Here is a 144179-nt window from a genome sequence, read left to right as displayed (position 1 = left end):
TTATGGAGCCAAAAAAGAGTCTGAATAGCCAAAGAAATCCTAAGCAAAAGGAATAAAGCTGGAGGCATCACATTACCTGACCTCAAATTATACTATATGGCCACAGTAACCAAAACAGTATGGTACTGGTTCAAAACAGACACATAGACCAATGGAACATAAGTAGACAACCCCAAAATAAAGCCATACACCTGCAACTATCTGATCATCAACAAGGGAAACAAAAATAAACAATGGGGAAAGGACTCTTCATTCAATAAATTGTGCTAAGATAACTGGCTAGCCACATGCAGAAGAATAAAACAGTGTCCCCACCTTTCACCATATACAAAAATTAACTCAAGATAGGTTAAAACTTTAAATGTAAGACCTCAAACTTTAAAACCCTAGAAGAAAACCTAGAAAATACTCTTCTTGATTTCACTCTTGGCAAAGTACTTATTCTAAGACCTCAAAAGCAATTGCAACAAAAACAAAAATTAACAAGCGGGACTTAACTAAAGAGCTTCTGTGCAGCAAGAGAAACTATTAACAGAGTAAACAGACAACACACAGAATGGAAGAAAATATTCATAAACTATGCAACTGACAAAGGTTTAATATCCAGAAACTTTAAGAAGTTTAAACAACACAACAAGCAAAAACCAATAGCCTCATTAAAAAATGGCCAAAGGACATGAACAGACACTTCTGAAAAGAAGACATACAAGCGGCCCACAAACATATGAAAAAATGCTCATCATCGCTAATCATTACAGAAATGCAAATCAAAATGACAATGGGATACTATCTCACACCAATCAGAATGACTATTATTAAAAAGTCAAAAAAAGAAAAGATGCCGGCAATGCTGTGGAAAGAAGGGAACACTTATACACCACTTACTTATACACCACTGGTGGGGATGTAAATGGTTTCATCCACTGTGGAATGTGGCTTGGAGTTTGCTCAAATAATTTAGAACAAAACTATCATTTGACCCAGAAAGCTGATTACTGGGTATATTCCTAAAGTAAAAGAAATTGTTCTATAAAAAAGACACGTGTGCTCATTTGTTCATTGCAGCACTATTCACTAGACAATGTGTCACATATATGCCATGGAATACTATGCAGCCATAAAAAGAATAAAATCATGTCCTTTGCAGCAAAATGAATGCAGCTGGAGGCCATTATCCTAAGTGAATTAACACTGGAACACAAAACCAAATACTGCATTTTCTTACTTATAAGTGGGAGCTAAACATTGGATACACACGGATATAAAGATGAAATAATAGACACTAGGGACCACTGATGAAGGAGAGAGGGTGTGGGGCAGGGGCTGAAAAATACCTGTTGGCTACTATGATCACTATCTGAGTAGAAGGATCATTTATACTCCAAATCTCAGCATTACACAATAAGCCCATGTAACAAACCTGCACATGTATTCCCTAAATCTAAAAAAAAAAAAAGTTGAAATTATTTTAAAAAAAGATTTAATAAAGATGTGTCAGCTTGTTAGTCATAGGTTACTAAATTGGAAAATAGGTCAATAGAAAATATTCAAATTGAAGCATGAATAGAAAACAATAAAAATTCATTAAAAAGAGCCTAAGTAATTTATGAGATTTCATGAAAATGTCTAAGATACATGTCAAAAATTTCAGAAAGAGAAAGGATAGGACAGATAAATAACTAAGTGATAATGACATAACATTTTCCAAAGCTGGCAGTATTTTTTAAAAGAACCTGTATTTGAGAGCATTAGGGTAAAACTGCTTAAAAGAAAAGACAAAAAAAAAGATCCTCAATGTACCCTGAGAATTATTGAATTATTTTCAAGAGAAACAGCAAGAATGGCAGATGACCTATCAATGAACAATAGAGTCCAGAAAGTAGTGAAATATCTTTAGACTGTGGAAAAAAAATAACTACAAATCTAAAACTCTTCCAATACACACAAACACATAAATAAAAGTGAATGAAGTTGATATTTGTTTGGAGGTGGAAACTGATGAAGAGTTGTGAACATCTAACATGTTTTCAACTTCAATTTTGGAGTGGATGGTGAGAACAGTTCTGGAATTCAAAAGGATAGGAAGAGGAAAAAACTGAAAAGCAAATTATTTGACACCAGCATATAGAAACATGCTCGCAGAAAGAGACCTAAGATGGATGTTGGAACTATCCATATGCATGTGGCAATGAAACCCATAAGATTTAATGAAAAACATATAAATAAAAAGAATCTAATACTAGAAATATTTAAAGAGTAGGAGAAGTTTAAAATTGACTGAAAGGAGTGGGTAGAGAGGAAGTCACTGGTAGTTATATATATACATATATATGTCATATATATGCACATATATATGACATATATATATATGAGAGAGAGAGAGAGAGATTTGCTTTATGGAATTGGCTTATACAATCTTGAAGGATGGCAAGTCCGCAATCTGCATGGTCAGCCAACAGGCTGGAGACCTAGGGATGAGCCAACATTGCAGTTTCAGTCCAAAGGCAGTCTGCTGGCAGAATTCCCTTTCTTTCTTGAGAGGTCAGTCTTGTTTTTATTATAGCCTTCACCTGATTGGACTAGGTATGCTCATATTATGGAGGATAATCTGCTTTACTCAGTCTACTGATTTAATGTTTATCTCATCTAAAAAAACATACCTTCACAGAAACATCTGTAATAATATTTGACCAAATACCTGGGTATACATGGTCTAGATAAGTTGACACATAGAGTCAACCATCATGAGGATCAAAGCCAGAATGCCTTGGTTTGAAGAATATTGGGGAAGTGGAAAGGATGTTCTAACTATTCTTTCAGAAGGTTTGGGAGGAGCAAGCAGGAACTAGAGGATTTTAAGGCAATTGTGTGTAGGGGTGGTGTGTTGTTTAGAATAGGAAAGACTTGGTATATTTATATTCTGGGGAGAATATTCAGTAAAGAGAAAAATGGATGATGCAGAAGGGTGTGTATACCTAGATCAGATCTTTTAGGCAGGAGAGAGACCCTAGCCTGGTGTGAGAATTTGCACAGAAAGTCAGCACAATTCTTCATAGCCAAGATACATAGTTACAATTTTTTAACACAAAGACAATATATTTCATCAGTGGTGTGCTAATTTTTTCATATGTTTACTTTGTTAGCTATATAAGACATTCAATTATGTTTGGAGATAGAGAAAAATAATAAAACAGCATTTTATTAATATTTTAAAGCAGTTAGATAGAGTCTTCTATCAGAATTATATTGAGAAGTTCAGGTAAGGCTTCTTGATAAAAACATTTTAAGCTATTCTTAGAAATTCATAGAAGTTATCCCAGCAGGGAGAAGAGAATGAATGACATGGGAAAGATTCAATACATCCAGTTCATAGGATAATGATGACTTCTGAGTCCCAAAATGGGTTTTGTTTAGCTGTGTTAAAAGGAAAACTAATACCATCAAAATATTATTGTAAATTAAAATGTTCATAAATAAAAACAGCAAGGTCTTGTATTTTGTATGTCTTTATTCACAAATAAAATTTAGAATTCAGTTTATCATAGATATAAACACATATATTTTTAACACACTTATTTTCATTACAAATGTTAAAAGTTTTCAGGCATTTTGTTCAATAATTGCTTATTGAGCTTTTACTATGGATCTAGGAATTATGGTATTCAAAAGATAGTTTATACAATGCAAAAAGATCTGGCACAATTTTAGACTTTAAGGAACTTAAATACTATTGAAAATGTGAAGCTTACACACATTATATGTTATTATATTAAATCCAAATATATTTTGATAAGTTTTAAGAAAGTTATAAAAATTTAAAAAAAGAAAAAACTTTCCTCAAGAATGTGCCATCTAAGAGAAAAGACAAATCTGTAAGTTTCAATGCCTGGTTGAAGGAAGACTAGAACATAAAGAAAGTACTAATTGAGTTCTGTGGCATTTAAAGGAAGGAAAGTCACTTCTCAGGGAATATAGGGGAGGTCTTATAAGGAAAAATGTCATCTTAAATGAACCTCAAGGATTCTGTAGAATACCAAAGGGTGGGGTGTTCAGATAGTAATAAGAGAATTCCATCATTTTATCTAGAGAGACCAGGTTAAGTAAAGACATGGAATTCAAAAAATATAAAAGGTAACCTAGAATTGCTCATTGGCAAATCTGTCTGAAGGAACAGTGAAAACTAAAATTGGAAATTTATTTGGACTTACATCATCAAGAATATCAATGCCAAAAAGAGACTCTTTATCTTAATTTGACAAGCAATGGGTTAGTTTTCAAATGCTTTTTAATGCAGAAAATGGTGAATTTAAGTTAGTTAATGACTTGTCAGGAGGATGTTGTAGTAGTTTATACAGGAAAGAATTTGGTTCTAATTTAGAGTTGTGGAAAGAGAAATGGAGATGGAAAGACTTTATAAAAATCTATACCAGGATCCCCAGAACTTGAATTTTATAAGATATGAATACTTATTTTTTAAATGGGGGGCTACCATAGGGCTACAAACATTCTATTTGGCTAAGAAGGGATATTTTTAAAGCACATTCTGATACAACTTCATGGCTTTTTCTGCAGTTAGTATTGTCCATTCGAAAGTGTTTGGAAGATCCTTACTAACTGGGTTATCAAGCATGACTCAGTGATCTGGTTTGGTTCCGTGTCCCCACCCCAATCTCATCTGAAATTGTAATCTCATCATGTTAGGGAGGGAGCTGATGGGAGGTCATTGGATCATGGGGGCGGTTTCCCCAGCTGTTCTCGTGACAGTGAGTGAGTCTCATGAGATCCAATGGATTTGTAAGCACCTGGCATTTCCCCTGCTTGTACTTACTCCATCCTGCTGCCCTGTGAAGAAGGTGCTTGCTTCTCCTTTGCTTTCCACCATGATTGTAAGTTTTCTGAGGCCTCCCCAGCAATGTGGAACTGTGAGTCAATTAAACCTATTTTCTTTATAAATTACCCAGTCTCAGGCACTTCTTTATATCAGCATGAAAACAGACTAATACACTTACCTTGTGGATATTTATTCAATCCACAAATATGTATTATGTACCTACTATGTATACTATACTCTTTTAGGCTCTGGAATACTGCAAAAAACAAAACAGTCACTGTTATTTTAAGTTTATACTGTTGGTAGGATGAGACAAATAATTAAAAAAAAAAACAAATGTAAATAGGCTATGAAGAAAAGTAAAAGCTTTGAATTTCATTCTGAGGTGGACAAGAAGTCTCTGGAGGTTCCTAAGTGTTCTAAAAGGATTGCTCTGGCTAATGTGTAGAACTTTCACCTGCACTAGTAGAAAAGGGGAGACTAGTTGGGATGAGAGGTGAATTAATCCAGGTGAGAGTTGATGGTGGCATAGAATGGAGAAGTAGCACTGGAATTGATGAGGAATTCCAGATATATTTTCAAAGTAGATTTGACAAGGTTTGCCAATGGGTTGAACATGAGGGTGAGAGGAAGAGGAGAATGAAGTTTTCCACTTTGGCTGGATATTGAATATAGATGTCAGTAGCATACACCCCTTGTTGTGACACTTGGAAGTATCTTCAGACATTGCCAAATGTCCTGTGGGAGATAAAATTATTCCCCAGAACCACTATTTTAGACTAAAGAAGGAAGATATTTGAAAGACAATTGTCAAGAATTTATTTTAACTTAAGCTAATTTGGGATAAGTATTGCATATCTTAAAGGAAAATCAAGTATAAATTTGGAGATAAAAATATATAGCTTAGGAGGCAAGTCAGGGTTGAAGACATGAATGTGAGAGTCACCCATATATAAATGATATTAAAATCCTGAGAATGAAGGAGCATAAATTCAGTTAGAGAACAGAAGATAGCTGAGAACTAAGCCTGGAGCATGACATGTTTAGTTGTGAAGAAGATGGATTCGATCCACGTGGAACAATTGAAAGTAAACAAGAATGCTCTTCCAGAAGGCAAGACAAGACAATGTTTAATACAAGAAGGAAAGAGTATTTCAAATGTTGCTGAAAAATCAACAAAAATGAAGGCTGGAATTTGAATTTATTGATCTATTGCTATGGAGGTTATTGATGACCTTGACACTAGCAATTTTTGTTGAGAGGTGGAGATAAAAATCTGGAACAAATTCAAGAAACAACTGCGATGAATAAGTGGAGACTTCAAAAACCAACAGTACTTTAAAAGAGATCTGCTCTAGAAGACAGCAGAGAATTCAGGAGTAGCTAGAAAGGAATGTGAGGTCAAAGGAGGTTTTCTGTTTTTGAAGGTGGGGAAAACAACAGTATATATTTTTGTTGATGTGAATGATCCAATGAGAAGAAAAGAAAGTGATACAAGAAGAAGGGAAAACTGGAGTGAAGTCCTTGACTAAGGCAATACATGCCAAGATTCAAGCACACAAAGAAAGATGTTAAGGGCATAAATGGTCTGATCTGGGTAGACAGGATTGAGGAGTGCCATATTTTCAAGCTCCTGGAGCAAAAGTCAGGGTCATAGAGGCCACCCCAGCTTAACACCTGAGTTTCCTTCCAAAATTGTCAGCTCTTAGCTTAGAGCAGCAGCAGATATTTTCTACAACGCCGTGTGAGTCAAATGGGCCACTGTGAGCATGCCTTCTTACACTGACTAAGGAATAAATGTGGGCATCTCAGTTGGCACTAGGATGGATATTAATATTCCCTGGGCAATATCATTTACTTATATAAGTTCAGCTATCATTTACATGCATAAATAACTCCTTGCTTGCTTCACATTAATGTATAATTTTGGAAATACTTTTACTATGTAAAACAAAGTCCACATGTGTTAAACTCCCTATTTCTTAATCCCAAATCTGTCCTGTTTTATGTAGTCAAAAATATTTTTTCTGGTTAGTTCCAGTGTAGTACTTGCAAAAGGTAAAAACTGAATTATTATGACCTTGAAAAAAATAAAAAGCAGAAATGTATTTGGGTCTATTTTGCAGCTAGATTATTTTTTTGCTTGCATCTACATTTAAAAATACACCAAATAGCAGTGTAAAATTTTTAATGATTATAAAAGATAATGTCTTAGAAAGAAATTTATAAAATAATTTTACAAGTTTGTTAATAACAAATTGAACAATTGTGGGAGTTATTTACTCTTGTAGGTTCTCACTGCTTCTGCAGATGGTAGGAGAGATTGTCTTTGATGATATTAACACATTTAGTAAGAAGGAGTTTACCAAGTGCATACTGTTAATTGTTATATGGTTCAGCTTCATTTGATTGTACTTCTTCCCCAAGAATCGTTTGTTAAAATGATTCCTTACAGCTATGAACAATTCAGATTCTAAAATCTTATAATGCATTTGCTTTGTAATTACAAAGTTAAATTTTTGGTACTCTTGAACCTTTAGAATATTTGCTACGTGCAACCAATATATTTCAGTTCTACTCTTGAATTCATTTGGTATGTTCCTTACTAAAGGTCAGCAATGTAATACTAATTGGATCAAATTCCCTTAAGCACATTCTCATCTTCTGATGTACAACAAAATAAAATAGCTTCCATTGTAGACACAGTAGAAGCCTAAAAAATGAAATAAGGACAATATCACTGAATACTCCTAACATGATGGACTGATCTTTCTGCAGAAGTGCTTCCCATGACTTTTTTTTTCTTTGCTCATGTGGATTTATCTGATCATTTTAACTAAATCATTCATTATTTTAAAAGAAGACTTTTTTCTTTTTTGTTCCCTTATTTTATAACCCTACAATAATAAATTATAAGCTGTCTATAATTGTCTACTTATGAAAACGCTTGTAACTATACCTGGAAAAAGCACAATACTAACGTCCAGAATTTAATGCATCCACTAAGTACAATAGGAATTTCCCTTCCTGATAGTGTTTGTGAAATAAAGCAGTTAGGAACAAATTGTGGTTTCATTTCCTTTGAAAATATTTCAAAGGAATATTGTTACTAGAGAGTAGCTCTTTTTTCATGCTTTCTGTGTGGGAGGCAGAAAAGAGGCTCTGCATACGATATCATACTGCCTCATTCTCCTCAGCACCACATCTTTCCCTGCTCCTTGCTCTCCTTGCCAAAGATCCAACTCTATTACCTTAACCAAAACTATCAACCTTTGAGATATGTAAATTGTATACATACAATGTAATTTATGTATCTTCTATGTATATATAGTAACATACATACATAATTTTCCTATATAACACTTGAATTTGATAAGACCATCCACCACTGTAACTCTAAAACATAGAAATTGTACAAAAGTATATGGTTGAAGTATTTAATGCTAAAACATACTGTACACTCATTCACTCATATCTGTGAGTCATCTCTAAAAAAGAAAAATCATCCTACAATGAGAAACTGCTATCCTATGTAATTTATATTCATTATTCCAGTTAGTCCTCTCAATAAAACTAGTAGTTATATATAATCACATTGTGTATATAATGAAAGTAAGGCTCAGAATGTTAACAATTCATCAAAGATCAAACTGCCTAGTTGGCGAGTTAAAATTTTAACCCAGGCCTATCTTCCTGAGAATTCACAAGGTTTCCATTTATTAGTCCATTCAATAAATATGTATTGATCATCCATTAGGTGTCCTCAGTGTGTTAAGTGCTGAAATATATAAATGAATAAGAGATACAATCCAGGTTCTCATGGAGTTATAGTCTACAAGGGTAAAAATGTATTGAAAAAGATACATATAACTTATAATCTTGATGGAATCACTTAAAATTTTCAAAGTAATAGCACAAGGAAGAATCCTGACTGCAAATATATTTATTTATTCTGCATACTATTGGCCTGGGGAGAGTTTTTATTATTAGAATTAATTAGAACATTTGTAAATCAGAATATTTTATACTCAGACACTGTGTCAGTTAGTTAGAACTACTAAAACAGAATATTTAAGCAGCAGAAATTTATTTTTTGCAGTCTGGAGACTGGAAGATCCAAGATCAAGGTGCTAGCAGATAAGGTATATAATAAGGGCACTCTTCCCGGTTTGCAAATGGTTGTTTTCTCCTTGTATCCTCATGTAGCAGAAAGAGAGCAAGCTCTCTGAGATCCCTTTTATAAAGGCACAAATATTAATGAGGGCTGCACCCTCATTACCTAATTAACTCCGCAAATCCACATCTTCAAATACTATCACATCAGGGAATCAGGCTTCAAGATATGCATAATAGACACACACACGTACATACACACACGTAATAGACACACACTGCATAACAGACACACACTGCATAATAGACACACACACGTACTTACACATGCGTGAGCACGCAAACACACACACACACACACACACAAACATCTGGATTCCTGGCTGATCTGAAAAAATTAGATAAGGCTGCTGGGCCATAATTCTGCAAGGCAATGATTGATTAGAGTTGAGGAGATTTGGGTTACTTTAGTGGCCAGAAGCCTTTGAAATCACCACATTTACTACCACTCTTTGCTGTTACATTAACAAAACCTGCCAGTCACTATAGGCATCTGAGCTCGTGATACCTGATTTGATTACAGTTTCAGTAAGGGTTAGAATGAGGAAAGATGAACTAAAATGAAATTATATATCCGAGGGAGTTAAGCAAAATTCTAAGACCTCCTCCAAAGAGTTATACTCCTATAAGCCCCCTCTCTTGAGTTTGAGTAGGACCTGTGAATATGATCGAATGTTATTCCCATGATCAGGTTAGATTACAAGGCAAAAGTAAGGGGATTTTGCAGATGTAATGAAAATCCTAATCGGTTGACTTTAAATGACGCAAAAGGGAGTTTTTCCTGAGTGAGCCTGTACTAGTCAGGTCAGCATTTTCAAGGAGGATCTAGAATTCAGACTTGAAGGAGCAGAAATAGTCTCCTGCTGGCCTTGAAGAAGCAAACCACCATGCTGTGGAGAGACCCACGTGGCAGGGAATGGTGGTGATTTCTAGGAGCTGAAGTTCTCAATCCTGTGGTCACAAGGAACTGAATTCTGCACACAACCATTGAGCTTGGAAGTGCACCCAAAGCTTCAGTGAGATCATATTCCAGGCTTTTATCTTAATTGCAACCTCGTGAGCCCCTAAGCAGAACACTCAACTAAATTATGCCTAGACTCCTCCTGACTCTTGAAAACTGTGGTTTTAAGCTGCTAAATTTGTGGTGATGTATTACATGGCATTAGAAAACCCATAGATATTTTCTAAGCACACAGATGAAGAAAATGTTAAGAATGAGAAGTAGTTTGTGACAGTCACCATGGCAGAGATTGGGTGGGTAGCAGTAAAAGTGTGCAAGAAGGAGAGCACAGACAGGAGCTGCTGGGGCCCAGAATGGAGGATCTACACTCCACATTTTATATCTAATCCCAAAACATTAGGAAGACTTCTTTGGAAGGATTTTAATTTTAGGGTTGGTACACTCAAGTCTTGTACTTGAAAAGAATGTGTCAAATAAAAGATTATTGAGATAGTCCATAACTAGGATTAAGGAAGAGGACATAGAAAAGTAAATGGATTTGAGAACTATTTAGGAGGCAGAATCAACATGACTTGATAACTGGATGCTGTGTAGATAGAGAGGTGTAAGAGCTAAAATTGAGGCACCGTGCTTCTATCCCTAACTTAAATCCAAGTCAATGAGTTTCTGTTTCTGGAAGGGTAACTAAACTTTTTCTTCTTCAGTAGGTGTCACCCGAAAGCCTGTTAAACATTAAAATTTCAGTATTTTCTGTCTGGAGTAACCATTGCTTATTAAGGTTTTAAGGGACAAACAAGGATATAGAGATAATGATGTTTATCTTAGGTTCCCACAGGCACCATTTACACATAAACTTGAAAGATTCTTCGTCATTGGAAATGAAAATGGGCCATTGAGAGGCTAATGACCTTCTCCCTAAACCCGACTTGTTTTTCAAGCACATATACATTTTGTCACGTACTGCTAATTTATTGTCCTTTACTCCATTATATGCTGGCCCCGCTCTTCAACTATTTAACTTTTCTGCCATGTTAAAGAAAGAAAAGGCTTTCTTTATGATCTACCTATATTTACTTGCTAAAACCATCCAGGCCTTGGCTATAGAAAAGTTCCTTATCTGACTTTAAATAATTAAATTTATTTCTTTTTCTCATTCTGTTGCATTAGATTTAACAAATATTTGGAGGATCTTCTAAGTATATGACATTAAGAATACTGTGGTAGGATAAAGTGCCTGCCTACTAAAAGCTTGCAATTTGATGTAGAAAAAGTTAAGCAATTTAATACAATGAGAAAATTGGTATAATGAAAATATATGTAGATAACATTGATACACATAAGGGAAGAACTAACCCAGGTTCAGAATGTTCAAGGAAGGCTTCCTGGAGCAGATTATATATGAGCTGAAAGAATAAATAGGAATCATTCAGTAAAAAAGGGTATTAAATGAAAGACTATTTTAAATATGTATCAGAATACGAAAAAGCACAGAAAGAAGAAATCATGGTGAATTCAGTCTCCTGAAACCCATGCTGAAAGACAGAAGCCGGGGGTTCCCACATGGCAGTGCTGAAGAATGAGGCTTGTCTGGTAGGTAGGATCCTTATTATGAGTGTCATTTTGTGCTTTGAAAGAATCTTGATGTTACTATCATTAAGGCCAGAAAGAGTACCAACTCTGACTCCTGGTGTCCAGATTTGCCAGCCTCAAGAGGCAAAGGACAGAACAATGACCTTTCAATGCTCATTTTCATTCCTGAAGATAAAATTACCCTCCTGATTTTCCATTCTCCCATGTTCTGTCTTCTACTTTGATGGCGCTGCCTGATAAATGCACTTCTGATTAAAATATGGCCTTATGAAAAGCAGGTTTTACATACAAGAAAAATGCAGAATAATTTAATAAAAGATAAATAAATGGATAGAGGTGGTTTATCTATATCTGAACGCAGATCCTGTCAGATTCTTGTTTAAAGGCCTCTGCTGGTATTCCACCTTCTACAGCAAAAAAGGCAACAATGTTACTCCCCACCTCCCCACTCCCACTCACAACCTGCCCCACTTACCCCACAACCTACTTACAATGTGCCTTTCTAGTTTTGCCTCCACACTGTCCTCACAAAATCTCACTCTACAGCCATGTCTGATGTGTCACCATTCCTAAAATATACCACAAACAGGCCCTCTGCTATGATTTTGCCCATATTCTTCCCCAGGCTTAGAATACATTACTTCACTAGTCTACCTGAAAAATGATTTTCTCAGGCTTTAAAACCTATCACAATATCATCTCTGTTTTAGTCCATTTTGTGTTGCTATAAAGGAATACCTGAGACTGAGTAATTTATAAAGAAAAGAGGTTTATTCAGCTCACAGTTCTGCAGGCCTCACAGGCTGTACACTGCAATCCGCTCAGCTTCTGGTGAAGCTTCAGGAAGCTTTTGGTCAAATCAGAAGGGAAGGGAAGAAATTGTGTCAGATGGTCAGAGAGGGAGCAAGAGAGAGCAGGGAGGTACTGGGTCTTTAAACAATCAGCTTTCAAGTGAACTCATTGCCACGGAGAGGGCACCAAGACATTTAAGAGCCATCTGCCCCAATAATCCAAATACCTCCCAGCAGGCCCCTCCACCAACATTTAGGATCACACATCAACTTGAGATTTGGAGGGGACACACATTTACACCTTATCGAGATCCTAGCTCCAGCTTTCTGTATTCTGTTTTCATTCCTAACACTACTTTCAGTCAGGAAAAAATTATTCTTTCATTATTCTTCTCAACATACTTTCTAATTCTACAATTTCTCATGCCACATTACACTGACTTGTGTTTGTGCTTCTGTCTCCCTTATTGGGTTGTAAGGCCCTCAAAAGTAAAAGCTGTTTCTTATTCATACTCCTATCCCAGCAACCAGATGGAGTCCACCAAATATTACATGCCCAATATATGTTTGTTCAGTGCTGGGTTGACTTGAAATGAATCTTGTCACAAGGGAAGCAGTGAATTGGGCTCCCCATGCCCATTGGTTTTATTTGTTTACATATCCTACAGAGCAATCAATCATCATTGATTTATAATTCTCCCCTGGGAATTATAAAGTGGTTTTTGAAAGTCTGGGGTGGTGTGGGGTGATGATGGTGAACTTGGGTTGTACTTGTAAACAAGAGCCTGTAGGTAAACTTGATGCCTTAATAACTGAGGTGTGGTATTTTCCTTGCATCTATCTGGTGGCTATGTGCCTAATTTCTTTCTAAACATAGATCCTGAGTCTAACAGTGTCATCTATATTTCAAATCCTGAATCTGTGGTGTTTTTTTTCCCCCTGAGGTTTGGAAATACATTGGTGACTATGTCAATGAAGTCAGTGAACATTGCTTATATTCTTAACTTGAGCCCTGAATATGACACCGGACCTGTGTCACTATGAGAACTAAAAGGAAAGTAAGACTAAAGACTCACTACAATAAACTGCCAGAATTTCCCCTTATCTGCATTTCACTGAAAGGAAAAACTGTGCCCCTAGCAAAAATCAATTTCCAGCATGGCAAAGGCATAGGCTGAGCAGCTTCTCTCTATAATCCTTTAGTAATGAAGCCCTTCTAGCTGGGAATCACATCCTGTCTGTCTCACTTTCACTTAGGAAAACATGTTTATCAACTCAAAGATGAATCATTGCGGCATTTATGCGAAATGGACAAGCCAGGGCTACATAGTTATTTTCCACTGCTATGGCAGCCTTTCTCTTCTATTTACAGCTGAATCTCAGCCCACTCCTGCTGAACAGAAAGTTTGGGCTCCCTCCAGACCTCCCAAATCTGATTATGGAGTCCTCCAAGGATATATCTGATTGGTATACACTACCTTGAGGGCCAGCTCCAGCTCAGGGAGAGCCTTGCTTCTCTGGTCTAATTTGTGTGTCATGGAGATGTCAGCCACACTGAGTCATCAGCAAACATGATTTGAAGTACAAGGTGTCCTGAAACTATGCAGGGCAAAACAGAGTCAGTCTTCAGCTTTGCTGTCTTCTGACTGCTGATAATGTACAAGAGATTTCAATTATAATGCTTTACGTTGACTTCTGTAATTTCTTAAAAGAAGTATCTGTCTTTTGTGTAGCAGTATGTTGCAGTGGTTAAAGATGCTGCTATGATCTGAATGTTTATGTGTCCTCAAAATTTGTATGTTCAAATCTTCACCCCTAAAATGATGGTATTAGAAACTGGGGTCTTTGGGAGGTTATTAAGTCATATGGGCAGAGAACTCATGAATGGGATTAGGGCCTTCATAGAAGAGGCCTTAGAGAGACTCCTCTATGGACTGCCATGTAAAGTTAGAGTGAGAAGAGCTGTCTATGAGAAAGCTTGCCATCATCAGTCACTGAATATGCTGGTGCCTTGATTTTGTAATTCTCAACCTCCAGAACTGTGAGAAATAAATTGCTGTTGTTTATAAGACACCCCATCTGTTCTATTTTGTTATGGCATTCCAAATGGACTAAGACAAAGTCCTAGATTTATGAATCAGAAAGAATTGGATTCAGATCCTGACACTGTCCTTGAGCAGATTAATTGATGTCACTGAATGGCAGTTTTCTCATCTGAGAATTTTGGCTAATCTTAGTATCCACTCTATAGGGTGGTTTTAAAGATTAAATTGAATAAAATATATAAAAGGCAGAGCATAGACCCAGGTGTAATATAAGGGCTCAAAAACTGGTAGATATCATTATGAGTGTTATATTAATTGTTTTATTTCCATAGTAATCCAATGTTCTTTTAGCTGTCACTATCTTCATTCATTCTTCTTATTTAGTCATTCCCTTAGGCTTAACTCTCTTCAGCATGCCCCTTTATCTCAAATCTTCTCTTTCTGTTAGAAACAATCCATTTATCCAAAAGGAATAAAGACAAAATTTTCTCATGTCTGAGAAGAAGCAGTAATGGGTAACACTAATGTTATTTTTTAAAACTCAAAAACTAGGCCAGGCGCGGTGGCTCACGCCTGTAATCCCAGCACTTTGGGAGGCCAAGGTGGACAGATCACAAGGTCAGGAGATCAAGACCATCCTGGCTAACATGGTGAAACCCTGTTTCTACTAAAAACACAAAAAAATAAGCTGGGCATGGTGGTGGGCACCTGTAGTCCCAGCTACTCGGGAGGCTGAGGTAGGAGAATGGCGTGAACCCGGAAGGCAGAGCTTGCAGTGAGCCGAGATCGCGCCACTGCACTCCAGCCTGGGTGACAGGGTGAGAGTCTATCTCAAAAAAAAAAACAAAAAACAAACAAACAAAAAAAAACACTCAAAGACTAACATATCATTAAAATGTAACCCAAAGCCCATGTAAGACCTGGTTGTGCTTTTGTTTCTGTTAATTTGTTTGGTTTTTTTTCCTATAGTTTCTAATTTTTAACAACAGAAATGGACTTAAATTAGGCAGTTGGGCACTAAACCTTGGAGTAATTACTAATATGCCAGAATTTATAGGGTATTGTGTGAGAAATAATATAAACAAAGTATAAAACTCAAAACAAAGCTATTTGTAACAATAGCTAAAAAAAATCTATTTCTACTTGCAGACATGACTTATACTTGGGTGTTCAGCCATGCTGACAATCACCTGATGTTAGAATAAGGCCATGGCCCACCTGATGCTGCTAGGAAATGTTTATATTAGGAAATCTGATACTGCCAGCAACTTTGCTGAAAAGGCCATTTGGTATTCCTTTAATGTCTTCAGTTTCATAGCCTAATTAACCTGTCTACTTCTGGTCTTTCATCTATTTCTGGGCTTTCAATCTTATATCTTTTCATGCTATAATAGCTGTATTTATTTGCTAGGGCTTCCAAATCATAAAATTTCATGCCACAAAATTCCATCCCACAAAATACCACAACCTCATTGACTTAAACAACAAAAATGCATTTTTTTCACAGCTCTAAGGCCTGGAAGTCTAAGATCAAAGTGTTGGGAGGTTTGGTTGCTCCTGAGCTCTCTCTCCTATGACAGTCTCTTTCTTGCTGTGACTTTTTCCTCTGCATTTGCACATCTCTCATGTCCCTTATAAGAAGATCTTATAAGGACAGCAGTCATATTAGATCAGGGCCCCACCCTTATTGAGAGGTGACAGCGTGCTGGCAGTCCTCACAGCCCTAGCTCGCTCTCGGTGCCTCCTCTGCCGGGGCTCCCACTTTGGTGGCACTTGAGGAGCCCTTCAGCCCACCGCTGCACTGTGGGGCCCCTTTCTGGGCTGGCCAAGGCGAGAGCCGGCTCCCTCAGCTTGCAGGGAGGTGTGGAGGGAGAGGCGCAAGCAGGAACCGGGCTGTGCCCAGTGCTTGCCGGCCAGCTGGAGTTCCGGGTGGGCGTGGGCTTGGTGGGCCCCCCATTTGGAGCAGCCTGCTGGCCCTGCCGGCCCTGGGCAGTGAGGGGCTTAGCACCCAGGCCAGCGGCTGCAGAGGGTGTACTGGGTCCTCCAGCAGTGCCGACCCATCGGCACTGCGCTCAATTTCTCACCGGACCTTAGCTGCCTTCCCGCAGGGCAGGGCTCAGGACCTGCAGCCTGCCATGCCTGAGCCTCCCACCCCCTCCATGGGCTCCTGTGCGGCCGGAGCCTCCCAGACGAGCGCCACCCCCTGCTCCACGGTGCCCAGTCCCATCAACCACCCAAGGGCTGAGGAGCGCGAGCCCACGGCACGGACTGGCGGGCAGCTCCACCTGCAGCCCCAGTGGGGGATGCACTGGGTGAAGCCAGCTGGGCTCCTGAGTCTGGTGGAGATGTGGAGAACCTTTATGTCTAGCTCAGGGATTGTAAATACACCAATCAGCACCTTGTGTCTAGCTCGAGGTTTGTGGATGCACCAATCATCGACACTCTGTGTCTGGCTGCTCTGGTGGGGCCTTGCAGAACCTTTGCATCCATACTCTGTATCTAACTGATGTGATGGGGACGTGGAGGACTTTTATGTCTAGCTCAGGGATGGTAAACGCACCAATCAGCCCCCTGTCAAAACAGACCATTGGGCTCTACCAATCAGCAGGACGTGGGTGGGGCCAGATAAGAGAATAAAAGCAGGCTGCCCCAGCCAGCAGTGGGAACCCGCTCGGGTCCCCTTCCACACTGTGGAAGCTTTGTTCTTTCACTGTTTGCGCAATAAATCTTGCTACTGCTCACTCTTTGGGTCCATGCTGCTTTTATGAGCTGTAACACTCACCACGAAGGTCTGCAGCTTCACTCCTGAAGCCAGCGAGACCATGAGCCCACCGGGAGGAAGGAACAACTCCAGACGCACCGCCTTATGAGTTGTAACACTCACCGCGAAGGTCTGCAGCTTCACTCCTGAGCCAGCGAGACCACGAACCCACCAGAGGCAAGAAACTCCGAACACATCCGAACATCAGAAGGAACAAACTCCGGACACGCTGCCTTTAGAACTGTAACACTCACGGCGAGGGTCCACGGCTTCATTCTTGAAGTCAGTGAGACCAAGAACCTACCAATTCCGGACACATTATGACCTCATTTAACTTTAATTATCTTTTTAGAGGCCGTATTTCCAACCACAGTCATATTGGGGGTTATGGAACACAATTCAGTCCATAAAAACAGTCTTGCAGACTATTCATTTAATTTGGATCAATCTCTCTGACTCTCTTTAGTGGAACTGAGATAGCTAAACACCACCCTATAAGCAGCTTGCACAGAGAACAGTGTTCACCTTAAATGGCACCTGGACCTAATTTAACCACATTTTTCAGGGCCTGGAAAACATGGACACATGTGGGCCTTCCGGGCAGGTTAACAGAATGGCACTTCATCAAAATTATTTAATTGTCAGGACAATATTTATATAGTGGTGGAGTAAGCCAAAATTATCACATTCCTTTTTATAGTGAAATATTTCAAACATCCAAGAAATTTTAAAGAATAATAAATCTCACATACCCCACCATGCTTCTTGATCAAAACTTAAAAGAAATTAAGATAATTCTTTTTAAAAATACGTATTTTTAAAATATGCATTTCTTTTTTAAAAATACATCTATTTAAAGCTACTTTAAATTCCTGCTTGATCATACTTCCTTTTTTACTTTCCCACAGGTAATCAATTTTTTGACTTTGTTATGTTGTTATGGCTTTGCTTTATATGAATAGAATACTCTTTTTCTTATTATTAAATTTTACATAAGTTGCATAATAATATAGGTATCATTTCAAAATTTTTTATAATTGTAGTACTCCAGGATGAAATATATCACAATGTAACTATTTGTTCTTCCCTTGATGAATGTTGAGATTGTTTTTAATTTGTTAGCTACTACAAATCATACAAGGAGAATTGTTGTACATAATCTCATTGTGTGCATGTTGAAATTCTTAGAATATACCCCTGAGAGTGAAAGGATTCCACATTTCCAATTTTAACAGATATCGTCAAATTGCTCTCCAAAAAGGTGACACTAATTATACTCTCTCCAGAAACCTCAGCAAAACTTGGTATTATAAAATATTTTGAAATTTCCTAATATTCAGGTGTGCTATAGTATCATGACGTTACTTTAACTCATATTTCTCTAATATCTAGTGAGCATCTTCTATGTATTTTTTTGGCAATTCAGATTTCTTTTTTTTCTCTCAATCACTTTTTTTTTTTTTTTTTTTTTTTGAGACGGAGTCTCGCTCTGTCGCCCAGGCTGGAGTGCAGTGGCGCCATCTCGGCTCACTGCAAGCTCCGCCTCCCGGGTTTACGTCATTCTCCTGCCTCAGCCTCCCGATTAGCTGGGACTACAGGCACCTGCCACCACGCCCGGCTAGTTTTTTGTATTTTTAGTAGAGACAGGGTTTCACTGTGTTAGCCAGGATGGTCTCAATCTCCTGACCTCGTGATCCACCCACCTCAGCCTCCCAAAGTGCTGGGATTACAGGCGTGAGCCACTGCGCCTGGCCAATCTTCGCTCACTTTTCTACTGCATTATCTACCTCTTCGTTTTTATTTTCAGAAGTTATTTATATATTCCAGATTCAAATCTTTGTTGGATATGTTCTTCACAAAAAGCCTTCGCTAGTCTCTAGCTTATCATTTATTTGTGGCATCTTTTTCTGTATAGGGCATTTTAATTTTAGTATAATCAAACTTATCTCTCACTTTACAATTATTTGGAAGGAGGATTTAATAAATTCTTTCCTATTCTAGCATTAGATATTCTGTACTTTCTTCTAAAATTTTTGTTTTATTCTCATATTCAAGTCCTCAATGTATTGAATGCAAAAACAAGTGCGTGAATCTATTAAGAATGTTGAATAAATAAGTCGGTAGGCACACTTACCTATTTTATAATCTTTGATAGTTTAATATCTAAAACTTTCAGGGAGATGATGTGCTTTTTACAGTTTCTTATATCTGATGATTCTTGTTCATGGTAAATTTATTCCTCCTAGATTTTAAAACTGGATGGTGAACTTCTCTTCAGGAAGCTTTTCTCTGGGGAAATCCTGAGAACATGGGTTGGCCATGTCTCCAGAATGGAGCTTTTGTTTTTGACAGGCCTTCCAGGGGTGCTGCCAGTTGGGACTACTTTTTAAATAGGATTTCTGATTATGGTTTTCTGGACCACTCATGTAGTATAAATTGGAACCTGTAGTCCACACGAGCGAGAAGGAGGTGGATGGTTATGAATTCTCAAAGGAGACTTATATTTGACACAAGAAGCCAGACTGAGGCTTACCAGGCTCCGTATGAGGGTGGGTTTACCTTTGTGGGTGAGTGGGCTCTTTCTATTCTGACCTTTTACTGAGAGTACACCTCTTTGTGGGACCTACCTTAGTGTAGGATCTCAGTTCTGATTTGTCACCCTTTTCTTTCACCCAAAAAAAGCAAAGTTCTCTATCAACTTCCCACCTCTCCATTCCATACACCCACCACCCAGTTTAATGCAAGTGCTTCAGTACTTTCATTTTATGTTGAATATTTCGTTTATTTTCTTGTTTGCTCAGGTATTCATTTTAAAAAATTTAAGTATCGTACCCATTCTAGTTGTGTTGCTTGTACGTGTTGCTATAAATGAATATCCTGTTTTTCTATTTATAAATATTATATATCAAGTGACTCACTGATTTACTATAATTGGGAAAAGCAGGATTTATGTTATAAAAACAATTAGCAAAAACTCTGTATCCTATGGTTTCTGTTTTCTTTTCAGTGTTTTTGTGCATTTTCTTTCTAATTGAGAATCACATGGGAGGCAAATTAAAGAGTTTAAAATTAGGAATAATGTCCCATAAACAGCACTGCACTATGAATTATTAGTTTTCAGAATTTCCATCGACTGTGACTGGCAGCCAAATCACTTTTGTCATGTAAATTGCAAAAATACCCAACTGAGATATTGTGCTATCAAGCAATGTTCTCCACCCCCACCACTTGGGAGTGAGAGCTGGGCCAATTTAATTTTTTTCAAAATATGTCAATGTTTCCCTGTTCCATAAAGAACATTCTGTGTCCTATAAAGATCCTTTATATCACCTATCTAGCTATAGAAAGAATCAAATGATTCACTTTATGCAATTTTTTGTTTCTCATTCCAGAAGGCTTCATCCAGAAATTTTTTTAACCGACTAAAATTTTATTTTATATATTTCTCATCTCTCTCTTTATACTTCTTTAATTTTTTCAAAACGTCTGTTGCTATTTATTATGGGAAACTGGTAGGAGGCATATGGTTAATCTAATCAACCAAGTAACGGTAGGCTTTAGTTGTTAGAGTTCCCAGAAATCTATTCAACGTCTCTTTCACTATGTCGTCTCGAAGAATAAGTAATACGATAAGATCAGACAAACAGAGCCAGCATAAGAGATTTTTTTTAATTAACAGAGATAAGGATGAAGATGAGCATTTTAATGCTCCTTATGCCATGTGTTTTGTCCGTTTCACTTGCCAAGCCTGTCCGGAGAAAGGAGAGCCACGCCCCATGCAATGGAGATCATGTATACCTTCATAAAACTCACTTGTTTGCGAATAACAAAACATTAGAGATAGTTTTCTCACACTTTTCTTCTTTTTACAGTGACTTTTAAAACTTTTTTTAGATGGAGTCTTGCTCTGTCACCCAGGCTGGAGTGCAGTGGCACGATTTCGGCTAACTGCAACCTCCGCCTCCAGGGTTCATGGGATTCTCCTGCTTCAGCCTCCTGAGTAGCTGGAATTACAGGTGTGCACCACCACGCCAAGCTAATTCTTGTATTTTTAGTAGAGATAGGGTTTCACCATATTGACCAGGCTGTTCTCACACTCCTGACATCAAGTGATCCGCCTACCTCAGCCTCCCAAAGTTCTGGGATTACAGGTATGAGCCACCATGCCCAGCCTATAAAGTGATTTTGCTTAAAAAGTAAACTTTAAAAAATTCTAACACATGTAATGCACATGCCACATTTGTACTATTTTCACAGAACACTAGAAGCCACTTCCTGGTGATTATTTCCAAGAGGCTTATATTTAATATACACTTCCAATAATGAATCTCCTTTTTGAGAATGTCCATTCTTATTTTCAATTCATATATTTCATTCAGCTTTGCCTTTGATATAGAAATAATGGCATTCACACACCATAATTTTCACATTACTAGTCATTACATTGCACTAAAAATCTGTCAAAATATGTAGATAGAACTGTTTTTATGGGATAGATCTTCTGTGTATTTTAGATCTTGCTTTTATTGACATTTTACAAATATATCAATAGTGAAAGCCAAATTGCTGTAAATAAACACAAGAGAGAAATTTTTTATTACTATAAAATGACTTAAGATCATTTCCATTAGCAGTTAAACAACTAATCTGTGTAGATTACACAAAACATGTTATATATAACATGCTTGATATGCTGCACAGTATAACACATATTGCAAAATCTCTATGAATTAGAATTCTTTAAAAAGCAGAATATCCTGATTAAATTAACTTTCTGGTAATATCAAGGTACATGTAGGTAGCAGAAAGCTGTAGTGGAAATATCTTAGGTATTAGATGACTAAGTACTTTTTTTTTTTCTTTTCTTTTTTTTATTTATTTATTTTTTTATTATACTTTAGGGTTTTAGGGTACATGTGCACAATGTGCAGGTTTGTTACATATGTATCCATGTGCCATGTTGATTTCCTGCACCCATTAACTCGTCATTTAGCATTAGGTGTATCTCCTAATGCTGTCCCTCCCCCCTCCCCCCACCCCACAACAGTCCCCGGAGTGTGATGTTCCCCTTCCTGTGTCCATGAGTTCCCATGGTTCAATTCCCACCTATGAGTGAGAACATGTGGTGTTTGGTTTTTTGTCCTTGCGATAGTTTACTGAGAATGATGTTTTCCAGTTTCATCCATGTCCCTACAAAGGACACGAACTCATCATTTTTTCTGGCTGCATAGTATTCCATGGTGTATATGTGCCATATTTTCTTAATCCAGTCTATCGTTGTTGGACATTTGGGTTGGTTCCAACTCTTTGCTATTGTGAATAGTGCCGCAATAAACATACGTGTGCATGTGTCTTTATAGCAGCATGATTTATAGTCCTTTAGGTATATACCCAGTAATGGGATGGCTGGGTCAAATGGTATTTCTAGTTCTAGATCCCGGAGGAATCGCCACACTGACTTCCACAATGGTTGAACTAGTTTACAGTCCCACCAACAGTGTAAAAGTGTTCCTATTTCTCCACATCCTCTCCAGCACCTGTTGTTTCCTGATTTTTTAATGATGGCCATTCTAACTGGTGTGAGATGGTATCTCACTGTGGTTTTGATTTGCATTTCTCTGATGGCCAGTGATGATGAGCATTTCTTCATGTGTTTTTTGGCTGCATAAATGTCTTCTTTTGAGAAGTGTCTGCTCATGTCCTTCGCCCACTTTTTGATGGGGTTGTTTGTTTTTTTCTTGTAAATTTGTTTGAGTTCATTGTAGATTCTGGATATTAGCCCTTTGTCAGATGAGTAGGTTGCAAAAATTTTCTCCCATTCTGTAGGTTGCCTGTTCACTCTGATGGTAGTTTCTTTTGCTGTGCAGAAGCTCTTTAGTTTAATGAGATCCCATTTGTCAATTTTGCCTTTTGTTGCCATTGCTTTTGGTGTTTTAGACATGAAGTCCTTGCCCACGCCTATGTCCTGAATGGTATTGCCTAGGCTTTCTTGTAGGATTTTAATGGTTTTAGGTCTAACATATAAGTCTTTAATCCATCTTGAATTAATTTTTGTATAAGGTGTAAGGAAGGGATCCAGTTGCAGCTTTCTACATATGGCTAGCCAGTTTTCCCAGCACCATTTATTAAATAGGGAATCCTTTCCCCATTTCTTGTTTTTGTCAGGTTTGTCAAAGATCAGATAGTTGTAGCTATGCGGCATCATTTCTGAGGGCTCTGTTCTGTTCCATTGATCTATGTCTCTGTTGTGGTACCAGTACCATGCTGTTTTGGTTACTGTAGCCTTGTAGTATAGTTTAAAGTCAGGTAGCGTGATGCCTCCAGCTTTGTTCTTTTGGCTTAGGATTGACTTGGCGATGCGGGCTCTTTTTTGGTCCCATATGAACTTTAAAGTAGTTTTCTCCAATTCTGTGAAGAAAGTCATTGGTAGCTTGATGGGGATGGCATTGAATCTATAAATTACCTTGGGCAGTATGGCCATTTTCACGATATTGATTCTTCCAACCCATGAGCATGGAATGTTCTTCCATTTATTTGTATCCTCTTTTATTTCATTGAGCAGTGGTTTGTAGTTCTCCTTGAAGAGGTCCTTCACATCCCTTGTAAGTTGGATTCCTAGGTATTTTATTCTCTTTGAAGCAATTGTGAATGGGAGTTCACTCATGATTTGGCTCTCTGTTTGTCTGTGATTGGTGTACAAGAATGCTTGTGATTTTTGTACATTGATTTTGTATCCTGAGACTTTGCTGAAGTTGCTAATCAGCTTAAGGAGGTTTTGGGCTGAGACAATGGGGTTTTCTAGATATACAATCATGTCATCTGCAAACAGGGACAATTTGACTTCCTCTTTTCCTAATTGAATACCTTTTATTTCCTTCTCCTGCCTGATTGCTCTGGCCAGAACTTCCAGCACTATGTTGAATAGGAGCGGTGAGAGAGGGCATCCCTGTCTTGTGCCAGTTTTCAGAGGGAATGCTTCCAGTTTTTGCCCATTCAGTATGATATTGGCTGTGGGTTTATCGTAGATAGCTCTTATTATTTTGAGATACGTCCCATCAATACCTAATTTATTGAGAGTTTTTAGCATGAAGGGTTGTTGAATTTTGTCAAAGGCCTTTTCTGCATCTATTGAGATAATCATGTGGTTTTTGTCTTTGGTTCTGTTTATATGCTGGATTACATTTATGGATTTGCGTATGTTGAACCAGCCTTGCATCCCAGGGATGAAGCCCACTTGATTATGGTGGATAATCTTTTTGATGTGCTGCTGGATTCGGTTTGCCAGTATTTTATTGAGGATTTTTGCATCAATGTTCATCAAGGATATTGGTCTGAAATTCTCTTTTTTGGTTATGTCTCTGCCAGGCTTTGGTATCAGGACGATGCTGGCTTCGTAAAATGTGTTAGGGAGGATTCCCTCTTTTTCTATCGATTGGAATAGTTTCAGAAGGAATGGTACCAGTTCCTCCTTGTACCTCTGGTAGAATTCAGCTGTGAATCCATCAGGTCCTGGACTCTTTTTGGTTGGTAAACTATTGATTGTTGCCACAATTTCAGAACCTGTTATTGGTGTATTCAGAGATTCAACTTCTTCCTGGTTTAGTCTTGGGAGGGTGTATTTGTCAAGGAATTTATCCATTTCTTCTAGATTTTCCAATTTATTTGCATAGAGGTGTTTGTAGTATTCTCTGATGGTAGATTGTATTTCTGTGGGATCAGTGGTGATATCCCCTTTTTCGTTTTTTATTGCATCTATTTGATTCTTCTCTCTTTTCTTCTTTATTAGTCTTGCTAGCGGTCCATCAGTTTTGTTGATCTTTTCAAAAAACCAGCTCCTGGATTCATTAATTTTTTGAAGGGTTTTTTGTGTCTCTATTTCCTTCAGTTCTGCTCTGATTTTAGTTATTTCTAGCCTTCTGCTAGCTTTTGAATGTGTTTGCTCTTGCTTTTCTAGTTCTTTTAATTGTGATGTTAGGGTGTCAATTTTGGATCTTTCCTGCTTTCTCTTGTGGGCATTTAGTGCTATAAATTTCCCTCTACACACTGCTTTGAACGGGTCCCAGAGATTCTGGTATGTTGTGTCTTTGTTCTCGTTGGTTTCAAAAAACATCTTTATTTCTGCCTTCATTTCATTATGTACCCAATAGTCATTCAGGAGCAGGTTGTTCAGTTTCCATGTAGTTGAGCAGTTCTGAGTGAGTTTCTTAATCCTGAGTTCTAGTTTGATTGCACTGTGGTCTGAAAGACAGTTTGTTATAATTTCTGTTCTTTTACATTTGCTGAGGAGAGCTTTACTTCCAACTATGTGGTCAATTTTGGAATAGGTGTGGTGTGGTGCTGAAAAAAATGTATATTCTGTTGACCTGGGGTGGAGAGTTCTGTAGATGTCTGTTAGGTCCACTTTATGTAGAGCTGAGTTGAATTCCTGGATATCCTTGTTAACTTTCTGTCTCATTGATCTGTCTAATGTTGACAGTGGGGTGTTAAAATCTCCCATTATTATTGTGTGGGAGTTTAAGTCCCTTTGTAGGTCACTCAGGACTTACTTTATGAATCTGGGTGCTCCTGTGTTGGGTGCATATATATTTAGGATAGTTAGCTCTTCTTGTTGAATTGATCCCTTTACCATTATGTAATGGCCTTCTTTGTCTCTTTTGATCTTTGTTGGTTTAAAGTCTATTTTATCAGAGACTAGGATTGCAACCCCTGCCTTTTTTTGTTTTCCATTTGCTTGATAGATCTTCCTCCATCCCTTTATTTTGAGTCTATGTGTGTCTCTGCACGTGAGATGGGTTTCCTGAATACAGCACACTGATGGGTCCTGACTCCTTATCCAGTTTGCCAGTCTGTGTCTTTTGATTGGAGCATTTAGCCCATTTACATTAAACGTTAATATTGTTATGTGTGAATCTGATCCTGTCATTATGATGTTAGTTGGTTATTTTGCTCGTTAGTTGCTATAGTTTCTTCCTAGCCTCGATGGTCTTTACAATTTGGCGTGTTTTTGCAGTGGCTGGTACCGGTTGTTCCTTTCCATGTTTAGTGCTTCCTTCAGGAGCTCTTTTAGGGCAGGCCTGGTGGTGACAAAATCACTCAGCATTTGCTTGTCCGTAAAGTATTTTATTTCTCCTTCACTTATGAAGCTTAGTTTGGCTGGATAGGAAATTCTGGGTTGAAAATTCTTTTCTTTAAGAATGTTGAATATCGGCCCCCCACTCTCTTCTGGCTTGTAGAGTTTCTGCTGAGAGATCAGCTGTTAGTCTGATGGGCTTCCCTTTGTGGGTAACCCGACCTTTCTCTCTGGCTGCCCTTAACATTTTTTCCTTCATTTCAACTTTGGTGTATCTGACATTATGTGTCTTGGAGTTGCTCTTCTCGAGGAGTATCTTTGTGGCTTCTCTGTATTTCCTGAATCTGAATGCTGGCCTGCTTTGCCAGATTGGGGAAGTTCTCCTGGATAATATCTTGCAGAGTGTTTTCCAACTTGGTTCCATTCTCCCCATCATTTTCAGGTACACCAATCAGACGTAGGTTTGGTCTTTTCACATAGTCCCAAATTTCTTGGAGGCTTTGTTCATTTCTTTTTATTCTTTTTTCCCTAAATTTCCCTTCTCTCTTCATTTCATTCATTTCATCTTCCATCGGCGATACCCTTTCTTCCAGTTGATCGCATCTGCTACTGAGGCTTCTGCAATCTTCGCGTAGTTCTCGAAACTTGGCTTTCAGCTCCATCACTCCTTTAAGCCCTTCTCTCCATTGGTTATTCTAGTTATCCATTCTTCTAATTTTTTTTCAAAGTTTTTAACTTCTTTGCTATTGTTTTGAATTTCCTCTCGTAGCTCAGAGTAGTTTGATCGTCTGAAGCCTTCTTCTCTCAACTCGTCAAAGTCATCCTCCATCCAGCTTTGTTCCGTTGCTGGTGAGGAACTGCGTTCCTTTGGAGGAGGAGAGGTGCTCTGTTTTTTAGAGTTTCCAGTTTTTGTGTTCTGTTTTTTTCCCATCTTTGTGGTTTTATCTACTTTTTGTCTTTGATGATGGTGATGTACAGATGGGTTTTTGGTGTGGATGTCCTTTCTGTTTGTTAGTTTTCCTTCTACCAGACAGGACCCTCAGCTGCAGGTCTGTTGGAGTTTACTAGAGGTCCACTCCAGACCCTGTTTGGCTGGGTGTCAGCAGCGGTGGCTGCAGAACAGCGGATTTTCGTGAGACCACAAATTCAGCTGTCTGATGGTTCCTCTGAAGTTTTGTCTCAGAGGAGTACCCGGCTGAATGAGGTGTCAGTCTGTCCCTACTGGGGGGTGCCTCCCAGTTAGGCTGCTCAGGGGTGAGGGACCCACTTTAGGAGGCAGTCTGTCCGTTCTCAGATCTCCAGCTGCGTGCTGGGAGAACCACTACTCTCTTCAAAGCTGTCAAGTCAGACAGGGACATTTAAGTCTGTGGAGTTTCTTGCTGAGTTTTTGTTCGTCTGTGCCCTGCCCCCAGAGGTGGAGCCTACAGAGGCAGGCAGGCCTCCTTGAGCTGTGGTGGGCTCCACCCAGTTCGAGCTTCCTGGCTGCTTTGTTTACCTAAGCAAGCCTGGGCAATGGCGGCGCCCCTCCCCCAGCCTCGCTGCCACCTTGCAGCTTGATCTCAGACTGCTGTGCTAGCAATCAGCGAGACTCCGTGGGCATAGGACCCTCCGAGCCAGGTGCGGGACACAATCTCCTAGTGTGCCGTTTTCCAGGCCCGTTGGAAAAGTGCAGTATTAGGATGGGACTGACCCGATATTCCAGGTGCCGTCTGTTTCCCCTTTCTTTGACTAGGAAAGGGAACTCCCTGACCCCTTGCGCTTCCCAGTGAGGCAATGCCTCGCCTGCTTCGGCTCGCGCACAGTGCGCTTCACCGACTGTCCTGTACCCACTGTTAGGCACTCCCTAGTGAGATGAAACCGGTACCTCAAGCAGAAATGCAGAAATCATCCGTCTTCTGTGTCCTGGGGCTGGGAGCTGGATACCGGAGCTGTTCCTATTCGGCCATCTTGGCTCCACCCTCCACTCGACTAAGTACTTTTTAAAAAATCCTGCTTCTGTCATTTATTACTCTGAACTCATATTCAGAAAATCTTTACTTTCATCAAAATAAAGTATAAAAATAACGACCTTTCATTTAAAAAGTACATGGCACATAATATGGCCTCCATTATTTCATGTTTATTAAAAATTTTTAAAAAGTAGAATGTTGTATATTCAATAATAAAGTAAAATAATTCAGTGTTTAGTGACTTAATTCAATAATCATTAGTTACATTGTCTGTACTGTTAACAACACTTAGTGAACATAATGACCAATATTATCTCAACATTATTATTTGAGACTTTTCTTTGACATAGTTAATATTGCTTAAAAATACTCATGTCAAACTGAATAGTCTTGTCTCCCCATCTTCTAGTTCAACTTCATGACTCTGCTGACATTTTTCCATTTCCCATTTGCCCTTTGTAAGCTGCAACCTCCCATTGATGGGGGGTAGGGGCAAGAATTACTCAGTGGTAAGAGAAGATAGAAACGGATGGTCTACAAGGCAAGAGACACAGGCCAGAAACACTTTTTGTTTCTTCTGTCTTCAAATGGGGTTTGAGGACCTGGGAAAAACCTACTACACTTATAAATATAAAAGACTAATTTGGAGCAAAAGAGGCACTAGGCTTATGACCTCCAGTTTTAGATGCCCTCCTTTACATTAACAAGACACTTCACACTATTATCTTATTTCTTTGTATATTATAATTTTTCACCTAAATGTGAAAATGTGAAGTTTCTATTACATCATAATTAAAACCAGTCACCAACATTTGCTTTTACCTGGCATTAAGCTAAGTGCTCAGCATGTGCCTTTTCCTTTAATAGTCACAACAATCCTAAGAAATGCGAAGGAGGGAAAAAAATGGCCTGATGTCTCTCCAGCTGCTAAATGACAAGGACGGATGTTATGGGCTGAACTGTGTTCCCTTAAAATTCATATGTTGAAGCCCTAACCCGCAGGACTTCAGACTGTGAATATATTTGGAGTGATATGATCTGGCTGTGTCCCCACCCAAATTTCAACTTCAATTGTATCTCCCAGAATTGCCACATGTTGTGAGAGGGACCCGGGGGAAGTAATTGAATGATGGGGGCCAGTCTTTCCTGTGCTATTCTCATGACAATAAGTCTCACGAAATCTGATGGGTTCATCAGGGGTTTTCGCTTTTGCTTCTTCCTCATTTTTCTCTTGCTGCTGCCATGTAAGAAGTGCCATTCGCCTACTGCCATGATTTTGAGGTCCGCCAAGTCATATGGAACTGTAACTCCAATTAAACCTCTTTTTATTGCCAGTTTTGGGTATGTCTTTATCAGCAGCATGAAAATGAACTAATACAGTAAATTGGTACCAGCAGAGTGGGGCGCTGCTGAAAAGATACTGGAAAATGTGGAAGCAACTTTGGAACTGGGTAACAGGCAGAGGTTGGAACAGTTTGGAGGGCTCAGAAGAAGACAGGAAAATATGAGAAAGTTTGGAACCTCCTAGAGACTTGTTGAATGGCCTTGACGAAAATGCTGTTAGTGATATGAACAATAAGGTCCATACTGAGGTGGTCCCAGACAGAGATGAGGAACTTGTTGGGAACTAGAGCAAAGGTGATGCTTGTTATGTTTTAGCAAAGAGACTGGCAGCATTTTGCCCCTGCCTGGAGATTTGTGGAACTTTAAACTTGACAGAGATGATTTAGGGGATCTGGCGGAAGGAATTTCTAAGCAGTGAAGCATTCAAAAGGTTACCTGGGTGCTGTTAAAAGCATTCGGTTTTAAAAAGGAAACAGAACATAAAAGTTCAGAAAATTTGCAGCCTTGTGATGCAGTAGAAAAGAAAAACCCATTTTTTGAGAAGAAATTCAAGCTGGCTGCAGAAATTTCATAAGTAGCAAGGAGCCTAATGTTAATCTCCAAGACCATGGGAAAATGTCTCCAGGCCATGTCAGAGACCTTCACAGCAGCCCCTCCCATCACAGGCCCGGAGGCCAGGAGGAAAAAGTGGTTTCGTGGGATGCACCCAGGGTCCCCATGCTGCGTGCAAACTAGGGACTTGGTGTCCTGTGTCCCAGATGCTCCAGCCATGGCTGAAAGGGGCCAATGTATAGCTTGGGTGTAAAAGGGTGGAAGCCCTAAGCTTTGGCAGTTTCCACTTGGTGTTGAACCTGTGGGTGCACAGAAGGCAATAATTGAGATTTGAGAACCTCCACCTAGATTTCAGAAGATGCATGGACATGCCTGGATGCCTAGGCAAAAGTTTGCTGCAGGGGCGGAGCCCTCATGGAGAACCTCTGCTAGGGCAGTGCAGAAAGGAAATGTGGGGTCAGAGCCCCCAAAGAGAATCCCTACTGGGGCACTGCCTACTGGAGCTGTGAGAAGACAGCCACAGTCTTCCAGATCCTGTAATGATAGATCCACTGGCAGCTTACACTGGAAAAGCCACAGACACTCAACAGCAGCCCATGAAAGCAGCCAGGATTGAGACTATACCTTGCAAAGCCACAGGGACAGAGCTTCCCAAGACAATGGGAACCCATCTTTTGCATCAGTGTGACCTAGATGTGAGACCTGGAGTCAAAGGCGATCGTTTTGGAGTTTGAAAATTTGACTTCCCCACTGGATTTTGCACTTGCATGGGCCCTGAAACCCCTTTGTTGTGGCCATTTTTTCCCATTTGGAACTTCTGTATTTACCCAATACCTGTACCCCCATTGTATCTAGGAAGTAACTAGTTTTCTTTTGATTTTACAGACTCATAGGCAGAAGGAACTTGCCTTGTCCCAAATGAGACTTTGGACTGTGGACTTTTGCATTAATGCTGAAATGAGTTCAGACTTTGGGGGACTGTTGTGAAGGCGTGATTGGTTTTGAAATGTGAAAACATGAGATTTGGAGGAGCCAGGGGCAGAATAATATGGTTTGGCTGTGTCCCCACCCAAATCTCAACTTGAATTGTGTTTCCCAGAATTCCCATATGTCTGTGGGAGGGACCCAGGGGGAGGTAATTGAATCATGGGGGCTGGCCTTTCCCATGCTATTCTCATGATAGTGAATAAGTCTCATGAGACCTGATGAGTTAATCAGGAGTTTCCACTTTCGCTTCTTCCTCATTTTTCTCTTGCTGCCACCATGTAGGAAGTGCCTTTCATTTCCCATCATGATTCTGAGGCCTTCCCAGCCATGTGGAACTGTAAGTCCAATTAAACATTTTTTTGTTCCCAATTTTGGGTATGTCTTTATCAGCAGCCTGTGAAAATGAACTAAGACATGGAGATAGGGCCTTTAAGTGGTATTTAAGCTAAAATGAAGCAATTAGGATGGGCCCTAATGCAAACTGACCAGTATTCCTTATAAGAGGAGATTTGAACACACAGAAAACACTAGGGAGAACCATGTGAAGGAATTGAGAAGGCATCATCTGCAACCAAGGAGACAACCCTCAGAATAAACCACCTCGATCTTAGGTTCCAGACTCCAGAACTGTAAGGACATTCATTTCTGTTGTCTAAGTCACCTGGTCCTTAGCATTTTGTTATGGCTGCCCTTGTAAGCTAATACAAAGGACTTAAACTCAAGAGTCTGATCTGAGCGACCACCTAACCACCATTCTAGGGTATCAGGGCTTACTCTCATGGTTATCTTAGTTTGTCCCTGATTTTTTCATAAGTATCAGTTGTTTTAGTCTATTCATATTATTAATACCCACTGTGAACCTTTATATCCAGACAATTGTAGAAAACTAGGAATCTAAGAGTCACCCTAGGTTCTGAGCAATGTTTGATAGGTTTCATGTTGGTCCACAAATAACAAATCTTGTAAGAGACCATCATTAATCTTATAAGGCAAAAATTTTGTAAGAGAATTGTGTAATTCTGGACCACTCATTCTAGAAGGTATAAAATAATTTTGTTAATAAACTGCTTTAGAGACAACCTGGTTCTGAAAAATTAGAAGTAGAAAGAAGCCTACCCAATTATTTTGGTTATCTTAACATTGCCTCCTATAACCCCAAAATGAATTCGTTTCTCATACGTGATTGTTTAAAAAGAAGAAATCCAGAAGAAATGACAGACTCTTTGTTGAATATTTTTTGTGTGTCCATGCCCTCAGAAAGTGCTGCCTAATATTATGGAAGAGTACACAGGCACCAGGTGACAAAGCTTTTTGCCTATGCCAATACATAAATTGTCTGTAAGAGAAAAATAAATGATGAAGCAATTGTGATTCCAAGAAAACTTACTGTCAATTACAACCAATATGGAATACCTTACTTAATGTGCACCTACAATGTCTAGAATATATGTTTTTAAATCAGTGGCTATTTCGCGTCCTACTCCCATAATTTTCTTTTCTTGAATGAACAATATTGGAACACATTGTTTTAAGACATATGTCAAAAGTGTTGATGATTAAAAAAACACATAAAGGGATTAGCAACATTAATGTAAATTTCTTTAAAACTAAGTTAGGTTCATTATCCCAAAGGCTTTATTCTGTGGGAGTTCCAAGTTCTTATAATGACAATCAATTTAATAGATTTCTTGTACTACTCATATATAATACACTATCAACTTCTCCTTCAACAACACAAGTAGAAATGCTATCATACAAACAACAGCAACAAAAACCCCACACTATTTAAATAAAGCTAAACTGGCAAGAAAATAAGGGAAATCTTCACTTTATAAATACAAGAGAGGTTTAAGAATCCAAGGAAGGATATCAGTGAACCAATGACAGCCACAGAGCTGGATCTTCTGCTGACTTTGTTTCATCTAAAGTTTTGGTTTGAATAGTTACTGAAGGTACAGAATAAAGCAGGGCTGGGTCATTTGAAACACAGAACAATAAATAATTACCTCAGGCTACACTATCTTCTGGTCAGTAGGAGGAAAAGCAGTATTTGATCTGTACCATTCACTACATACAAATATCAATTCCACATAGGTCTGGAATTAAATATGAAAGGCAAAAATGTAAAATACTTTGAAAAAAAATCATTTCCCAAGGGAAAATCCATTGCTTTCAAAAAATTTTTATTAGAAAATAGGAAAGACTTAAATTTAATAGTTTAGAACCAAATTAGGAAATTATAAAAAAAAAAAACAAGTTTCACAAAATTTTACACAAGAAAGAAGCAAATAATAAAGATTATAGTGGAATTAGTGAATAGGAAGCAAAGGTACAAGAATTTCAACTAAGTTATATAGAGAAGGCTTCAATTAATTAAAATGTTAATTTAAAAATTTAATAATATGAAGAATAGAAAGGAGCAATAAAGACAAATGCAGCATTTATATTTTCAAAGGTAGAGAATATTATAAAATGCAAGCAATAACTTTTTAAAATTCAGTGAATATAGTCAAATTCTTAGAAAATTAAATACAATAACAAAATGGACTCAACAAGAAACTGAAAATAATACTAGTCCTAAAATCATGGAGGGTATGAGATTAATAATTCAAATATTTCCATAAGGAAGACACCAATCCCAGGTAATTTAACTGAGTTCTGTCGAACATTCAAAGAAGTGATCATTCCAATCTTACATGAACTCTTTTGGATAATCAAATTTACGGGAGTGAAAATGTATAATCTTCAGTGCAGCATCATGAATGAAACTCAAAAACATACTATTGAGCGAATATAGGAAGTTGTGGAAAAATGCATATAGTAAGACATTTATGTAAAGTTCAAGCATGCATAGGTATTTTTTAGAGATATACATGTAAGTGGTAAGCTATACAAAAAATAAAAATAATAATCAACGTAATTTGGGATAGTTAGCTTTAAGTGGAAATCAGAGGTCCTCAAGGGGAAATCAGAGACATGCAAGAGGATTTAAAACTATATATAGTAGTCTGTATCTTAGGCTGAGCAGTTTATATATATATATATATATATATATATATATATATACTGTATATACTGTATATATATACTGCATATATATAGTATATATATATACACACACAGATGGAATACCATATATATATATCAGAATATATACGCACATCTGTATTACAATCTTTATTTGCAATGTCAAAATAATGTAAGAAAAGATTAAGTCATTTAAAAATTTTTCAATAGGTAATACATTCACAAAGTTCAACAATGAAAACAAATTGTAGAAAAGTGAAAATCTTCTTCTCACCTTGTCCCAATCCACCCAATTTCTAACTCTTCCAAACAAACAACCAATGTTGTTAGCTTGTTATAGTCTTCTACATTTCCTTAAGAATATACAAGCAAATATGACCATTTATTTTTATCCTCCTTGCCACATATTTACATGAAACATCACATATATTATACATAGTACAGTAGCCGTACCTTACTTTTTTTCTGAGTAGGATATCTTAGGGATCTATATCAGTGCATAAAGTGTTTCCTCACTATTTTTAGATATGCATAGTATTCTTTTGATTGACTGTATCAATTTAAGTAGATTACATTAGATTTGTATAGTATCCTCTCTTTGGCTACATTATATATTTTTAAACTTTTTTTAGTTTCCTCAATTTTTTTTTGTTCTTGTACTTTACCTATGAGTATCCTTGTACATATATTTCTCAAATGTGCAAGTATGTTTGAAGGATACATTTCCGGAAGAGAAATGGTGAGTCAAAGGATACTTCCATTTGTAGTTTTAACAGATATTGCCAAATTGTCATCCACAGAAATTGTATCAATGTAGTCTGCTGATAGTAAGGTAGAGAAAGATGCTTCCCACAGCCTCTCTGAGGGTGTGTTATGAAACTACTGCGTAGTTTGAGTATGGTGTAGCATCTTTTCTTATTTTTAGAGCCACTATATTTTCTTTTTTCTGAACCATGTGTTCGTATTAGCTGTCTATTTTTCTTTTTTCTTTCTTTCTTTCTTTCTTTCTTTCTTTCTTTCTTTCTTTCTTTTTTTCTTTTCAAGAAATGGAGTCTCGCTCTGTCGCCCAGGCTGAAGTGCAGTGGCATGATCTCGGCGCACTGTAACCTTCGCCTCCCGGGTTCAAGCGATTCTCTTGCTTCAGCTCCCCAAGTAGCTGGGACAACAGTCTTGCGCCACCACATCCAGCTAATTTTTGTACTTTTTAGTAGAGACAGGGTTTCACTATATATCGGCCAGGCTGGTCTCTAACTCCTGACCTCAGGTGATCTGCCTGCCTCCGCCTCCCAAACTGCTGGGATTACAGGCGCGAGTCACCGCGCCAAGCAGTTTTAGCTATTTTTCTATTAGTTTTTTTCTTTTCTTATTAGTTTCTAGAAGCTTTTTAATTTAGAGATGTTAGCTCTATGTCAGCTATATGAGTTGAAAAATTTTCCCAGTCTGTCAGTTGTCTTTGGGTTTTGCTTATAATTTTTTTCATAAAGAAATTTTAAATTTCACTTGATGAAATGTATTTTTTTTAACTTTTGGAATTTGAATAATTGGCATAAAGTTAGCCACACCAAGGTTATAAAGACATTCTTTCATGCTTTCTACTGATAGTTTTATGGTTTTCTTTTTTAATATTTGAAATTTTTAATACATTTGGAGTTTATAATGTATGGTATAATGCATGGAGTTGTGCTGTTTTTAAACATAATTTCTTTTCACAGAAAGAAATCCTATTTAAAATAGATTACTGTCAGCTTAGAAGAGAATAGTATGATAAATACTGTTTTTTAAAATGCATTATTTTAAGAGACTATGACTCTGTGATGTTTATATCCTTGGTGTGAGTCTAATACAATGTTTTCACACATTATTTTTAAAACCATATAAAAGCAGTTAAAATTTAGATAAAATGAGAGACCAAGTAACTCCAAGGCTGTCTTTTTCCAAACTCAACAATAGCAATGCTAAAATAATCTCAAGCAATATATGATGCAGAACCTTTTAATTACCTTGTAGTGAATCAAATTAAATATTTTTGCATGCTTAGATTAAACCAATCTATTAAGATCTACAACTTCTCTCCATTCTTTTTTTTATTTAGGTTTTAGGGTACATGTGCACAATGTGCAGGTTTGTTACATATGTATCCATGTGCCATGTTGATTTCCTGCACCCATTAACTCGTCATTTAGCATTAGGTATATCTCCTAATGCTGTCCCTCCCCCCTCTCCCAACCCCACCACAGTCCCCGGAGTGTGATGTTCCCCTTCCTGTGTCCATGAGTTCTCATTGTTCAATTCCCACCTATGAGTGGCAACATGTGGTGTTTGGTTTTTTGTCCTTGCGATAGTTTACTGAGAATGATGTTTTCCAGATTCATCCATGTCCCTACAAAGGACATGAACTCATCATTTTTTCTGGCTGCATAGTATTCCATGGTGTATATGTGCCACATTTTCTTAATCCAGTCTATTGTTGTTGGACATTTGGGTTGGTTCCAACTCTTTGCTATTGTGAATAGTGCCGCAATAAACATACGTGTGCATGTGTCTTTATAGCAGCATGATTTATAGTCCTTTGGGTATATACCAAGTAATGGGATGGCTGGGTCAAATGGTATTTCTAGTTCTAGATCCCTGAGGAATCGCCACACTGACTTCCACAATGGTTGAACTAGTTTACAGTCCCACCAACAGTGTAAAAGTGTTCCTATTTCTCCACATCCTCTCCAGCACCTGTTGTTTCCTGTTTTTTTAATGATGGCCATTCTAACTGGTGTGAGATGGTATCTCACTGTGGTTTTGATTTGCATTTCTCTGATGGCCAGTGATGATGAGCATTTCTTCATGTGTTTTTTGGCTGCATAAATGTCTTCTTTTGAGAAGTGTCTGCTCATGTCCTTCGCCCACTTTTTGATGGGGTTGTTTGTTTTTTTCTTGTAAATTTGTTTGAGTTCATTGTAGATTCTGGATATTAGCCCTTTGTCAGATGAGTAGGTTGCAAAAATTTTCTCCCATTCTGTAGGTTGCCTGTTCACTCTGGTGGTAGTTTCTTTTGCTGTGCAGAAGCTCTTTAGTTTAATTAGATCCCATTTGTCGATTTTGGCTTTTGTTGCCATTGCTTTTGGTGTTTTAGACATGAAGTCCTTGCCCACGCCTATGTCCTGAATGGTATTGCCTAGGTTTTCTTGTAGGATTTTAATGGTTTTAGGTCTAACATTTAAATCTTTAATCCATTTTGAATTAATTTTTGTATAAGGTGTAAGGAAGGGATCCAGGTTCAGCTTTCTCCATATGGCTAGCCAGTTTTCCCAGCACCATTTATTAAATAGGGAATCCTTTCCCCATTTCTTGTTTTTGTCAGGTTTGTCAAAGATCAGATAGTTGTAGATATGCGGCATCATTTCTGAGGGCTCTGTTCTGTTCCATTGATCTATATCTCTGTTGTGGTTCCAGTACCACGCTGTTTTGGTTACTGTAGCCTTGTAGTATAGTTTGAAGTCAGGTAGCGTGATGCCTCCAGCGTTGTTCTTTTGGCTTAGGATTGACTTGGCGATGCGGGCTCTTTTTTGGTCCCATATGAACTTTAAAGTAGTTTTTTCCAATTCTGTGAAGAAAGTCATTGGTAGCTTGATGGGGATGGCATTGAATCTATAAATTACTTTGGGCAGTATGGCCATTTTCACAATATTGATTCTTCCAACCCATGAGCATGGAATGTTCTTCCATTTATTTGTATCCTCTTTTATTTCATTGAGCAGTGGTTTGTAGTTCTCCTTGAAGAGGTCCTTCACATCCCTTGTAAGTTGGATTCCTAGGTATTTTATTCTCTTTGAAGCAATTGTGAATGGGAGTTCACTCATGATTTGGCTCTCTGTTTGTCTGTGATTGGTGTACAAGAATGCTTGTGATTTTTGTACATTGATTTTGTATCCTGAGACTTTGCTGAAGTTGCTAATCAGCTTAAGGAGATTTTGGGCTGAGACAATGGGATTTTCTAGATATACAATCATGTCATCTGCAAACAGGGACAGTTTGACTTCCTCTTTTCCTAATTGAATACCCTTTATTTTCTTCTCCTGCCTGATTGCTCTGGCCAGAACTTCCAGCACTATGTTGAATAGGAGCGGTGAGAGAGGGCATCCCTGTCTTGTGCCAGTTTTCAGAGGGAATGCTTCCAGTTTTTGCCCATTCAGTATGATATTGGCTGTGGGTTTGTCGTATATAGCTCTTATTATTTTGAGATACGTCCCATCGATACCTAATTTATTGAGAGTTTTTAGCATGAAGGGTTGTTGAATTTTATCAAAGGCCTTTTCTGCATCTATTGAGATAATCATGTGGTTTTTGTCTTTGGTTCTGTTTATATGCTGGATTACATTTATTGATTTGCGTATGTTGAACCAGCCTTGCATCCCAGGGATGAAGCCCACTTGATCATGGTGTATAAGCTTTTTGATGTGCTGCTGGATTCGGTTTGCCAGTATTTTATTGAGGATTTTTGCATCAATGTTCATCAAGGATATTGGTCTAAAATTCTCTTTTTTGGTTGTGTCTCTGCCTGGCTTTGGTATCAGGACGACGCTGGCTTCATAAAATGTGTTAGGGAGGATTCCCTCTTTTTCTATCGATTGGAATAGTTTCAGAAGGAATGGTACCAGTTCCTCCTTGTACCTCTGGTAGAATTCAGCTGTGAATCCATCAGGTCCTGGACTCTTTTTGGTTGGTAAGCTATTGATTATTGCCACAATTTCAGAACCTGTTATTGGTCTATTCAGAGATTCGACTTCTTCCTGATTTAGTCTTGGGAGGGTGTATTTGTCAAGGAATTTATCCATCTCTTCTAGATTTTCTAGTTTATTTGCATAGAGGTGTTTGTAGTATTCTCTGATGGTGGATTGTATTTCTGTGGGATCGGTGGTGATATCCCCTTTATCATTTTTTATTACATCTATTTGATTCTTCTCTCTTTTCTTCTTTATTAGTCTTGCTAGCGGTCTATCAATTTTGTTGATCTTCTCAAAAAGCCAGCTCCTGGATTCATTAATTTTTTGAAGGGTTTTTTGTGTCTCTATTTCCTTCAGTTCTGCTCTGATTTTAGTTATTTCTAGCCTTCTGCTAGCTTTTGAATGTGTTTGCTCTTGCTTTTCTAGTTCTTTTAATTGTGATGTTAGGGTGTCAATTTTGGATCTTTCCTGCTTTCTCTTGTGGGCATTTAGTGCTATAAATTTCCCTCTACACACTGCTTTGAATGTGTCCCAGAGATTCTGGTATGTTGTGTCTTTGTTCTCGTTGGTTTCAAAGAACATCTTTATTTCTGCCTACATTTCATTATGTACCCAATAGTCATTCAGGAGCAGGTTGTTCAGTTTCCATGTAGTTGAGCGGTTTTGAGTGAGTTTTTTAATCCTGAGTTCTAGTTTGATTGCACTGTGGTCTGAGAGACAGTTTGTTATAATTTCTGTTCTTTTACATTTGCTGAGGAGAGCTTTACTTCCAACTATGTGGTCAATTTTGGAATAGGTGTGGTGTGGTGCTGAAAAAAATGTATGTTCTGTTGATTTGGGGTGGAGAGTTCTGTAGATGTCTATTAGGTCCACTTTGTTTAGAGCTGAGTTCAATTCCTGGATATCCTTGTTAACTTTCTGTCTCGATGATCTGTCTAATGTTGACAGTGGGGTGTTAAAATCTCCCATTATTATTGTGTGGGAGTTTAAGTCCCTTTGTAGGTCACTCAGGGCTTGCTTTATGAATCTGGGTGCTCCTGTGTTGGGTGCATATATATTTAGGATAGTTAGCTCTTCTTGTTGAATTGATCCCTTTACCATTATGTAATGGCCTTCTTTGTCTCTTTTGATCTTTGTTGGTTTAAAGTCTATTTTATCAGAGACTAGGATTGCAACCCCTGCCTTTTTTTGTTTTCCATTTGCTTGATAGATCTTCCTCCATCCTTTTATTTTGAGTCTATGTGTGTCTCTGCACGTGAGATGGGTTTCCTGAATACAGCACACTGATGGGTCCTGACTCCTTATCCAGTTTGCCAGTCTGTGTCTTTTAATTGGAGCATTTAGCCCATTTACATTTAACGTTAATATTGTTATGTGTGAATCTGATCCTGTCATTATGATGTTAGTTGGTTATTTTTCTCATTAGTTGATGCAGTTTCCTCCCAGCCTCGATGGTCTTTACAATTTGGCATGTTTTTGCAGTGGCTGGTACCGGTTGTTCCTTTCCATGTTTAGTGCTTCCTTCAGGAGCTCTTTTAGGGCAGGCCTGGTGGTGACAAAATCACTCAGCGTTTGCTTGTCTGTAAAGTATTTTATTTCTCCTTCACTTATGAAGCTTAGTTTGGCTGGATAGGAAATTCTGGGTTGAAAATTCTTTTCTTTAAGAATGTTGAATATCAGCCCCCGCTCTCTTCTGGCTTGTAGAGTTTCTTCCGAGAGATCAGCTGATGGCCTTCCCTTTGTGGGTAACCCGACCTTTCTCTCTGGCTGCCCTTAACATTTTTTCCTTCATTTCAACTTTGGTGAATCTGACAATTATGTGTCTTGGAGTTGCTCTTCTCGAGGAGTATCTTTGTGGCGTTCTCTGTATTTCCTGAATCTGAATGTTGGCCTGCCTTGCTAGATTGGGGAAGTTCTCCTGGATAATATCTTGCAGAGTGTTTTCCAACTTGGTTCCATTCTCCCCGTCATTTTCAGGTACACCAATCAGACGTAGCTTTGGTCGTTTCACGTAGTCCCAAATTTCTTGGAGGCTTTGTTCATTTCTTTTTATTCTTTTTTCTCTAGACTTCCCTTCTCGCTTCATTTCATTCATTTCATCTTCCATCAGCGATACCCTTTCTTCCAGTTGATCGCATCTGCTACTGAGGCTTCTGCAATCTTCGCGTAGTTCTCGAAACTTGGCTTTCAGCTCCATCATCTCCTTTAAGCCCTTCTCTCCATTGGTGATTCTAGTTATCCATTCTTCTAATATTTTTTCAAAGTTTTTAACTTCTTTGCTATTGTTTTGAATTTCCTCCCATAGCTCAAAGTAGTTTGATCGTATGACGCCTTCTTCTCTCAACTCGTCAAAGTCATCCTCCATCCAGCTTTGTTCCGTTGCTGGTGAGGAACTGCATTCCTTTGGAGGAGGAGAGGTGCTCTGCTTTTTAGAGTTTCCAGTTTTTGTGTTCTGTTTTTTCCCCATCTTTGCGGTTTTATCTACTTTTTGTCTTTGATGATGGTGATGTACAGATGGGTTTTTGGTGTGGATGTCCTTTCTGTTTGTTAGTTTTCCTTCTACCAGACAGGACCCTCAGCTGCAGGTCTGTTGGAGTTTACTAGAGGTCCACTCCAGACCCTGTTTGGCTGGGTGTCAGCAGCGGTGGCTGCAGAACAGCGGATTTTCGTGAGACCACAAATTCAGCTGTCTGATAGTTCCTCTGAAAGTTTTGTCTCAGAGGAGTACCCGGCCGAGTGAGGTGTCAGTCTGTCCCTACTGGGGGGGTGCCTCCCAGTTAGGCTGTTCAGGGGTGAGGGACTCACTTTAGGAGGCAGTCTGTCCGTTCTCAGATCTCCAGCTGCGTGCTGGGAGAACCACTACTCTCTTCAAAGCTGTCAGTCCGACAGGGACATTTAAGTCTCCGGAATTTCCTGCTGTCTTTTTGTTTGTCTGTGCCCTGCCCCCAGAGGTGGAGCCTACAGAGGCAGACAGGCCTCCTTGAACTGTGGTGGGCTCCACCCAGTTCGAGCTTCCTGGCTGCTTTGTTTACCTAAGCAAGCCTGGGCAATGGCGGGCGCCCCTCCCCCAGCCTCGCTGCCACCTTGCAGCTTGATCTCAGACTGCTGTGCTAGCAATCAGCGAGACTCCGTGGGCATAGGACCCTCCGAGCCAGGTGCAGGACACAATCTCCTAGTGTGCCGTTTTCCAGGCCCGTTGGGAAAGCGCAGTATGAGGGTGGGACTGACCCGATTATCCAGGTGCCATCTGTTACCCCTTTCTTTGACTAGGAAAGGGAACTCCCTGACCCCTTGCGCTTCCCGAGTGAGGCAATGCCTCGCCCTGCTTCGGCTCGCGCACGGTGCGCTTCACCGACTGTCCTGCACCCACTGTTTGGCACTCCCTAGTGAGATGAAACCGGTACCTCAAGCAGAAATGCAGAAATCACCAGTCTTCTGTGTCGCTCGGGCTGGGAGCTGGAGACCGGAGCTGTTCCTATTCGGCCATCTTCTTCTCTCCATTTTTTTAAGACTTAAGATAATCCAATGTGTTAACATTCTAATCCATAAAATTGCTACAGTAAGTCTTATTAGAAAAACATTTCATAAGTTAATTTAATAGGGGAAAATTCCTGAATCAACCTTTGGGAAGGACTCTCTCCCATGCAGTATCAGAGCTTTCTGATAAACTACATAGTTGCTTGGCAGCTGTAATGATAGAAAAAGTCAACATCCTGAGCTTCTACTTGCCCTAAATCATTGACAAATGTAGAGAAGAAAGTCAGGAGCTAAATTGACTACCTGTGTTGAGCTGCTCCCCGTTTGATCAGCCTAATGAAGGCTATTCGCAAGGGAAAGTGAAAAGGGCACAGAGAACACAGTTTTCTTCTTGAAGTTAGGGAGCACATGCTTCTAAAATCAGGAAAGTTGGCTTCCTTGCGTGACTATCATTTGATTTAGACATAGACCTGTTGAAATCTCATCTTCCTACTGGACTGAGCTCATCCTAAATCCATTGGTTGCTAAAATCTTGAAAGGCTGGAGAGAGTGGATATGTACAATCTGTTTCCAATGTAAAGATTCCTGAGTGTTGTCCCTCTTTGCATTAGTAGATGTTTACCCAATATAATCCTGATGAATAATTCTGACCACAATTAATGATATAGAGAAAATGAAATGAGGTCATGTCCAAGTAAAAGAGAATTTAATAGAAAAAGTTTTAGGAGAACCAGGGGAAAATTATTAAAAGGAACAGCAGCATAACTGGACCAGATGAAATCTTGGTTCTGGTACTAGTATTTCTCTTAACTAGTGATATTACTTTTATCAAGACAGACCTGGTATGTCTCTATTTATATACTAATAAAATTAAAGATTTTGATATTGATCATTTTTTAGATTTAGGGTCTTGCTCTGTCACCCAGGCTGGAGTGCAGTGGCATGATCATAGCTTACTGCAGTCTCAAACTCCTGGGCTCAAGTGATCCTCCAGTCTCAGCCTCCCAAAGTGCTAGGATTATAGCTGTCAGTTACTGCACCCAGCCAGGTTTTGATTATCTCTAAAGCTCTAAAGGATCTTCTAGCAGTAGCATCTATTATTTGAAAGAGAAAGAAAAAAAGAAGAAAGAAAGGAAGGGGAAGGAAGGGAAGGAAAGGGAAGGGGAAAGAAGAAAAGAGAGAGAGAGAAAGAAAGAAAGAAGAAAGAAAGAGAAAGAAAGAAAGAGGCAGGAAGGGAGGGAGGAAAGAGGGAAGAAAGGAAGGAGGGAAGGAAGGAAGGAAGGGAGGGAGGAGGAAGAAGAAAGAAAGAGAAAGAAGAAAGAAAGAGAAAGAAGGAAAAAGAGAGAAGAGAAAGAAGGAAAGAAAGAGAAGGAAAGAAAGGAAGAAAGAGAAAGAAAGAGAAGGAAAGAAAGGAAGAAAGAAGAAAGAAAGAAAGAAAAAGAAAGAAAGAAAAGAGGTAGCTTTCAATGGGGTGAGAAGAAATAGGAAAGTTTTTACTTTGCATATTTTCTTAGATGGTGATAATTATCTACTTGGCAGTATCTACTATTTGAATATTTTATATAATTGCTAAATGTCCTCATCATTATTCTAAATTTAAAAATATTTTTGCGTAGATATTTCTAGTTATTTTTAAAGCATTTAATTGTTTCTACAGTTTATTTTACTTTTTTTTTTTTTTGAGACGGAGTCTTACTCTGTTGCTCAGGCTGGAGTGCAGTGGTGGGATCTCGGCTCACTGCAACCTCAACCTTGTGGGTTCAAGCTATTCTCCTGCCTCAGCCTCCCAAGTAGCTGGATATTACAGGCATGTGCCACCACACCCAGCTAACTTTTTGTATTTTTAGTAGAGATGTGGTTTCATTATGTTGACCAGGCTGGTCTTGAACTCTTGACCTCAGGTGATTCACCCATCTCGGCCTCTCAAAGTGCAGGGATTACAGGCATGAGCCACCGTGCCTGGCCTATTTTACTATTTTTGAGAAACTTGTTAAAACATATTATAATGTTCACTAAATGATAAAAGATCAACTGTGGCAAAATAAGGTTTAAAATTCTTTCATCTCAAAAAATGTTTTCAAATGTCTTTTAGTAAATAAGTTGTATAAAATCACAATTTGTTTTTTCAGAGACTGGCTTAAATCTTCAGTACACGATCAATGATGGAAATAAATTTATAAAGACTTCATAAAGAAAACGGTTTATTTATTTTTTTGAAAGGCAATCCGAAAGGTATGTTTACCTTCCTGCCTCCAAAAATAGGATTCTTTACTATGATCATAATAGATGCTCTGATTTTTCTCCATCGTAAATCTAGTGACTCAATCATTGATGGCCTGAAATATTACTTTATGAAAATCAGTATATAAAAGAAGAATCAATTTTATGTTCATTAATTAACATGGCATCCAGCCTGCACTAACATAGAAACTCTCCCATAGTAATATTTTTATATGAAGAGAAACAGACGTTTCCTTAAGATAGATATCATTTACTGGTTGTTACTTTTTTTTTTATATAGGAGAAACTTTTATTTACTCATGGCTCCTCCTAGATGAGTACAATCAGTACTCATGGGATTTCTGTACTCTGCCCATACTTTGAAACTTTCTTATGAGTTTTTCAAGAGGTTTTATAGTATGATCATCATACAAAAAGCAAATGTTTTCATTACATTTCACATACCAGCCAAAATGATCCCTTTAATACTACCTAAATTAGCACTTCTGGAACCACAATGGTTGGGCTTTCCATCAGTTGTGTTACATAAAGTATACTCAAGCACATCAATGGAAACCAGGAATTGTGGTTCTGACTATGGGTATGGGGGAATAACAAATTAAATGGAAAGAGTAAATTGTGCAATTTCCAGAATTTTAAAATCTTTTGTTCTTTTTTGTCTTCTGATGGCAAATCAAAGTTTATTTTTCCGTTACAATGAAGTAAATGAGTATGGAATTTACCTCAAGAGAGATAAACTCTGCAGGAGCCAGCACCTCTGAATGACCCTGAAAAGCACTGATTAGGAGATGCATTTGCCCTGAGCATCTACAGCACTGGCAATCACTGCCACCTCTGAGCAGAAAGACAGAAACCACATGACCCTAATGCCATCCTCAAAAGAGCATGGATAAGGGGAGATTATATTGGGGTTTTCCATGAAAAGGAAGGAACCAAGTTTTCAAGAGGATACATAGGAAACTTAGCTCATATTGTTGGTATAATTATTGCCCTATTTTACTGATGAGAAAACAGTGTGCTGGAGGTCACACAATTAAACTAGTAGGTCTTCATTGCACTTGCAACTCTTACTGGCTTTTTATATGTTGTCTTCACTAGAGTGTGACTTTCAGAAGGGCAAAGACTTTGTTTTGTTTATTCCCATACCCCCAGTACACAGAACATAGGTAATGTTAGGGTAAAAAATGAAATAAAATGAAATCATTATTCAACCCAGTCCACTGCTTTAAGGGGAAGACTTTACATATAACTGACACTTTCTTGTATCTCCATTCTATCATTCTAGAAGTCAGGAAGTTCTTTCTAATGACTTGGAGATAATACCAATGCATCAAATATATTTGATCAAATCAACAATAAATTCAAAATATAACAACATAGCCATATATGTTTAAAGTCAGTTTTTAAAGCATTTTATATGTTCAAATGCTAGCACCAAATTCATATGTCTCTATACGATAAATTTCTTCGTAGCTATTTGATATGATGTTTTCTAAATTTACAGAAATTTAGTTAATGATGAAAAAACTGAAAGGGCATATACACACACCCGCATTTCTGAATCTGAAGTTTCATTTAGTGGCATTTTATTTAACAGTACTTCATTCATCCTCAGAAATCAAAAAAGACAATAGTTTCTCTGCAAAAAAGGAAATAAAATATTAATATAGTGGTTTTCAGAATATAATAAACAATGATCTGCTTTGTAAAATTGTTAAATCCATTATAAAGTGGACATAATTAAAACAATTTACCAAGGAACGTACCCTTAGGATTCAATCATAAAAAATTATGAAAAGAAAATTCAACCTAAGAGAACATGAACTATAGGAATTTTCATGTGCTGTGTATACTTGAGCTTGAACTCTGTATCTGAAGTGACGCTAAACACATTCATATAGGTTGGCAAAAAAGGATGTCACAGAGGGAAATGGTTTCCACTGTACAGACTATCAAGGATCAAATATTAAGAAACAGAAGGAAATTCTGCCTTGTTTGTGAGCAAGAATCATTAGTCTCTTCTCTAGAGAATGTTTTCCGAACTGTTAACCCTGATTACCATATCTTTGTGTAACTGACACGAAACATAATCTGTATTGGTTAACAATGTCCTACATAGTACACAAAGAGGAATAAAACCCCTACCCATCACAAAGCCACTAAAAGACTGGCTAACTTCTGAAACATTTTCAAACATCGATTCTTATTCTTCAGGTTATATTGCTTCTTCAACATCACCTGCTGATTCTTTAAATTCAGTGTCTTCCTAATATAGGTTCTGATAGAAGATTATAAAACAGGAGGTTTAAATTACAGTGTTGGGAAAGGCACAACAATGTAGCTGAAGAAAAGGAATAACATATGTTTGGTAAGGATTAAAAGTTAAACTGCAAAGGATACAAATCAGAAACCTATCACACCAAGAACCAATATCTAGGTCATTTAGTTACTAAAATTATGGAGAAGTCAGTCCAAATAGGAAATAAAAATTTGGGATAGTTAAGAACAATTGTGACTGTAAGGCTCTAAAAATGATAGCTGAAATTAAAAGAGAAGGGAGCAAGTTGAAAAGCCAGTTCGAATATATGTGACCATGAGCAATTTCTATCATCTTGTGTCACAGCTATAAATTTTCAACATAAAAATTTAAAGATATGTAACATGAAACCCAATTGTTAAAATGGTTCACGGACTAAATGACTGTAATATATAGATTTCAAGATCATGGAAAGACCTTAGAAACACCAAAATACTTCCTCATTCATTTTATAATTGTTGCAGAGAAGGTACGAACACAATGCCTTTCCTTTTTCTTCCTCTTCTTCGCCTTTCCATTAAAAGTAACTACATAGTCATATTCTCTTAAACTGGCTTCCAATACTGGAATTATAGTCTTTTAACTTCCTGCATTTTTTTAAAAATTGAAATTAACTATGATAATCCATAAAGAACAACTCCATATAGTTTTAATCTCAAAATGACTTTTCCCCTGAGCTATCTTGTAGTCTCTCCAAGAGTAAGCCATGTGGATAGATATAGGTTCCAGTGATCGTTGAGTAACTTCTAAAGACAAAACTGAAACACTGATGTAAAACTTAGGCTCAGGCATAGAGACCACAATTGGGGAGAAGAGGATATCATTTTTGATTCATGATTCCATCATCATGAGAGGGTAAAATTTCCCCTTTGAAGATAAATAACAAAATTTTTTAAATTAAGACAACAAGAAACTCTTTCAATTCATACTATTGGCTATTATATAACTTGCTGAAACAAATTAGGATCTTCATGAAATCATTTTGGATTTGTTAAGTTCCAGGAACTGTTCAAGGCACCAGTAATGCAGTAGTAAACAGACAAAAATTCCTGCCCTTGTGGAGTTCACATTGCTATTGGGGGAAAATGCAAAGTAAATAAATAGTCTGTATGGTGTATCAGGTGATAAATGCTATGGAGGGGAAATACAGCAGGAAAGGAGAATATGAAGAACCACAGGGCTGTTTCATCTAAAATTGGGAAAGAGTGTCCTCACAAAGAATATGACATTTAAGTAAATACCTGAGGAAGATGAGGGAATAAACCACGTGGATATCTGAAATTAGAGGCAAAGGGAACAGAAATGCAAAAGTCCTGAGGTAGAGGCATGCTTACCAAGTTCCTGGAACAGCAAAGATGACAATTTGGCAGCAGTAAATAAAGGAGAGATTCTTAAGAGATGATCTAAGAAAAGGCAAGAACGGGGTAAAGAACTTCAAAAGCAAGAAATTAAAGTATTTAACAACTATTTTTGCATAGTACCAGCAAAAATGCCAGCCCAATCAGAAACCATGGTATGTTGCTGTACTGGTGCTTACCGCCTTCATATCAACACTTCTCATACACCGATATAAAGACATTGGCTTTTACTCTTTCAGAGGGTTTTGAGAACAAAATGATCTGAGTTACATTTTAAGAGACTCGCTCTTGCTAATGTGTTGAAAATTGACTCTGGAAGCAAGGAGACTGGTTTTTAGATTATTAAAATATTCCAGATGGAAAATGTTGAAGACTTGGTCCAATACATTGATGAAGAAGATCGGAGAAGTGGTTAGAGTGTGGATATATTTTGAAGACCCAATAGCATGAGCTAGCTGATGGGATGTAGTTTTGAGAGGAAAAGAGGAGGGAAAGACAGGATGACTCCAAAATTTTTATTCTTAGAAACTGGAAGATTGGGTCGACACATAGTGAGATGAGAAGGCTAAAGGGGAAGCAGGGTCAGAGTGAAAGTAGTTTGGTTTTGTAAATATTAAATCCGCCATATCCATTAGCCATCCAATTAAAATTGTTAGCTATATGAATGAGGTAGTAAGGGATATTACCAGTCTTCCCTATGAATACAAGACACAAAAAACACAACAATTTTTCTAGCACTAAAACTTTATAATTATATTTCGTAAAACTTTTAGGTAATAATTTATAAACCAGCATGCAAATATTTCAATCATATGCAACTAAGTGAATTATGTTCATATATGTATAATATAGGATTTTTTTTCTTAAGTGGCAACAATGCATTTGTGGCTTCTTATACTTTTATGATACCAGTTTGAAAAAAGGGAGGAAAACAGCATATTTATTTTTACTTTTGGAGAAAGAAGTGATGCTCAGAGGTACGTGTTTTTTATGATGTTTCTGTGTGGAAACTTGCTTCACAACAGAGATTTGACCATCACTTCCCCTTGGCCTCTTTTCACTTGTCAAGTATTTAACTGTTGATATTAGGAACCCCTGACATTTTGAAATAGCTTTCTGCTTATAATTAAAAATATTTTCCACTCGATCCTCCTGAAGAAGGAACACACTTTTTGGTAACGGGAGTGGAGACAATATCTCTGGCTTTTTCTTTGTTTTCTGATTCATTCCCACTGAGGATACTACTGCTGGAAATGTGGCTTCTCCTGGCCTGCCTTTAGGAGGGAGCAGCAATAATGATTCTTGATAACCTCAAGAAATCCTCTGAGTCTGAGTCTAAGAAATTCATGAAGTCTACTTGTAGATGGTTCTAGGCAAATGTAATTGAGTCTCTTATACCTTATTAGATGACTTTTTATCCACAGATAGGATAAATGAGGGAAACTCACAGAAGACACAAATATATATTTATTGAGTAAGCATTCTTTCTCAAATCAGGCTGAATTTTTTTTTAATTTCACGTCATATTTTGACCTGGGATTACTTTTTTCAGGATTTATTTAAACCAATGCTTTTCTGTAATTCAAATTTCTAAATTTAATCTCTTGCCTAATCCAGTTATTCTATTGCAAATGTGAAAACCCTAGTTATTTTATTTACTGATCATTCCTTTGCTATATGTAATTAAAACATTCGTTTACTTCTTTCAAACTTTCATTTGAAAGTTTGACTAGAAGTTATAGAATATTGAATGTCATTTTGATGAAACAAATTACTATATATTTTCCTCTTTGATCCCCACACATACAAATATCACAAATCTGAGGAATCAACTTAAATAGCTAAGCACAATTTCTTTCAAAATAAAAATATTGTTAATTTTTAGATGATTTTTTAAAGAAATCTCCATTTTATAGATGCAGCAGATCCAGGACTACCAAATTTAACTTAACAATGTGCAAAATAAATGTGTACATTTAAAATACAAAATATACAAAATAAAAGTATACATTTCTTTTAAACAGAAACATACACTTATTCAAAAATTATATTATAGTGTATTGGAATTTATAACTCCTTCAAAAGGCCAAATAGTAAATAGTGTGTAGTACTAAATAAGTAGTATGTAGTAGTAAAAAGTAATAACATTGGAGTAAAATAGCAAATAATATACTCAGTATTCTTCAAGGACTTGTATGATTTCCTGTTAGACATCTTTTATTTTTCCCGGATAGCTTTGAAAACAAAAACTATTTGGTTTTCTGAGTTTTATTTATTGTTTATGCAAATATAAAATCTGAAAAATTGAAAAACTGGATTAGAAACAAGACAATGCTTTGTATTTCTGTTAAAAGTAAATGAATTAAAATTCATTGCAATTTTTTAAAGTAGTTGAGGATTGGGTGACCCTTAAAACTGTGGTTAAAATTTATTTTGATTTTCACCCAAGTCCATCTCGTTCACCAGGTAAAGTAAGTCTTACAGAATAAATGCACCTATATCAAGGACAGACATATTTGCATTGAGACTTAAATCTAAGTCAAATAATGACAAAACATCTTCTAAATTTTAACAATTTCCACTATTTACCATGAGTGCATTGATTATATTTAACTCCTATAATTGATTTCTACATTTTTTTATTGCAATAGCATCATTTGTACACCTGCTTCCTTGAAACAAAGGCTAATTTGAGTGTTTCAATCCACAAAGTTGTTATTTTATATTTTTTCCTATAGTACCAGGGAATTCATTCCCATATTTAGTACATAGTAGAATCCACAGCACTATCTTCATGTCTGATGTTAACCTCCAAATATTTATAAAATAAAATCTTTAATTTTTAAAAAAGATTATATTCTCTAAGCCATTGAGATCACAATATAATAATGTTACAAAGCCAAGCTTCTTTTGTATTTTTACTTATTTGCCCCTTTTCATGTAGTAAAGAATGTCAAATAGTTCCAGTAGCATATGGGAAGCTATTTTTTCAAATGAAACCAAAGACCAAAAACAAAACAAATCCTTTTCATTACTGAAGATAATTACACACCTTGCATATTTAACCAATCTTCTTTTGTTCCAATACATTGGTTTATAATCTGCCTCTTCTTGTATGATCAGTGACCTCACAAATTTCAAATGCATTACTATGTTTCAGGCTATGTATTTATATAGCAGATCTAAAATGGAATATATGCCTATGAGCTTATTGTTGTAAAAAAATGTACATATACCACATCTGAAAGTTCAAATATCATGCTAGAGCTCTGCTCATTTTATTTTGGGTGTTGAAAATTTTTTGAAGTGTCCTCATGGCTGATGGCAACTTTTCATGTAATCATTAATAAATATACACAAAAAATAAGCTGAGATATTATTCACCAACCACACAAGGCAGACCTTTAAATAAAACAACAGAAGAGTGTACAGCCTCTTAGCAAGCTTTCTTAATGTAACTTCTTTAAAGGACCACAGACTGTCCATAAACCTTTACATTGTAGAAGCAAATGATCCCTGTCCCTGAAAACATACTCCATGGCTCTGAATGTTTCTTTTTGTGAAGAGTCATAAACATATTCCCCAATGTCTAAAACAACTCTCCAATTTCTTGATGCAATAGAGGGACTTCTGTTCCCTCAGGAATATTACAGACGCTTCACATGTTTAACAATATGACCTAGTTAACAGTATTAAAAAAGCTAAGTATGAATGTATGAATTTTTGGCTTTCCTGCTTATGAATGTATGAATTTTTGGTACTATAAAGTAAATAAGTATTCTATATGAAAAAACTTAGGAAATATCTCTGTCTACATTTATGCAAACCATTACTGAAATGAAAGAATTCATGCATGCCCACTTCAAAAACTTGCTTGCAAAATTCTGTTTAATACTTATATATCGTTTTAGCATAGTGCCACGTTTATCATTAACATGTATTAAAGTTACTGTATTTAACTTACACAACAGAGACTTAATACTGTGTGAGTATGCTCAAATAAAGGCCTTAAATATCCTTCTTCAAATGATATCTATATTTCACCTATATAATATAGATTTACGTATTTACTTTTTGGAAGAGAGTACAAATAAAATCCATATGCCAGTATCACTGCTTTATTCCATTTTCAAAGAGGCACTTCTTCATATTTCTTAGAGTATATTTTCATGATAATCTCTTCCTTCTTAAATAGTAGTCAAAAATGCGGGCAGACATCACTGACAACATAAGAGAAGTTATTTATTTTTAAACCAGCTTTGGAATCACCTGCCCCTGAAATAACTGGAAGAAAAAATATCAGAAATAAAAGATGGAACAGGCAGGGTGAAAGAAGTAAATGGACTACTGGACCACTCTAAGTCAAATGTGGTTAATTCTTTGAAGCCCACAAATTTCAAGTGACAAGACAACTAAAATAGCTCTCGAAGTACAGAGGAAAATTCATTAGGGCAAACAGTCTAGTGTGTTAGTGTGTGTGTAACAGTGTGTGTGTGTGTACGAGAGAGAGAGTGGAGGTACACTATTGCAATTAAAATACAAGAGTATAGGAGTGCTTATAGGCATACAAATATAGTGTATAGGTTATACATAGACATAGGATGTGACACAGAATATCATGAAGGGAAAAATTCCTAAACAGTGCTAGCTAGCTGGTGCTGACGGGTAAATTTATAAAGTTGCATGAATATCCCTTGACTAAGGTTCACAAACATTACTAGAAAATGAGTTTATTCACAGAGTGAACTAGATATGGTAATTTCAAAAGGCATCATCATTGTAATTTGTTCATTCATTTTAAAATATTTTACACAATCTAGCCAACTCTCAATTGCTCATCTAAAGATGAGCAGTAATGCAATGCAAACTTTCCAAATGTGGGTCTGGGAGACAGTGTGAATGATACTTATAATTAGATAGGCATACACATAAAATATGCCTTTCTAGTTATTTTTATATATGACACTAACTTTACGATAGGGGAAAGAAGCTGCCAATGCTGGTTGACATCTGAAACTGGCAGAATTCTGAAAACTGGCAATAAATGGTACACATCAAGAGAAACTCATGAGAATGAAAAGTTGACTGCCCTCTGCACTTACAATGTTTCTATTTTATTCCAATGGATTATACTGCCTAAGGTTTATATAGCCTATAAAGCCCATGGCTACAAAATATATGTCAGGTAGGCAAGAATGTAAGAATATCAATGGTGAGAATTCTTATAAAGGTAACAACTGCTGAGACATGTTGTCCCCAGTGCATTCCAATCTCTGTAAAAGTCACAAGGAGAGCAGAGTGCCTGACAGTCATTATTCTTCTTCACTTGACTGGAGGTTGGCATTATTAAGGTATCTTTCATTTGTGTTAATTAATGTATTTTTACACATAGGCAGTCCATTGATACACTGTACATTGGTGTATTCAGCTTGCTTTTACAATTTTTGGCTGCAGAATTATAACAAATTTTGGGAGCTTTTGGCTAAAAAATGTGAAGGCTGACACATGCCTTTATTTTTGTTGGTTTCCAAGAGTTTCTGAGATATTTTTCTTCCAAAAGAATATTTTAATGGTAAACTCTCAATCTCAAAATTTGTTATGAGTGATAAAAATCATTTTTTCACATTGAAATTTAAAATTAAAAAATTAAAATTTGCTGTAATTGTATAAATTTTATGAAATAAAATGTTAAATATGCAAATTTCTAAATCCACATATGAATGATTACATGTTGTCTTAGATGCCTTCCAATAATTTCATTATATCTCCTGAATACAATGTGTTTTTACAGCCTTTTCTGAAAGAAATCGTGGATAAATAGGATCACGAAGATAATTAACTTAAATTTGAAAATAAAATTGGCTTTGTGTCACCTGATGCTACCTACACTATGTTGAGACCTATTGCTTCTTCGAAGGAAAAATATAGTTCAAATAAGATGGCACATATTTAAGATTGCATTATAAATTAACTTGGAATTCCTTTAAATAGGTATACTGAAAGTCAGTTTCACTATTTCTCATTTTCATTAACTTCAGTGGAAGTAGTTTTCCAGAGTTATCTCATGTAATTATCTATAAGATCATTGAATATCTATGATTTATTTTATAAGCCTGTCACATCAAGGATTTATTAGAGCTCAGTAAAAATATATATGTGTGAATATATATATATATATACTTTTTAACCAGTGCACAACAATTAGAAATTAGCCCCTCATCTGTAAGTGGAAAATTTTATGTTCAAAATTAGCTGTCAAAACACTATTCACATATGAGTTCTCATTCTCTTAGTCAAAGAGTTTTGGAGGGGAAATGTACTTAGAGTACATTAGGAAGAAATATAATGGGGTCTTGAATAAAGGGCACATTGTGAAGACAGCAATTTAAAAAGAATCCACTCTTTTTTACATTTCTACATCTTAATTGAGGAAACACATCTTTTCACAAGATTCCAAGAATTAAACAACATAGAAGAGTTCAAGTGTTCAGTTTACCAGCTCATCTGCCATTCCTTGCCTCCAAAATGCAAGGCCAATGATAGTTACTAAGACACATTTCTCTGAAATGAAAATCACTAGACAGGAAATACACTAATCATAAAATTTCCTGGAATCATTTAGTTGTGTGTGCCCATTAAGAGAATGTTTGAATACTGACAGAGTTTCAGAGAAAAACAATGAAACAATCACTATGATAGCTGAAATATGGCTTCATAGGAAAGAGGGCTACATTTAATTAGCTTTGATTGTGTCTTTTCTGCTTTTTGTTATAGTTTGTATCACTGGCATAGACTTTTGAGCCAACCTTTTTCCAAACTGAGTTACTACTGAAATTTACAAACTTGACATGAAGATTATATCATATTTACAAAGAACTTGGCACTTACATAATAAATTATTGACATTTTAAAAATCCAGCCCAGGGCCCCCATGGTTCAGGCCAAGGAAAGCCTGATACCTTATTATATATTATGCTACATTAACATGAATAAGTCGGTTTCCAGCTGGTAATTCCTCCACAGTGTTGTCCCTGTGCTGAAAACCGATACTTTCCATTTCTAATCCATGAAGGGGATGTAGAGAAGTTATTAGTCCAGAGAAAGCAATGGTTGCATGTTTTCTTCCTCATTTTTATCCATGCGTTTTAGTACTGTAGGATCCACTACTGATTGAGATCTGGAAAGGATAAAGCCAGCGTCAGTGAGTTATTACCAAGTAATTGTGCAGATGACATTCTCTCCTCTGTCTTTTTGTCATTACTTCCCCCAAGAATGTGAATTCCCTTCCTCTATATCAAGAAATTTATGAATTGTGGATATTGCACATTTAGAGAAAAACCACTGCTGGTGATGTTTTGCACTGGAGTGAGGAAAAAATCTCCTCTGGCCTCTAAATAGAATAGTGAGCCGCCAATGATTCTAAATAGACAATACGAGGCTTAAGAGCTCTTCACAGTTAGGCAAGATTCTTTTCTTTGAGATATCACAAATTTCTAGTGTAGGATAGATGTTTTCCAAGAAAACATCTCCAAATGGAAAAAAAATTACGGTGAAATGATTATTATGATAAACTAAATAGAAATAACAGGAGGCTTAATTCCAGTCTTTAAAAAAATATGAAAAAAATGCAACAAGAATGCCCCTTTTTTTGACCGTCATTTTTTAACTTTAACGATTGTATCAACAAAAAGATCAAAATTTGTATGTTTCTGTTAAATGTCCTAGTAGAATATCCAAATAAAATCAACCTTCATCTTGAAAATTTCAAGGAACAGTTATAGATTTTTAAAAAGTAAAACCCCCTCTTGTTTAGGCAGCAACACTTTATGATTAGGAAAGCACATAATTTGAAAACCCACTTATACATGCCTTTGATAGCAGGTGGGGCTTCTGTCTCAATTTATCATTAGGAAACAATATGAGAGTGGGAAAGAGGAAAATCAATGAAACATGCTCTGTCATGGCAGGAAGCTGCCATCTTAATAGCTATAGCATTTAGTAAGCAGCTGCCCTTTTAGAATTCTCCTTGGTAATGAATTCTTCCCCTGCTGCTGCATTCCAGCCAATTGGCTTTTGCTGTGGCAATATGCCTCTTAGCAGACCTCATTAACTTCTGAAAAGACTATAAGCTAAAACACAACTGCACATGCAAATGAAAAAGAACAGCAACGGAACTAATTATCAAAGAAAAAAATAATTACAGGATTAACTGATAAACTGATTAAATTTAAATAAACTTAAATTATTTCCTAAAGAGGGAATGAAAATGAAGGTGAAAGCATTAAAAAATTGAGAGATTTTGTTTCCTAAGTGTCATTTACACTATTTTATCTCAATATTAAATAGGCATTAGATGCCTATCACGGAAAAAAGGACTTAACTAAAGTTGTGTGTGTGAGCATAAGAGAGAATAGATGAGGATATAAGATAATAATAGGATAAGATACAAGTATAAGAATAGGATGAGGAAAAGGACAATAAGGAGAAAGAATAGAGAGAATAGAGATTTTGTGTCACTTTTAAATGCAATAATACATAATCATCTTTATTTAAAGTACATGAATAAAATACTTTTTAACAAAGGAGACAATTGCACAAAAGACTAAGTAACTAGACTTTTAACTTTGTTTTTAGGTAAGACCCAGCCAAGCAAATTGGCTCTCAGATGAATTCATGTTCAAAGAGAAAGAGGCTCATTTAATGTCCTGTGCTAAAATATTAACTTGACAACTGATATGCACTAGACTGCAAGTTCCATAAGCAGGGACTTTATCAGTTTCTTTCCTTATTGTGAATACAACGTGCATCATAGGGCTTGGAAAAGAGTGAGGTCTTCACGTCTTGACTTCTAGCCAGTAAATAATTTCCATATTGAAAAACTTCAGTATTAAGCCCTCAAAATGAAGAGTAATGAGGATAACAGAGAAAGCAATTCTATTTTCTTTATAGAAAATAAATTTTAAATTTTTCATAAAATTAAATATATTATATAAATATTGAGGTATATCCTAATAATGTTCCATAAGTACCTACCAAAGCTCTTCAGACTGCACAAGGCACAATAGTTAAGCATTTGCCATAATATTCTATTACACATTATACAGACATGCACACATATACACATTCTAAGTCTGTGTGTTTCATGACTGTTTTTGAAAACAATATTGGAGAATATGACATTTTTAACAAAATATTTTAAATTACAGTGTATTATTCAACCTGGGATTAAGTTTCTAGTTTGCTTTTAGCATGCACTACAGATATGAGGATTGTTGGATGATGAATGCTGATTCCATATGTGGAACAATGCCTCAATCACAGAACAAAAGTGAGTCAGAAACAATTTGCGATTAATTCTTTTTCTTTTTGGTATTTAGTTGTCCCAAGTGTATAGTTATTTTAGTCCAATTTTTTTTTACTCTCTTTTATGACAGAACAGGATTATTTGTGCAGGATCAGAAGTATTAATGAATTGATTTATTCCAGCCACAGCAGAGGGAGCTATCGTTAACTCATACATCTCAGAGGTTTCTGGGGTTTTTTTTTCTTTGTTTTGGTTTTGTTTTGTTTGAGGCGAAGACTCACTGTGTCACCCAGGCTGGAGTGCAGTGGTGCCATCTCTGCTCACTGCAACCTCCACCTCCGGGGTTCAAGTGATGCTCCCACCTCCCCCAAGTAGCCAGGATTACAAGCGTGCACCACCATGCCTGGCTAATTTTTGTATGTTTAGTAGAAATGAGGTTTCACCATGTTGACCAGGCTGGTCTCAAACTCCTGACCTCAAGTGATCCACCCACTTTGGCCTCCCAAAGTGCTGGGATTACAGGCATGGGCCACTGTGCCCAGCCCATCTCAGGGGTTTCTATGCAGCTTCTATTGTTTTCACAATGAATAACTTTTCTTTCTTTCTTGAAAACTAGTAATTTAGATTTAGATACCCAATACTCATTTCTCATGCATCTACAGTACATAGTTTAAGAAACTAGATTTTGGACAGAAGTAGATCATAACTCCAGTTGCTAATAACAGCAGTTTACTAGCTGTATGATCATGGGAAGACTAAACTTCCTAAGATTTTGTTCTCTATTTTTTAAGATGGGAAAAATAATACCCACATCACACATTTATAATGAGGATCAGATGCAACGACGCATCCATAAACCCCGGCACAAATTCTGGCATATGGTTAAGGAAATGGCTCATGGAATACTATTGCCTATGTACAGATATTAGCATTGCTACTTTGTAGTTATGCAACATGTGGAAGTCACTTACCTTTCCTGTTTCTCAGTCTCTCTATCAATAAAATGGGGATACTACTACTTTATTAGTTGCAAATGAATCAACATACACAGAGCATTGGAACAGGGTTTGGCACAGAGCAATAATAAATGCTTAACCTTATTCAATAATAATATATTCACTATTCAATAATCAGAAGTACGTATCATGAAAATAAGTACTGTTACTCACTACTGTTATGTGCCAGGCACTATCATAGGCATTGGCGACATAAGGTAAAAGACACTCTCCAGTTCTAAAATACTTAGTCTAGTGAACTTTGTATCTTTACACATGACTATGCTGTTCTTCCATAAATTTATACCAAAAGACAAAGTCGTCTTTTTGCATGTCTAGCTACATTTACCCAAAAGAAGAATTATCCACAACTCTTTAGTGATGGAATTATTTTCTCCCTCTTAATCTAAAGATATCATAAAGCTACAAAAAGAAAAGGGCCAAGGGGAATCAGTGTGGAACATAGGAGCAATCTTCTCTTGTCATTGATGGCGAACTGCCATTCCCTGACATAGAGAACACAAGAATCAAGTGCAACACCTTTCTTAATCTCATTTTTCAGGAGTTTTCCATAGAATCATAAATGTTTCATATGATACCAAACATACACCAAACGATGCCTAAAACTAATCAGCCCATGACACTGGCAGAAAACTCAGGATTGGGGACATTAATAGGCTATAAGCAAAGTGTGCAGGGGAGAAAACAGTCTAATTAATTGGAGAAAAGAATCAGGATACAAAAGGTGGATAGACTAGGCTATATCTAACAAGATGGGCCTTAATCAATTAAAATAATCTGATTGGAGGACAAACATAAACAATAGGAGGCTATGGATTGGTAAGTAAAGAGACTTTCCAGTTTTAGGAACACCCATACGAGTCAGTTTTGGCTGCTTGAACAATAGCAACAGTGACAACAACAGTAACCCAAAGAAGCCAGTGAGGTCTATCCTGCAGAGCGAGAACCTGCAACTTAAATGCAAGTGCCAATACCAGGTCAGATGTTCCCTATTCAGTTACGAATACTGCACTTAAAGGGGGCCACTGATGAGCAGCAGAGCACTCCTCCATGCATTCAACTGGTATTTCCTGAGCACCCTCTGTTTTTCCAGGACCTTCTCCAGGCACTGGGGATTCAGAGAATAGGGTAAACATAGGCAATATGGTCTCCTTGAAGCTTACTTTGGGGTGGGGAGCGGGTATAAAATTAAACAAAATCAGCAATTTCACAGGCTAAAAGTGTTATGAAGAGAATCAAATAAAGAAGGGTGATGGACAGGGAGTGACCAGAATGAGGAGGGAACAGGAGGTCTTAGGTGGGTGACAAAGATCAAAAGACTCTTTTGAGGAGCTGACCTTTGATTGGGACCACCATTTGAAGATGAAGGAAAAGAACATTCCAGGTGGCAGTGACAAGAGCAAAAAGAGAAGACTAGTGTGTCTGAAAAGCAGGGGAAGAGGAAGAAGACGGGATACACCTGGAGGAGAGAGGGAGGCAGGGTCGGATCAGGTAGCATCTTGTAAGCCATGATAAGGAGGTGATTCTATTCATTGTATAAATAGCAGTCATTAAAAATAAAAAGCCAAGGCCTGCATGGTGGCTCACACCTGTAATCCCAGTGCTTTGAGAGGCCAAGGCAGGTGGATCGCTTGAGGCCAGGAGTTTGAGACCAGTCTGGGCAACATAGTGAGACCCGGTCTCTACAAAATAAACAAATAAATAAAAATTAACTAGGCATGGTGACAGGCACTTGTAGTCCCAGCTACTTGTGGAGCTGAGGTGGTAGCATTGCTTGAGCCCAGGGAGGTCGAGGCTGCAGTGAGCCATGATCACGCCACTGCGCTCCAGCCTGGGCAACACAAAGAGAACCTGCCTCAAAAAAATAAAAATAAAGCCAAGATGTGACAAGGTCTGATTTATATTTTAAAAAGATTTTTGGATTTCCATGTGGATAATAAATTGTGAGTAGGGGAGCAGGTAAGGCTGGAATCAACAAGAACAGTTAAATAATTTTTAGAGGGTGGGTGCAGCTGAGCAGAGTGCAGGTGATGTGTAGAAGATATAGTGAAAAATGTGCTCACATGATGGGCCACATGAGGAATCATGCCTCAGGCAGAATGGCTGAAGAAAAAGGGCCTCATTAGCTGACAAAGAAGAAGACTAGTGGACACCGATGACAGCTGCCTCCAAATCCTTATGTAGTTCAGTTCCTGAGAAAGGGCCTCTGTGCCACGAAGGGTAGGCAGGCTTTATGTCAGTGGCGTGAAGCACTCCACATCTCATGCAATGGAGCCCTGCTCCACTATATATAGACTACCTAACGCTGAGGATGCAGTATCTGTTTAACAGGGTTGTTGTGAGGATTTAATAAGTTAATGTAAAAAAAAGACAGCTAATTCATGATAAGTACCTAGTAAATGATAGATTATAACAACTGTTATCATTAGGATTACTTTATTAGAAGAAAACTATTTTAGGGGAAGTTGCTTTTAACCACTTTTGTTTTTAAAAACTTTTAAATAATTTGATGAAATATATGACTTCTCCCCAGAAAATAAATGCATGACATATACATATAGTACATTCATACCTACACACACAAAATTTTGCATACAACTTTTAGCACTTAACAGAATCCTTTGAGAGCCCATCCATGAACCCCTTAGGAGAGCAGAGATCTCGAGAAGTTCTATTCTAAAAGAATGGAGTTAAGAAGCCTAAAGTTGGTTTAAATATAAGCTTGCTAACTAGTGGAAAATTAGAGCAGGGAAAGTTTCTGGCCTTTCTGTTCTTTCCAAGGAGTCGTACAGCAGCCTGGAGAGAGGAAATCAACGCACACACATACTAACAACAATCACAACAGAGGCAGCAGCAAAAAAGAGGCCATCCTGGCCAGGCACAGTGGCTCACGCCTGTAATCCCAGCATTTTGGGAGGCCGAGGCAGGTGGATCACGAGGTCAGGAGTTCGAGACTAGCCTGGACAAGATGGTGAAACCCTGTCTCCACTAAAAGTACAAAAATTAGCTGGGTGCAGTGTTGGGAGCCTTTAATCCCAGCTACTCGGGAGGCTGAGGCAGGAGAATCCCTTGAACTAGGGAGGTGGAGGTTGCAGTGAATCATGATCGCGCCATTGCACTCTAGCCTGGGTGACAGAGCTAGACTCATCTCAAAAAAAAAAAAAAAAAAAAAAAAAAAAAAAAAAAAGATTATCCTTAAAGAACAGGCACATTACTCCATGAGTCAGAGCTATGGGCTTTCATCAGAGAAGGATGCCAGACATTGGCATGACCCGTTCATTGTCCTTGTATCCTCCTTGAGCTAGGTGAGGGGAGACTTGCAGGGGCTACGGTGCCCACATTTCTGTGAATGTGAAATGAACCGCAGAAGTAATATTTGTTACTGTTATCCAGATGGACCCTGAGCTGTTGTTGCCTGGGAAGTCTGAGAAGTACACATCTACTTGTTTGTGACAGAATGCAAACTCAGAGCCAGGTAAGCATTTGTGCATGTCTGACAACTCCCCAGACTATTGATTGAAAGAAGAAAGGCATAAAAGTGCTGTGAGAGTCAAAGCAGGTATTTGGACTCTGACTCAACAATGAACTCTATAAAGATTAAAACTGAAGTGAAATACAATGTTTTGTACCAGTAATGTTTAGACCTTTAGACAAAGACTTGGCAGAGATATTGAAAAAGGACCACAGACTTCGAACACGGTGTTTGAACTGGTGTGTGTGGTTGCTTTCTTCAAAAGAAATCTTACACAGAAATCCAATAAATTGCTTATAGGAGAGTTGCTCCCACTGCAGTAGAAACGGGCACTCTCCCTACTCCACCTACTTGGCCTGAGGCACCCCCTCAAAATCCTTGGTTTCTCAGGATACAATTTGAAAACCACCAGATTTGGTGACTTCCAAGGGCCCTGTTAGACTGTCTATGAATTTAGAACAACACTAAGTTGAGGTTACCTCAAATTACTTTATCTTTTCCTTAATTGACAAATAATTGCATATATTTATGGAATACAATATGATGGAAAAATACTGCATGATTTCACTTATATGTGGAATCTAAAAAAGTCAAACTCATAGAAATAGACAGTAGAATGGTGGTTACCAAGCACTAGGACGAGGCAGGACGGTTTGGGGGGTGGATGGGGAGATATTCGTCAAAAAGTACAAAGTTTCAATTAGACAAGAAGAATAAGTTTGGGAGATCTATCATACATTAGGGTTACTATAGTTTTCAAATATATGATAATAATGTATTGTATATTTGAAAACTGCTAAGAGAATAAATTTTAAATGTTCTCACTATAAGAAAATGACTATCTTTGTCTCAAAACTCTTAGACATACAATCATAGGGCATAACGAGTTTTAAAATCTCACCAGAAAAATAGAAAGCTTTGAGTTTGACTCAGGATGCCTCTCCTGGCCCTGGCCCAGCCCACTCCCCAGTCTACCTCCAGCATACCTCTTCATGGACTTTGGGGAGAGTTCCTTCTCTACTTCCTTCACAGGCATGCTGTAGGAGTCTACATTGTACTCGCTGTCATCGTCATATTCATGGTCTAGCAGTGTTCTTGCCCATGTCCCCATGTCATAAGGAGGCAGCATTCCTCCAAACTCGGAGGGCAGGATCTCAGGATGAATTAGTTGGTGTAGACTGTTCAGGTTGTTACCATGCAAAAATATCTATAAATGCAAGAAGACGGGAGGAAGGGAAAGACACAGAGGAAACTAAATACCATCTAAATCCTACAGGGGGGATGTGAGGATAGCAATAGCAAATATGAGTTTTCCATGTCTGTTAAAGTACTTTAGCCAGTCATCTACTCTGTAAAACAGGCAGAGCTGGTACTGTTATCCTAATATTTCATACCAAAATCCTGAGGCTCAGACACTTTGAGTAATTTCTGGAAGGTCAGAGAGTTATTGGCTAAAAGAGCTGCAACCACAAATTTGGTTTCCTGCTTCATAGGCAGGGACATGGGCAGAATAATGTGTACATGCTGATCTGTACATCATCCTGGTGTTAGTTGTGCAAACTTGATGATGTGTATAATGAATGCTGTGAAAACAGACCCTTCTCATAAAGGACTCATCAATTACAGAGCCTATGCAAGTTATTACGCCCAAAACCTGTCACTTGCAGGGCTTTCTCTTTATCATCAATAAAAATAAGAATACTGTAACCACGAAATTACTGTTTTATAATGCAAAGTGGGTGATGTAAATAACCAAAGTAGATTAGCATCATCATAATGAAAGGCTGAGTGAAGTTCATGTCCCAAAGGACATTATGTTCTGTAATGTTGCCAGTATCTTCTCTACTAAAGATTCCCATACTGACTGTCCAAATAGAAAAAGAAACAATGAATTAAAAATGTAAAGCTATATGCATACCTTAATTATTTTGTCTAGATAGTGCTTTAAAAAAAAAACTGGAGACATATTCAAGCCACATACTCAAGATTTGTTTTTCCATAAACTGCTACCTTTGCTCTTCTTTCATTTCAGTTTCAAAACTACAGATTGGCCTTCTCTGTTACAACACTGTTGTCTCATCTAAATTTATATAATATTTATTTCAAAATTATAGTTTATAAGCAACAAACATAATTTCATTCTTGAGTTCAAGAAGAATAAGCTAACACATTCATATTTGCTTTCTGTACCTTTAGAATCCACTGAAGTAAATACATTGGAAAACAAAGAAATATTACTCTACAATATCAAATAAAATTAGAAAATGGTAGTTGCCACTTAATAAGCATTTTCAACAAATTATAGAAGAGTAAAAGCAGATAACAGCAGGTCACTGGTCAAAATAGGCAGAGCAAACAGCTGCCTGGAGTACATGACATGAGGACCACAGGAGGTGGAAGATGCCATCTGCCCCAAAGTACACGTGGTTAACTGCAAACTTTATACCTTCCCTCTCCTGTATGAGGGCACAACAGCCAGTATTTATATCCAGGAAAACACATGTGTACCCCTGTGTTCCTCTTATAAGGAGAAATGAAAATAATTTTCCTGTGAAAGTTAAGTTATGGCACGTGCAACCCTTATTTTATTAGATATATAACTCTTATTTTATCAGATGGGATCATTCACATAAGAAATCTTCTTCAACTCATGCAAGAGTCATGGTAATAAATCCTTGGAGCAGTCAATGTAATCCTAGCACACTACTTCCTCTCTCTTCTCTAACACTCTGTTGCCTCCTTCCGCAGCATCATTTTCCGCCTTGGCCTTGCTTCCACTTTCACTAAGAAAATAGGACAACCAGATGACATCAACCCACCCACCAGCATCTGTGTCTATGTATTTTGCCTTCACTGCTAGTACAATGAACAGATAAACCCTACAAAGGGCAACCTCTCCACCTGCGCACTAGAATTCATCCTCTCTCCCCTACTCGGTTGTATTTCTTAACAGTTCTCTCCTCTCTCTCACACATCCTCAGATTTCCTCTCTCTGCTGGATCTTTCCCATCAGAGAAAGAACATCCTGACTCCACTCCCCCCACACAGACACATAAAACCTCTCTCGGCCCTACTTCCATCTCCAGTTGCTTTCCTATTTCTCTCCTTCTCTTTATAGCAACATTCATCCAAGGACTTGTCTATATTCATAGTCCAAATACTCTCCTCATTTTTCCTAAATGGAATCCAGTCTGGCTTTGTCTCTTACCACTGAATGAAAACAACTTTTGTCAAGGTCCTTCTCATTGCTAAATTCAGTATCCAATTCCCAGTCCTTATATATCTTTAACCCTCAGTAGCAATGGATATAATAGATGACTCTGTTTATTGAAACATTTTCTTCATGCAGCTCTGATTTTCTCCTACCATCCTAAATACTTCTTGGCAGTCTCTTTTGCTGATTGCCCTAATATCTTGTTTGTTTGTTTGTTTGTTTGTTTTTAGATGGAGTCTTACTCTGTCACCCAGGCTGGAGTGTAGTGCTGCAATCTCAGCTCACTGCAACCTCCGCCTCCTGGGTTCAAGTGATTCCCCTGCCTCAGCCTCTCGAGTAGCTGGGACTACAGGCATGCCATCATGCCCAGTTAATTTTTTTGTATTTTAGTAGAGATGGGTTTTCCCCATGTTAGCCAGGATGGTCTTGATCTCCTGACCTCATAATCCACTTGCCTTGGCCTCCCAAAGTGCTGGGATTACAGGCGTGAGCCACTGCGCCCAGCCTGATTTTCCTAATATTTTAACTGGAGAACTACTGGTCTCAGTCTTTGGATTTTTTCTCTTCTTTAACTATACTTTCTCATTGGTGATTTCATTAAGTTCATTTTATTCAGTCAGTGGCTTTAAAATAATATCCCTGCACTAGAAATGTATGTCTTGAATCCAGGCCCCTTTTTCAACCTCCATAACTGTATTTCCACTCTCCACTTAAAATATCCACTTAAATATTCAATGGCTGCTGCAAATTTAACATGTTCAAAATTGTACTCACAATCTTCCCCCACCTCAAATATGCTCCTCCCTATCTCCAACATCAGTTAATGGTGTCACTATTCTTCCACTTTCTCAGACAAAAACTTTCAACTCAGCCTTTTACTCCCCTCATCATCTCAGTTGTCAGTAAATCTTTTTGGTGCTATCCTCAAAATGTATCCCGAATCCAACCATTCTGATTAGCTCTACCCCTACACCCATAACACAGCTACTATCCTTTCAGCTATGCTCTTGCATGAGCCTCCTAACTGTCCTCTCTATATCCACTCTTCCACCTACACTCTATTCTCAACAGGGCAGCCAGAATGACCATGTCAAAATATAAGTCAGGTCATATCTTTCTGCTCACAATTCCCCATTGACTTCTTTCTCTTAGCATGAAACTATAAGGTCCTATAAGAATTACTTCTTTGAACACATCTCCTTCTATGCACTTGCCTCAGAACATTTATAACGGATATTTCTTCCGTCTGGAGATTTCTACTCCCAAATGTCCTCATGACTTGTTGACCTACATCTTGCACATCTCTTCTTAAAATTCCCCTTGTCAGGAAGGCCTTCCTTGGTAAACCTATTTAATACTGTAACCCTGCCCAACCTGGGAAGCCTATCCACTTTCTATGTATCGTGTTTCTTGACAGCACCTCCCATCTTCTAATATATCATATAATTTCCTTACTTAAATCATGCATATATTGTCTTGGCAATTCAGTAAGTGTAATGCTCTTATTTCTCCAAAGCCAAGATTTGTTGAAAAAATATATATTATATGATGATGCACTTTTAGAACTCTTACATGTGAACTGCATCTCCGGACCAGGCAGTAAAAATGCACTGCAATTGCCCAATTGTTAAGTTTCTACTTTTGGATTTTTCTTTGTTTTCACTAGTTCTGTGTAATAACATCATTTATTAACATTTTACTATTTTTCTCTCCTTATATTTTTTTCTCTTCCTCCATTTCATGCAAGAAGTCTGGTCCTTGTTGGTTCCTATGCCTCTGAATACCTTACAATTCTGAGAATTAACCTGAATAATACTTCCATTTTTTATTTTACGTTTCTGTACTGTGCCATTAAAGAGATTATGCTAGGTGATCTGGAGTGGAAAAGAATAGATGAAAGACTTTTGAGAATCACCAAGGAGTAGAAGACAACATTGGCCATATTGACTAAGAGGAAGAAATTTGTGCCAATTAGTAGGAAAACCTGTTTCCCATCAACTTTTAAGTAGCAGGAGCACAACTATTGACTTGCTGAAGAATGCACTAAGGTAGTGGGTTTCCTTGGATTTTAGCTTCTGCAAAGATACCCCTTTTTCACAGATAACTTGGGAGCAGTAGGAGACCTTAGTTTAAGGAACTAATATTAGTTTGAACAGTGAGGACATCAGAAGTGGCCATGATGGATGGGAAGTTTGGCTCTGCGTGAAAGACTCCAGATACTGGTGAGTTTTTGAGGGAAAAGGACACTTGTACTAAGAGTGATATTCCCAGCAGCCCAGTAAGTTGGAGACTCAAAGCCAAATTTAATTTAAGGAAATGAAGACACAGGTGATTCTTGTACACCTAAATTTGTAGAAAAAGATTCACAACTGCTTCTTCAGTTCTCTTTTACTAGTTTTTCAGCACATAGACTTATAGCATCCGAAGCATAAGGTGCGTGAGTAATATTGTGATACTGACTCACTTGGAATACCAGTGAAGAAATTTAATAGCTTTGCACTGTGTATTGATTATATAAGTAGAAATTTAAAGTATTTAAACATAGAATTATTTTCTCATATGAAAATTTCCAAGTCATATAATTTTAACTAAAATGGTAAAGTTTAGATACCTTCCTTCCATCTGGAATAATGCTAGCAGTGCATACTTCTAGGTTGTCAAAGCTGTCCAATTCAATTACAAAACCCCAAAACACAGTGCACTCGTTTCCCAGAATTGATCCTCTTCAGTCTTTTTCAACAGAGCAGAATCATGTTAAAAATAATATCAGAACAAGTAACCCCTGTATTCAGTGACCTTCAAGGGCTTCAAATTTCACTCTGACTGAAAGCCCAGATTCCAGCAATGGTATATGAGTCCCTATGCGATCTGGTATAACACAGTCCCTCCTATCCCATCCTCTACCACCTACTCCATCCCCTATCATCTTCCCCCATAGCTCATTCTGCTCCAGCTTTTCTACCTTCTTGCTGTTTGTCAAATACACTAGGCATGTTTCTACCTAAAGACATTTGTCTTTGCTATTCCTTCTGCTTGAAACTCTCCTTCCCATAAATTCACGTGTCCGGCTCTACTGTCTGCTAGCTGTGATTCAGAGCAAATTGGTTAACCTTCCAAGCCTCATTTTTCCATCCATAAAATGAGAAAAATAACAATATATATTCCAAAGTGGTGTTGTAAGTAGTAAATGAGTTAACGTATGCAAAGCACTGAGAACAGCATGTGGCATTGAGTGAATACTGTATAAGCATTCACTAGTATAATTTGTACTAAAAGCCCCTGCCGGTTTTTTGGATCACTTGATCATCCTTTCATTAAAGCAAATCTTGAAAAACACTTGTGAGGCACTTCAATACACTTTCTGAATTCCAAAATGTGAATTAATTTAATACTTGGTGGTAGAAACAATTTTTACTATAAATTATAATTGTTTATAGAATTCTTCCTCCTAAACTACTAAAACATTGTCAACAAATTCATTTACAGTAAACCCTCTGTTCACTAATGCTTTATATGAACATGTAATTATTGCACTTTCAGGAGTGCAAATTCATTTACAGTAAACCCTTTGTTCATTAATGCTTGATATGGATATGTAATTATTGCACTTTCACACTCACAATAAAGCTTCTACCTGAAGTGCCTTCTAGGTCATTGAGAAACATGGAAAATTATCTTCCATATAGATTTAGAGGAAAGTGTATTTTGCTGTTCCCAGTTTTCATTTGAAAACTGGGAACAGCACCAGGAAGTAAAAATAGCTCTCTATCCATGGGGCTGAAATATTTGGGTTTGTATACTAGCTCTACAACTTTTCTTCTGTGTATGTGAGTAAGCAGGTTATTTATCCATTCCAAGACTTAGTTTCTTCAGCTCTAAAACAGGAAATAATGGTTACTAAATTTACTTTTCAGAGCTGTTGCAAGAATTAGTGAAATGTACATCGAGATGTATTTTAATAAAAATAATGTGTTCAGTATTTACCTTGTGCCCTACATTGTATTAAATGTTTTACATAAATTATCTCAATCTCAGAAAAATTATTTTGTTTTATGCACTTTGACTATCCTCATTGTTAGATGAAAGTGAATTTAAAGAGACTTCAAGGAACATGTAATTTAAAGAAATATTAAAATTTCCACACATTAGCATTCTTTTCAAAATGTGTGATTGATCATGATAATCATTGTAAAAAATTATATTCGATACCACAGATTTCACTACATTCATTGCGGTACATACTGTGAAAAAAAATCCACTTACCAGCATATAAAATTATAACTTTTGTTTAGACTTTACTTCAAATTAAATGCATTAATAACACTATAGTAACATAGCATAAGAGATTTTTTTTTGGCCTTTAAATTGAGTCTTTAACATACAATGAATGTGCTAAAATGTCCTCCTTTTTGTGAGCGAGTAGGAGAGCTAGCTTTTAAATGCTTCTTTCACAGATACACTGTTCACAACCACAAGATCTGGAAGAATCTTAAAATGTCTTCTATGTTGATTTATATACAATATAGAAGTACATTTTACTATAGCTAACATTATATACACATTATGCATCATAATTCATTGGATGGGGGAGGAGAAAGGATTAAAAAACAAAGCAACAAATACCCTTTTCCGAGTTTTCTCCTTCAGGAAAGGCCGGATCACGGTGTACAGGGCATGGATATACCATGGTTGATTAACAAAATGAATTCCTCCAAATCGCGCTGGGAAACTATCCTAGAGTAAATGGAGAAAAAAACAATCAAAATATGCTTTAATAGACTGAGACGGTTTAGGAAAGGTTATATGGTATACAAATCTATTCTTTCACATACTTAGATGAAATTATCTGTAGAGTTAAGGAGAGAAAAGAAGAACCTTATCACCTTAAACATTGTACTTTTCATACAGTAACTGAAGCAATGTATAAAATCAAATCCTTCCTAAGAATAGGTTATTGATAAGAATTTCAGCATTTTTAGGAGGGTCGTATTTTAAGCCTGTAAACTGCTAATAGTACAGGCCAAGAAACAAAAACAAAAGTCATTAGAGACTTGTCAAATAATGAATCTACATTGTATAAAGGTTTCGTTTAAATTATTTATATTTATATTAAAATCTATTTTTTAAATAAAATATTTTATTAAATCCCTATGTAGTCATCTGTAGTGTGAGCAACGTCAGACACAAAACTCACTTTATTCTCTTTATCTTATTTTATCAATTTTGTTACAAACATTATCTTTTCCTTATTTTAACTACAAAAAAGTAACATGCTTAAGCAAAACAAAAATGCAGAGTTGTACTGTAAGAAACTTAAGGATGCGTTTTGCTAGGTTAAATGAAAATCGAAGCTCTCTGATCTCACTCCACAGGAGGAAAATGTAAGCCAACCTCCTCCTCTTCCTACCCATGATTAAACAGGTACAGCCCTCGCCCATTCCAAAATATGAAGGGGACCCTTAAGCCAAATGAATGGCAACATTTGACACTGCACTTGAGTATATTAACGATTCTACATAAATGGATCCGATTCTTGCTACTCTTTCAAAATTACACATTGAACTGACTACAAAGGTCTTCTTTAAAAAGAAAAAAAAAACTAGCCTACTAGAAGTGCCTCTGAAGTGGCATCATAATACTTGGCATTCTTCTGAATTCTATTTAAAGCATGAGCAGGAAGAAAGGAAAAGTAAAGGAACTACAATAATTGTATTTTTTTCAATTTAAATGTTCTCTTGAATAAGAGTCTCTGGTCAAAAACTTGCAGGGCATAACCCCATAAAAATATTTTGTTTTTATTTTGGACACTTAGGAGCAGTAGTGAATTAATCTAGTATTTGCATATTGATTTGCAGAGCTGCCAAATTTCATTTTGCAAAGCAACTTCTATCTCCAAGAATAATATGCTATAAAGCAATAGTAGTTCAATAAATAATAAAATAGCTTAAGATAAAACGTTTACTTTTTATGCCAGTGTCTTCCTTCTTTTGTAAATATGTGATTTTCATTCACTGAGAGGTTATTATAATAATAAAATGAATCAGAAATACAGGCCTAGTATATTTTAAAGTTATGAAATATGTATAAATAAAAAGAAGATAGTATATACCTAAATAATGAAGAGAATACTAAGACAAATACTCATGTACCTTATTATTATTATTAATAATTATTATTTCACCTGGATATGGGAGTGATAGAGAGGTTTCCTTACAGGTTTCCCGGCCAGCAGGTATTTTCCTAGTTTAGCGTTTCCCTAAGAATGTAGCACCTATAGGAATGAGGTCTCGCATCCAGTCCCCCACTTGCCCTCAATGTGTGCAAGCCTAGTCTTTCCTCCTGAGCACCCTACAATTCAGGCAACCACTATTCTCCAGAGTTCTAGGTTCCTGTAGTTAAGAATTTCCTCCCAGCCTTCACCTACTCTCCTGTTTTTCTCCTGTAGATTTCTGTGTGTGCTTGGCTTAGAAGGATTTGTCTCACGTTCCTGAGAGTTCAGCAATGCACCTGGAAATATTTTTGTTGTGATGAAACCAACATCTTGGTACTTTATGGCAAAAAGATCTTTAAAAATTGTTAACCTGCTGCACTGCCTGAAGCAATCTCTAGAATAAAACTAAAGGAATACCAGCTATTAAACCAAAAGTCTTGGCTCAAGTGATTATTATTATTTTTATTTTTTTTGAGACTGAGTTTCACTCCTATTACCCAGGCTAGAGTGCAATGGTGCAATCTCGGCTTACTGCAATTTCCTCCTCCCGAGTTCAAGTGATTCTCCTGCCTCAGTCTCCTGAGTGGCTGGGATTACAGGCATGCACCACCACACCCGGCTAATTTTGTATTTTTAGTGGAGACAGAGTTTCACCATGTTGGTCAGACTGGTCTCAAACTCCTGACCTCAGGTGACCCGCCCACCTTGGCCTCCCAAAGTGCTCGGATTACAGGTGTGAGCTACTGCACCTGGCCAGCTCAAATGATTCTTAAACTTTGAGAATCACAAGAAGGTCATGCTGCTTCTTCTCTCCTGAAAAACATGAATATGCAAACATATACACATAACTTGCACACAATGTCATGGGCTTTCTTGGACACATCTTTAGATATACTTGATCAATACCCAATCACAGTTGAGGCAGAGTGAAAGAGCAGAGAAATCTCTGACTTTGCAATTAAGTAGATTTAGCTTAAAATTCTGGCTTAGTGTCACCTGTCAGGCATCAAAGTCCAAAACAAGAACGTAGTCCTTGATTTCTTTCTTTCCCTCACTGTGATCTTCCTCGCCTCCAATCATGCCCAACTGCATGTCATTTTCCTGCCTCCCCTTCACTTCTGTGGTCAACATGCTGTTTTACAGCTTGTTAACTGTTCTCTCCCACACACCTACTGTGGCCTTCCCTCCCTTTGAGTATAATCTGGTTTTACTAATCCCTTAAGACTTAGCTCCAAAAACATCATTTCCAGGAAGTTTTTTTGATCTCTTCTCTCACTTCTCACTCATAAAAGCCCACTCTCTGCCATCACTAGCAAAAGCCTGGGTCCGTCACTGCACTTGCCATATGACCCTGAAACTGTCTCTTTGTCTGCCTCCACTATTAAACCATGAGCTCCTTAAATGCAGAGGTTACATGTTCTGTACGGTCTATTGGTCCCTGGCCTGTAATCCATTTCCACTCACATCATCCCCTACCCTATAAGGTGGAAATGGAAGGTTAAACATAGCATTCTAAATGGGAGAGTTCTGCCAATGAGATGTACCTGAGCAAGATTTAAGGGACCAAAGGGAGGCAGTAGTCACCTTTTTGTTGCAGTGGCAGCTGCTAAGCACCTTATTAGCTGAGAGATTGTTTGCGGCAATGTCTGAATCCCACCTTCCTCTTTCTAGGTGTCACTTAGAGGTGAGAGGCCTCCGGGACAGCAATAGCCAAGGTGGGCACTAGTTTCTTGACTCTGAATCACTTCCACAGGGATGTGGCCTCAAAACCAAGGATTCAGCTGCAGTCCTCCTTTAACTTCCACTGCCCTATGTCTTCCAATGAGGCCTTAAACACTAACTCCCTGTATTTAAATCCGTTTGTTCTTGAACTATCCAAAGAGATTTCTGTTTTGTTGTACTGAACTCTGAGCCAGACTGTGCCTCATTCATCTTTATATTCCCAGAATTTCAAAAATGTGATGTGTGTGTGTGTGTGTGTGTGTGTGTGTGTGTCCCAGAAGAGGTAGATAAATGTTCACTGAATAGGCCTAGATACAAACTATTTAAGTAAACTATTTATCTTCTCTGATTCACAATTTCCTTAGCTGTAAAATGGGAACAACACTTAATAGGATTACTGATCACTCACAATATCTGTTAATTATTCAGCACACCCTCTAGATACAGGGTTACCATATTAACCACCAGCCCCATCTTACAAACGTGGAAATGACCATGGAGGAGTGAAAGGAAAATAAAATGTCAGGACATCAAACTCAGTAAGCCAAAGGGAAAAGTTAAGCTTGGAAACTGAGTCACACAAAAAACTACCTTTGTTCCTAAATAGATAGCTGCAAGATAGAAGGCCACATAGCTTCCCAAGTGGTCTCCCTCATCCTGACAATCTAAATTAACAGCTTATCTTCACAGGTCCAGGACAAAGACAAGACTAGAAATCATCTCTCTACCAGCCGAGACAAATGCAGATTTACCAAGTAGTAGGAGATGAATGCATAATTGACTGTTCTTCTAGACCCTCCCTTCACACCTAATATGTAGATTCAGTGGGCAGCTAATCAAAGCTTCACAAGAATGTGACCCCTTATCTCACTACTTATCCTCCCTTGTTTTTTTTTGTTTTCTTTCCCCTTTCCCTCCTGCCCACTCATCTCTCCTTAAGTACTAAAGTCCTCAAAATGCTCTCTGGAAAAAAACACAGGCCATAGATCCTACTGTGGCTTGGGTCTCCTTTTCCCAGGCACGTCCTCAACCTTGGTGAAATAAGCCTCTAAATTGATTGAGATCTATCTAAAGCACTTTTGGTTTTACAGAGGTAGTTTCACACTGTGGTTTAAGTGGCAGTTGTTTGACCTACAAAGTACAAAGTAATAATAAAACTCACAATATACAATATGCCAATCATTGACTCTGCTGGCTACACAGTTCTTCACTGGAGACAATGAAATAGAATGGCCTAGCAATCAGGAAGAGTGCAGCCAAGATGGGTTGAAAAAAGGTAATAAAATTTCTAACTTCCAAATGGTTTTGCCAATTCACCTGCTTCCACTCCCTTTTTTTTCTTTGAGCAAAGCACTTTGTACCTAATGCAAAGATTGACTTGCCTCAATGCTTCAATTAATGGAAAGTTGGATGTCATTTATGGGGTAAATTAATTGATATGTATCATTATATGTGTGTGTGTATGTGTATCAGTGAATTATTCATATATTTCTAGCAAAAACATGTTTGCTTCACATATCTAACTATTCAACTATATCTAACTATTTACTTTTACTAACGAAAAAGTAAAGAATCTGAACCATAGCATATTATTCTAACTTTTAAATAAATTTTGATGAAACACAAAAATGATGTGTTAGGATAAATACTATTACAAGTAATATTGTCTGATGTATGAAGAAAATTAATCAGTATAATTTCTGGTACAGTCAGTCAGGATACAGTTTATGGCTCCAAATGAGAGCAAAATGAACTTTTCTATGAGAATTAAATCCACAACTTTGGTCACAAGTAACACTGTCTAGGGTCCTAAACCAATCAGTTGCGTTAATATGTGTTTTCAGTGTGAACATAAGCAGAAATTGTATGTGTAATTTACTTATTTAAAATTAAATCTATCAGCCTTTAAAATATTTTTTTAATCACTTTCTTGTACTTTTTTGAAACATTTAGCTTCAACTACTATAGGCCCCATAGCAAAGGGCCTATAGTGATAAGGTGTATCACCCAGCACCTAGAAATTACATGTTTAATTCCATAACTCTACCCATAAAATTATACTAGGACCTAAAATATTGCATTATTCCTACTTGACACTAAGAATACACTATGTGTATACATATAAAAGATACTTACTCTAGACATTTTCAATACAAAAAAGTATAATTTTTAAAAATCGCTCATAATTTTACCAACCAGAGGAAGACACAATACTCTAAGAATCTTGATGTATGCTCTCAAGTTTTTTTCCAAGTTTTATATAGATGATATGAAACTTGATGTACCTCTCTGGAATTATGATAATAGTTATTGGTAATGGCTGAGAGGTGTACAACATATATAATATCACTCTTTCTGAAAGTGATTTGGTTTAGAGAGTAGAAGTGATTTTGTGGCAGTTGGTATTGCTAATTCCCTCAGGAACATCACTATTAGCTTCCTTCAGATGTGTTTGAATTTAAGTTTGGTCTGCCTTGACATGCTAACCACACCGTGATTCCCTAAATATTACTTTTGGGGGTAACTTTTCTAGATAGTATAAGAGCATTTGTGTACCTTGTATCCATTTTTTAGAATGTTGTATTAGCTATTGGTATACCAGTCTTATTCATCTTCTGGAAGGTTCTGATTCCTGAAGAAAGTCATGCTTTTCCCAGTTCCAAATCGCTGCTCATTATCACTAGTGGATAGACAGATCCAGGCAAGCCATTCACTTGCTTTCCTGATGAAAGCAAAGGTTTTTACCAAAACATTCCAACCAGTGTCTTCTGCCAAATTGAGAAGAGACGGTCAGGAAACTATTTAATTACCAGCTAATTGGAAAGTTTTTTCTGTGCCTCACTTATAACTGGTAATGAGCCATATTTGAATGAATGGATTGAAAACAAAATATTTCATCCTTTATACAGAGATAAGAGTTTAAATTGGGATTGTACACAGGACAGAGAACGCTCCACCTCTGTCCACTTAACTTTCATTCCTCATTAAAATCTCATGCTGTCCTGGCAGACACACAATAAAGGAACTTGATTAGATGCAAGGAATTGTGTAGAAGCCAAATTTCACCCGAAAAAAAGTAATTAATCTGATATATAGGAAAGTAATAATAAATAATATTTTTTCTTACCAAGTTATTTAACACTTAGGAGTTTGCCGTCAGAGAAAATAGAAAAAAAGATAATTGAATGGCTTAAAAAATGAATAGTCAATTCCTGTTACAGGAGATGTCAGTCTCTAGAGATATACAACACTGTATTTTAAAATAAATGGTTAGAAAGGGTTTTTACTTGATAAGCATTCTCTAAACGAAATGCACATGAATCACATATTTACATTTTCATGATTCTTTAAAAATACTGTCTCAATTTTAATAAGTGTCTTAAGAAATAATATGGATTTACCATGATGAATCACTTAAAATAGTGATTAAAATGATACAATCATTTCCCATTAATATGTGGCTTTGTAGGTAACTTTTTTTAGAATATTCAATTTTTGAAATACGAATATATTTTGAAATAATTGTGCCCTCTCAAATGCTAAAATCTTAATTCAAAATATGCACTAGAATGTAGATAACTTTTTAGCATTAATTTTTAAATTGAAAATTGATGTTCTAGGTTCACATCTAGATACTTTATAGTATCTCTTTAAGACCCTCAGCCAAATGCCAGCTATTGTTTAAATTTTCCATCATGAATATAATTGTGTCAACATGTATTTCTCTTAAGTGTAGTCAACAGAATATGCTCTATCCAAAGGCATACATATCCTTTCTGCCATTACTATTAAAAAAATTATCATTTCCCGGAGGTGGAGCCAAGATGGCCGAATAGGAACAGCTCCGGTCTCCAGCTCCCAGCCCCAGCGACACAGAAGACGGATGATTTCTGCATTTCTGCTTGAGGTACAGGTTTCATCTCACTAGGGAGTGCCTAACAGTGGGTGCAGGACAGTCGGTGAAGCGCACTGTGCGCGAGCCGAAGCAGGGCGAGGCATTGCCTCCCTCGGGAAGCGCAAGGGGTCAGGGAGTTCCCTTTCCTAGTCAAAGAAAGGGGAAGCAGACGGCACCTGGAATATCGGGTCAGTCCCATCCTAATACTGCGCTTTTCCAACGGGCCTGGAAAACGGCACACTAGGAGATTGTGTCCCGCACCTGGCTCGGAGGGTCCTATGCCCACGGAGTCTCACTAATTGCTAGCACAGCAGTCTGAGATCAAGCTGCGAGGCGGCAGCGAGGCTGGGGGAGGGGCGCCCGCCATTGCCCAGGCTTGCTTAGGTAAACAAAGCAGCCAGGAAGCTCGAACTGGGTGGAGCCCACCACAGCTCAAGGAGGCCTGCCTGACTCTGTAGGCTCCACCTCTGGGGGCAGGGCACAGACAAACAAAAACTCTGCAAGAACTTCCACAGACTTAAATGTCCCTGTCTGACTGACAGCTTTGAAGAGAGTAGTGGTTCTCCCAGCATGCAGCTGGAGATCTGAGAACAGTCAGACTGCCTCCTAAAGTGGGTCCCTCACCCCTGAGCAGCCTAACTGGGAGGCACCCCCCCAGTAGGGACAGACTGACACCTCATTCAACCCGGTACTTCTCTGAGACAAAACTTTCAGAGGAACTATCAGACAGCTGAATTTGTGGTCTCACGAAAATCCGCTGTTCTGCAGCCACCGCTGCTGACACCCAGCCAAACAGGGTCTGGAGTGCACCTCTAGTAAACTCCAACAGACCTGCAGCTGAGGGTCCTGTCTGGTAGAAGGAAAACTAACAAACAGAAAGGACATCCACACCAAAAACCCATCTGTACATCACCATCATCAAAGACAAAAAGTAGATAAAACCACAAAGATGGGGAAAAAACAGACCAAAAAAACTGGAAACTCTAAAAAACAGAGCACCTCTCCTCCTCCAAAGGAACACAGTTCCTCACCAGCAACGGAACAAAGCTGGATGGAGGATGACTTTGATGAGCTGAGAGAAGAAGGCTTCAGACGATCAAACTACTCTGAGCTACGAGAGGAAATTCAAAACAACAGGAAAGAAGTTAAAAACTTTGAAAAAAAATTAGAAGAATGGATAACTAGAATAACCAATGGAGAGAAGGGCTTCAAGGAGCTGATGGAGCTGAAAGCTAAGTTTCGAGAACTACGCGAAGATTGCAGAAGCCTCAGTAGCAGATGCGATCAACTGGAAGAAAGGGTATCGCTGATGGAAGATGAAATGAATGAAATGAAGAGAGAAGGGAAGTTTAGAGAAAAAAGGATAAAAAGAAATGAACAAAGCCTCCAAGAAATTTGGGACTATGTGAAAAGACCAAACCTACGTCTGATTGGTGTACCTGAAAATGATGGGGAGAATGGAACCAAGTTGGAAAACACTCTGCAAGATATTATCCAGGAGAACTTCCCCAATCTAGCAAGGCAGGCCAGCATTCAGATTCAGGAAATACAGAGAACGCCACAAAGATACTCCTCGAGAAGGGCAACTCCAAGACACATTATTGTCAGATTCACCAAAGTTGAAATGAAGGAAAAAATGTTAAGGGCAGCCAGAGAGAAAGGTCGGGTTACCCACAAAGGGAAGCCCATCAGACTAACAGCTGATCTCTCAGCAGAAACTCTACAAGCCAGAAGAGAGTGGGGGCCGATATTCAACATTCTTAAAGAAAAGAATTTTCAACCCAGAATCTCCTATCCCGCCAAACTAAGCTTCATAAGTGAAGGAGAAATAAAACACTTTACAGACAAGCAAACGCTGAGTGATTTTGTCACCACCAGGCCTGCCCTAAAAGAGCTCCTGAAGGAAGCACTAAACATGGAAAGGAACAACCGGTACCAGCCACTGCAAAAACATGCCAAATTGTAAAGACCATCGAGACTAGGAAGAAACTATAGCAACTAACGAGCAAAATAACCAACTAACATCATAATGACAGGATCAGATTCACACATAACAATATTAACGTTAAATGTAAATGGGCTAAATGCTCCAATCAAAAGACACAGACTGGCAAACTGGATAAGGAGTCAGGACCCATCAGTGTGCTGTATTCAGGAAACCCATCTCACGTGCAGAGACACACATAGACTCAAAATAAAGGGATGGAGGAAGATCTATCAAGCAACTGGAAAACAAAAAAAGGCAGGGGTTGCAATCCTAGTCTCTGATAAAATAGACTTTAAACCAACAAAGATCAAAAGAGACAAAGAAGGCCATTACATAATGGTAAAGGGATCAATTCAACAAGAAGAGCTAACTATCCTAAATATATATGCACCCAACACAGGAGCACCCAGATTCATAAAGCAAGTCTTGAGTGACCTACAAAGGGACTTAAACTCCCACATAATAATAATGGGAGATTTTAACACCCCACTGTCAGCATTAGACAGATCAACGAGACAGAAAGTTAACAAGGATATCCAGGAATTGAACTCAGCTCTACATAAAGTGGACCTAATAGACATCTACAGAACTCTCCACCCCAAGTCAACAGAATATACATTTTTTTCAGCACCACACCACACCTATTCCAAAATTGACCACATAGTTGGAAGTAAAGCTCTCCTCAGCAAATGTAAAAGAACAGAAATTATAACAAACTGTCTCTCAGACCACAGTGCAATCAAACTAGAACTCAGGATTAAGAAACTCACTCAAAACTGCTCTACTACATGGAAACTGAACAACCTGCTCCTGAATGACTATTGGGTACATAATGAAATGAAGGCAGAAATAAAGATGTTCTTTGAAACCAACGAGAACAAAGACACAACATACCAGAATCTCTGGGACACATTCAAAGCAGTGTGTAGAGGGAAATTTATAGCACTAAATGCCCACAAGAGAAAGCAGGAAAGATCCAAAATTGACTCCCTAACATCACAATTAAAAGAACTAGAAAAGCAAGAGCAAACACATTCAAAAGCTAGCAGAAGGCTAGAAATAACTAAAATCAGAGCAGAACTGAAGGAAATAGAGACACAAAAAACCCTTCAAAAAATTAATGAATCCAGGAGCTGGTTTTTTGAAAAGATCAACAAAATTGATGGACCGCTAGCAAGACTAATAAAGAAGAAAAGAGAGAAGAATCAAATAGATGCAATAAAAAACGAAAAAGGGGATATCACTACCGATCCCACAGAAATACAATCTACCATCAGAGAATACTACAAACACCTCTATGCAAATAAACTAGAAAATCTAGAAGAAATGGATAAATTCCTCGACAAATACACCCTCCCAAGACTAAACCAGGAAGAAGTTGAATCTCTGAATAGACCAATAACAGGTTCTGAAATTGAGGCAATAATCAATAGCTTACCAACCAAAAAGAGTCCAGGACCTGATGGATTCACAGCTGAATTCTACCAGAGGTACAAGGAGGAACTGGTACCATTCCTTCTGAAACTATTCCAATCGATAGAAAAAGAGGGAATCCTCCCTAACACATTTTATGAAGCCAGCATCGTCCTGATACCAAAACCTGGCAGAGACATAACCAAAAAAGAGAATTTCAGACCAATATCCTTGATGAACATTGATGCAAAAATCCTCAATAAAATACTGGCAAACCGAATCCAGCAACACATCAAAAAGCTTATCCACCATGATCAAGTGGGCTTCATCCCTGGGATGCAAGGCTGGTTCAACATACGCAAATCAATAAATGTAATCCAGCATATAAACAGAACCAAAGACAAAAACCACATGATTATCTCAATAGATGCAGAAAAGGCCTTTGACAAAATTCAACAACCCTTCATGCTAAAAACTCTCAATAAATTAGGTATTGATGGGACGTATCTCAAAATAATAAGAGCTATCTACGACAAACCCACAGCCAATATCATACTGAATGGGCAAAAACTGGAAGCATTCCCTCTGAAAACTGGCACAAGACAGGGATGCCCTCTCTCACCGCTCCTATTCAACATAGTGCTGGAAGTTCTGGCCAGAGCAATCAGGCAGGAGAAGGAAATAAAAGGTATTCAATTAGGAAAAGAGGAAGTCAAATTGTCCCTGTTTGCAGATGACATGATTGTATATCTAGAAAACCCCATTGTCTCAGCCCAAAATCTCCTTAAGCTGATTAGCAACTTCAGCAAAGTCTCAGGATACAAAATTAATGTACAAAAATCACAAGCATTCTTGTACACCAATAACAGACAAACAGAGAGCCAAATCATGAGTGAACTCCCATTCACAATTGCTTCAAAGAGAATAAAATACCTAGGAATCCAACTTACAAGGGATGTGAAGGACCTCTTCAAGGAGAACTACAAACCACTGCTCAATGAAATAAAAGAGGATACAAACAAATGGAAGAACATTCCATGCTCATGGGTTGGAAGAATCAATATCGTGAAAATGGCCATATTGCCCAAGGTAATTTATAGATTCAATGCCATCCCCATCAAGCTACCAATGACTTTCTTCACAGAATTGGAAAAAACTACTTTAAAGTTCATATGGAACCAAAAAAGAGCCCGCATCGCCAAGTCAATCCTAAGCCAAAAGAACAAAGCTGGAGGCATCACGCTACCTGACTTTAAACTATACTACAAGGCTACAGTAACCAAAACAGCATGGTACTGGTACCACAACAGAGACATAGATCAATGGAACAGAACAGAGCCCTCAGAAATGATGCCGCATAGCTACAACTATCTGATCTTTGACAAACCTGACAAAAACAAGAAATGGGGAAAGGATTCCCTATTTAATAAATGGTGCTGGGAAAACTGGCTAGCCATATGTAGAAAGCTGCAACTGGATCCCTTCCTTACACCTTATACAAAAATTAATTCAAGATGGATTAAAGACTTATATGTTAGACCTAAAACCATTAAAATCCTACAAGAAAACCTAGGCGATACCATTCAGGACATAGGCGTGGGCAAGGACTTCATGTCTAAAACACCAAAAGCAATGGCAACAAAAGCCAAAATAGACAAATGGGATCTCATTAAACTAAAGAGCTTCTGCACAGCAAAAGAAACTATCATCAGAATGAACAGGCAACCTACAGAATGGGAGAAAATTTTTGCAACCTACACATCTGACAAAGGGCTAATATCCAGAATCTACAATGAACTCAAACAAATTTACAAGAAAAAAACAAACAACCCCATCAAAAAGTGGGCAGAGGACATGAACAGACACTTCTCAAAAGAAGACATTTATGCAGCCAGAAAACACATGAAGAAATGCTCATCATCACTGGCCATCAGAGAAATGCAAATCAAAACCACAGTGAGATACCATCTCACACCAGTTAGAATGGCCATCATTAAAAAATCAGGAAACAACAGGTGCTGGAGAGGATGTGGAGAAATAGGAACACTTTTACACTGTTGGTGGGACTGTAAACTAGTTCAACCATTGTGGAAGTCAGTGTGGCGATTCCTCAGGGATCTCGAACTAGAAATACCATTTGACCCAGCCATCCCATTACTGGGTATATACCCAAAGGACTATAAATCATGCTGCTATAAAGACACATGCACACGTATGTTTATTGCGGCACTATTCACAATAGCAAAGAGTTGGAACCAACCCAAATGTCCAACAACGATAGACTGGATTAAGAAAATGTGGCATATATACACCATGGAATACTATGCAGCCATAAAAAATGATGAGTTCGTGTCCTTTGTAGGGACGTGGATGAAACTGGAGAACATCATTCTCAGTAAACTATCGCAAGGACAAAAAACCAAACACCGCATGTTCTCTCTCATAGGTGGGAATTGAACAATGAGAACTCATGGACACAGGAAGGGGAACATCACAATCCGGGGACTGTTGTGGGGTGGGGGAGGGGGAGGGACAGCATTGGGAGATACACCTATTGCTAAATGACGAGTTAATGGGTGCAGGAAATCAACATGGCACATGGATACATATGTAACAAACCTGCACATTGTGCACATGTACCCTAAAACCCTAAAGTATAATAATAAAAAAATAAAAAAATAAAAAAAAAATTATCATTTCCCCATTCTATACATATTAATATTGGCTAAAGAAGACTTCACAACACTGTGACTCCTAGAAAATCTCTCTTTTGCCCTGTCACTCCCCTTTTAGGGAATTCAGTTCCCATTATAGAGATCTGCAGCTTTACTCTGTTTCATTTCTGTCTGAGGGTGTTTGTTTGTTGTTATTGCTGTTTTAAAGTTAATTAGAGATAATGCCCAAGTGACATGTCTTCTCAGTGCACACTACTAGAAAATCTGCCATGGATTCTTAAAAATCGTGTTCTTTAAAATGTGGGTGGGCATTTACTGTAGGGAGAACAGGTCTCACGCTAACATTTTGAAGGCAGAAGGATTTGGCTGCATTGCTTTGGTGATTCTACAATCACTATTTATAGTTTGGACAGGGAGAGTTTTCAACTTCTACTCAAGATGACTGGAAGGAATTTTCCCTGCAACTCAGAACTATCCTTTTATTAAGTCCTTTAAGTTTTTCTTTATGCAACCTGTAGAGGAGCCTATCAGACAACATCATTTCACTTGGGCATTATTTCTAATTAACTTTAAAAAACAACGTGGTGCTCAGGGCTGCTCCAGTTTATGAAAATGCAGGCCCATACAATGGCATGAGTTCCACTTGTTTCATACAAGATAGCACATAATTGTCATCTGCCTATGGAAAAATGAGAGTTTTGTGATGGTCTTATCATTATTGTAATCATAATGTAGACTATCATTTCCAAATTTTTAATTTTTTAAAATCTGAAAACTGTATGCATAGTCCAAATATACAATGAATAACTTCATTTCCTCTTTTACCACTTAATTATCACTTGTAATTAACAATTCTTTTCTTTTCTTTTCTTTTTGGAGACAGAGTCTCACTCTGCTACCCAGGCTGGTGTGCAATGGCGCGATCTCGGCTCACTGCAACCTCAGCCTCCCGACTCCCGAGTAGCTGGGATTACAGGTACCCGCCACTACGCCCGGCTAATTTTTGTATTTTTAGTAGAGATAGGGTTTCACCATCTTGGCCAGGCTGGTCTTGAACTCCTGACCTCATGATCCACCTGTCTCGGCCTCACAAAGTGCTGGGATTACAGGAATGAGCCACTGTGCCCGGTGCGTAATTAACAATTATATATTGATTCCATGGCGGGGAGGACACAATGTTACTCTTTTTTTTTTCTTTTTCTCCTCTGTTTTGACCACATGTACTGAAATAATCTATAACATTCTTGACTCCCAGATTCCAGTAATAAATCCACTAACCTATTAGACAATGTGTCTGTATCAGCAAAGGTATCCCTGCCTTTCAGTCTCAGCCACATACCCAGAATTACCAAATAGAGCAGAGGAATTATTATGGGGAAAAAACCTACAGGAGTATATTATGACTATATGCACAGGGCCTCTGACATGTGTGGGCCAGACATGATTAGGCTATCTCAAAATCTGAGGCATATTCTAATTATTGACAAATCATTCTTTTGTTACAGTTTTTCTATGCCTACAGCTGATCACTTGGTGCTGCCTAACAGCACTTCAAATACAACCCACCCCCTGCCCAAGCCTGGACCCTTGATATGATGTTAATGTACTTGTATGGATAGATCTCTATACCAGGATAAAACTCTCAGCTTTGGTGACTGCTGTTTTATTACTGATTCCATGACATCAGCTTTGCATATGGAGTGAAATGTCTGAATCCTGAGTACAGTAAAATATAGACAACTTAAAGTAGAATACTATATAAAATATTCTCCCTTGAAAGAGGGAGTTCTACATAGCTAAAGAGCTAATTTTACCTAGCTAACTATTTCTCAAAGTAAAACCAACACTAAAAACTAATCTGTGACATGTTTAGTCATCATAACTGAATGGGCAAGAAGATCTCTTTTGTGAGCAAAACATACATGGCCTTCTCACCAGTTACCTTTTCTGCCAGAGAAGGCTGATAACAGATGGAAGCAAGTCACAGCCACACACCTCAACAGGAAGACACAGGGCTTGTTTAAGTCAGCTGCTGCTGGTGTGTGCCTGATACAATCGGGAGTAAAATAGCCTAGAGAATGTGACACAAAGTCATTCTCACACCACCTCGCAGTCTAGGAAGCACCAGTATCAATCAAGTACAACAGCAGGAGAGAACGCAGAGCAAAAACTTCCGCCTTATAAAAATGTGTTCCTAAGTCAGGCTCCTTTATTAAAACTAAATGCACAGTAAGGGTCACAAATAACTGTGCCACTTTTAATCAAAGGAGTGAGTGTATTAGTTTTCTATGAACCATATTGAGGCTTGTAGCTCCAATTTGTCATCTGACAGCAAAAAGGTCTTACTATTACTCCAGCTAGTATATCAATAATGGGTGGGATCTCCTACTTGACTTTCAAGCTACTTTAGATAACACACATTTAGAAGTGCTGATGTCCTCATATCTAAAATTGCAAAAGGTGAGGTAAGTGGCAGAATGTAGGCTAGAGAAACTGAGAGGAAAAAATTACAGTAAGAATCAAGCTAAATTCTTTAGTGGATATTCCAAGACACTTCTGCCTACATCAGGCATGTGAAACTAGCCAAGATTGAATTTAATGATGAAACAGTGCTATGAGGGTTTGGCAAGACAGCAACTATCATATTCTGAGAAGGGACCATACATTGGTAAAATATTATTGAAATAAACTTCAAAACATACTTGTTATGTCCCTAATGTTGCTTCCAGACATCAGTTATAAGAAAATTATCATTAATTTGGGCAAAATGTTTTGTGCAAGAATGTTTGTTTCATTTTTACATTTTGTAATTAGGAAAAATGTTAGAATCAATTTAAATTTACTTCAGCAAAAGAATATGTGGATAATGTATTTATAATATGTAATACCAAAGAGCCAGTAAGCGGCATTCTCAAAGAATTTCTAATGACCAAAAAAAAAAATCAATATACAATATTAGGTTAATAAATTAGGAAAAAATAATTTATTTAAAAAATAATATAAAAGGCTGGGAAAAAATACATCAAAATATTAACCTGATTAAATTTGTGTAATAATAGATGACTTACTTTGTTCTTTGTACATTTTATATTTTGCAAATGTTCTGAAATGGCCAATGTACTGTACACATGCATGCATGTATACACATTTACAAATATGTATAATAGAAAAATATCACATCCTTTAAAAAAAATTGGCACCAAGACAAATTATATAGGACTCTAAGCATTAATTAAACTTGACAAATATTTACTAAGACTTACTCAAGGATAGGAAATGTAAGGGGAATGTGAATGAAGTAGTATTTACCTTGAAGGAGTTTATTTTCTGGTAGAGAATAAGTAACATAAAGCAAGGAAAGATAACTTCCATAAGGTGTTAAGAGGCTTAAAGAAGAGAAAGAATGAGAGATTGAAAAGTTGGAGGGATGAGGAAAGAACTCACAAAAGAGATAGCATTAGGAATGGGTCTCGGGAGTGTCAATTAGAATCTGGTAGAAGAGTGTCCCAGGAAGAAGGGGCAGTAGGAACAGAGACAAGAAAGATCAGGCCACCTTTAGGATCTAGTTGTCAGAACTGTTTGTCTGGAGTTGAAGGTAAGTGTGAGGAAGTCTTGACAGCACAGCTGAGAAGACAATGTGGAGCCTATCTGGATAGTGCCAGCTGCCTCACAGAAAGGTTTGTGCATATCTTAAAGGCACTGGGTATTCTTGAGAGGGAGTGACACATTGAAGCTGTGCTGTGGGAACATTGATTTAGTAGGGGCATGTGGCTTGATATAGAAACTTCACATTTTAATATTTATATTTTAGTGCAACCAATTTAATGTGGAGACATTGAGTCACAAGTAAAGAAAAAACAGCAGTAGCAAGTAGAGTTTCAGTTCAGTTTATTTTAGTTTAATTTAGCTTTTTTTAATGACTAACTAATGTGTGAGACAGACATCCATATACCAGGTTCCCCCAATTCACATCGTGGCCATCTAAATCTGAGTTAAGGCAGTGAGGGTCAGGGCTGGGTAAGCACTGGAGTCAGACTTGAGAACTGATGGAGATATGAGTGGAATAAGGGTCGTAGGTGTCTTTGGTGTGCATTTCTTAGAGCAAAAAACAGTGATTTTATGTTTTGGCCTGCCAAGGTTGTTTGCTAAATACCTGCAAAATTCTCTACTTTACTTGATTTCAAGTAGAGAGAAAGTGAAGTTGGAGATGTCAAGTCAAAGCTGTTAGTACTGGCAGGGTAACCAGAGCCCAAATCTGAGTCATACCAAGGGGTTAACTATAAAAGAAAAACTAGGTACCCATGTTGAACATATGAGTGACATGAGGCTCTACAACTTCACGAACAATTGTATGCAGAGGGGACGTGGGAGAGAATAGCTGAAAGCCACAGTTTAATCTGGGTTAGTTGAGAGACCACTAATTGTACTAGAAACTGAAAAGAATCATATTTGAGAGAGTGATGTGAATTTCAAGTGTCTGTAGACCACACACATGAAGATGTTCCTGAGCTGGGATAGCTCAGGCCAGGGTAGAGATGTAGAAAAGCAGAAACACAGAAAAAATATAAAAAATAAAAGATTCATGAATACATGTAAAGGCATTTTTGAGTGCCACAGTAATCTGTATATTTGAAAATAATAAGAATACACATTTTTCTCTCTAATTTAAGTTATTGACCAATATCATGGAGCTGGCTCGACTAAGGAGTTGGAGAGAAGAGGGAGGTTACTGAGCCAGAGTGATGATTTCCAATCATTTGCCAGAACGCTTTTAGCTCTACCACCTCCTTTTAGAACTGTGTGGTGTCCATATGGATTGTGTGGCAGTAGATTATAAAGATAGCTTGAGAGGATCTAAAGATGTTTCAGGCACATGTTCTTCAAAAAAGCACACATGAACAACAGCAAGACTGGGGCTCAGCGTGTAGGAAGCCCCTCAGTCTGAAACTGCTGATGAGGAACTCTAATTCTGTCTCTAAATGTTTCCTGAAAAGGTAAGGGGAAAAGGGGATGGTACCTCAGTTTAGCTAATTTAAGAAGATCTACTTCCTCTTACCTGTTAGTTTTATTTAACACAACAAGAAAAAAGCAAGCGTTCAGCTTGGGATCATTACCCTCTTTTCAAAATCCAGAAACACTTAATGAATGTACCTCTAAACACAAAAAAGAACATCTAATTCAATGCTTCAAAGATTTTACTGAGCTTTTCTTGCATTTATTACAACAAATCTTACAGAAACTTATTAATTTTGGTTAATTGGAGAAGATTCTAATTAAAACACCAGGAAATTCAGATGGCCTGAGTAGAATTCCTCCTTTTGCTTTACCCCCTGTGACTTTATTGGAAAGTAATAATCACCCAAAGCTATTCTCTAGAAGTTTTATTTTACATTGCTACAAAGTCCTCCCACAAATAAAGCTTCTCAGGAAATAATATTCAACAAGTTGTTGAACCATGATGCAGTTCATGGGAGTGGAGATGTCAATGATTAGCACTTACTGTCTGCCCCTAGCATTATTGTGCATTCAATGCTTCCATTCCCTCAAATTTTACAATGGAATTGGAGTGTTTATACTAGTATTTGGTCTACCAATATGTATGTGGAAGATATGCAAGCATCTCTGTTTGTCCAAGCGTACATATCAGTACAACCACACACATCTACAGTCTTTCCTTTCACAATCTCAGTCATATAAAGAAAAAATGTCCATCCCAGCCGCATCACTATTGCATAAAATCCTCTAGGAAGAACAGATCTTCTGAATAAAGAACTGTTCTTTCCAACAGTTGCTGTGTATATGGGTGTGTGTTTGTGTGGTTAAGAGACCTCCCTAGCTTCAACTTTTTCCTAGAAATGTATGAGTAGAAGTGAAAAAGATTACATGCCTTGCCTTTCCACCCACCCTTGATACCTAACTGAACAAAGCAATTCCGAAACTAGAAAAAAAAAAAGCTGGTTCAATAACCTGTTTTACAGAACATGAAAATCTGACTGCCACTGGGGCAATGCATGTCATTTCAAACATGGAAGTATGTGACATATTTATGGTATTTCAATCTTCATTTATTTTTGAAACCTAATCTCTACTTCTTAGAATAGATAGTGTAGCTCAGCTAGGTAGATTCCAGAGATTTTTGAAGAAAAATATGAGACTTTTTACCCAACATCTTCATCTTCAACACTCTAACCGACCTCATCCATGTAGATTGTCATTGGATCAGATTTTGATATTCTTTTTTTCTACCATCTGTTTCCCATTCCTTGAACATGAGTCTTATATGTGTTCATGTTTGTATGGGTATATATGTGTGTACCCAATGGTAAGTTCCATTTTAAGATTTATGTATTAATCCTAAAAAAATCCTCACATTTAAAAAAAAAATCAAAAAACCCTTCACTTGTAAAAGTTAACAAATAGGTAGATTTGACTTTGAAGAATTCTGCTTTTATCCCTTTTATTCTCTCTGCCATATAGATTTGACCAAAAACAAAACAGTAACAAAATACCCTACTTCTTTTAATGATGCAAAACAAAAATGCTTTCTGAAGATAACGCCATGGTGTTCTTCAAAAGATACAATAAAATGTTTTTTCTTCTCATTCAACAAGTATTTATTGTGCCTGCTATACTCTGTATTGGCACAATGCTGGCAGTGGGATGCTGACTATATGTTTTTACTTTTCACCACTCAGAAAGTACCTAAATCTATCTAACGATGTATTATTTTTTTTCATTTTGAAATAATAATAGACTCACAGGAAGTTGCAAAAACTGAGCTGGGTGTGGTCCCATGCACCCCTTGCCCGGCTTCTCCCAGTGAAATTACTAGAATAACGACTAAACCCAGGAAATTGACAGTGATACGATCTGCGGAGCCTGTTCATATACCACCAATTTTTTTTTTTTTTTTTTTGAGACAGAGTCTTGCTCTGTCCCCCAGGCTGGAGTGCAGTGGCGCGATCTCGGCTCACTGCAAGCTCCGCCTCCTGGGTTCACGCCATTCTCCTGCCTCAGCCTCTCCGAGTAGCTGGGACTACAGGCGCCCGCCACCACGCCCGGCTAATTTTTTTGTATTTTTAGTAGAGACGGGGTTTCGCCGTGGTCTCGATCTCCTGATCTCGTGATCCGCCCGCCTCGGCCTACCAAAGTGCTGGGATTACAAGCATGAGCCACCGCGCCCGGCCCATATGCCACCAATTTTGCAAGCACTCATTTGTGAATGTGTGCATGTATGTATTTCTAGGCAATTTATTATCTATGTAGCTTTGTGTAACCACTATCACATTCAAGATACAGAAGTGTTCTATCACCACAGGGCTCCTTCATGCTACCCCTTCAGAGTAAGGCTCAATCTATCTGACCTCAATTCCTAACCCCTGGTAATCATTAATCTCTTCCCTACCTCTGTAATTTTGATGCATTTTGTTGAGAATTTTATGTACATGATACAGTATGCGGCCTTTAGAGATTGGCTTTTCTCACTTACCATAATGCCCTTGATAGCCACAAAAATTGTTGTGTGTTATCAATAGCTTTTTTATTTGTTTTTCCTTCTACTGCAAGGTAGTATTTTATGGTATGAATGTATTACAGCTTTAGCCATTCACCTATTTTAGGACATTTGAGTTACTTCCAGTTTTTGGCTATTATGAACAAAGCCACTATAAATGTCTGTGTACAAGTTTTTGTGTGAAAATAAGTTTTCATTTCTCTGCATTAAATGTTCCAGAATGCAATTGCTGAATCGTATGGTCTCATGTTCAGCTTTACAGAAAACTGCCAATTGTTTTCCCGAATGCCTGTACCATTTTATATTCCTACCAACAAGGAATGAGAGAGCCAGTTCCTCCTCATCTTTGCTAGCCTTTACTATTTTCAGTTTTTAAAAAATTAAATGATTTTGAGAGGTATGTAGTGATATCTCCTTGTGGTTTTAATTGCATTCCCTAATGGCAAAGATGTTGAACATCTTTTTATGTGCTTATGTGCCATCTGTATCTCTTCCTTGGTGAAATGTCTGTTCGTGTGTTTTAACCATATTCTTATTGGATTGTTTTTTCACTGTTGAATTTTTAATGATTTTTATATGACCCTAGATAAAAGTCTTTTGTCAGATATGTGGTTTGCAAATATTTTCTCCCTATTGGTGGCTTGTCTTTTCATCCTTTTAACAGGATGTTTCACAGAGCAAATTTTTTTTAATTTTAGTGAGGTTCAATTTACCAATTTTTTATTTTATTGATTATGCTTTGGGTATCAAGGCTAAGAACTCTTTGCCCAGCCATAGATCCTAAAGATTGTCTCCTATTTTTTTCTAAAAGTTCTACAGTTTGCTGTTTTACATTTAAATACATAATCCATTTGAATTAATTTTCACCTAAGGTTTGAGCTTTAAGTTGAGGTTCTTTTGTTTCATTTGCCTATGCTTTTCCAATTACTTCCAGCAACATTGGTTGAAAAGCTATACTTCACCTGTTTAATTGCTTTTGCACTTTTCTCAATTATCAGTTGGACATATTTGTGTATGTCTATTTCTGGGTCCTCTATTCTGTTCTATTGATCTATGTTTATCCCATCGTTAGTTCCACATTCTAATATTTATCTCTCTAATACTATTACTGCTATATCAATTTGACAAAAAAGAACAAAATCTTCTTTTCACTATGTACATTAAAAATATATTTCAAATATAATCTTATGTTGTTCTCTAAAAGATAAAGTTGATTTTTAATAAAATAATTCCTTACCCCCCAAAGCTGACAAATTATCTTGTCATTTTAAATCTTTCATCTTCATAAACCAAATAATATTAGTGTGAAATGTTTCCTTTAAACCAAAAATGGCTAATATGCCACCATGAAAATGATAAACCATATACCTGAGTCAAAGATACATTATCTAAAGATTGAGAAAAATTAGTAGAAAAAAATACAACTAAGAAATGACTAATTCAAAAAACTCTTACCTATATAAAGAAACAATAGACAACAAAAAAACTTTGCTGGTCTGTATTTATAGAATATCCATAATGCCTTGGACAAACCTGTCATTGTATGATCTTAATTTTATACCTGAAGAAACTGAGGCACAGAAAGTTTAAAGTCCGATATAATCAAGCTGTTGTTGATCAAGGTAAGCATGGACCCTACCACAGTTTCAAATCTGCTGCTTACTCCACTTACCTATAATTTTTGTATTCACTGGTAAGCGGGAAAGAGATCAAAATTTGAATATTAAACCAGAGCTGAGTATCATACTAAGAATATACTACTTCACATACTCCTATAGCCATGCAGTATTCACCCACTCTACAACCAACACTCACTTTTATAATTTTCTTTGTTTAGGTTAAAAAATCATATTTTATTGATGATAAAGTAATTTAAGGAATATTTGTTAAATGCCATTTTTGCCACTCCCCTAGTAAGTGTAAGACACCATGCCTGCTTCCATGGATTTTCCTTTCTAATTGAAATAAGATTTTTTACTCTATATTTTACCAGAATGCCTTTGATAAAGTAAGTATCATTATAAGTAGGTATTTGTGATTTAAAGTGACAGACTGAAAACACATATTTGTCTCTCCTACTCCTGAGATTTTATTTAAAATGAAAGGAAAAATATTTTTTAAAAGAAAAGCACAAATAGTGAGATAACTGGAGGAAAAAAATTGTCATATCAATTATTTCAAAGTATTTTCAAATAGGAAAAGGAGATAAAAGCCAACAGGGAAAAATCACAGGCACTATAGATGCAAAAACTAAGGGGAAAAGGTAGGTGAATTAAACAAGAAACTGTAGGTTTAAGGCAAGAGTTAAGTAAACCCAATCTAGGATATTAGCCCTGCAACAAGACCAGGAATCAATTAGACAAATTAGAAAAGAAAGTGAATGGGCTAAAAGAATAATTTTTAAAAGAATAGAAATAATTTCCCAAAGAACTATTAAGAAAAGTTAACTATAAGATATAGGCAGTAAATAGTGAAAAGGGGGTTCTGGCTTGAACTATAATCTCTTCTATTTAATCTTCATGAAGAGGTAAATATCTTACTTGATATAATATTAAATCAAGTAAAGTGTCAAAGAAAGAAAAATAAGACCAAGTTCCTCATAATGAGGCTAAGGCAATTAAAAAAGAAAAGTACTACTGGTAGACTTCCAATACATCCCTGGGTGTCTTAGCAGCAGAGTTTGGAGTTTTACTCTCTGACAATCTTCTGGAAACAGCCACTTAAAAGATCATTGTATTCTTTTTCCCCCAGCTCTATTGAGGCATAATTGATAAATACAAATTGTATCTATTTAAGGTGTACAACTTAGGGTTTTGGTAGACACAGACTTTGTGAAATAATCACTATAATCAAGATAATTAACATATCCATCACCTCATATGGTTACTATTTGTATGTGTGTGTGGTGAAAACACTTAAAGTCTACCTTCTTAGCAAATTTCAAGTATATGATACAGTTACTATTAAGTATAGTCCCCATGCTATACATGAGACCTCCAGAACTATTCATCTTGCATAACTGAAAGTTTGTCTCTTTTGACCAACATCTCCCCATTTCCCCCTCCTTTAACAGATGTGTGAGCTGGAGTTAGAACTGGCATTTGCTTGTGCAAACAGAGGTAATGGTAACATTTTAGATAGGATTGAGATTCTAGGTAAGGCATAGTGGCTCACGCCTGCAATTCTAGAACTTTGGGAGGCTGAGGAAGGAGAATCACTTGAACCCAGGAGTTTGAGAACAGCCTGGGCAACATGGCGAAACCCTGTCTTTACAAAAAATACAAAAAATTAGACAGGCATGGTGGTGCACAAAAAATACAACAAGTTAGCCAGGAGTGGTGGTGCATGCCCATATTCCCAGCTACTTGGGAGGCTGATGTGGGAGAATCACTTGAGCCCAGGTGGTTGAGGCTGCAAGGAGCCATGATTGTGCCACTGCACTCCAGCCTGGGCAACAGAGTGAAATCCTGCCTCGAATACGAATGTATATATATGAGATATATATTTGAGAATATGATATGTATATATATGAGAATATATATATTTGAGAATATATGAGAATATGTGTGTGTGTGTGTGTGTGTGTGTGTGTGTATTCTCCTTACTAAATTACTAAAGTACTTTGACTCTGCCCTAATGCTAGCAAACAAAGTAACCTTTAAAGTGCTAGGATTAACTCTATTTAGTTTGGCTGAGCTACTCCTTTATTAACATAAAGAACAAAGTATGTGCTGGTCTCAGATATTAACATGAAGAAAAAAGTATATGCTATCATTTGGATATGCACAGTCTACAGCCTAGTTCCACTTCAATATTAATTACCTGGACTGCAAAGTCCAGTTTGGAGCTATGGAAAGAGACAAAGGGAAGCAGAACTGGAGAAAATATTACTGAAGATAGGGCTGACCTTTATGCTCAGCCAGCAGAGAATGAGCAATTCTCCAAACAAGCAATCATACATGAGTCTGAACAACAGATAGTTTTAGGTGGCATAAAGCTTGACTTCAAAATGACTCATTCCTTCTTCTCCCTGCTAGAGCACTGAAAACATTAAAACAGAACATTAGACAAGGTTCTTGGATAACTGGGACTCCACTGAAGATTGAACACTACACAATGAATTCAAGAATCCAGTCTCTTATCTGTCTCTTATAATAGCTCCACAGGAACAGAGATGAGATGAAAGATCCGACACGGATAGAAATGAACAAAAAAAGAACTAAATTTACACACTTTTATTAACAGCCCATTTAAAATCCTATTTCAAAGAAATAAGAAAAAATGATGTGAAAGGAGACAATGGAATATTACAAGACAACACTGTGATGGTGATAAACTGTACTTCTTTTTCTGGCAGCCGGCGCTTGCACAGTTTTTACTCTGCTCTCTCTGTATGACTTGGTAAATGTCCAGTGTGCAGAGGTTATGAGCATTTCACTAAGCGAAGGTGATGCATCTTCAGGTCTAAAAGTCATTCTCCATGTAGGACAATGCATGAGAACTGGTCACACCATGCTCTTGACAAAAACTGCTTCATCGATCTGTTTTAATGCCCAGGTTCCTTGATACATATGAATTCCATCATCAGGCAGTATTTGTAAGAAATATGGCTGCTGACATACTTAAAGTGAACCAACTGCATGTTGCAACTGTTAGAATACCTTCCCCTGTTTAATACATTCTTTATCATAGGGATGCTAGATTTATCTATTAAAATACACTTGTCCTGTCAAGTCAATAACTCTCCTACAGAAACAAACAAAAAAACAAACAAAAAACTTATTTTTTTTACAGTGGTATTCATGTGTTTCTACTATTTAGTTTCAACTAAATTTTCCAACCTTATTACCTATTTATTCATGAATACTAAGATACAACTAAACTAACCTACTTCCTGATACCCAAATGCATCATGTATATGATCATCTCTCCATCAACTGTTTCTTAGTCTATAATGCTTCCAACAATGCATTTTCTTTCTTTCAAAAGGGCCTTCTATGGATATCTCTTTTCTCAGTCCTCTCCCTAAGTAAGATCTAATGGCTCTTTACTTCCTTTTCCTTTCATATGTTGTTCGCACTTTTACATAGCATTTGAAATTTTAAATTAACACAGCCTTTAGCTTTTTAATGAGATACTTTTCTAATAGTGGGAAATGTGTACCACACTATCAAAACACAAGTGGAGTGATTACTTTTCTACTTTGGTATCTTAGTATGAAAAATTATAACAAGAATATCATAGTCTGGGTGGTTTAAACAACATTTGTTTATCACAGATATGGGGGCTGGAAAGTCAAAGATCAGGGTGCAGGCATGGCCAGGTTCTGGTGAGGGTCTCCTTCTTGATTTCCTCATGTGGAAGAGAGAGAGAAAGATAAAGCAAACTCTCTTGTGTGTCTCTCCTTATAAGAGCACTAATCTTACCATGAGGGCTCCACCTTTATGACCCAATTACTTTCCAATGACCCCACTGGAGATTAGAGTTTCTGCCTATGAATTTGGGGGTAGGGCAAACACAAACATTCGGTCCCTAGCATTGACGATAAACTGGCCAAATGTTGTGAGTTTAGAAGGTGAATAATACACTATTTTAAAACTATGTCATGAAGAGAAAGGGATAGAGAATAGGTCATAAACATTTGGAGAAAAAAATATAAACATGAATAATATCAGATAGCTTCCAGTGTTCAAAGAAACAGACTGCCTATGTCTTTGAAAAATTGTTTCATACAAGACATTGCATTCAGTAGAGTGGCATTAATCCTGTGTTCAAGATTTTAGCTAAATTTAGGAAAGACTTTTGTTGCCAAACGCAGAGATGAAAAGAGCTGCTATGTGAAGTAGTACACTAGCATGCTCTGAATGTGCACAAACAAAAGCTGCATGACCTTGTTTTGTTTGTTTGTTTGTTTTTTAGAGACAAGTTCTCGCTATGCTGCCCAGGCTGGTCTTAGACTTTTGGGCTCAAGCAATCCGCCTGCCTCAGCCTCCCAAAGTGCTGGGATTACAGGCATGAGCCACCGTGCCTGGAAGTTATGTGTACACAAGATGTTCTTCGATTTCTAAATTTCCTTCAAATGCTAAAATTCTAAGATTCTAGACATGTTTGCACAAAACTTTTCATACAGGATCTAATATAGCATGTGCTTATCTGCTAAAACTGATTTAGATCTGTATAGCATAGCCAACAGTTCAACTCAAAATGCCAAGAAATAGAATCCCTATTAAATGAGAATAATCACATTCAGGTGCTCTCTGATATTTTAATACTCAGTTTTTCACTCATGTGCACTTAATTATTGGTCTAGAAAGTCTAAATGAAAAATAATATGTCCAACTGTGAATTTGTAACCCTTAAATCTTTAAAGTATGCAAATAGTTGCTTATGATTTACCAACATTTGATCAGATTTTAGAAGAAAATAAATGTTATTATTAAAAATTCATGTAAGATATTAGGCTATTAATGTACTTCTCTGTAAATGCACAGTACATTAATATAATAAACACAATTTATCATCAGATACAGAGCAAATGCAAATATAAACCTTCTCAAGCAAATCCTTTCCACAAGAGATTTTAACATGCATAACAACTTATTTAATTTTTTTTCAAAGAATCTCTTTAAGCAGCATTCTAAATTAAGTCCCAAACTGTTGTCTTGCCAAGACTCCTGGTTTATTTCACTTAAGTTAAGCCTGATGAGCTTCAGGTACACATAGTATGGCAGAGCCCTTACTTCTAGTCTATGCAGAAGAAACAAGATAAGAAAACCAGTGGACCGGAGAGAGTGACTGTGAGAGAGATCATGCTTTCAGAAGACAATTGTAATCACCATGCACAGGAGAGACTGAACAGGGGCAGGCTAAAGGCAAGGCAATGTCCTTATGTTCTGAGGTAACCAAGGTGAGATGAAACAGAGATTAAAATGAGGATGGAAGAAAAATGTGAATGGGTGAGGACACAGACAAAACTATCTCCCCCTTCCTTTTCGTTATCGCTTGGCCTGTACTAATGTGGACTTTTAGCATCTCTGGGCTGGTTTGCTATGAAAGTCTCTAAACTTCTTACTTCTTGAACTTTTCTCTTTAAAATTATCCCATTTTATGAGTATTTATAGGGTGAAAGTATAAACAAATGAATGGTGTCACATTAATTTTTCTATTGTCCATTTTTCATGATTTGTTCCTCTACTCAAGATGCCACTGATTCTCCGTTCTTCATAAAATAGAGTTTAAATTCAAAGTGCATCACATTTTGACCCTTACCTAACAGATGACTTCTTTACTTGATCTTGCTTGCTTTCCTTTGATCAACTCGTCACATCAGACTGCCTAGACTCATTACGATACCCATAATGCAATATATGCATTTTTGCCCCTGTACCTTAGCTCATGCTGTTTCCCTCCCTACATCTCTCCACATACCCAAAGAAAATCCTGTAAAACTTATTTTGCCATTTGTTGAATTGATTTTAACAACATAAGAATATAACTAACAGACAAGAACAATGCATATTGTTTAAAAGCGTGAGTGTCTTCATACGATGTAATTTTTCCCCTTTTTTGTTTTAACTTCATTCATGGTTATCTTATTCTACATTTTCATAAAACTGTTTTTAAATGGTGCTTATTGATGGCTACCAGACTGAATTCAACTTCTTTCCTTTCCCCTACCAAAAACTGATCAGTACATGCCAGGTAAAATATTAGCATAATATTTGGGATTTTATATGAATCTGATAACTTCATAAAATATGCTTTTCAAAAGATGTCTGATATTTTTCTCTAAGGCATATTTACATTTTCACTAACTCTGCTCCCTCAGGTCTTGCTATAAATTTCCTTTGTTGTCCCAAATGTGACCCATCACAGCTATATGTATTCACAGTGCATAATTTTCTTAAGATGAGCAGCTGCAACTGCCTGATTCTATTAATTTGCGCATCAAACTATGCTAATATTATTTTTGAAATAGAGACTAACCTTTTTAACATAATGCATTATATATTTATTTGAAAAATAATTTGCTTTACTTTTTACCATATATCATGTGTCTTTGAAAGAAAGATTTTAGAGTGAAAATATTATGTTCCTAATAGCAAAATATGTAAAATGCAGGAAATAAAAAAGAAAATTTCACCATAGTCCTATTATAGTATCATATAAGCATTGTATCCATTCCAATGCCTTTTATTCTGTCTTTGAATGTATTATTTACATCAAAGTGACAATATTTTACATTTGTTTATATTGTACATATTCCACTTAATATTATGCATAATCACTGTTCATATTTTTACACTTTGCAAATATTACTCTTAACATGGAAAGATCATCCTTCATAGAAATCTGTCTCACTCTATTTCCTTACTATATGCCTACTATATGGGTCACAATTTTTCAGCATTAAAATTATCAATATATTTATAAATTTATGATAAATATCATAAATAGTGCTATGTGTTTTAAGTGGCATTTCCTAGGTAACAGATGCCAAGACTAGTATTTGCTTACAGAAATTTTATCAGGGAGTGGTCTCAGGAACAAAACTCATAAGGAAGAGAAAGAAACTAGGCAGACGGAGACATTCAACTATGATGCAGTCACAACAGAGGAAACTCCACAGAAAGCTCTGGAGTTGAGGTGGTCTCTCAGAATTGTCCATAATGGAGGAAATGGGTAAAGTATTTGTACTTGTGCATTGAACCTATCACATTATGTTTACTTATGTTCCCTTGGGACATAAAGTCTGGCAAAGTAGCTCCCTTTAAGCAAGGGCAATTCTTGGAGAGGGACTCAGCTTGAGCTATCAGCAGCGAACATTCCTGGCACCTGGGAGTATAACTGCCTTGGTCCTAAGGAAGGGAATCTAGGCAGCACACCACACTATACATTATAGGCAGCACACCACACTATACATTACAGTTCACTCTTTATACCACTCAGATTCACTTGCTTCATATATGTTCATATTATCTTGTGGAGAGGAACTTAAAACAGGATAGTGAGACAAATCACAGCTCTCACAGATGCTACTGGTCTCAAAGCACTTCCTTCTTACAGTGAATTTTTTCCCAACCAATGACAATGAGCCCAAGAACTGGGCTATGGATTCAGTCCACCAACGGTGAATCAGATCACAGCTAAAACTCCATTTATTCATTTTTTGCACCTATTCACTCCCACTCTAACGTGGGAGGGAAGGCGTGCTTAATAAGGGCTTTCCAGGTCTCCGGATATTGATGTCAGCTTAATTCCCGTGTCCAACAGATCTTTAAGTAGCTGGGCAACCCCCTTATTCCCGTGTATAGTTACCCAGGTGAATGACTGTAAATCTCTTTGAAAACAACTGTTGAAGTAATTTTATACCCTTGGTATTGCAGGGTCTTTCTTCATGGGGATCTATATTCTTCTTCAGTTCATGGATTTGGAGTCTGAGAACTGGCTCAGGTGAAGAAAGTAGGCATGATATCCTAAGCTTATATTGGGATAGCTGCCCTCATCCTTTGGATTTCTTTTGACTATTTTAATACCTTTATTGTCTTCCCATTTATATTTCTCATAGGAACACATGGCTTAATAATTATATCCAAAGCTTCCTGAGTACTAGGCGTCCCCTATGCTGCCATTCCAAGTGTGACAACTAATTACAATAATTGCACCCAACATACTTCTGATGTTAAAATGCCACAACCTGGCCAGTATTATTTCCAAATCTTATTATCGCCATTTTTCAAGAAAGTGTTTCTCTAATACATTAGATATCTTTCTCATAGTCCTTTTGATGACTACTTATCGTAAATCTTTCAAATGCCTGAGATATTGAACCCTCCAGGGTGTGGTCTCTGAAGAGAATCCTACCCTATTTCATGTCAGGTGGAAGTTTTAATAATCAAAATTCTACCATATGCCTTTAGTCCACCCAGAGCCAATGGTATGACCCTCCTTGCTGCCACCTGGTGAGTTAGCTGAATTGAGTGTTTTTCTTACCATTGAGGGTCTCTTCATCTAGTTGAGAACAGTGAGGAGATATGTGTATATTAATCATGTCTATACAAATCTCTTCGTGTGGTTTCAGTAGAAAATATTTGTGACATTCCCAAGAGTGAAAATCTCAAGTTTTATGTCCTAGGAATAAACAAGTGATTTCCATTTGTTGTAAAGAGCTAATACCTATGATAATCATTTTTAATCATTATCTTACAACATGGAAGGCCAGAGGCAGTGGCTATAAACTTCTAAGAGAAAAACTGCCTATGACTGCCTATGGTTTTTTAAAAAGAACATTATTTTCAGAAAATGGGGATGGTACATGTTCTTCATATCAAACTTCTGTTGGTGAGTTTTGTATGACGTGCCAGGTTTGGCTGATTAATTACATTATATAAAAAACATATTTCAGCCTGAAGGGTTAATCTTCTTGTTACCTAAGTTTACTTACATTCTCTTCTTGAGCATAGGACAAAAAAGAAATGAATGACCAAGGCTGATTTTAACCTTATAGGACTGGGTACCATGCCAATTTATTTCATGTATGTCAATTCATATAATCATCACAATACCAGGTAGAGGCATTAGCCCTATTTTTGATGTGATAACAAAGACTTTGATCAGTTAGGTATTCTATCCAAAATTAAAATCTGGACCTGATAGGGGCAAGATTTGAGCCCAGGAATGCTTGATTCTAAAGTCTAACCTATCCTAGCAGTTGTCAAGAGAAGAGAAAACTGTGATTGGACTATATCCTATGTAATTGTTCTCCAAAATCCCTTTATGAAGAAGGCAGATAATCAAAATATGATTTTCCTAGAAGCTTGCTTGGATGAGAAAAAGTAAATCTCTTTCTTCCTTATATGGCCTCATGATAAAACTCAAATCACAGTACATCAATTCTCTCTTATTGTATATAACTTAAGAATGTTTTGTGCTTGTAAATTAGGTTATAAATAACCTTATGGGAAGCCTCCAAGGGAAAAGAAAAGGGAGAGGATAATTCTATTCTTAATACCAACACATGAGCTTCCAGTAAATAATTCCACCAACTCTAAAAACAGGAGCTGAATAATGAAAAACAAGCACTCTTGTAGGGAGAAGCTTGGCAACTCAAACACATAAACTGTGAGATTCAGGAACAATGCAGGAAAGCCCTACTTCTGCAGCAGCCTCAAGTTATTCTAAGAGAGGGGCCTTATTTAAAAGCCTTGATGGCTAGAGAGAAACAGAACTGCAAAGGAGAAAAGGACACACCACAACAACTGAGTTCCAGAGAGCTCTCCATGGTGCTGCTCGAGTCAATCTAGGCTTCCTCTGATGGTTCCTAAGCAACATTTAGGTTACTTTTACTCTTTTTGAGTTAAGGTCTTTCCTAGTTCTAAATATCTATAAAACTGGAACAGAGTTTCCTGTTATTTACATAAGAGTGTTTTTACTTCCCTTTCTCTAACTAAATTATGTCTCCACATTTAGCATTTAATAGGACCTGCTTTGATGTTTATCGTCTACCTTATGTTAAGACATCATGCCTCAGTTATCATTAAATATAGTTTGTTGTCCAGTCCTACAGAAACCCATCATTGTTCTATGTGAGGCAGAATGTGCTTTCCCTTAGTCGTCTTAAGAGAAATAATGGGCTGACCAGATGTATCTCCCTGAGATCTTTTGAAACCAAGTGATAAAGTTGCCCATCTGCTTGCATCACTACCCAGCTACAAATAAGCATGGTTTTCTAAGCTTAAGAGTCTTAGTTCAAGCCTGGTTGTATTTATTTGCCAAGAATTATAAGTACATCCATTAGAATTTTGATTTTGGAAATAAATTTGTTCCATATTTTACCCCAGGGGGTGAAAAAAGGCCTCTCTGGGGATCCAGATCGAAGAGTATCATCTTTATCATCATCATTATCATCATCACCATACAATTACCATATAGAAAAAGAATAATTTATCTCCTAGCACCGTTATGCTAAGGTAAAAATGATGGCTAATGACCTTCATTTTTATCATCTTGTAATCATAAACTAATCACTGGCTTTAAGGCATTAAGGAGCTTCCAAGTCAACATGGAAGACTGAATAAGCACACTTTCCTTACCTCCCTCCACAAGTTTAAATGACAGTAGACAGTACAAACTATGATGAATTTTCAACACTACTAGAAACCAAATAAGGCAGACTAACATTAGTAAATCAGACAGTTTGATAAAATTTTAGAAGATAAAATGTACATGTGGCTCTAACTTCTACTTCCATGAAGATGGGATGGTTATAATTTTCCCCATTCCTCCCATTAAGTATAACTAAAATGCCTAAAAATTATATATAAAATAAACTTAAAAATACTCTGAAAGGTAAGGAGAATAAGGCATACCAGCTAGAGGCCTTGATACCCAAATAATAACACGGTGGTAAGCTTCCTTAGTTTGATTTTTGCCTCATAGATCCCAAATTTAAAGTTAAAGAAACTGGAAAATCCTATGGGCACACAAAGACTAAAAGCCATAAGAAAAGCTTGTTCTCACTAACCAAAGAACCAGGAAAGATACATACTAGCAACAATTTTAGGTAATAACTGTATATTCTAGCCAAATATCAGGAAAAAAAAAATATGGCCTCATCCTCACCCATACCAGCAAAGGCTGAGAGGGGAGCCTACAGTTACAGCCTCACCAAGCTGTAATAAGACATCTCATCCCCATCTGAGTGATGCCAGAGAAGGCTGCGTAGGCAACCAAGTCCTTCATTCCTGCTGTACCAATGCCAATTTCCTGGTTGTGATATTATACAATTGTTTTAGAAGATGCTACCATTGGGAAAGACATATATGGGATCTCTTTGCATTATTACTTACAACTGCATATAAATCTATAATACAATGGTCTCAAAATAAAAATAAAACATTAATCAAATATATGTAATTACAAAACAGAAATGTTATTATATACAGAGGATTAAGAACACAAATACAAAATCCATGCTATAGAAACACAAAAAAAAATCAGAGGAAAAAATAATAATTTTTTTTTAAATGAAAAATGTATGAAGTGTCTGGTGCACACATAAAAAGATCACCTCCCGGTTGCGTGCTTGAATGCCAAACATAACAAAAGAGATATTAAAATATTTTACAGAGAGATTTCAGCTACCTACAAAGTAATAAGAACTTGTTTGAAGCCAAGGTTCTCATCAGAAATAATGGATGCCTAACAACTATAAGATAATAATTTCAGAGTACTAAGAAAAAAATTATTTTGAAGTCATATTTGTATACCTAGTAAAACTGTCAAACAAATGTGAAAACAAAATAAACACATTTTAGAGAATGCAAATATTCTGCAATTTTACCCGCCTCTCTCCGTACTCTTTCAGATAAGTGAACAACAATGACAAAAACCCTTAAGATTGAGTCTAGCAAAACAAAGGAAAGAGAGAGAAAAGAATTCTAAGATTTGCAGCAATGAAATTCGAGAAAGAGCTAAGATGACACACAGGTGAAATTTTTTAAATTTCTAGGATGACAGCTCTAATATGGGACTAATAAAAAGAGGGAAAAATTATAACATAAAGAGCTTCTAAAATATTCCCAAGAAGAAAGTTGATTATTTGAAGTATATAATTGATAGACTAAGTAATGATAATGTAATTTTAAATTTTATTTATTAATTTCTATACTGATTAAAATTGTATTGATTTCTGCATGTTTTCAGTATGTGGCTAAGCAGTAAGTAAACCTCCAACCAGTTTTTAAAGTACTTGATAAATCTTGATAATATGGTGAATCTTATTGACATGCTGAAGCTTAACAGTGATTCTATTCTCTAAGTCCACACATATAACAAGACTTTATCGTGAAACTCTCTCAGTATTGTAGCAGCTAGTATTCATTTCTGAAAGTTTCTTGTTAGGCCACCTCCTTTTTAAAAATGTCTTATTCTTATTGTATGACAACTGAATCCCAAATTTGGATGATTTCTAACTTCAAGGCAAAGCACCAGCTATATTGCTACAGTTTGACCATCCCAAATCTGAAAATTCAAAATCTGAAGTGCTCCAATATTCAAAACTTTTTGAGCACTGATATGGTATTCAAAGGAAATGCTTGTTGAAACATTTCAGATCTTGGGTTTTAAGATCTGAGATACTCTATTGGTAAGTATAATGCAAACTCTGAGAAATACAGAAATGCAAAATACTTCTGATCCCAAGCATTTTGGATAAAGGAATATTCAACCTGTGTAGCTATTGTGATAATTTATTGTATCAATTTGACTAGACCAAGGGGTGCTCAGGTATTTGGTTAAACATTATTCTGGGTGTCTGTGAGGGTGTTTGGGATAGGGTTAACATTTGAATGGATAGACAGAGTAAAGCAGACTGCCCTCCCCAGGGGGGAGAGGCCTCATCCAATCTGTCAAAAGTCTGAATAGAAAAAAAAGGCAGAGTAAGAGTCTCACTCTAATTATCTGTCTTTGAGCTGGAACACTGATCATCTCCCGCCTTTGAACTTGAACTTGGACTATAACTTATACCATAGGCTCTTTTGGTTCTCAGACCTTTGGACTTTAACTGGACCTATACCATCAGCTCTGCTAGGTCTCAAGCTTGGTGAATGCATATTCTGGGACTTCTCAGCCTCCATAACTGCATAAGCCAACGTCTTATATAATAAATCACCTTATATATTTGTTCTATTTCTTTGAAGAACCCAGACTAATGCAGCTGTCCTAGAGATGGTCTTAAGAATTTACAGGAATAATTTACCTTTTTTTTCTTTTTAAATTCAGGATGTTTGGAAATACTCATCACAGGAGCCAGGGAAATTTGTGGAGTAGAATTGATTGAATCACAGGTGTATTGCATTTGTTATAGAGAAATAGCTATACTGATACAAAAAAATAGAAACTGCCTGCCCCTTAACCTATGCAAAGCTAGTCAGGTACAGAGAACAGTCAGTACATAGAATGAATTGTAGGGATGATATATTTATTCCTTTGTACTTGAATGTAGGAATTAAAGTTCCTCGAAACACTGCCTGATTATCAACTCTTCCTTTCACAGAACATAAGCAAAACACCCCTTACAGTGCCGATTGAAGAATCATCAAAATTATTTTAGAGGGTCAGCATTGTGAAAGAGAGTACAAGGTGCCTACCCATTCCTCCTCTTCCTAAGACCAAGTTATATTCAATTTCTCAGCCTCCCTTGTCATAATGATTGTCCGTTGTCTGAGTTCTAGCCAGCGGAATGCAAAAGGCAATGATGTGCAACACATCCAGATCTGACCCATAGGAATCTATCACATGTGATTCTCCCTGCTTTTTACCCTACAGGGAAAAGGAATAAAATTCAGCAAAGTGGCCTTGGAAACCATATGGAGAAGACAGCAGGGCAAGAAGGTGGAAGGAATACGGGCCACTGAATCAAAAGGAGCAGCACCATCACTTAGACTTCATGTGAGAGATGGTTGAGTCAATGTACACATTTTGGTGTGTTGGTTATAGCACCTATCATTAAATTAAGTAATGACCTTATACTCATCCATGTTTTAAAACTCAAATTGAAGACTTGCAAAATGTAGTTGACTTTAGGCCATAGAAACACACTGTTATTAATTGTGCATCAAATGGTATCCCAGGATGAATCCAAGGAGGCATTCCTCTTGTGAGTTTATTGTGGCTTTTCCAAATGCAGACGAGAAGAAAACCAAGCCCATTTTTTTTTAAAAAAAAAAAAAAGCTATTCAGAATATATAGAAAAAAGAGTATTTTAGTTTTCAGAACAATCTTAAGAGAATAGAACAAGAGTATTATTCATGGATAAGAGAGAATCACTCAATTCTAAGATTCTGGCAATATAGTACCAGAATTTTTAAATATAAGAAAACAAAACTAACCCTTTAAATTGATATTTTGAAATATTTTAATTAAGTGTTCATGAGATAAAATTTATAAAAATGAAATGAATAGACATTTAAAAGACAAGTATGTCAATTTCATCAGTATCTACAGAAAAAATCGATGCCATTGAGTCCTAGTGTTTTAAAAGGATAAATTGATGTTCGCATTTTGGAGTTTTGATCTGAAGAGAGAAAAAAACGAGGTTTTGCTGGGAAAGAAGAACACATCAAGATGCATTTACATTGCTGCTGAAAAGAATAAGAGAGGGCCTGCATTCACTCATCTTTTTTGTTCTCTAGTTCAGGACATGTCTAAACATAGCCAATAAAATGAAATCCAGAGTAGTTCATATGCTTTGTTCAGTTTTTCATTATAGATAATTACTTTTTATCCATTTGTCATTAGCTCAATGACTCAGACCAAAAAGTGTTATTTTCTTCTTTCCCTTGTATTACTTCAATTATTCTATTATTTGAAGCAAAATGATAACAAGTCACATTGTCAGTGGTTGAAGGTGTAGAAGTATTAAATTTTATTAATAATTAGTAATTCTCTTTAATTCAGTAAATGTTAAATAACCCTAGAGCACTCATTTCTCTATTTTACTTTTTGTCAAGGTTGACACCTGCTTCCTACAACTAGACACTTTTCACAGATTTAGCTGCTAATCAAAAGAAATGAACAGCAATTTTAACACAAGAAAAATACATCAATTATATGTACATACCTACACAGGTATATGTACAGAATTAATCTAGTCCATTATCAAAGATTATATAATCCTTAGCCTGCTTGCTGAACTGAATATTATATATAGCTTTTACCTATTGTCAGCTTTTAAGAGAGACTTACAATGTCCTACTTCTGAGAACTAAACCTCTCAGCCAAACTACATTCTCACACCATGAAATAAAGCAACTTTAGGGTTTTCATTCATTTTGTTTTAGGTTAAGTAACAACTAAGAAGAAGCACACTTAGCTCAGTCAGCTATGCATGTGACGAACAAAATGTCACTTTTTTTACAAACTACCCTTGTCACTGTTTCTCAATGTGGTAATGCCTGTGCATACAAAATGTAGAAATAAACGTTCCCATCTCCAGGCTGCCTGAATGAATACAGTTCATGAGTCTCTGTGCTTACTTTCAAAAAGATAGGCATTGCTTCAGCCCCCTCCCATCAATGCACCATAATGCTGCCTTAAGCTTAAAATGTAGCTGGTAAACAAGAGGTTTCTGCTATTGTCTAAAGCATTCTAAGCCTGAAAACTATTGGCAGCTTAACAATCACTGCAAAGAACACTGTTGTAAAACACAGACTCCTTTTGTTTTATTATGAATTCCTAATGTAGTCAATATCTCACTAAGTTCTTTTCTACACTCTCCCTTAACCATCTTACACACACATATACACACACACACACACACACACACACACACGCAATTTCAAAGCTGTTAGAAATTACAAATAGGTAGGACTTGAAGGACTGAATAAGCAAATGCTATAGCGAAGCTAAGGGAGCTCCTCACGCCCCAGCCTTGGACAGTGATGTTCCAAGTCATTAGCATGTCCTGCATTTTTGGCAAGATTCCCTAGGTAGGACTGGGCTTCCAAACGCTTAGAGCCAGAATGTGTAGCAGAAGCACTTTTTGCCTTCCACATGAATGATCACAGCTCTCAGAGCTAGCAGATTGGTGGCTGCTGGTAACACTGGGCCCTTGAGTCAAATGAAAGGACCAGTGAATTGATTACATATTCTTTATTCTGTCACAAGTTCTACTTAATAAGAGCTCTTACAATATCTGGCACTATTTTAGGCATTTTGTGATGGCCCTATATCTGAGTCTTATGTAGCAATTCAAAGAGCTATTCAATCCCTTGTTACAGCCAAACCCCTTGCCAGCAAGCCATGCCTTGACTACATTATGTACTTAATGGCAGATGGAGTTTGGGGAGTTCTGTGAAATTGTGAAGGCAAAAGCACAGAGACCCAGTAGGGCAGAGCCAAGGGAGAAAAACAGATAAATATGTCTCAAGGGCAGCAGGGTAGGGCTAGGGCAAGCTAAAAAACATCTATAAATTGGGAGATTCTGGATTTATAAAAGAATCCAAGTTTCTCATTAATAAAGAGTTTTAGAGATATTTTATTTAAAAAAAAGTAACCCTCCCCCTCCCCCCAAAAAAGCATGTAATTTTACTGTAAATTCAAAGTCTAAGCTGTTGTAGGTATTTCTAAACAGTTTGTGTTTTAGTTGGCTTTCCAGGCAGATATCTTAGTCGACCAGTCACATTCACTTAATCTTGTATTGATTTTCTAAGAAACTTCCTGTTTCTATGACTACTCTAATCAATTAACTTCTTGTAAGTAGGAAGACAATTTTCTCTTTTTCTTTTCTATCAAATAAAGCCGAATACTTTCTAATTTTTTCTTTTTTTTTTCTGTTTGCCACCCTGAATACTTCCTTTCCACACACAAAAAAAAACCCTGATGCTGTGCCTTACCTATTAAGGAAATACATTTTGTTGGTAAAAATGGTTGTTGTCTTTCATATTTGAAAACATTTGAAGATTTTTGCACAGAGAAAGCATATAAACTTACCTTGGACCAATATTATGAATGGCTTATCACTTTGTTGTTATATTAATAAAAGTTATCTTTGGTGATCAGCAAAGTGGCTTCCCCTTGGCCTTCATGCTTTATCCTGGAGAACTGGGAGGCTAATAGTCACTTAAAGAGATGACTCACTGGGAAAAGAACATGGTTCTGCCATGCGGTGTCAAAAAAGTCCAAAGCCACAGGCCAGCCATTTGCAACATCTTTAGTTAGAATTGCACTGTCTATTCCAATACATAAATTTCACCTACATTAATATGTGAGAATTTGAGTATTGGTGGGAGAAGTTACTTTGATCTGGGCCTTCCTACTGTTTCTTAGAGACAGGCCTGGAAACAACAGAAACAAGATTCACGAAAGACATTGGCCTTTGGAGTCAGACAACCAGCACCAGAACTCAAGCCTTGAGGACAGCTGAGAAAACTTGATTAGGCATCTTAAACTCCTTAAAGTTTCATTTCTCATCCTACAAAAATGAGACTATTATAATTATTTCAAAGGTGGTATGGGGTTCTCCAGATCTAACTTCTCTTTCCTTTGATCTAAGTCAGTTCATTTATCCAAAGGATGTTTTCAAATCAGAGAAGTGATCAGGACGCTTTCCTGTCCCAAACCTTCCTATATTTGGAAAGCACAAGCCACACCATATAGTATGCAGTCTTTTATGCCATAGAGCCAGGGTTCAGCCTGCCCTTCCAGCCTCATCTCTGGTTATTTTCCTCAATTCATTTGCCATTCTAGCCATGTTAACACAGATTCATCCTGTGTTTTCAGCTTCCTATAGCTGCATGTTTGTTCAGAGTACTACCCCAGTGTTGCTCTGATCAATATGTCCTTCCTGTTTTTGTCCACTTAGCAAACTTTCACTCAACTTTCAAAGCCAAGGATATCTCCACAATCCCTACCTTTCCAGCTATGCCTGGAGCTTCTTCCAAAAGAAACAAAGGTTAAATTTCACCAGGTGAAACAATCTCATTCTTTGCTTCCAACATGAAAATGTATTTTATTTGCCACCCAACATAAAAATATCTAGATGCTATTTAACTACAGAAAAATTGTAGAAAAGAATGCAGTCTGTGTATCTAAAGTCTGAACACCAAAAGAATATTATGGTATTATTCAGATTCCCAAAGTCATTCAACTTTAATTCATCACAGTTTATGTAGTCACTGACTTGTAAGAAAGGCAGCACACATCCAGAAAAATATGGCACCTGAAAAATGAGCTGATTCACATCAATTACTTTAATTATTGATATTACCTGCCAGGTACAAGACGTATCATTTCTAATATAATAACACTTGAAAATTGGTATAAATGAATAGACTGAGATTCAAAGAAGTGCCCAAGTATTTGATGCATGGCAGGGTTGCCATCCAAATCCTGTTCTGTCTGCCTCTAGAACCTTTCTATTTCTACCCTTCCACATTGTCCCTTAATTGATCTTATACTATATTCATGTATGAATATATATAATAATGGCTCATGTATGAATATATATAATAATGGTTCATGTATCTATATACAAGGTATACGGTGTTATCTCTAGCCAGGTCACTTTAAATACTCTTTTGCTTATGAAAAAAAGTAGGTTTATGATGTGGATTGATAGGTTACAGCCAACTCAAGAGGAAAAGAGACAAGGAGTCTTCAAAACAGAGTTACATCCCATTCATAATGCACGTAAGTTTCCTCTCTGGCTGCTAGATTGATAGCCTTTCTTATTTTTGGTTCAATTCCCTATAATATTTCTTATGTTTGTCTAAATAAAGGTGACATGATAGCAGAATTAAGGCATAAGGTCTAATTGACTTATTTAAAATCTTCTCATTTCTTCATTTTACTGACTAACTAGAAGAGGTTTATTACTGTTGTGGTATTGATGGTCTTGGCATGGTGGTGGCTGTGTTTAGCAACCTAAAACTGTGTATGTATCTTTACTTCAAACATTTTGTGGTCTTATGTTGATATTGAGAAAAATGTTTATTCATATTATGAATGAAACATATAGTGGTACACAATATTTCTCACATAGCAAATGCAAAGTAAAACAGTGACTTGATTTAAAAAGTCAGAAAGTGTTACTTCAGTACGAGACTAAATATGAAATCATGCATGTCACAACGGAACATTTCTAGCAATCCTATATTCTTATTCAGAATTACCATTGTTTTTAGATACACATATAGTAGACACAGATGCAGATACAGACACATACATAGGTATAGATGTAATTATATAGCATTAAAAAGTCAATTTGGACTTAAAATAAAAATGAGTTTAAAGGTTAGTAACACATCAAATCTATTCCCAGCAAGAGCTTTCTTCTCTTAAGTGGCTTCTTAATTGGGAATTAGGAGGAATCAACCCTTCTTACTCTGTCTTGTGTTCTGGGAAAAAGGAGAAAGAGGCTGAGATATTTGTGGGGAACAGAGAGAAGGCAGCTCCAAATGTGCAGCCATTACAGGTCCATGCAGGGAACGGGATTATTTCCTTCACTAGACACAAGCACAGAGGTTTCATCTGAGTGTAGTTCCTGTGGTATTCACAGGTAGCACTTAAAGAACTTCTGATAGTAGTTACAGCTAACAAGGAAGCTCCCAAACATCTCCAAATTGTCAGTTTGTTCTCCTGCAATGACTTATCACAGTATTATTTTAAAACTCCATAAAGTAGGTTGGAAAATAGCAAGAGTCTATTCTTAAAGTGTTTTTTTTTTTTAATTTCTTGGGAAAAAAATATGAGTTCTCCAGTCCTTTGTGAGCTGAAGCCCTAGCCTAGCTCTAGTGCAAAGAGAAGACACAGGTTAAATAGGATAATAATTATAAAAGGTTAGGTTACCATTCTGTGTTAGGTAACATAGTGGGTGGTAACCAATCTTGTTCACAAACTGAAGAACACCATATTGCTGGAAAAAGGGCAGAGTTAGGACTGATTCTATATGATACACACATTTCCAAACATGCATTATCTTATGCTCTCTACCATCCTGTATTAACTGTCCCTGTGGAGGTTTTTAAAAAGCATTGTTTAAGATAAGAGAGGAGCAAGGCTGTCTCACCAAGAGCAAGTCAGGAAGCCTACATCAGGAAAAACCTATAAGGAGAAGAAACATCAGTGTGTCTTATTCAGTCCAGAGGCAGAAATCAAAGATTTCCAGCACCTGGAAAAGTTGCCCACTTTTAAGAGGTCAGCAGTTATCAATTTAGGTGTGTATAGATGCAGTCAGAAATTACTAATGAGTAAAAATCTAGATGACTTGGGCTTACTCAACATTGATGCCCCAGTCTAATGAATGACATCACTCAAGGACTAACTTGCAAATATTTTTAGAAGTTTAAAATCAATTCCATAAGTGTTGTACACAAAGTAGCATAAAGCAAAGAGAGAGAACAGAAGGACACCCTGGAAGTTAAAAGCAACTTGACAATAGCAGGTTTACGACAGACCACTAAATAATAATATGTTTCCCATCTTCTAATTCCCAAGTAGTTAAACATTATTTACTGGAAAAAGCACTATTCCTGTATAAATTCCATGTGACAGCCCTTCCCACTCACAAAAAAACCAATGAACTCTAAAGAAAATTTCAGAGAGATGATCTTTGCATCTTAGAGACCAAAAAACATATTGATTGACTTTCCAACAGTTGAACATATTGCTGATCATATCCCAAATTCACCAGGTTAAATGAAATAATGAAGAAAATATTTAGCTAATTAATAGGCACAGAAAAGAGAAACAAAAACAAGCCTAAATAGCTAATCATTACAATCTAAAAAATGTTGCTTGTTCTGATTTTCAAGATTAAAAATCTCAGCTCATTACCTGTATTTATGTTTAGACGGAGCACTGTGCTAGTGTCACAAACTCTCTTCCTTCAGCGTTTCTTCTATAATCCTTTCTTCAGTTAGTATTTTAATGTTTGTGCTCAACAACTACAAATTTTTTTTGTTTTTGTTATTCTGTAAGTAAGACATTTTTTCATTCTAACACATTAGACAAGAGAAGTCAAACACAAGAGACCAAGGAAGTAGGTAATTTCCATATCCTACCTGCAGGCCTTCAATAGCTAATCGCAGCATACTTGGTGTGAGTTTAGAGGCTTGCTTGAAAGTGAAGTTACTCCAGTCTATGATCAAAACAAATCCATTCACTTGAAGCTCAGGATCTTCAATCATGGCTTCTAAAGAAAGTAAGATGGCACGCAAAATATCCACCAGTGTGTACCTATCCGCAACAGAAAAGTACTAAATTAGGTCTGACAACCACTTTTCCAAAAAGCTATAAAATATTTTCTAGCACACTAAAAATTCACTTTAAAGTACCTTCAGAATCTCAAGGAAATAATTTTGTTTAAAAACCTATTTTAGGAATAGGTTTAATTTATATGTACTCCAAGAACATAATCAAATTTAACATGTATTCCGCCCAAACAAATGGAAATGCTTTTTCATATTTTATCATCATTTAGTTTACCTCCAGGCCTTCTTATGATTTTCTAAAATCTCATTGAACTAACCCAAAACTAGGCATCACATGTTTTAAGTGGTTCAAGAATGCCTTCAGTAATATTGACATTTCATATCTTCGTATTTGAAAAAACTGAAAATGAGATTTGAGTGAGTCTCATCAATAAATGAAAACACTGTACATGACAGCTATCAATAAAAGTTACTCAATTCAAATTACTTGTATTGAGTTTGTATCATAAAGAATAGGAAAGGTGGAAGGGATAGAAAGAGAAGGAGATAAATATAAATAAAAGTGGGAAAAGTCATGGAAATTTACCAACAATAATACAAGCCATCCTAATTCAAGGGTTGGATCTTTTTCTGTTTTGTTTTGTTTCGTTTTGTTTTGTTTCGTTTCGTTTTCTGCTTTTCACCTTAGCAGGTTAGTTCCTGGAATGTTCCAGTAACCCAATAAATGCTCTTTATATTACTGTAAAAGGGACTTGACTAGAGTAGAAAGACACTGGTTGGAGATTAAGACACTGCTTCAATGGAGGCAATGTAACGAAGAACAAAAATAAGAAGCCAAATTTGAGTGGCATTTTAGACAATCTTGTTATACTGTGACAATGTGAGGACTGAAATTAGGGAAGGATAAAAAATGACACATATTTTAGCTTCAGAGCCTGAATACATAGTAAAATTTTTAATCAATATCAATAATGCAAAAATAGGATACTGTTGGAAATGGCTGGAAATACAAAGTTTTGAATAGAACTTATTGTATTTGAGAAACATGTAGTATACCCAGAGAGGTATATCAAGCAAGCTTCTGAAAAAAATGGATCCTAAACTCACGGGAGAGCTCAAAATTGAAAATTCTGGAATTAAGAGCATATAGACTCTAAGTTCAATGAAGTGAAGGAGGTAATGCCGTCAGAGCTAAGAGAAATATCAGATAATTATTCTAAAAAAGGAATCCCTAGAAATCTCAGCACTTTAAGAGGGGTCAGAAATTTTATGGAAGATGTTAACAATTTCAATTTTTATACACCTTGCATTTTAAGTTTTTTTCTCCGGACACATTCAGGGGAGATTTCAGGAATAGCTAGAGAAAGAGATCTGGACCTCAGGAAAGAGGCAGGATGGAGAGGCGAGTGGATTAGGAGTCAAAGTCATTCCCATTTAATGGAAATGATGAGTTCATTAGGAAGGCAGTATGATACAGTGAAGATATATGAGGAAGAATGTCTATTTTTACTTCTAAAAACACTTGGATGTGCTAGGAGAAAGCATAGTAGTTCAGAAAGGAAAGAATAATTAACATCAGAACTTCAGGCAATTTCTCACCATTTCAGGACCTCATTTCTTCACCTGTAAAATCAGCAGTTTGGAACAGAATCTTGTTTAGAATCCTAGCATTAATCAGGCACAGGGCATGGTGTCAGAAGACTTCAAGATGCAATCTCTGCCCGGCGCCTCATTAGCCATATGGTCCTGGATATGTTGCTGATTTATAATTCTGAGGATCAGTTAACTGTCCCTATCTCATGCTATTCTCATTATCTCATTGGCCATGTTTGGGGGAGGGGTGGGGGCAGCACCAGAGAGTCATCAAAGAGATGACTCAGGTGAAAACATTTGTACAATTTTGCACAGTTCTAGGTATAAACAGGTGTTCAGTAAATGTTGGTTGGAATACACACATAGCATACTTTTTGTTAGAATGATAAGCATAGATATAGTTTATTAGGCAGAGTATAAATCAGAAATGATAATCTTTAGGATAGGCTATTACTATTATAAAAGGCAAAAGTCAAAAGGCCTAGGGATACAGCATCCAAAAAACTACCTGAATATATAAAATAATAAAACTTTTTATAGAGCTCTACTATGCATTTGTTATTAAATCTCTGAAACGTGTGGGTGAACACCTTTAAAAGTCCCTTTATGGCTGGCCTACCTCCATTCTAAATATAATGGCCTGACACACTGTCAGGACCTGAAACCTATAAACACAGGCATTGGAAGGTTGGAGCAGGAAGACTGTATTTCTGGTTGAAATTCAGACCCCCACCAAAAAAAGAAGTTTTAATTTCTGAAATTAATAATAATATCATAGTAAAGAAAATTAAGGATTCAAAAAGTCCAGCTTCAAAGGTTTCCCTCATTAGGAGGTTTACCATTCTTATGTTATCCACAAGAAATCAAATAGCATTAATACCAAAATGCCATTAAATAAAATTTAAATTTGAAATCAGCTTTGGAAGGATGATACGTTGTATGTAGTAAAAATTAATCAAGGTACCAATAAGGACTGAAAACAAGAGGCAATGTGTTTTAAATAACACACTTGAAGTATGGTTCTCCTAAACTGTTTCAAAATCAAGACAAAAGTTGATACACATATCATTATTCCAAAGGAAATAATATAAGGCAAATCCCAAAATCAGCAATGAAGAAAAGTAGGTTTGCAAAATTTTCAACAGTAAGTCTAACCACCTTTTTTGAATTCAATATCTGGTTCCAAGAAGAGAATCAAATGATTTTTATAAAAATCACATTAATTTAGAAGTTTAGAAAAAGAAACATAAAAATATACTAGCTAACTCCATTCAATGGGCAGGTCAAAACCACTCTTGACTTAACTCCAGTCCTCTATTGTCAAACATCTCACATTATTACCATTAGCAGCTCAGCAGGCTATTCCTCAGCAAAACAGTACTACACAGGATCTTGCCAGAATCTGTAAAATATCTTCCAAAGAAATGTAGCATCTATGAATTTTATCTCTTCAGGACTCCTGCCATACTCTCCTTTTTAAAATTATTTTAACTGTTATAATTTACAAATTAGAGGTCACTACAATGAAATACTCTACTTGTTCATGTTTGGGGTTTACATTGAAATTGTGTGAGTTCCACCATTGTTATTTTTCTCTTGTATGCTGAAAGAAAGCTATAAATCAAAACTAGCACATTATTGCAGCTCTTGACTCCTGATTGTGCTTCTCAAAATAGCATTAAGTAAAATTTGAATTTGTGAAAAGAATGCTGCGTAGCATGTAGTAAGAAGAAATCATGACACCAATAAGAAATTTTACAACTGACACCAGACTATGTAGAATACTGCTCTTGAAAAGAATAAAAGCTGCTAGAACACATAAACAACATATGGAGAAGACTTTAATATGCATAGCAACTATGTACTACCTGTGCAATCAGAAGGAAAACATCTAATCCCTGTTGAAATTTTTCAGTTATGAAATCAGTCTTCCTTGCACAGTAGGGTATATAGTCATGAATTAATTATTTGGGGCATGTTTATGTAACTTAAAAGCCTTTTTCAAAGTAAAACTCACAGCTATTAACAAATACAAAGTAAAATGGGGATCCTTGATTATTTGTCTAATCTCAGCTTGGTCTCACACACCTTGAAGTTACTGAACTTTTCTAAGTCTCCATTTTCTCTTTTAAAAATGGTGATAATAATAGTTACCTCATAGGACAGAATGTGAAATACTTAGCCCAGTGGGTATCACATAGCAAACAATAAATGTTAACTTCTATGACTTCTACAATTGTATGACTTTTGCTTTTTCAGCAATCACATATTCTATACTTGCTTTTTGTACTTTTTAACCACTTAATCTTAACTTCATAGAATTTTTGTGAGGACAAAATGAAACAAAATAATATATGTAAAGTTTTTTAACAGTACTTGACATATAATAGAAACCATAAATATTTTCTGCAATTATTGCTGTTGAAACTCTCCTATTTGGTTCTGTGATGCTGCATTGAACTTTTTTTCCTTCCACTTTTCTGGTCAGTCTATTATCTTTCATCTTTGGTTCCCTGCTGCAATCATCCAAATGCAGAAATAAGACTTTGTTCCCCTGCTGTCATCATATAGTATCTCCTGGAGTTACCAAATCATGCACTCATTCCTTTAGCCAATACATTGGTGACGGCTCGATATCCACAGAGCTAGTGTCAGTCCTGTGCAACATCCTCATCTTTCTAGTTGCCATTTGAACATCAGCACCTTAGTGACTCCTTGCTACCTGAAATATAGTAGTGTAACTCAATTTAGTGTCTCCCATTTTCCTCTGGGATTGCCTACATTAATCAATTAATGAAGAATCATTCTCAAATATTCCCTTTCCTTCTCCCTCTACATTTATTCACCAAGTCCTAAATTTTTTTTGTCTTTTATATATTTATACGTCTTTGGCATCTAACTCTTTCTACTAGAGTCCTAGCTTTATTTCCTAATATAATGGCACTTGTGTCTCTTTTTCTCTCTCCCATCTTCCTCTTCCAGAAATCTTGCCTACCCTCTATTGTGAGATAAATTGTCCTAAAACATTAATTGGCCTGAAAAATTGTCCTGCACACAACGCCACTCCCCCATGGCTCTTTCAAAACTGCACCATTCCCTTAATAACCATACTTCTTGTTTTGTACACCCATGCATAGGCTCACCCCAGCCGTCAAGGTCTTGTCATATTCAACCCCCAACAAGCTGGTACACTCCGATGCTTTATGTTCACTTAAATCTAGGGGAACATTCCCCTTCCTTTTCACCTCACCTAAGTCCTACCCTTCTCTGGGTCCACCACCAGCTTTCCCTGCTCTGCAAGATTGCCTCTACTGCTGGAGACCTCAGCGCCCTCTCTCTCATATTCTGAAATTACAGTGCTTCAGTGTTTGTTCTATGTCCCCAGACATAAAAGCTTAGCTTAAAAACTCTTTCACTGTTTGATACCACCTTCTATCTTCAGCACCAAATACTGTGCGCTGCACACTGTGGGTGCACAATAATATATGTTAAGAACAAACTATTTCCCAAGGGCATAGACCATGCTGCTTTATTTTACCTACAACAGTCATCAAAGTGCCATAATGGCATCATTTAAATATAACATTCACTTAAGGCTTCCCTGTCAGCCCAATACAAACATGCTCCCGGACCAGAAAGAAGACAAGAGCCTTGTCCTGCCACACTGTGGAGGTGTGGCACCCTGCCTGCAACCAGGAGCCCCCTCAATTTTTTAGATCAGAGAAGCTTCTTCTCCTGCCTCTGGCCATGCAATTTTTTTGGTGACTACCTGACCCATGCTTCTTTGCCGGGGTTCTCAGCATCTCCTCCTCTACCACAGCTTTCAATCAGTGCAAAGATCAACTTAATGATAAATAGGTCACGTCCCTCTACTTTTCAACCTTTTCAGCATGACAAGAAAAAACTAGCATCTTGGCATCGCATTGAGCAGCATAACACCAGCAATTTCTCTTTGTCACTAAATCAATCAGCCATTATTAAATTCTTCATTAAGGCTGCCTCCACCCCTCAGTTTTCATTAAGCCACATTTTCTAATGTCTGAAGCACTTCATAGTAGAAGGTGCTAGGGGGAGGGAAAAAAGGAGAAAAATTACCTTTATTAATGCCTCAGGGTATTGTTAGTGGTAAAGCTGATGAAGCCTTCTAGGTGTTTTATATTACTGAGTGGTAATAATAATAATATGTCTATCTGGGTAATAGTTTAAGATTTCCAAAGCAATTTCAAATGCATTATCTTAATCTCAAAACAATTGCAAAATCTCTGAGCTGGATTTGTTCTTATTATTTTACAGATGAGGACAGAGGGTCTCAGAGAAAATTAAACAGTTTGCTTAAAACCACCTTAGGAAAAACGGGGAACCTAGATTCGAAGCCAAATCCTTCTAATACCACATGGACCAGTGCTCTTTCCTTCTCCATGGTGCCTCCTACTCAGAACAGAGTTTGATGAATAGATAATTGGTCTTTTGTTTGTTTGTTTTTTGTTTTTGTTTTTGTTTTGGAGATGGAATTTTGCTCTTGTCGCCCAGGCTGTAGTGCAATGGCACGATCTCAGCTCACTGAAACCTCCACCTCCTGGGTTCAAGTGATTCTCTTGCCTTAGCCTCCCGCGTAGCTGAGATTACAGGCGCCCGCCACCAGGCCCGGCTAATTGTTGTATTTTTAGTAGAGACAGGGTTTCACCATGTTGGCCAGGCCGGTATCCAACTCCTGACCTCAGGTGATCTACCCGCCTTGGCCTCCCAAAGTGCCGGCATTACAGGCGCGAGCCACCGTGCCTGGCCTGGTCTGCTTTTTCATGGTAGTATAATATATATGTCAGAAAATAGGAGATCAGGAAGTCAATATCCTGGCACTCTCCAGCCTCACCACAATAGGGAGCTTTGGTGGAGGAAAAGCAATAAGACATCCTTAGGACTCAGAATAAGAAATGGATAAATCTACAATCCCTGGAATAAATATGAACTCTTGAAATTTCATCTGTCTGGCTTGTATTACTGAGCACAGAAGATTAGATGTCTGACCCTTGCTTTAATTTTACTGCTATGGAAATGTAGGTGAGTGAGAACAAGAGAATTGTTGGAAATGAAACATCTACGGGCAAAATGCCTTTCTTTGAAGAAGACGGGTAAAGAAAAAACTTTTGCATCTACTGCCACCAAAAAATAAAATAAAATAAAACAGAATTGTGCTGGGAGAATACAAACACATCAGAAAGGCAACACTTTTTATCAGGGCCAAGTACTCTAAGCAAACATCTAGTTAGTAAAGTCTTTGACTTCAGAAAGTTTATTTTTCCATCTTAACGTTCTGTTCCTAATTGCCTGTTTTGTTATATTTAATCGAGATTTTCTAAACCATAGATGGAATTATCTTTAATTATCAGAATTTGATTTTTTTATACATTTGCCTTTCCCTAGATTTAGGTTGGTAACTGTCTACACACACACACACACACAAAGCGACTAATTCACTTACCAGTTGTATGATCATGAGTGAAGTGCTTAATTGCTACAATACACACAGTAGAATTATTTTAAAATGAATAATGAATAAAACGGAACAATAACTGTTGAATTCAGTTAACCAAGCAGGCAATGTCTTTCCTACACAATACTGAGTAGCCCACAGCTACCCACCTGTCCCCAACTTCTAGCACTGGTAAACAGTATCCTCATTAGCTGCATATGACCTCTGATAGTTACTCAGCTTTACATGCTTTTTCTTCCCAGAGAGCTTACATATCACTTAAAAGTACAAAGTATGTGTCTTTATTTGCCCCCAGCACCTACTAAAATGCTATGTACATAACAAATGCTCAATCAAAGTTTATTTTTTTCAATTAATTTCACCAAAATATTAATCACTCAGTTTGTCGTATGGTATCATAAGGATCCCACATACAGGAGTATCCTTTCCTTCATGTTACGGTAATAGTGTAATAGCCACTTACTATAATAGTGAAATAAATGTACCTGCCCTCAGTAAAGTAAGAGAATTTAATATTTCCCACAGAAAGGAGGAGATGTATTAATTTACTAAGGATAACTTGTTAATATACTATTGACTCATGTTTTAAAATATCATTAAACATTTCTTTTGAGGCATCCTTTCAGGACACTGTAGTAACCTCCAGTCCTTTGCTTCTCGACCTTGTTTAAAGTTGATTTTGAAACATGAAAATAGCTTGGCTCAGGCCAGACTTAGTCAACGTCCTACTGAAGGTTGGCACTTGTAGTTTTTGCTGTTATTTCGGGATTATTTTACTAATTATTGCACATTTGCCCCAGTTTTTGGAGATCGTCCTATTTTTGCAGAGATTCATCACAGTATTCCTCCAACATTTCTCAGGACAACTTTTTTTCCTCCCCTATTTGCCGTGATATGTGCCAAAAGTATAGCTTGAAATAAGTTGCAGTTAGCAGAGGATTTGTTAAAAGAGTTTCCCTGAAAGGAAGCAAGATGGAAGCTCTGCTGGGACAGAAGTCTCACGGAATACATATCTGCCATTTGTGGTTTTGCCCTAACCGGTATCCACCCAAAAGACAGCAAAGCCATGCCTCTGGAATTTTTATGAAAAGGACTCCTAGACTCCAGACTCTGCCAGTAGGTATGACAATGTGAAGCAAAAAGCTGGGAATTACTTAATATGTTAATAAACTGAGAAAAGAAATCTTGAAAAATTAAACTTCTTTTTTTTTGCTTTTTTTGTTGCTGAGTAAAAACATTTCTCCATAATTATCTGGATAATTGCCCTGGACTGTTTTAATCTATTCCTGTTCATTTTATTTTATTTTATTATTTTTAGTACAATTCCAGAGATGAGTAAAGCTTTGTGATTGGCATTAATGCACATCTGTGTAGTCTATGGCTATGTTTTAAATTGTAAGTTATCATCACCATAACCTTCTATTCTGAACATTGGCCATATTATTTTAGTAAATGCAAGCATAATCATAATTCAAACTGAACCACAAATAGCAACCATTCATATAATGTTTGCTTTTGTATGAAAAAGCCACACGATAGGAGCAAACTGACAAGTTTTTTGGGCAAATTCCAGGATAAGTTAGAGGATCATATCAATGTCTGACCAATCAGTTTTCTGCCCCTTCCAGAGCTTCACTACTGTAAGTGGTAATCAATGTCCACTATGATAAGCCAAAGACCATGCAAGGTGGCCAGTGCTTTCTGGATTGCCACCATACTAAGAATCATTTTGGTTCTAACTGCGTTTGTTTTCGAATGGCCATTAACTAGATTCCACATAAATGGTTGTTTGCTACACTAAAGTTCAGAGAATTACTGAGAATTATTGTTTCTAATGAGTATTAACCATATTCCAGATAAATGGTTGTTTGCTGTACTAAAGTATAGTGAAGTATATACTTCTAATGAGATCTAGAGAAATAAAATATGACTTGCAGACTGACAACTTATAGGTGAACTCTGACACTTCCTATCATCATTATGTTTCAGGTGACACAATTTCACTCATGAATATCTCCAACAATTATGACAGTGGATTTCAATTTCTTAGATACATGCTTGTATGCTCTAGGACCTAGAATGCCATGTACTTTCTTTCCAAGCTTCCTCTTCTCCAGCAGTGTTACCTCTGCTAGCTTTACAGCACATTATCCTTACACTCTGTTGATAAGATCCTGCGAACCATTTGAAGGTATTTGCTGAGTCCTAAGCAGGTCACTATCATTTAGGAAGGAAAACAACATGCAATACATAGAGGACGAAGGCATCTTTGTGATGTAGTGTAACAGTCAAATCGTTTTTAATTCCATGGCATTTACTTTTGTTGTCAGAAATTATGTAAGGCAATCTAAAAGGAGATAAAATTACATGAATCTTTTCCAAGGTACAGCTCAATAAATGTAACAGGTCATCTGGGCTTGCCTTATTCTTTTTTGGAAGAACCACAGGCCACACTGCAAGTCATTTTGACATTTGAGTATTTCCATTTTGTTTTAGATTTGTTAGAAGGTGAGTAGACTGTAAATATTAGGATTTTACGTTAGTCTTCTTAATGATGCCATGTCTCTCAAAAAGGCTTTGGAAATCATCCAATTCTTTACAATAACCTAAAACTAAACTATACTATATTGCAGCAGAAACAGACACTATTTTATTTATAGTCACTGTCTCACACGCTTTTACTGTTTTCAGTGTCCTGAGGAGCACAGAAAACTGTCCTACAAATCTGATATAGGAGAAAGCGTATATCAAATAAATCTCTACTCAGAATTCTTTTTATACAAATGCATAACTCAATTCAACTCAAATATTTATTGAGCATCTACTCTAGTTCAAGTACTGTGCTAAATATAATAACATGACAGTCCTTTTGTTAGATCAATTCTGTTGGGGGTCTTTACGAATTGTTTCAAAATTCATAAAATCTTGTTTTTCCTTTTGTAGTTGGAAAGTTATAAATAACCTGTTTTCCAAATAAACTGAGGCATTTTCTTCTGCCTCATTTCTAGAATTTACCTACATAATCATCTACACTTCTCACACGCTGTTTCTTTGAAACAGGCTACTTTTTAAGTTGTTGAAAGCCAGGTGATTCACTTAACAACTCAGAGAATGTTGCCAGGATTATTTTCAGACATGCAGTCTTCTGGAGAAATCCAGGTAGCTTTGGATTGGCGGGATCAGGGCCTGGAAGGTGAGAACATCTCACTCACAGAACAGGGGAGGGATGAGGGATAAGAGAAACTAGCACATAGCATTATCCACCTAACAGAGCAATAATAGTAACTTAAACACCTAGGGAAAGAGGCAGACTTCTGTAGGAGTCAAGGAGCCTTCGGTGTAGAGGAAAGGGATTCAGGCTAAGAAGGGTTGGTAACATCCTGGCATTGGCAGAAAGGCAGCTATCCTTTGAGTTTCAGAGCAGGAGCCAAGGAAGTTTTTATGCACATGCTCCAGTGATAAAGGTTTATAGAGGGTGCAAAGATGACAGATCTGTTTGTCTACTAGTCCCTGTCATTGGGTTAAGTAGATTTGGGATAAAAGGAAGGTGGGGAAGAAGAGGGAATTATTATTTTTTTAATATAGGAAGAAACTCGACTGAAATTTTGACTAAGCTCTAAATCACTTGTATACCTTTTCACCTTGATGTGCTATAATTTCTTGATTATACCTGTTTATTTCCAGGCATAGAAATAGAATTCATAATTACAAGTCTAGACATCTTCACAAGGTATTTCTACAGAACACAGCTTCTCATTTTGTTCTAATATACAACATTTTAGTATTTAAGATTATGTGTAAGTTTAATGAAATATAATTCTATATACCAATTATTAACTCCCTTTCCATTATAGATTTCTAGGGAAAGAGAATTTGATTACTAGTTATCTGCCCTTTATATGGAAGCATGAGATAGACAACTGAAACACAGTGTCTTTAATAAATTCAGAATTATCACCTCATACATATGAAAACTATAAGTGACTTTCATCTTAATTAGGTTTACAAATCATTATGAATATTAATTCACTTATAGAAATTAATGAAAATAGGTCTGATATATATGTATGCCTCTCTGAATGCAATCTGCCTCCATAATGGTATCTCTGAGAGACTTTGAGATTTATATAAATATAAAATTTCCAGTTTCCATTTCACTATAGCTCAATTAACAAAGTTCCAATCTGACATACAGAATATTAGTTTTTCCTTGAATAAAATTTTTCAGTTTTGTTATACACAGTCATTGATTTGCCTGATCCTACAGTGTACTTTTATGATGAAAAGAAAACATTTTTAAACAAAAATTGTGGTCAATGGATAAAACGTTGTAATTCTTTAAAATTTTAAGCTACCTGATAAAAACTGGAATAACATCTCTATAACTGGCCAAAGTAAGTAACAAAACTCCATTCCCTCTGAATGGCTAACTGTATGAGTTTCTTAGCATTATGAATCTTCAGGTAGTAGTTTGTCTTTCTATTTGCCTAAAAAAATCAGAGTGATTCTCAACCTGGAATTACAGGGAAAAAAATCACAATAAAATGAGAGAAAAAATAATTAAAAATATTAATTTACATTCTAAGATACCAAGACTCAGAAGCCTATCTGGAAATCTCTATGATCCATAAGCCCTCTTGATAACTGTAAATGTCTTGTACGATGGCTCTAGAGATGATTTAAACTAACCAGATGCATTGAAAGTCACCATTCACAGAACTAAAAATACACCAATGTTTTAACAAGCAGCTTCTTATGATTCACAGCTCTGGTAGCATTTTAAGTCCCATGAAATATATTTAACTTTGAACTTAATTGAAACTACCTTACACAAGAGCCTTTTATAATTTCTTATATCTTTCAGTCTGAGAAAACAGTTCTGATGGAGTACAGAGAAGTGTCATTGTCTACATTTTTCTATAATAATGTAGATAAAAAGAATATTATTTCTTCTCTATTAAGTAGCACATGAGCTCAAAAAGTCCACCAACTGACACATATGAATATTTTCCACTTCCTTCCAAAAGATGAAAAACCACATGAGACAGGAAACAGATTCTTTAGATTAGTGGCAGGTGTAGAACACATACACCAGTCAGTGTACATTTTCAGTGTCAGCAGACATGCTCAGTGACAGAGGATGCAACTCTTCCTTTCATTGAAGGGACACACATCATATTATTCCTTCTTCTACACATCACCAAGCAGAGAACTTCCCAAGCAACAAAACCACTTGCTTTTGGTCGAACATTAGGCTATGCTTAAAGATAAAACGTCAGTACCAAAGAGAGGATGATGATGATGATGATGACCATGATGATGGGTCTAGTTTAAGAATGTTTTTAGGAAGAAGGAGGAAAAGTTGTCCCCATTTTCATACTGGTTTATCCAGCCCAATAAACTTTTTCAGAAGGTGAAACATATAGAGAAGCTTTATTTACAAGTTAAGTGATTTAGATCTCCGTGCAATAATGTGGTTAAGGTAGCACCTTAAATCTGCAGTAGAAAGTAGGTGTTAGTGAAGTAAGTTTTAAAAGTAAAAATACAAGCCCTCCTCCCTTCCCAGGGTGCCCACCAAAGACTCATCTCCTGGTTCGTTTCTCTTTTCTCCAAGCCAAATAAACCAAAATATCAGATCTACAAAACCATGACACTACTCGGGATAAATTCTGGAAAATGGGAGAGTAAAAGGAGAATACAAGTTTGGATTTAGGATTTACCTGCTCTGATCCCAATTGGCAGCAAAAAGGACTAGAATCTTCCTGCCATAGTGGTCCAGATTGGCCAGGCCCCCAGGGAAGCCATCCTTCAGTGCCTGCTTGATGCCAGGGTCGGTGGCCTTAAAGCTTTTGAACATGTCCAGGTTCTGCTGCCGGTACTCAAAGTACTGCGCCAGGAGGCGGAAGGCCTCAAAGTGATGAAACTTCCTAGCCCGCAAGAAGCGTAAGATGAAGGCATCATCTGTGCGCAGAAAGCCAATGTCTGGCCTGGTGATGACCATATCCCTCACCTCCTGGATGTCCTGGTGCAGCGTGTCTGGGTTTTCATTGAGCTCCAGGCGAGCTTTCTCCAGGGTCTCAGGGGAGAGACCGGCTTGCAAATGAGTCATTGTTCTGCCTATCCCCGAGGTTTCCCTCAGAAGCCCTTGTTGACTGTCCCAAAGCAAACCTGGCCCTTGCCACCACCAGACTCCAGCCCCCAGACCTCCTGCTGCCTGCTTCCTCTCCCCTACAGGAAATTAATAATCTTGGTGTCCAATCAAGTGCCCTGTTGCTCCTGCTTTCCCCCAGCTTTGCTGGGGGGCTGGGGGGTGTAAACTTCTTCCTCCGCCCCCTAAAATACAACACCCCACTTTGGCTCCCTCTTCCCTTTCCTTTAAAGAGATGTGAACCCCTGAAGGGCTCCGCACTCCTCTTCTTGTCTTTTCTCTTTCCTAACAAATCACCCCTAATTCCATCTAGCACGGGTGGTTCTGATCTTGGTACTGTCCTCTTCTCTTATCTTCCAAGATGTAACAAAAACAACGCCCACGCACATCTCAGCCCCTGCACTGTGAATATTCCTGCCGTCCCTGCTGAAGGATACGCCTGCCAGGGGTAGCGATGGAAATTCTGATTAATAATAAGGTAGCTCTTCAGCGCTGAGCTCCACGGCGGAGAGAGAACATCTTTGCCAGAAAGAAAAAGAGACAGAGAGAAAGAGGGGGGAGAAAGGAGATTATTTCTCCCTCTACTTATTCAAAGATGCTATTTTTAAAAGACAAATTTGTGTGATTTATTTAAGATTATTGTGATCCAATTAGGTGAAGACTCTGCAGATAGCGCACCTTCCCACCTCCCCTCTGAGATACACCGTGATCTCATAAGGCACCAGCAGGGGTTCTGGTGGCGTTGGTACCAGCGTGGGCTCCCCCAACCCCACCCCCAACTTCTGCCTTCCTCTAGCCCTTCATTTCCACGGACTTGCCGCGGGGTGGGAGAAAAAGGGGGAGGGGGAGGGAGAGGACCGGGGATATCTCCGGGAATGCACATTTCAAAAACGGAGAGAAGGGGAGGACGTTGTGGAGAATAAAATAAAAATGTCCTTATCTTTTCTATAAAACCCCAAAGCAAGAAAGAAGAAAGAGCAGCCGCTCCTACCAGCAAACCCGGAGGCGGGGTCGCTAAGCAATGCGGCACTCCCTGGCATCCATCAGCCGCGGCTTCAGCAGCGGCGGCGGTGGCGACAGCGGCATCAACTCCTCTGGGCGGGATGGAAGGAGCAGAGATGAGGGGTGGCGGCGGGGACCCGGGCCGAAGATGCGCTCGGGAGCAGCCGCGGCCACATCGTCCGCGGGCAGCCCGCAGCCTCTCCCAGCAGGAGGGGTGAGGATTGCAGGGCTAGGGCCACCGCTGTCCCAGGTCCTCGCCTGGCCCTGCCATTTTCGCCTTCGGGAGAGAAGGTGGGGAGGAGGACGCGAATGCCTGGATGGAGAAGGCCACTCAGGCGGCCACCGCCTTTGTGAGCTCTCCGGGAGCAGCCGGGAAGGTGGGCGCAGCGGGGCGGCTGCCGCGCGGCGCTGGCCTCTCCTGGGGCTCTCCCGAGCGGTCCGAGTCAGGGGCGCCCCACCGGGCTGCGGCGGCGGCTCCGGCTTCTGCTGCTGAAAGAGGACTCGGCTCAGCCCAACTCCTCTCTAATTATCCCAGCACAGATCTCGCTGCGACGTAAGCACTCACTCAGCTCGCGCGCGCGCTCCGCTCCTTTCCCTGCCTCGTTGGGGTAGGACGGCAATTTGGGTGGCATCGAAATATCCCGAGCCCTAAGTTTAGGCTGCTCTTCGTCCCCACTCCTCAGGAGGCTGCTGAGCGGGCGTCGCCGGGCCAGGCGGGGCAACCACGCTTTCCAGCCTCCCCACGCCCCTCTCTCGCCCTTTGTGTGCAAGACCCCAGATCGGCCTGGAGAGTAGCTGTTGTAGACGGTAATTCACATTGACACGCATTTTCTCGTTTCTGTAGGAGGCAGTTTTGATGTAGAAGGAGTACTGAAACATTTTGTACTTTTCGCATTTGTTGTAGACAGAGATGTTTAATTTAGAAAAGACCAGAGTGGTTCCAAGACAATGTACTGATGATTAAGCCTCCGTAGGAACTTATATGAATAGTTTTTCAACCATACAGTCTCCCTGCTAAATTTCTGTTGAAGAGGATGAAAATGAGCACTAGGGTAAATGATAATAAAAACGTAATTCTCAAAGGAAGAAAAAAATAGGAACTTCACTCATATCTCATCATAAAGCAAATATTTCTGGAAACACATACCATCCTTCCTTCAGTTGTATGCATCTGTATATGAGAATCATTATAAATAAACAGGAGTCCTTGCGCTTAATATGACTATGGATTTGAGGAAAAGGGATATTTTCTATTTTCAAAACACAGCACATATTACTAAGCGTGTTACTAAGAGCAACTTTTGACTTATAAACTGTAGAATGGGGTCTTGAATTGAAGTTAATTCAATGCAACTAATATTTACTGAGTTCCACGAGGTGTGGGGCATTTTTCTGCATTCTGTGTATAGGAGGTGGTCTTGAAGATAAGCAAATTTTGTCATTTTCTTATCTGGACATTTCTTATCTTGTCATTTTCAATGTTGATGACTATGAGAACCCTCAAAATACAGGCACACTTGTTTTTGCTCTTCTCATGGCGATGGTGTTGACCAAAAGAAAGAAGGAAAAGGGTTGTATGGTAGAGCTAGAGCATTTATTAATTAAATTAATGCAAATCAATGTAGGAACCTGAATAAGACAATAAATCACGCACACATGCACACACACACACACACACACACAATCATTGTCAAGGAATTTATGTTTTAAATGGGGAAGGCAGAAAATAAACTACTTAAGTGTGTGTATATGTGTGTTATATATATGCACTATATATAAGGTCCTTCTAGAATTTTAAGTGATTATGACTTTCTCAAGCATTCTGAATGCAATGTGAACTGTTAAATTTTTTGTTCTCATTTTAAAAAATTTGAAAAAATCATTTTTTTCTAATATTTTAGAGGTTGAAGAAAATTTATGTTTCATATCAACTGTATGAAGAAGTTTTAGTCATCACCAACATGGAGAGACAATTCTCCCTGGATCCGTTTTGTTTCTACCTGTCTTATGAGCAAGGCACTAATTGCTCTTTTTTCTAGATTGTCTTTTCAAGGGTATTTGTACAGTAAATAGTCTTAGAAGATATTGGAAGATAGAGATAGTACCTCCATCTGAAACAAAGCCTTGAAAGCTGTGATATCTCTCTCCTGACCAAAAGGTAGGCAGGCTTATCTGAATTCCCTAAACTCAGAGCTATTCTGCGGTAATGCCACCCATTGTTTATGCCAGTATCACTTGATCCTCTTTTCTTAGCTATCTGTGGGAATTAGAGCTCAGGGGACCAGTCAATGCAAGATATGCAGATGCTCATACTGGCCGCTATGCCTGAGTGACAAAATCCTTTATCTTGAAGCCAGGAGTTTTGCATCTTCCATCAGCATCCATGAAACTATAGCCAGCTAACTTGTTAGCCTGTAAGTAGAGTTAAAACTCAGATCTTTCACCTTGATGAAAAAACAATTGCTTAATTTTGTTCTCTGAGATGGACATATTGACTATATTTTTAAGGGAATTTATAAAATAAAATTTATTTTTTGGCCCAGCATATGATATGACCAGTATTGAAGGTTGAAGGATGACATTTTTATTATTATTTACCAATAATAGAATCGCTTCAAATAGATTTATTTTAACATATCTACATATGATAGAAATAGTCTCTATCACCCAGTAGGATTGTTGGAGTAGGTCAGGATAGGTATATATAAGATTTTTAAATCATATTTACAAACCTTTAGTGATTATACTGTTATTCTCTCTCTACTTATACATTTAAACTCAGTTCTGAAACCAAAATGAATATACGAAGCCATCTAAAATTAAACAAGGTGTTTATTCAGATGACATCAGAGCATTTGATTTTCATTCAATATTAATTTACCTTGCCAAATTAATGCAAAGTAATGTAGGAACTGGAATATGAGAATAAATTATCTAAACAAAAGGATTAATTAAAGCATTATTGGAAAAATAATTAAATCAAGGACTTCAGGTGTTTTCAAGTAAATAGAAAGAAAAGTTCGGTTTACTGCAAATTTAAAATGAATAGAGTAAGTAGTTTATGTTTTAAAACATTTTATTCCCTTTATTGTTAAATAAAATATATGCACAAAAAGGTGCACAAAATAAAGACGTACAGCTCAATTCTATCTTACAAGGGAAATACACATGTAAGTGTCCAACCAGGTTAAGAAACCAAGCACTCTCAGTAGCCAGAAAGTCCCCTGCCATTCCCCTCCTAACTACTGGCCTCTTTCCAACAAAAGAAGCCACACTGTCTTTATTTTAAAAGTAATCCTTGTTTTTTTTAATTTTACCAACTTAATAACTACAATTTTGTTTTTCTGTTTCTGAAGCTAAATGTAATCATTTATATGTAATGTTATGATTGACCTCTTTCATTCAATATTAAATTTGTGTGATTTGTCAGTGTTGTTGTATGTAGCAGCTCCCTCATATTCAGTAATGGTGCATAGAACTGCATTTTTTTTTTCCTGAGACAGAGTCTCCCTCTGTCACCCAGGCTGGAGTGCAAGGGGTGATCTTGGCTCACTGCAACCTCCACCTCCCAGGTTCAAGTGATTCTCCTGCCCCAGCCTCCTGAGTAGCTGGAATTACAGGCACATGCCACCACTCCTGGCTAATTTTTGTATTTTTAGTAGAAACGGGGTTTAACCATGTTGGCAGGCTGGTTATGAACTCCTGACTTCATGATCTGCCAGCCTCGGCTTCCCAAAGTGCTGGGATTACAGGCATGAGCCACCGCACCCAGCCATAGAATTGCATTTTTATACACCTACTACAATATGTGTGTCCATTCTACTGTGGAGGGAAATTTGGGTTGTTTTCAGTTTGGAGCTCTTATGAACCATGATGTATGAAGATTCTGGTACATGTCTTTTGGTGTACACGGAGAGACCTAGGAATGAAAATTTCTGGGTCATATGTGATGTGCATCTCCAAATTTAGTAAATAATGCCATACTGCTTTCCAAGTGGTTGTTTCACCAACCCCCCAGCAATATATGAGTGTTCTTACTGTGCCATGTTCTCAGAAATCTTACTATTGTCTATAATTTTAATTTTATCCATTCTGATTTTGAACAAGGGTATTGCATTATGGTTTTGGTATGCTTTCCCATCATTACTAATGAGGTTAACGTTGTTTGGGGCCATTTGTACATTATTTGTGTGAAGTGTCATTTCAGAGATTTTGCTGATGTTTATAGTGGGGTGTTGATTGCTTTAATATTGAATTGTAGAGATTCTTTATAGATTCTGAATATAAACCCTTTGTCAGTTGTACATGTTGTGAATATCTTCTCCATGTCCATGGCTTGTTTTTTTCACTCTCTTAGCCTTGTCTCTTAATCAACATCATTTTAAATTTTTAAGTAATTCAGTTTTTCTCCTATGAATAGTGCTTTTTAGGTCCTGCTTAGAATATCCCATAATTACTCAGATATTTATTCTCCAGTTTACTGTCTAGAAGTTTTATTGTTGTTGCCTTTCACATTTAGACTTGCAATTCACCAGACTGTGTTTTGCACATAATGTGAGAAATTGATCAAGTAATTTTTTTATGTGAATAACCTGTTTACTCAGTACCATTTACAGAGACTATTTATCAAAAAAATCATCTTTTTTTCCCTACTAGACAGGGCAACTGTTGTCACACAAAAATAATTTTTCACATGTAAGTAGATTGAGATTTAATGTAAATTTTAAACTCCACATTTTTTTATACAACCAATATTCCTCAGTGGTTCCCAAAGTGTGGGTCCCAGACCAGCAGCATTAGAATTACCTGAGAACTTGTTAGAAATGTAAACTCCCATGCCTGACATATTGAATCAGAAATCCTCCCTAAAATTCAGAGACTCATAAAGTTTTCTGCTCAGTCCTTTGAATGATTCTAATTTACACTGAAATTTGAGAATCAATGCTTTAGATTTAACCCCATATGTATCCTTTTTACTCTTCTTTATTCCTTCCTGTATCTCTGAGTTTCCATATAGTACTGATTCGTTTGATTTTTCACTTGAACACATTACAATGTGTCCTTTAGTACAGATCTGGGGGTTATAAATTATTTGTTTTATTTGTCTGGAAGTTACTTTATTTTACTTTTACTCTAAAAACATATTTGTAAGCTAGAGGATTCTAAATTAGCAGCTGTTTCCTTTCAATACTTTAAACATTTTGTTACTTTTTGTCTGGCTTGTCTTATTTCTGTAGTGAAGTTAACTGTCAATTTTTTCATTATTCCTTTGAAAGTAATCTCTATTTGCCTCTACCTGATTTTATTTTCTCTTCTCATCTTTAATTTTCAGCATATTTCTGATGAGCTTTTTTTCATGTTTTTTGGCCTCATAAATGTCTTCTTTTGAGAAGTGGCTGTTCATATCCTGTGCCCACTTTTTGATGGAATTGTTTTTTCCTTATAAATTTGTTTAAGTTCCTTGTAGATTCTGGATATTAGCCCTTTGCCAGATGGATAGATTGCAAAATTTTTTTTTTTTTTTTTTTTTTTTTTTTATTTAGTTTTATATTGAATTGCAGGTTTTAATTGTATCATGTGGTGTTGGTTTGCTGCATTACTTGTCATTTAGCTTAGGTATATCTAATGCTGTCCTTCACCACAAATCCGGAGTGTGATGTTCACCTTCTGGTCATGAGTTCTCATGTTCATTCCACTATGATGAGAACATGCGTGTTTTTTTTGTCCTTGCGATGTTTACTGAGAATGTTTTCAGTTTCATCATGTCCTAAAGACACAATCATTTTTTATGGCGATTGCAAAAACTTTCTCCCATTCTGTAGGTTCCCTGTTCACTCTGATGATAAGTTTCTTTTGCTGTGCAGAAGCTCTTTAGTTTAATTAGACCTCACTTGTCAATTTTGGCTTTTGTTGTCATTGCTTTTGGTGTTTTAGTCATGAAGTCTTTGCCCAGGCCTATGTCCTCAATGGTATTGCCTAGGTTTTCTTCTAGCGTTTTTAGGGTTTTAGGTCTTACATTTAAGTCTTTAAACTATCCTGAGTTAATTTTTGTATAAGGTGTAAGAAAGGGGTCCAGCTCCCGTTTACTGCATATGGCTACCCAGTTTTCCCAAAACCATTTGTTAAATCCTTTCCCCATTGCTTGTTTTTGCCAGGTTTGTCAAAGATCACATGGTTATAGATGTGTGGTGTTATTTCTAAGGGCTCTGTTCTGTTCCATTGATCTATATATCTGTTTTGGTACCAGTATCATGCTGTTTTGGTTACTGTAGCCTTGTAGTGTAGTTTGAAGTCAGGTAGTGCGATGCCTCCAGCTTTGTTCTTCTTGCTTAGGATTGTCTTGGCTATATGGGCTCTTTTTTGGTTCCTCATGAAATGTAAAGTCGTTTTTGTAATTCTGTGAAAAAAGTCAATGATAGCTTGATGAGGATAGCATTGAATCTATAAATTACTTTGGGAAGTATGGTCATTTTCACGATATTGATTATTCCTATTCATGAGCATAAAATGTTTTTTCATTTGTTTGTGTCCTCTCTTGTTTCGATCTGTGGTTTGTAGTTCTCCTTGAAGAGGTCCTTCACATCCCTTGTAAGTTGTATTTTTAGTTATTTTATTCTCTTTGTAGCAATTGTGAATGGGAGTTCACTCATGATTTGGCTGTCTATTTTGGTGTATAGGTATGCTTGTGATTTTTTGCACATTGATTTTGTACCCCGAGACTTTGCTGAAGTTGCTTATCAGCTTAAGGAGATTTTAGACTGAGATGCTGGAGTTTTCTAAATATACAATTATGTCATCTGCAAACAGAGACAATTTGACTTCCTCTCTTCCTATTTGAGTGTTATTTCTTTCTCTTGCCTGATTGCCCTGGCCAGAACTTCCAATAGTATGTTGAATAGGAGTGGTAAGAGAGAGCATCTTTGTCTTATGCCAGTTTTCAAAGGGAATGCTTCCAGCTTTTGCCCATTCAATATATTGGCTGAGGGTTTTTCAAAAATAGCTCTTATTATTACCTAGTTTATTGAGAGTTTTTAGCATGATGCGGTGTTGAACTTTATCGAAGGCCTTTTGTGCATCTATTGAGATAATCATGTGTTTTTTGTCATTGGTTCTGTTTATGTGATGGATTATGTTTATTGATTTGTCTATGTTGAACCAGCCTTGCATCCCAGGGTTGAAGCCGACTTGATCGTGGTGAATAAGCTTTTTGATGTGCTGCTGGATTCAATTTGTCAGTATTTTAATGAGGATTTTTTTTCACTGACATTCTTCAGGGATATTTTCCTGAAGTTTTCTTTTTTTTTTTTTTTTTGGGGGGGGGTTGTGTCTCTGCCAGGTTTTGGTAACAGGATGATGCTGACCTCATAAAATGAGATGGGGAGGAGTCCCTCTTTTTCTATTGTTTGGAATAGTTTCAGAAGGAATGGTACCAGCTCCTCTTTGTAACTCTGGTAGAACTCGGCTGTGAACCCATCTGGTCCTGGGCTTTTTTTGTTTGGTAGGATATTAATTGCTGCCTCAATTTTAGAACTCATTATTGGTCTATTCAGAGATTCAACTTCTTCCTGGTTTAGTCTTGGGAGGCTGTATGTATCCTGGAATTTATCCATTTCTGCTAGAATTTCTAGTTTATTTGAGTAGAGGTATTTATAGTATTCTCTGATGGTAGTTTGTATTTCTGTGGCATCAGTGGTGATCACCCTTTTATTATTGTTTATTGTGTCTACTTCGTTCTTCTATCTTTTCTTCCTTATTAGTGTGGCTAGCAGTCTATCTATTTTGTTAATCTTTTCAACAAACCAGCTCCTGGATTCATTGATTTTTTAAAAGGTTTTTTGTGTCTCTATCTCCTTCAGTTCTGCCCTCATCTTAGTTATTTCTTGTCATCTGCTAGCTTTTCAGTTTGTTTGCTCTTGCTTCTCCAGTTCCTTTAATTGTGATGTTAGGGTATTGACTTTAGATATTTCCCACTTTCTCCTGTGGGCATTTAGTGCTATAAATTTCCCTCTATACTCTGCTTTAGCTGTTGTCTCAGAGATTCCAGTATATTAGTTCTTTGTTCTCATTGGTTTCAAAGAACTTATTAATTTCTCCCTTAATTTTGTTATTTACCCAGTAGTCATTCAGGAGTAGGTTGTTCAGTTTCCATGTAGCTTTGTGGTTTTGAGTGAGTTTCTTAACCCTGAGTATTAATTTGATTGCACTGTGGTCTGAGAGACTGTTATGATTTCTGTTCTTTCGCATTTGCTGAGGAGTGTTTCACTTCCAATTACGTGGTCATTTTTAGAATAAGTGCGATGTGGTGCTGAGAAGAATGTATGTTCTATTGATTTGGGGTGGAGAGTTCTGTAGATATCTATTACGTTCTCTTGGTCCAGAGCTAAGTTCAAGTCCTGAATATCCTTGTTAATTTTCTGTCTCATTGATCTGTCTCATATTGACAGTGGGGTGTTAATCTCTCCCACTATTATTGTATGGGAGTCTAAGTGTCTTTGTAGGTCTCTAAGAACTTGCTTTATGAATCTGAGTGCTCCAGTATTGGGTGCATATAAATTTAGGATAGTTAGCTCTTCTTGTTGCATTGATCCAATTCCCATTATGTAATGCCCTTGTTTGTTTTTTTTTTATCTTTGTTGGTTTAAAGTCTATTTTATCAGAGACTATGATTGCAACCCCTGAATTTTTTTTTTTTATTTTAAGCCGATGTGTGTCTTTGCATGTGAGATGGGTCTCATGAATACAGCACACCGATCAGACTTGACTCTTTATCCAATTTTCCAGTCTGTGTCTTTTAATTGGGGCAATTAGCCCACTTATATTTAAGGTTAATATTGTTATGTGTGAATTTGATCCTGTCATTATGATGGTAGCTGGTTATTTTGCCCATTAGTTGATGTAGTTTCTTCATAGTGTCAATGGTGTTTACAATTTGGTATGTTTTTGCAGTGGCTGGTACCGGTTTTTCCTTTCCATATTTAGTGTTTCCTTCAGAAGCTCTTGTAAGGCAGGCCTAGTGGTGAAAAAACCTCTCAGCATTTGCTTGTCTGTATGAGATTTTATTTCTCCTTTGCTTATGAAGCTTAGTTTGGCTGGATATGAAATTCTGGGTTGAAAATTCTTTTCTTTAAGAATGTTGAATATTGGCCCCCACTCTCTTCTGGCTTGTAGGGTTTCTGCAGAGAGATCTGCTGTTAGTCTGATGGGCTTCCCTTTATGGGTATGCCAATTTTTCTCTCTGGCTGCCCTTAACATTTTTTCTTTCATTTCAACATTGGTGAATCGGATTATGATGTGTCTTGAGGTTGCTGTTCTCGAGGAGCATCTTTGTGGTGTTCTCTATATTTCCTGAATTTGAATGTTGGCCTATCTTGCTAGGTTGGGGAAGTTCTCCTGGATAATTTCCTGAAGAGTGTTTTCCAACTTGGTTTCATTCTCCATGTCATTTCCAGGTACACCAATCAAACGTAGGTTTGGTCTTTTCACATAGTCCCATATTTCTTGGAGGCTTTGTTCGTTCCTTTTCATTCTTTTCTCTCTAATCTTGTCTTCATGCTTTACTTCATTAAGTTGATCTTCAATCTCTAATATCCTCTCTTCTGCTTGATCGATTTGGCTATTAATACTTGTGTATGCTTCACGAAGTTCTTGTGCTGTGTTTTTCAGCTCCATCAGGCCACTTACGTTCTTCTCTAAACTGGTTATTCTAGTTAGCAATTTCTCTAACCTTTTTTCAAGGTTCTTAGCTTACTTGCATTGGGTTAGAACATGCTCCTTTAGTTCAGAGGAGTTTGTTATTACACACTTTCTGAAACCTACTTTTGTCCATTCGTCAAACTCATTCTCTGTCTAGTTTTGTTCTTACTGGCAAGGAGTAGTGATCTTTGGAGGAGAGGAGGCGTTCTGGTATTTCGAATTTTCAGCCTTTTTTGTGCTGGATTTTCATCTCTGTCAATTTATCTGCCTTCCATCTTTGATGCTGGTAACCTTAGGATGGGGTTTATGTGTGGACATCCTTTTTGTTGATGTTGATGCTATTTCTTTCTGTCTGTTAGTTTTCCTTCTAGCAGTCAGGCCCCTCTGCTGCAGGTCTGCTGGAGTTTGCTGGAGGTCCACTCCAGACACTGTTTGCCTTGGTATCACCAGTGGAGGCTGCAGAACAGCAAAGATTGGTACCTGTTCCTTCCTCTGGAAGCTTCATCCCAGAGGGGCTCTCGCTGGATGCCAGCTGGAGCTTTCCTATATGAGGTGTCTGTCGACCTCTGCTGGGAGGTGTCTCCCAGTCAGAAGACACAGGGGTTAGGGACCGACGAGGAGGCAGTCTGTCCCTTGGCAGAGCTCGAGCACTGTGCTGGGAGATCTGCTGCTCTCTTCAGAGCTGGGAGGCAGGAAGGTTTAAGTCTGCTGAAGCTGCACCCACAGCTGCCCCTTCCCCCAGGTGCTCTATCCAAGGGAGATGGGAGTTTTATCTATATGCCCCTGACTGGGGCTGCTGCCTTTCTTTCAGAGATGCCCTGCCCAGAGAGGAGGAATCTGGAGAGGCAGTCTGGCTACAGCAGCTTTGCTAAGTTGCGGTGGGCTCCACCCAGTTCGAACTTCCCGGAGGCTTTGTTTATACTCTGAAGGGAAAACCGCCTACTCAAGCCTCAGTAATGGTGGATGCCCCTCCCTGCACCAAGCTCAAGGGTCCCAGGTCAACTTCAGACTGCTGTCCTGGCAGCGAGAATTTCAACCCAGTGGATCTTCGCTTGTTGGGCTGTGTGGGGGTGGGATCCACTGAGCTAGACCACTTGGCTCCCTGGCTTCAGCCCCCTTTCCAGTGGAGTAAACAGTTCTGTCTCACTGGCATTCAAGCCGCCACTGGGATATGAAAACAAACAAACAAACAAACAAAAACTCCTGCAGCTAGCTCGGTTACTGCCCAAAGTGCCACTCAGTTTTGTGCTTGAAACTCGAGGCCCTGGTGGTGTGGGAATCCGAGGGAATCTCCTGGTCTGCAGGTTGTGAAGACAGTGGAAAAAGTGTAGTATCTGAGCCAGAATGCAGTGTTTCCCCATGGCACAGTCCCTCACGGCTTCCCTTGGCTAGGGGAGGGAGTTCCCCAACCCCTTGTGTTTTCCAGGTGAGGCAACGCCCCACTCTGCTTTGGCTCGCCCTCTGTGGGCTGCACCCACTGTCTAAACAGTCCCAATGAGATGAGCCAGGTACTTCAGTTGAAAATGCAGAAATCACCTGCCTTCTAGATTGATCTCACTAGGAGCTGCAGACCACAGCTCTTCCTATTCAGCCATCTTGCCAGCCACCCACCTATTACCTTACTCTTTTATCACTCTTTCTTTCTTGTATTACTTTTTATACATTTTAAAAATTCTTCCTGGCATTTATAGGGCTTCTTGACTCTATCTTGATGGCTCTTATCTGTTTTGGAGTGATCTAAGTCTTGACATCTTCAAATATCACTTCTGCTTCATTTTATTTCTCCTCTGCTTCTGGAATTCCAATTATACACATATCGTATCTCCTCACTATTTTCTCTATATCTCTTCCTATATCATGTGCATTTTTCATCTTTTTTCTCTCCATCTTTTATTTTGAGTATTTTCTGTCTAATGTGCTTTCAGTTTATTAAATCATTCTTCAGCTCTTTCTAATTTGCTGTTCTCTGTCTTCGCTGTCTCTTCATTGAATTCTTTTTTTTTTTTTTTGAGATGGAGTCTTGCTCTGTCACCCAGGCTGGAGTGCAGTGGTGCAAACTAGGCTCACTGCAACCTCCACCTCCTGGATTCAAGCAATTGTCCTGCCTCAGCCTCCTGAGTTGCTGGGATTACAGGCACCTGCCATCGTGCCCTGCTAATTTTTTGTATTTTTAGTAGGGACAGGATTTCACTATCTTGGCCAGGCTGGTCTTGAACTCCTGACCTCATGATCCACCCACCTTGGCCTCCCAAAGTTCTGGGATTACAGACATGAGCCACAGCACCCGGCCTCATTGAACTCTTAATTTCAATTATTGTATTTTCTGATTTTAGGATTTCTACTTGATACATGTACAGACATATACACACCAAAAATACTTTTATATCCTTGCACATAATAATCAGTTATTTTAAAGTCTTTAATAACTCTAATATTTGGGTCCCTGGTAGATATGTTCTATTATTTATTATTTTATCTATTGATTGTGTTTATTTTAAGTTGTATTGCATCATCTTTTTCAGTGTATAGCTCTATCTTTTTATTATATACTTGTCCTTACACTTGCAAAATAAATTGAAGCCTAGGATGATGTTATCTGTCTCCAAAGAGTTTTTACATTGGCTTCTATCAGTCACCTAAAAACACTAGCACTGATGGACAATTGGGTACTAGAACTGCAGATCAACTCAATCCCATTTCAGGGAATAAAATTTTTGGAAATGAGCTGCGCAGTTTGTCAGGATAAGTATACTTCTTGCAGTGAACTGAATGTTTATGTTCCCTCCAATATTCATAAGTAGAATCCTAATTCATAATGTAATGGTGTTCGGATGTGGGGCCTTTGGGAGGTGATTAGATCATGAGAGCAAAGTTCTCATGAATGGGGGGATTAGTGCCGATATTTCAAAACCCCAGAGAGTTTGTTCACTGCTTCAACAATGTGAGATTACATCAAGAAGATGGCTATCAGTGAAACAGGAAGCAGCCCTCACCAGACATATCTGCTGGTGGCTTGATCTTGGACCTCTCAGTCTCCAGAGCTGTGAGAAATAAATTTCTGCTGTTTCTAAGCCATTCAGCTTATGGTATTTTTTGTTATAGCAGGCACAACAGACTAAGATGCTTCTAATACACTTCCCCTTTATGAGCTATGGACTCTACCCAATCCCCTAGAACTTCAAAGATGTCAAAAGTAGTGGTCAGCCTCTCAAACTCTAAGTTGCTCTCTCTTCAGTCATAAAGTGTCTCCAGTGAAAAAAGTAGCCCCAAGTACTGGACTTACCTCATCTAAACTTCCTCTGATTCTACCATAGTAACTGTCTGATATCTCTAGGCAGAATTTGCTTATACTTATTGTCACTTCTAGACATCCTCAGCCAGAGGATTGATCTCCAAAATACCTAAACTGATTCTTTTTTCTTACAAGACTGAAGAATAACTTAAGCCAGTTTCCAAATTTTCTTATTACTGGTAGAGGAATTTTTAAGGTCAGAGATTATAATTTTATATCTCTATCCATATTTATGTGTATAATTAGAAGATATTTAGAAACTATTCCACCAGAAGAAACTACATCTGCATTATTAAATCACCACTGGGAGCGCGCATGTTCATAACAACAACAAATAATTTTACTTAAGCATTAAAACATATTTCTAAATTTTCCCTTTAGTATTTATTTTTTCAGTGCTTATTTATTTCATCATCTGCAAGTATCACCCACAGACAAGTGATAGCTGATCCCAAAAGTATGAGAAAAGATTTATAGGTTTAAAACTTAATTAAATTAAACTTTAAATTTAGGAATTATTATTTAACTTTTTATTTTGCAAAAATTATACATTCACGGCAGTTTTAGGAAATAATACAGAGCGATCCCATGGACCCTTAGTCCAGTTTCTCCCAATGGTAAACATCTTACAAGATGATATGGTTCAGATCTGTGTTCTCACTAAATCTCATGTCAAATTATAATTCCCAGTGTTGGAGGTGGGGCCTGATGGGAGGTGATTGGATCATGGGACCATGTTTCTCATGAACAGTTTAGCACCATCCCTCTTGGTAATGTCCTCATGATAGTAAGTTCTCATGAGGTCTGGTCGTTTAAACGTGTGTAGCACCTTCCCTCAACTCTTGCTCCTGTTTCTGCCATGTAAGACGCCTACTCCCTCTTTGCCTTCTACCATGATTGTAAGTTTACTAAGGACTCCCCAGAAGCAGAACCCACTGCTTTCTAGGCAGCCTGCAGAACCATGAGCCAATTAAACCTCTTTTCTTTATAAATTACCCAGTTTCAGGTGTTTCTTAACAGCAATGTAAGAATGGACTAATAAACAAAACTATGGTACAGTGTTACAATCAGGATATTGATACAAAAAAGAGTCTGACTAAAACAGTCAACACAGGGATCCATTATGTTGCCTTTTAAAGCCAACTTACTTCCTATAAGCTCTATTTAGCCCTCAGACCCCAAAAGACCAGTTCCCCTAATACATCGAAAGGCACCAAAGACTTCCGAATCTTCTTTCTGCTATATCTGTATCTATATTTAATGTATAATTTAGAAACTATTTCACAAAAGAAACTATGTCTGCATTATTAAATTACTACTGGAAGCTCACATGTTCATAACGACAACAAAGCATTTTACTTAAGCATTAAAACATATTTCTAAATTTTCCCTTTAGCATTTATTTTTTCAGTGCTTATTTATTTCATCATCTTCAAGTATCACCCACAGACAAGTGACAACAGATCCCAAAATTATCTGTAGGTAGTATAGTATTACAGATAAGTTACATTAAAATGAGGGTATTGCCTTTAAAAGCATTGCATAGAATAGATGTTGCAGATGTAGTTGGCAAATTATCAGAACAGACTCTTTTCTGTATCAATATCTGTATCCTGATTGAGTACTATAGTTTTGTGGATTAGTCCATTCCTTGCATTGCTATTAAGAAATATCTGAAACTGGGTAATTTATAAAGCAAAGAGGTTTACTTGGCTCATGGTTCTGCGGGCTGTACATGGAGCATAGTGGCTTCTGCTTCTGGGAAGGCCTGCTGTATTAGAGAGTTCATAACTAGCAGTCTCCTAAACACAGCGGAACATTAAGAACAATGAAATAATAATTTGGCAATCATCATTGTCATCAGAATAATTCACAATCACCATTGTCATTGTTGTATTTAATAGGCAAAGTGCTTACCTCCAGATGTTTACATCAGTTTCTTCTTTTTATTTTTTTCATATCTAGGTAGAATTACAGATAAGTTAATTAAAATGAGGGTATTGCCTTTAAAAGCACTGCATAGAATAGATGTTGCAGATATAGTTGGCAAATTCTCATTTCATCTTAGTGTTATCAATAATATCACACCTTCACAGAAGCCAGTAATAGTGAATTGATCCAGTTAGTCCCTTTGTGATAGAAATGCTTTCCAGATATCCGGTTAGATGCAGTGGAGATTGTAGTGCTCTCCTTTCTTTCTGAGCGGTAATAAGGAGGTGATTATATTAAATCTTATTAGTCTGAAGAGTTTTATCTAAAATTATAAGACATACTATATACAAATATTTTTAACAGTTTTCATTTCATGGATCATATTAAGTCAATTTTTTGGTTATTTTATTTTGCAATGTTACACTCTACTTTTAATAAGGGCTTTCATAAAAGGAGATAATTTGCTTGAGTCACTTAATTCCATGGGTCAATAGTTCCAACATAATTATACAGGTAGAACTAGATTGAAATAATCATCAAGGGCCACCTCAAAGAAAAATACACCCTAACAGGTTTGACAGGGGTATGTATGCGTGACTGTGTGTGCACCTGTGTAGGCAAAAACTGATGAAGGTCTGGATGGATATATAAGAGGCTCAACTGTTTTTAACATAATCAGCAACCATGTGCTCACTCCCTGGGCAGCAGCTTGGTATGAGCAATGCTAACCCCCATAAAGCATCTATTTAGGGTGAAGATACTTCAATAGATAAACATATGGAAAACTACTATTTTGCTGACTCTCCCAGAGTTGTCATTTCTTAAATGAATTCAGTTATATCTAGGACTGGCAATGGCAGCAAACATGCCTGTGACTAAATGTCACCCTGTTGGTGATGTCTCATCAGTAGATAAGAACAAAGTCAGTTCCGCCTCGTTGCTCTTGTTTTAAGACATGTAATTTCAGTTGTAACATATTTTCCTACCAACTGTTCAAACTTAAGCCCCTTTCATTTTCTCAGGAGTAATTTTCTTCTCAAAAATATTGACAATCTTGTAATTGCGTCCTATCTATTAAAAATCATCCAATAGGACCTGAGTTTGTTTTAGTGGAACATGATTAGCTAAACTTTATAAGCGTTGGAAGTACGTTTTTTACCACAAGCACAAGTAAGTTTGTTTCCAGGGTTCCAGAAACCTGGAAATCATACGTCTGTTCGTCCTGCCTCATAGCCCTCATGTCTAGCATGCATTAAGCACTCAAAAAGGCCACCAGTAGGGAAACAAGTGGAAGAAAAGTGAAACTCATGAAGGCGAAAAAAAAAAGTGGTATGTTCCAGATATAGGCCATGTTTTCCTTATGGAAATACATCGTATAATCTACAAATATTTCAAATTATTTAAAGTAATTCTTTTTGACATTTGACTCAATGTGTGATCAATTGCTGTGATTTCTTTTGCACTTCAGTTGAATAGTCCTTTGAAACTGTTTCTCTCAGATTTCCATTGGTTGATCTTTTCTCTGGCAATAGTTACAGATACTCATGTGCCTTTCCAAACTGTTTATCTTCTGGCTTACTAGGCAACTAGTGTTGCTTATACAGTACAAGAAGACTTTGAGCCTGTCCAGTTGGATATTCATTGATGGGTTGTTAAGATAACATCCTTAGTCATATTTTTAGAAAACCACATTTTTAGGAGG

The 144179-nt window shown here is 37.4% G+C and overlaps 1 protein-coding gene across 1 annotated transcript; it reads right to left on the bottom strand.

Annotated features, from left to right (window-relative positions):
* Nucleotides 1-46081: 46081 nt before the first annotated feature.
* Nucleotides 46082-128324, bottom strand: CLVS2 (clavesin 2). Its single transcript, XM_003255651.3, has 6 exons — nucleotides 127550-128324; nucleotides 126131-127077; nucleotides 113177-113351; nucleotides 69822-69932; nucleotides 62971-63191; nucleotides 46082-55369 (listed from the first exon to the last, which is right to left on the bottom strand). The coding sequence occupies exons 2-6, from the start codon at nucleotides 126517-126519 to the stop codon at nucleotides 55282-55284; spliced, it is 984 nt and encodes a 327-aa protein (XP_003255699.1). The 5' UTR covers nucleotides 126520-127077; nucleotides 127550-128324; the 3' UTR covers nucleotides 46082-55281.
* Nucleotides 128325-144179: the final 15855 nt, after the last annotated feature.

Source organism: Nomascus leucogenys, chromosome 3 (assembly GCF_006542625.1).
Source record: "Nomascus leucogenys isolate Asia chromosome 3, Asia_NLE_v1, whole genome shotgun sequence".
NCBI lineage: Eukaryota > Metazoa > Chordata > Mammalia > Primates > Hylobatidae > Nomascus > Nomascus leucogenys.
This window is presented reverse-complemented; position numbering and strand designations above follow the sequence as displayed.

What these genes read in the sequence shown, in the direction of transcription:
- CLVS2 (XM_003255651.3), bottom strand. Translation starts at nt 126,519, where the DNA reads ATGACTCATTTGCAAGCCGGTCTCTCCCCTGAGACCCTGGAGAAAGCT. An exon ending in GCCAATTGGGATCAGAGCAG is followed by an intron (nt 113,352 to 126,130) that starts GTAAATCCTAAA and finishes TGTTGCGGATAG; the next exon opens with GTACACACTGGTGGATATTT. An exon ending in TAGCTATTGAAGGCCTGCAG is followed by an intron (nt 69,933 to 113,176) that starts GTAGGATATGGA and finishes CATTTACTCTAG; the next exon opens with GATAGTTTCCCAGCGCGATT.